The sequence below is a fragment of the Pleurodeles waltl genome, chromosome 8 (genome assembly GCF_031143425.1).
Source record: "Pleurodeles waltl isolate 20211129_DDA chromosome 8, aPleWal1.hap1.20221129, whole genome shotgun sequence".
Classification (NCBI taxonomy): Eukaryota; Metazoa; Chordata; class Amphibia; order Caudata; family Salamandridae; genus Pleurodeles; species Pleurodeles waltl.
Genome location: NC_090447.1, coordinates 20833121 through 20977299, shown reverse-complemented (window position 1 = coordinate 20977299; position 144179 = coordinate 20833121).

Sequence of the window (144179 nt, the reverse complement as noted above, 5' to 3'; positions counted from 1 at the left end):
GACCTTATAATTCCCAATGAGGCCACTATCTTTGGCCTCTGTTGCTGGGAATGCATGATCTAGAGGTGTGGAAGGATTGAGTGATGAGGTTCACTCCTAATATCATGAGCATGTAACAGATGGAATCAATGGGAGCAAACCACGGAAGTGACAAACTTGCCAAATTAAGGAACCGTTGGTCCCGTCCCCGCATTTGGACCCCCCCCCCTTACCATGAGTGTCAGTTGCCTTATCCAAATCTGTTTATATCTGACTTTGGGGTTGGCCACACAATGGTAAACATTTTAGAATCATTACCAGGCCGGCCACCTCTATGCAACTGTTTTCTCGACTTAGGACAACTGATGCCGCTCCTTTAACTCACCTGCTGTCCCTCCACCAACTCCTCCTCTTGTTCACTAACTGAGGCGGTTAAGGAACAGCACCCTTCTCCCTATTTCTGTATTCCTGCTTTTCTGCATTCTTTTAGTTGTTTGTTATTTATGGTGGCCCTTATTTATTTCATTTTTGTCATTTTTATACCCTTAAAGGCACCACTACAGTCCTCTTGGGTCAACTTGCAACAGGCAGTTTTAACCACCATCCTCACCATGGACACAGGTCCCCCAGGCGTGTCAACTATATTTATCACAGGGACCGTGATTTTCTTACACTTGGGCTTTCGGTCCTTCATTCTTACTTCTGAAAGGAATTGAAATATTAATAAATTTATGTCCATATGAAGCTCTGTGTCGTTTACCAATTTAGATAATAAATGGATTATTCACTGAAGGCATCCATCTTGAATAATTTAAAACATGTTCCCTTGGAGAGTGTTTTTTATGGGCTAACCAGAAAGTATCTAGCAATGCTTTTGGGGACAAAAACTGCATTTTGTTTTATTTCCAGGTCACTAACCTCCTGTGTGGATGGCCAGTCAATTAGATATGGGAGTCAGAATCTCTTAACTTTACCTGGCCCCTGAAACTAAGACCCCTAATCCATCTTGTGAATCCCCTCACCCTGTGAAATACCTTGAGTAGATGCCACAGAGGTTGATTCAGTGATCGCATTGCTATGAACGTCTGCATGCACTTTAATTACATGTTTGATATCAGCGTTTTTACATGAATTAGCAACTAATGGTTGAGCCCAAGTCTCCTCTCCAGAGTTACTGGGCCAAACATGCAAGGTCTGTAAATCAGTTGCACTGTCACACTCTGGTTGTAGGGACCACATTCACAGGGTGCAATGCCAGGCTTGGTCATATCATAGTTTACCATTATGGCCAATAAAATGGTTGAGGACCAATTGAGTCAACTTGGCCCAGCTCAGAGCAGCTCCGTCGCGACCTGTCACTATGCCTGGGACCAGCACTAGCAGCACTTCAGAAGTATAATATCCACTGCCCAAGGCACAGTAGCTCAATGGCACAGGTGGCTCTAGAAAGATAAAAGGGCATGGAAGCACCAGTTATCACATACTTGACTAGGCAAAAATGTCAGGGTGAAATAGAAAATGCAGACACACTTATCCCCTCTTTCTAAAAATGTAAAATCTCAGCCTTATTGCCAATGATCTCTCCCTGCTGCTGCCTCCGCCTTACAACTGCCTCACTGCTGCCTCTCTGGCTGCTTACTAAAGGGAACCCACCTCTCCCTTTCCAGAGCCTCTCCGGCGCATTGACCAGCCCCTCCGGCTTCCATGTGGCTACCACACGCATGGTTGCCATGTCAAACCTGCTTTAACGTATTTACAGGAACAACTTAGATTTAAAATGAAGATTTTACCTGGGGATGTGTCTCCAGAGCCTTGTTCAACCTTTGCATAAGTCATCCATGCACAGGACTGTTATATATCTACTTACTTACCTGCCTCTAGTGCAGTTGATATTCCTTACCACCAGGGCCGGCTTTAGTGCTGGTGGCGCCCCGTGCAACAGTCTTTTTTGTCGCCCTTATCCCATGCCCCTCATCTGTCCATGGCCCCCCTTTTACACACATTAATTTGTTTTAATTCGCTTGTAAAAGCTGGATTTACTCATCCACTCAGCTATCCACATAAAACATAGTCCTCTCTTTGCAGCAGGCATATTAACCCTCTCTGCTACTTTATGGCGATTCAAAGCTGTCACTAGAAAAAGCTTCCATCTCTCTCCCTAGCAGGAGCATTAATTATAAGATGTATCTTGACATTTTAATTGTTTACTGAAGGCTGGATGCACAATGAACTTTTCAGCAGGTGCTTTTAAATCACAAGTTTTGAAAGTCATTGCTAAACACAGCACCCCCCTGAGGTCAGCACCCCCCCAATCTAGGTCAGCACCCAGTGCGGATGCACCGCTTGCGCCGCCCTAAAGCTGTCCCAGGATCCCCATTCACCACTCATTGTTTGTCTTGTAGTTTAATCATCATGACCATCATTTAGGAGTCTCCAGGGGCCGCAGCTGCCATCCCTGGACCTCCTTTGCGACCCCTGGACTATGACCCACCCTGGCAGGTAAGGTCAGTTAGAAATGCTTTGCACTGTATGTTGCATGCCAGTGTAAATGTGTAAATACTTTTGTACGTGTAAGCATGCATTTATGAGTGAAAGTAAATGCTAAATGGTATGTGATGTCACTTCTCCTACTCCTGGCATTTTTGTGAGTTGACTTTCATGGTAATCATGAGCCTTTTCTATAAACAGGTTCACTTTAAGTATTATTTTTCAAACTACGAGCTACTTCTGGATTATGTACCTCTGTATAAGAACTTGAATCTGAATATTAGGGTGAAAATCAGCAGAGAGAGTGGTCTGTCACACAAAATGAGGTTTCTTAATTTCACAAGGCTAGAGTTGTGTGTAAATTGACTGAACCTGAGAACGATTTTCTTGAAGAATTTGAAGAAAGGAAGGAAGGTATTCAGAGAAAGGCAAAGAGTGGGGCTAAGGTGTGTCCGGAGAAGGAAGAGGAAAAGTTGAAAGATGCAGGTATACACCCAAAGCTAAATTTGGATTGGCAACAAAAAGGAAGGTTTTGTTTCATGAGAAGAAAGAAGCAGGTCTAAAATCCTCAGCTGGTGGGTTGGAGTGAATGTCTACAGAGACTGGAAGTTGTGGGAGAACAAATAATGTCAGAGAAGGATCCTGCTTTTTCTAGCATTTATTACATGTGTGCGAAGAATGCTTATTTTCAACTTCCTGCAATGTTGGTTGGCAGCTGTTACTTAGCTTCAGTGTTCCATAAGGTGAATCTTGTAGGGAAAATAGGTGATGAGTGAGTAGTGAGTCGTGGAAGAACTAAACATAGTCCTTCACATGTAGTAGGGGCTATTGCTTCTTCTCTAGCGGTAGTTTTGAATGATTTAAACATTAGAAATCTGGCTAACTTCGCTGATCACCTAATTACTAGTACAGATGATGCTTTAACTGCTAAAACCTTGGGCCCATATTTATACCATGTTTGTGCTAAATTTGTGCCATTTTTTAATGCAAATTTGGCACAGATCCGTCTAGCGCCAAAATATAGGCATTAACATAATTTTTGGGGATGCGTGAGTCCACCTTGCGTCAACGAGATGAAAGGTAGAAGTTCCCATCCAAAAAATGGCTCTAAGCCCAGAGGACCATATTTGTCCCCCATGATAAAATGATGCACGGCTGGTAGGCGGACCCAAAAAATTAGGTTAAGTGCGTTTTGCATCAAATTTCAACACCTGGGTCTGACCAGGCATTAAAATGAGGCACGTACACCACTACTTAAGAAAAACTCACAGAAGGTTCATTTGCTACCTCCAGGACAAGATAGAAGTTGTACTGCTCTAGCAGTGTACACGCTGCAGACGTCCACAATGACAGCAGCTCTCTCCTCTTCCACAACAGAAACCCCAAACACCACGCAGCACCCACAAAGGCAACGCAGAAGGCAGGAGATGATATTTCGGCAGAGGACAGCAAGACACCGTCTCAACCAGGTGTCCATTTTATGCCTGCTGAACCAGATTGCTCCAGACATTACAGCCAGGCTGCAAACTCCCAATATCATCCCACCCATCACAACGCTGCTCACTGTTCTGCACATGCTGGCTTCCGGATCCTTTCAGACAACAGGGGAATTAGTGGCTGGTGTGTCCCAGCCGTCAATATCAGTTTTCCTGCTTAAGGTCCTGGATGCCATCATCTGCCTCACTCCCAACCACACCTGCTTCCCAAACACCCAGCAACTGCATCAGGAGACCAAGTAAGGTTCCTATCTAATTGCTGGGTTTCCGCATGTGCTGGGTGCAATGGACTGCACCCATGTGCAACTGGTGCCACCTGCTGACACAGAACATCTCTACAGAAACCACAATCACACCAATTCGATTAATGTGCAGGCCATTGTGGACCACCGTGGGGCTCTTGATGAACAGTTCAGCCAAGTATCCCGGCAGCGTCCATGATGCATACATATTCCGTCACTCCACCATGAACGAGCGGTTCATGGATGGACAATATGGCAATGGCCTACTTGTTGGTAAGTCAACTAACCAATCAAAACACACACAACACACCAACCCTGTAGGACAAACAACATATACATCACAACAAATACACATAGGCATGGGACCACAGATCAACTGGCAATAACACATATACAACATGCCATAGTACACCTTAATGATTGGACATCACAAACGCAGACACCTACATGTACATAACACAGCCACAAACTAACAGCCACACCACGTGAAGGACAGGTGGAGCTATGTCCCCTTTGCATACAGAAGAATACCACAAACCACTACAAGTGTGTTGTGGGTAGGTTCAGCGAGCGGTGTTGCGTGCCGAACCCGAACTGTCACGTGGAGCCGGCGGTCGCGTCTCGGGGCACGGCATTCTGCGAGGGACGGTTGACGGAGGCAGAAGCAGGCCAGGAGACGTGACAGAGGCGCCCTTCTGTATACATACGGACTATTAAAGATAAATATGCCACACCTACTCGAGCGTCTCCTGCATCGATTATAACATTGCAAATTTGGCGACGAGCTGGTTTCTTCCTACGCGGTTGATGAGAGGACTTATAGACAACATTCCTTGGTTCTGTCTTCGTGTGGAGCGCCTTCCATATTGATTTCCTGAAGAAAATAAGGGTATTCTGGGTATTTCTCTGTGGAGGATCATTTCTCAGCAGTTGTATTGGTGATATAGAACGTGTATTTCCTTCTACTGTGAATGACCTTCTCAGGCGCCATCTTGGAAGTACTACGTGTTTGAATCTCTACTGAAATACATCACCAGTAGAATATTGGACCACGTCTGGTCTTTAGTAAAGCAATCAGTCAATCCTCCACCACCTTTCCTGGAAACTCCTGGTGCCCCTCCCATTCCATTGAGACAATGTTTTGATGGTTTTGACACCTACCTGGGTTCTATAGGAGCCTCTCGTTTTTGCCCTGAAAGAAATTGTTTTTGCTTTTACATACGTTGGGGTATAAAGGGAGAGAAATCTTCAAACATTTACCTGACCTACCGCAAATTGATGAAGAACTAGATGAATATTTGATGACTACCAAAATGTTGCCCACAAGATTTGATGTAATACCGAGTCTAGTAGTTTTGCGGCACAAATTCTTCAAGCGTCAGCAAGTTCAAAGTGAGGATGTTGATGCATATGTCAGTGCTCTAAGACAACTGGCTTCCAAGTGTGAATTTCAGGATTTTCAAGACCAGCTTATAAGAGACCAGTTCATTGGTCATTGTTCGAATAAACACATTCAGCAGAAATTACTCTCCATGGGAAATCCAACGTTGGATGAGGCTATCAAAGTAGCCAAGAGTGTGGAGCTGGTTCAGATCTCTCTTATGGAACTCTCTTCTAGCTCCGCTGTGAAGGACTCTGATCCTCTTCATGTCAGTGTTGTTACAAAAAGGGGCGCAGCAAAGAATGCTGAGCTGAAGAAGCCCGACAATCCTTTTTTTAGGGCTTCGAATATTTGTTTTAGATGTGGAAACATGCCCCATTTCAAGGATGGAAAGACTTGTCCGGCAAAGAACGTTGTGTGTAGGAAATGTGGCAAAGTTGGTCACTTTGCTAAAGTCTGTCAATCCACAAGTAATAAGCAAGCTAATGTAACGTGTGTTGGGGAGGATGATGAGGAGAATAGAGAGGAATCTTTTGTAAAAGCATTTCAAGACATGATTGTTGTGGTCACAGATAAAGTTTTAGGGGTCAAGGAACAAAACCAATGCATAGATCCCATGGTCGATATTTGGGTTGGGGATAAATTGCTTCGTTTATTGGTGGACTCTGGTGTACGTATTACTATGATTTCATCAGATCTGTTCCATAATATGTGGGGTGACAGAAAGTTATTCTCTCCTGATAGGTCACCGGTCTCTTATGAAGGCAGGAAAATTGAGTTAGAAGGTTACATAGAAGACAGTTTAGTGTTCAAGGGCCGGAGGATTTTTGGTAACATCTATGTGGCCTACAAGGGTTTGAACATTTTGGGGTGGTACCATCAGGGTTGGTTTGGTATGGTACTGAAACCTGGAACAAAAGAACAAGTTTTTGTGGCGGAGAACGCAGATGCCAAGGCACCGTTTGAAGATGAGTTTCCTGGTATTTTTGCCCAGGGTTTGGGAAAGATTACTGGTTTCAAGCATAGGATAAAGGTTAAGGATAGGGCCATTCCCGTTAGACATAAAGTTAGGTCGGTGCCGTTTAGTTTAAGAGAAGATCTTAAAAATGAATTGAACAAGCTTCAACAGAATGGTGTAATTGAACCTATTGAGTCCAGTTTGTGGCTTTCTCCCTTTGTTTTTTGCCCGTAAATGTAATGGAGACCTACGTTTATGTGTGGACCTCAGGAGTCTCAATAAGGAAATATGGGTGGACTCGTATCCTTTACCCAAGATCAGTGACCTACTCGAAGGGCTCAGGGGCTCAGTATGGTTTTCAAAGATTGATCTGGCATCTGCGTATCACCAGGTTGAGTTGGATGAGGGTTTGCGCCATTACACAGCTTTCAATTCACCCTTTGGCACTTTCCAGTTTTGCAGGATGCCATTTGGGTTGGCTTCTGCGGCGTCAGCGTTCCAACGCATCATGCACAAAAGTTTGGGGGAAGTTTATGGTATACTAATCTTTCAGGATGATGTGTTGATTCACACGATGGGTTTAGAAGATCACAATGAGAAAATTAGATCAGTGTTTGTAGGAGGCTGGACTGGCTTGTAGTGAGTACCAAGGGGTACTTACACCTTGCACCAGGCCCAGGTATCCCTTATTAGTGTATAGGGTGTCTAGCAGCTTAGGCTGATAGATAATGGTAGCTTAGCAGAGCAGCTTAGGCTGAACTAGGAGACGAGTGAAGCTCCTACAGTACCACTAGTGTCACTTGCACAATATCATAAGAAAACACAATACACAGATATACTAAAAATAAAGGTACTTTATTTTTATGACAATAAGCCAAAGTATCTCAGTGAGTACCCTCAGTATGAGGATAGCAAATATACACAAGATATACTGTATGTACACAATACCAAAAATATGCAGTATAGTCTTAGAAAACAGTGCAAACAATCTATAGTTACAATAGGATGCAATGGGGACACATAGGGATAGGGGCAACACAAACCATATACTCCAAAAGTGGAATGCGAACCACGTATGGACCCCAAACCTATGTGACCTTGTAGAGGGTCGCTGGGACTGTAAGAAAACAGTGAGGGTTAGAAAAATAGCCCACCCCAAGACCCTGAAAAGTGAGTGCAAAGTGCACTAAAGTTCCCCAAAGAGCACAGAAGTCGTGATAGGGGAATTCTGCAGGAAAGACCAACACCAGCCATGCAACAACGATGGATTTCCAGACGAGAGGACCTGTGGAACAAGGGGACCAAGTCCAAAAGTCACAAGCAAGTCGGAGATGGGCAGATGCCCAGGAAATGCCAGCTGTGGGTGCAAAGAAGCTGCTATTAGGCAGTAGAAGCTGAGGATTCTGCAAGAACGACAAGGGCTAGAAACTTCCCCTTTGGAGGATGGATGTCACACATCATGAAAAGTCGTGCAGAAGTGTTTTCCTGAAGAAAGACCACAAACAAGCCTTGCTAGCTGCAAATTGTGCGGTAATGGTTTTTGGATGCTGCTGTGGCCCAGGAGGGACCAGAATGTCGCCAATTGCGTCTGGGGACAGCAGGGGCATCCAGCAAGACAAGGAGCCCTATCAGAAGCAGGCAGCACCCAGAAAAGTGCCAGAACAGGCACTACAAATTAGAGTGAAATGGTGCTCACCCAAAGTTGCACAAGAGAGTCCCACGCCGCCGGAGGACAACTCAGGAGGTCGTGCAATGCAGGTTAGAGTGCCGTGGACCCAGGCTTGGCTGTGCACAAAGGATTTCCACCAGAAGTGCACAGAGGCAGGAGTAGCTGCAAAAGATGTGGTTCCCAGCAATGCAGTCTGGCGCGGGGAGGCAAGGACTTACCTCCACCAAACTTGGACTGAAGAGTCACTGGACTGTGGGAGTCACTTGGACAGAGTTGCTGGATTCAAGGGACCTCGCTCGTCGCGCTTAGAGGAGACCCAGGGTACAGGTAATGCAGTTCTTTGGTGCCTGCGGTTGCAGGGGGAAGATTCCGTCGACCCACGGGAGATTTCTTCGGAGCTTCTAGTGCAGAGAGGAGGCAGACTACCCCCACAGCATGCACCACCAGGAAAACAGTCGAGATGGCGGCAGGATCAGCGTTACAAGGTCGCAGTAGTCGTCTTTGCTACTTTGTTGCAGTTTTGCAGGCTTCCAGCGCGGTCAGCAGTCGATTCCTTGGCAGAAGGTGAAGAGAGAGATGCAGAGGAACTCTGATGAGCTCTTGCATTCGCTATCTAAGGAATTCCCCAAAGCAGAGACCCTAAATAGCCAGAAAAGAGGGTTTGGCTACTTAGGAGAGAGGATAGGCTAGCAACACCTGAAGGAGCCTATCAGAAGGAGTCTCTGACGTCACCTGCTGGCCCTGGCCACTCAGAGCAGTCCAGTGTGCCAGCAGCACCTCTGTTTCCAAGATGGCAGAGGTCTGGAGCACACTGGAGGAGCTCTGGGCACCTCCCAGGGGAGGTGCAGGTCAGGGGAGTGGTCACTCCCCTTTCCTTTGTCCAGTTTCACGCCAGAGCAGGGCTGAGGGGTCCCTGAACCGGTGTAGACTGGCTTATGCAGAAATGGGCACCATCTGTGCCCATGAAAGCATTTCCAGAGGCTGGGGGAGGCTACTCCTCCCCTGCCTTCACACCTTTTTCCAAAGGGAGAGGGTGTAACACCCTCTCTCTGAGGAAGTCCTTTGTTCTGCCTTCCCGGGCCAAGCCTGGCTGGACCCCAGGAGGGCAGAAACCTGTCTGAGGGGTTGGCAGCAGCAGCAGCTGCAGCTGCAGTGAAACCCCTGAAGAGGCAGTTTGGCAGTACCCGGGTCTGTGCTACAGACCCGTGGGATCATGGGATTGTGCCAACAATGCCAGGATGGCATAGAGGAGGCAATTCCATGATCTTAGACATGTTACATGGCCATATTCGGAGTTACCATTGTGAAGCTACACATAGGTGTATGTGTAGTGCACGCGTGTAATGGTGTCCCCGCACTCACAAAGTCAGGGGAATTGGCCCTAAACAATGTGGGGGCACCTTGGCTAGTGCCAGGGTGCCCACACACTAAATAACTTAGCACCCAACCTTTACCAGGTAAAGGTTAGACATATAGGTGACTTATAATTTACTTAAGTGCAGTGAAAATGGCTGTGAAATAATGTGTGCATTATTTCACTCAGGCTGCAGTGGCAGGCCTGTGTAAGAATTGTCAGAGCTCCCTATGGGTGGCAAAAGAAATGCTGCAGCCCATAGGGATCTCCTGGAACCCCAATACCCTGGGTACCTCAGTACCATATACTAGGGAATTATAAGGGTGTTCCAGCATGCCAATCTGAATTGGTGAAATTGGTCACTAGCCTGTTAGTGACAATCTGTAAAGAGAGAGCATAACCACTGAGGTTCTGGTTAGCAGAGCCTCAGTGAGACAGTTAGGCATCACACAGGGAACACATACATATAGGTCACAAACTTATGAGCACTGGGGTCCTGACTAGCAGGGTCCCAGTGACACATAACAAACATACTGAAAACATATGGTTTTCACTATGAGCACTGGGCCTTGGCTGGCAGGATCCCAGTGAGACAGTGAAAACACCCTTACACACACTCACAAACAGGCCAAAAGTGGGGGTAACAAGGCTAGAAAGAGGCTACTTTCTCACACAACCCCCCCCCCCCCAAACGAAGGACAATAAGGCTAACCTTGGCCAGTTGAGACTTTATTGTCTAAGTGGTGATAAGAAGAGAGTAGCTCTGCAATAGACTGGTTACTCCCTTTATCATCCACTATATGGTTACTTCCCTGTGGGGATGTAAACCACCCTGTTTGAAGTTTTTTAGCTAAGCAACAATGTGAAGATGTATTTTCAGAGTTTCTATCAGTAAGTTTTAGTTTAGAGCAGTGGGAATTGTCCACTGAACCTATTTGTAATGATGGAAATGCCAGGCAGGGATGCTGTCTCAGTAAAGCCATAGCTGGGCAAAAACTTTGTCCATATGGCTGGAAGAGAGAGCAGGGATGCTGTTTCTCTTTAGTTGAAGCAGGGCAGGGATGCTGTCCTATGAGCTCCACACTAGGGCAGGGATGCTGTCCTAAGTGTTGTGAGGTAGTGCAGGGTTTCTGCACTAAAGTTTCTCTGGGAGGGTTGGAGGGATGCTCCATGTTAACTAAAATGGTGTTCTTTTTCTCACCAATGTTAGTTATCCCACAGAGAGGTACTTCCACCTCAGGGAGTACAGCTTTGCCAGCTGATGATTCCCTTGGAACAGGTGCCACCCCAGGAGAGGTTTCTCCCACCACAGGAATGGTATCCTGAATGGTAGGGTGGTTAGGGGATACTGTGATACCCTTTTTACCTGTTGTTGGAGAGGGATCCTGAGTTTTCAGGCCTTCTCTCCTTTGCTTTTTCATTTCAGTAGAAATGAGAGGGAACAATTCCTCTGGGATGCCCAGCATGGCTGCATGGGCATAAAACTCTAAGTCAGCCCAACCTGAGGCCTCTAGGTCATTACCTAAGAGACAGTCTACATGTAAGTTAGGTGATACTACCACCTGCTTAGGGCCAGTAACTCCACCCCAACTAAACTGAACTATAGCTAAGGGAAGAAACTTAGTGGAGTTATGGACATCAATAAACTTATACTGTTGTCCAATGATGTGTTGTTCAGGATGCAGTAGGTTTTCAGTCACCAAAGTGATACTGGCACCTGTGTCCCTGTAGGCCAAGGCCTCAACACCATTTATTGAAACTGTCTGCCTGTACTTATCCATTGTAAGGGGACAAGCAGCCAGTGTGGCAGGGCCAATGCCACTAGGTGTGACAGAAACTGTCTTGGGACTGACTACCCCAGTTTCTATGATGGACCCATAAGTGAACCCAACTACACCCTTTGCTTGACTGTTGCCAGCAGTCCCACCACTAGTACCACTACTGCTAGGGGCACTAGAGCTTGATGTATTAGTGGTGGTAGGCTCAGGGGGTTTACCTGGACAGGACTTATCCCCTGGCCTATGGCCTCTGTTTTTACACACAAAGCACCAAGGCTTTTTAATGTGTGTGGGTTGAGAAGAAGAGGAAGAATTTGTTTTATCCCCACCCTCTGAAGAGTGTTTAAGATTTGAAGAAGGATCTTTGGTTTTACCCTTATCCCCATGCTTATCTTGAGACTTTTCACCATCTTTCTTCTTGCCATCTTTGTCACCCCCTGTATGAACTTTTCTGTTCACCCTTGTTCTGACCCATTTGTCTGCCTTCTTTCCCAATTCTTGGGGAGAGGTCAGATCAGAGTCTACCAGGTACTGGTGCAACAAATCAGACACACAATTATTAAGAATATGCTCTCTCAGGATTAAGTTATACAGGCTTTCATAATCAGTAACTTTACTGCCATGTAACCACCCCTCCAAGGCCTTCACTGAATGGTCAACAAAGTCTACCCAGTCTTGTGAAGACTCCTTTTTGGTCTCTCTGAACTTCACCCTGTACTGTTCAGTGGTTAAGACATAACCATCCAGGAGTGCATTCTTAAGAACTGTAAAATTATTGGCATCACTTTCTTTCACAGTAAGGAGCCTATCCCTACCCTTTCCAGTAAATGATAGCCATAGGATAGCAGCCCACTGCCTTTGAGTGACATCCTGTACAACACAGGCCCTCTCAAGTGCAGCAAACCACTTGTTAATGTCATCCCCCTCCTTATAAGGGGGAACTATCTTGTGCAGATTCCTTGAATCATGCTCTCTTGCAGGATGACTATGGGGAATACTGCTGCTGCCACCATGGGTTTCAAACCCAATTTTCTGTCTTTCCCTTTCTATTTCTAAGGACTGCCTATCTAAATCCAGCTGTTGCTTCTTGAGCTTCAGCCTGGATTCCTCCACTCTCAATCTATTGAGCTCCCTTTCTAACACTCTGTCATCAGGGTGGGTGGGAGGGACATGCCTAGAAACAGAAGTATGGTGAGAATGGACAGAAGGAGACCTGTCCCTAACAGATGGCATCCTAACAGCTTGGCTAACAGAAACATCACTTCTACTATGATGAGAAGGAATACTCTTACTGTGATGTGAGACAACACTCTCAGTATGGTGTGACTCTACATCAGTACCAGCTATGCTAGGTTGTCTGATAATGGGCAGGCTAGGAAGTTTCCTTTCTAAATCTTTTGCTGGGGTGCCCCAGGATCCGATTGGGAACCATCAGCTAACTTTTCAACAGAAGTGCCACCTTTGGCCTTATCCTGTTCAACAAGCATATTCACCAACAGTTCTCTAAAGGGATTCTTCCCTACACTTAAACCTCTTTCTATGCAGAGACTCCTTGCTCCTTTGTTTTAGCTAAGGTGATCATAAGCAAGTTTGGACAGATCAACAGTTTGGCCTGTGCCAGACATTTTAGAAAGTGTTTAAGTGATAGAAAAAAGTGAGAAAAAAGGTTTTCAGAACTTTTAGATAGACAGAAAAAAAAACTTTTAAAACTTTTTAAGAACTTTTTAGAAAGTTTAGAGGTACTTTTCAGCACTTAGAAAAGAAGTGAGAGAAGAAAAGCAAAACTTTTTGGTTAGGTGTACATACACTGAACTTGTTTTGTATATTTTTCTCTTATGAAAAGTACAGTGACAAAAGTGGTAAGTAGTTGCAAAGTACTTATCCCACCGCTGCACAACCAATGTAGGAGGCTGGACTGGCTTGTAGTGAGTACCAAGGGGTACTTACACCTTGCACCAGGCCCAGGTATCCCTTATTAGTGTATAGGGTGTCTAGCAGCTTAGGCTGATAGATAATGGTAGCTTAGCAGAGCAGCTTAGGCTGAACTAGGAGACGAGTGAAGCTCCTACAGTACCACTAGTGTCACTTGCACAATATCATAAGAAAACACAATACACAGATATACTAAAAATAAAGGTACTTTATTTTTATGACAATATGCCAAAGTATCTCAGTGAGTACCCTCAGTATGAGGATAGCAAATATACACAAGATATATGTACACAATACCAAAAATATGCAGTATAGTCTTAGAAAACAGTGCAAACAATGTATAGTTACAATAGGATGCAATGGGGACACATAGGGATAGGGGCAACACAAACCATATACTCCAAAAGTGGAATGCGAACCACGAATGGACCCCAAACCTATGTGACCTTGTAGAGGGTCGCTGGGACTGTAAGAAAACAGTGAGGGTTAGAAAAATAGCCCACCCCAAGACCCTGAAAAATGAGTGCAAAGTGCACTAAAGTTCCCCAAAGAGCACAGAAGTCGTGATAGGGGTATTCTGCAGGAAAGACCAACACCAGCCATGCAACAACGATGGATTTCCAGACGAGAGGGCCTGTGGAACAAGGGGACCAAGTCCAAAAGTCACAAGCAAGTCGGAGATGGGCAGATGCCCAGGAAATGCCAGCTGTGGGTGCAAAGAAGCTGCTACTAGGCAGTAGAAGCTGAAGATTCTGCAAGAACGACAAGGGCTAGAAACTTCCCCTTTGGAGGATGGATGTTCCACGTCATGAAAAGTTGTGCAGAAGTGTTTTCCTGAAGAAAGACCGCAAACAAGCCTTGCTAGCTGCAAATTGTGCGGTAAGAGTTTTTGGATGCTGCTGTGGCCCAGGAGGGACCAGAATATTGCCAATTGCGTCTGGGGACAGAAGAGGCGTCCAGCAAGACAACAAGCCCTCTCAGAAGCAGGCAGCACCCAGAGAAGTGCCGGAACAGGCACTACAAAGTAGAGTGAAAGGGTGCTCACCCGAAGTTGCATAAGAGAGTCCCACGCCGCCGGAGGACAACTCAGGAGGTCGTGCAATGCAGGTTAGAGTGCCGTGGACCCAGGCTTGGCTGTGCACAAAGGATTTCCGCCGGAAGTGCACAGAGGCCGGAGTAGCTGCAAAAGACACGGTTCCAAACAATGCAGTCTGGCGTGAGGAGGCAAGGACTTACCTCCACCAAACTTGGACTGAAGAGTCACTGGACTGTGGGAGTCACTTGGACAGAGTTGCTGGATTCAAGGGACCTCGCTCGTTGTGCTGAGAGGAGACCCAGGGTACCCGTAATGCAGTTCTTTGGTGCCTGCGGTTGCAGGGGGAAGATTCCGTCGACCCACGGGAGATTTCTTCGGAGCTTCTAGTGCAGAGAGGAGGCAGACTACCCCCACAGCATGCACCACCAGGAAAACAGTTGAGAAGGCGGCAGGATCAGCGTTACAAGGTCGCAGTAGTCGTCTTTGCTACTTTGTTGCAGTTTTGCAGGCTTCCAGCGCGGTCAGCAGTCGATTCCTTGGCAGAAGGTGAAGAGAGAGATGCAGAGGAACTCTGATGAGCTCTTGCATTCGTTATCTAAGGAATTCCCCAAAGCAGAGACCCTAAATAGCCAGAAAAGAGGGTTTGGCTACTTAGGAGAGAGGATAGGCGAGCAACACCTGAAGGAGCCTATCAGAAGGAGTCTCTGACGTCACCTGCTGGCCCTGGCCACTCAGAGCAGTCCAGTGTGACTGCAGCACCTCTGTTTCCAAGATGGCAGAGGACTGGAGCACACTGGAGGAGCTCTGGGCACCTCCCAGGGGAGGTGCAGGTCAGGGGAGTGGTCACTCCCCTTTCCTTGGTCCAGTTTCGCGCCAGAGCAGGGCTGAGGGGTCCCTGAACCGGTGTAGACTGGCTTATGCAGAAATTGGGCACCATCTGTGCCCATGAAAGCATTTCCAGAGGCTGCGGGAGGCTAATCCTCCCCTGCCTTCACACCTTTTGCCAAAGGGAGAGGGTGTAACACCCTCTCTCTGAGGAAGTCCTTTGTTCTGCCTTCCTGGGCCAAGCCTGACTGGACCCCAGGAGGGCAGAAACCTGTCTGAGGGGTTGGCAGCAGCAGCAGCTGCAGTGAAACCCCTGAAGAGGCAGTTTGGCAGTACCCGGGTCTGTGCTACAGACCCGTGGGATCATGGGATTGTGCCAACAATGCCAGGATGGCATAGAGGGGGCAATTCCATGATCTTAGACATGTTACATGGCCATATTCGGAGTTACCATTGTGAAGCTACACATAGGTAGTGACCTATGTGTAGTGCACGCGTGTAATGGTGTCCCCACACTCACAAAGTCCGGGGAATTGGCCCTGAACAATGTGGGGGCACCTTGGCTAGTGCCAGGGTGCCCACACACTAAGTAACTTAGCACCCAACCTTTACCAGGTAAAGGTTAGACATATAGGTGACGTATAAGTTGCTTAAGTGCAGTGAAAATGGCTCTGAAATAATGTGTGCATTATTTCACTCAGGCTGCAGTGGCAGGCCTGTGTAAGAATTGTCAGAGCTCCCTATGGGTGGCAAAAGAAATGCTGCAGCCCATAGGGATCTCCTGGAACCCCAATACCCTGGGTACCTCAGTACCATATACTAGGGAATTATAAGGGTGTTCCAGTATGCCAATCTGAATTGGTGAAATTGGTCACTAGCCTGTTAGTGACAATCTGTAAAGAGAGAGCATAACCACTGAGGTTCTGGTTAGCAGAGCCTCAGTGAGACAGTTAGGCATCACACAGGGAACACATACATATAGGTCACAAACTTATGAGCACTGGGGTCCTGACTAGCAGGGTCCCAGTGACACATAACAAACATACTGAAAACATAAGGTTTTCACTATGAGCACTGGGCCCTGGCTGGCAGGATCCCAGTGAGACAGTGAAAACACCCTGACATACACTCACAAATAGGCCAAAAGTGGTGGTAACAAGGCTAGAAAGAGGTTACTTTCTCACAGTGTTTAAGATTTTTCAGTCCTTTGGCATCTGTGTAAAGAAACTCAGGGAATATCATAGTGTTTAGCAAGAATGTTTAAATTATTGTCATCTCAAAGTCACACTTATGTGATTGTTAAAAGTTCGGATTCATCCTGGACCCGCTTCTCACCATGACCAAACAAGTCAACGCTGTATCATCTTCCTGCTTCCTCACTCTCCGCATGCTCCGTAAGATCTTCCGCTGGATCCCCGCCGACACCAGAAAAACTGTGACCCATGCCCTCGTCACGAGCTGCCTGGACTACGGAAACACCCTATACGCAGGAACCACCGCTAAACTCCAGAAACGTCTGCAGCGAATACAAAACGCCTCCGCCTGCCTCGTCCTCGACATACCCTGGAACAGCCATATCTCCGCCCACCTGAGACACCTGCACTGGCTTCCCGTCAGCAAAAGGATCACCTTCTGGCTCCTCACCCACGCACACAAAGCCCTCCACAACAAGGGACCCGAATACCTCAACCGTCGCCTCCGTTTCTACACGCCCGGGTCAACTTCGCTCCGCCAACCTCGCACTCGCCGCCGTCCCTCACATCCGCCGCATCACGTCATGGTGGGAAATCCTTCTCCTACCTGGCGGCCAAGACATGGAACTCCCTCCCCGCCAACCTCAGGACCACCCAGGACCACCCTGCATTCCAGAGGCAGCTCAAAACCTGGCTCTTCGAGCAGCAGTATCCCCCCTTCCCCTAGCGCCTTGAGACCCTCACGGGTGAGTAGCGCGCTTTATAAATGTTTTTGATTTGATTTGATTTGTAATGCTCTTATGTAATTTGTTCTTCTCTATGTATGTTGTTATTATTTTTTTTTTAAAAGGGAGAACATATGTTGTGGGTAGTTTCGGCGCGCGGTGTTGCGTGCCGAACCCGAACTGTCGCGCGGAGCCGGCGGTTGCGTCTCAGGGCTCATCATTCTGCGAGGGACCATTGACGGAGGCAGAAGCAGGCCAGGAGACGCGACAGCGGCGCCCTTCTCTATACATACGGACTATTAAAGATAAATATGCCACACCTACTCGAGAGTCTCCTGCATCGATTATAACAAAGTGCCCACTGGTTGACTACTAAATACACTTCACACACATCAGTGCAAACCAACAATAGCTCTTCCATGTCAATGGCATATGGCATAGCCATGTAAAGAAAGTCACACCTAGGCACATCCCCACCTCATTCATGGTGTGCAAGACTCAGACACAATCTACATCAAATGCCACCCAAGTGGAGCCAACAACAACTACAGCTCATCTACACATACATATCTGACATACCTGTAGGCTGCACATGCATCTGTTGGATGCTTTGTATTGCACACATAGGAAGATTAATGTACCTGCCATTAACAACTAATGTACCTGCCATTAACGACTATGGGGCAGAATCATGAGAAACTCTGCCACAACTACTCAACTGACACCTCACATGTCCCACTTAGCGCCCCTTAACACCATCATGCTTGCACTGCAGACTATCAATAGTTCACCATGGTGCTGATTCACTGCTAAACTGTAATGTACATGGATGCCACACTGGGCCCCTGTACAAGTATGGAGGACATGACTGGCCATGCATGCACTGTACTAAGTGACACTTTAGAAAAATAACAGGGTCCCCCCTCCCAAAGTCTGCACTGTGCATGTGTAGTCAGTCTGGCTCAAAATCCAATTACTGAGAAGTTAGTATATACACCTGTACCAAATATGATCTTCATACTAATATGTGATGCACACCCTTGGACACCTGGGCACTCATCATTAATTTGTTGTCCGGTGGAGGCCGCTTGGCAAACTTCCACCACCATCAGACCACCATTGCGGTCTAAATCCCGCCGGCCCTATTAGGAGTACACCGCTGGGCCTGTGGGTGGAAATAGTGTTTCCACCTTCCGGCTCAGCTGGGAAGTGGGCCTAAACATTCAATTCGTTATTGAGCCGACTGCAATGTACTGTTGGGGCAGGTGCAGCAGCACAGGTTGCGCTTTCTACTGCCTTTAATTTGTGAAGTTGAAAGCGCTACAGGGATGTCCATCGAGGCCCTGTCACTGCCCCTGCCAAGTGCATGGCTAGTTCAGGGGCCTTCAGGGGGCACCTGACAACCCCATTTTGCCAGCCCTTGCATGGCGGTGGTACCGCCATGCAAAGGCTGGCAGATTGAGGAGTCCAAATCTGGAGGGCTGCAAACAGCGCTGCCCTGGCTGATCAATACCGCAGGGACTGCCGGGCTGCTGGCAACCTGGCGATGTTGGCAGTCCAACTGTGGTGGGTCCACCACGACCATAATGTGGCGGTCATACTTCCATGACCACACCAGTCCAACCACCACTGTGAGTCTGGTGGTCTTGAGACCGCCAGATTTGTAATGAGGGCCAAGATGGTCGACACAACCATCATCTCCCACTAAGGCCCACTAAGTGTTGTACTGCATGCGTAATGCCACATGGCAACATCGACGAAATAAGCTGGCTTTGTAGGTCTACTATGCTGGCTATACATCTGGCACCATTGTTCTGCAAGGAGGTGGTAGCCTCCATCTAACATAATGACACTGCTACTAATATGGACTACACAAAACATGCTACATACATGATGAGCATATGTATTGGAATCCAGAAGGTCAAATACATCGCCTTGAGTCAGTAGCCAAGAATGTCATGTACATCAACAAAGTCAAATTGAACCATATTACAAGACCAGGTACACACGCAATACCACAATCACCTCTGATTCACCACTCAAACTGCAACCAACTACTGCTATGGAATATTTCAGATCCCTCACAAGTCTTTACTAAATTTCACCCTTTTATCTTTGCTGCTGACCAGGTAATGGCATAGAGCCGTGGGTCATGACACCATTTGCAAATCCAACAAACAATGAACAGCATGCCTACAATGAAGGACACAGGAAAACACACAATGTGGTGGAGAGGACATTTGGCCTACTCAAGTCCAGGTTCAGGTGCCTGGACTTGACAGGAGGAAGCCTCTTGTATGTTTCCCTGCAGGTATGCAAGATTATACTGGTATGTGCCATCCTGCACAACATGTGTGTTAGAAACAATGTCCCCTGGGATGGACAAGTTGATGTCCACAATGAGGAGGAGGAGGATGATGCGGCTGAGGACCTTGAGGGGGAACAATCCGACACAGCTGCAGGAGTTCGCAGGAGACTGACCATTGTTGGGAACTTTTATAGCTAGCCAACCAAAACAGTACTTTGTACATACCTCCAATAAAAATTTGTTTAACAACATTATTTGGTCTACTCGTTATCCAATACAGATACCATTGGAATGTGACTCTAACCTCAGGGAGTGTATCAGAAACATGGTACATACATCCTTGGTGATGTAGGAAGTTCTACAGACTCCATCTCACATATCAATGAAACCCAAATCCCTGGCATATGACATCTGAAGGCCTAGATCCATGTGCCACTACATTAATTGTGCTATCGCGCGGGTAATGTGCAATTTCATAGACCATTCACCACCACAACACCATGCCTAAAAGTTTGTATGCAAGGGGGGCACACATGAGGTAGGGGCTGCCTAGAAGTGGAGCTTAAGTAATGTTAGAACTGAACACAGTCACTACTCTGTGTGATTGTAGCTATGCCTGCATGGTACATGTGTGCCAAGGGGGGAACATCATAGGTAACAATGTTCCTTCAGTAATTGCCCATGGAATGTAATCAATGCAGGAAGCTGAGCCTGCATAGTGTGTCCATGGGAATATGTTCTGGCACTGCAATTGGCCACATCCCTGACATATGGAGGACTATAAATCATGCATGGCACATACACATTGGCTTGGGAATGGTCAATGACTTGGCAGTGAAATAAAGCAGCTAGGGGTGTTGAATCCATATACAAACACAAACCAGATAGTATTGTTCAAGCTTAATAGGAGAATACATTAGCCAAATGTTAGTCTGGCTGGAATGTAGGCAGAGTGTGTAACACACCCTATCTATATAGGATGCACATCTGTCACACAAATTGGCTTGCCTTCCTACTGCTAATAATGAGAAATATATGAAGACAAATGTATGGTTGTCCGTCCTAGGTAGCAACAGGTAAGCCATCATCCACAATGATTGACCTGTGTCTGCATGTCTACACATTATGCCCTGTATGACAACATTACACAGCACATAGCAATACAAAGCACTCATTGTCACTCAAATGACAGATCCATTGCATGGTACCAAATGTAACTAAATAGCTCTTACATGTACCAAATCACAATCAGCTGAAGCATGTGCGAACATGTGTAGCATTGTCCTATTCTGTCAGAGACCACATCACACAGAGTGGGAGTAGACACAGGCATATTTTTAGCATCTGATAAAGGATAAATATAGAACTAAGAAGATAATACACCTCAACATCAGTCAGTCATGGTAAGAGTCAGCTAGGTTGTGGCATGCTGGGAGAATTGCATTGGCATGTTCAACTGATGATGTGGATGGATAGCTCTCAGATACCAACAAATACTTGCTGATACAACACGCCATGTCACGTGGGGACTATTAAAGTGCTGTGGCATGTGTAATGTCATGTGTGTCTGGCATTCAATACATCTCACTAATATCACCAATGGGACATTAACTACTAAGTGGACAGCGTAGGAGAAGGGAATATCTCCACATTACACAAGTCACATGTTGTATCCAGTCCCTATATCACCAGAATTGTTTCTGTAGAAGATGTGTTCAGGGTGGTAGCAGACAAAAGACTGGGAGCAATGGAGGACACAATACATACCTTACCAGTCATGGCTGAAAAAACGGATAATGACCAGGCATACACCGGAAAAGACACTGTAAGGCACCAATCTCTACATGTCAAACTTTAACTGATGTACACAGAGGGTGATCACATTCGTATATGACCCAGACGTGTTTGCAACTAGCATATCATGGTATTTGCCCTTCACATGGTACCAGAACAGGAGACAGTCACATACAACACCATCTGTACCATGTAATTTGTCCAACATTGATGTCACAACAGTTAAATAACCTCTAAACAAGATGAACATTGGCACAACTTTGGACTCCAAAAATCCATTCATGTCCTATATATGTAAACACGCAACCGCTGTACCTGCAAGGGGAAGGCTTCATTGGAAATCATAACAACCAGGTCTGCATGACCACATTTGTGCATGTCTTCTAGGGAGGGAATCTGCTAGGGAGTGTGCACAGGCTGTAAATTAAGTATCATTAATGGCAGAGATCCCGGCTCAATAAACCCACCCACCACTGCTCTGACAACATCAACGCATTATAATGTCAGATGCTTGATGTACGTGCAGAGGGGATTAGATTGAAGTGGAGCACCATTAACCTGCACCTTCACATGCATCCATGGGTTTGTGTTGCCACATGAACTCACACCTTGATGAAGATGGGTAGGCCTGCCATCTATGCCCCACTGCTACACAGTGGTACGGCATTGTATGTGACAGTCATGACTAACATGATGTTGAGAAATCAGAGTATACATTTTTAGGTAGGCACGCACATCCCAAAGATCTCTGCACACATGTACCACCACAATGTACCAGCCATGGAAATGTGTATGGATTCAATACAAAGGCCAACCTAGCAGTAAAATAATGGCATAGGTACCAGAAAACCTGTGAGAGTTAACATTTTTGCATCAATTGTATAGTGACATACAGAACATAGGTGCCAGTGATGTGACTACACAGGCAATAGTAAAAAACAAACTTCTGTCCATGCAGGAAGATATTAATGTTAGCTTGTGCATCCCGTTGACACAGCAATGTCGTGATGTGTGACACAAATGACACAAACCATGTCTATACAGACATGAGGAATATAGCATTGTTCGCCAACACACGTGTCCATAACATCTGCAGCAACTAAGATGCACGGGAAACTTCATGGCACATGTGTAGCAGGCATATTACTAGTTAAATACGATAGGTAACCAGTGACTAGACACACATACATGCACACTCAACTTGACCAGGGATACGTGATGTCAGTGCAGTCCCAGTCCACTGCATACTCTGAGTACAAAATGTAATGGCTGACAAATGCCTTGGCATGTGTTTGGGACAGGGCCTAAATATAAATATGTTTGTAGGTATGTATACATATGATGACCACAGACGTGACCATATAGTCTACCTGCTACTCACTAGTCAACTAGTCATACACATATGTACACACATAGCACACATGTGCCAACATAGATGTGGACACAGCATAGGACACATGCACATATGCACAAAGTATGAGTGAGTGCCTACAGCTGGCTCATGAATACACGTTTTGGTTTCACATACCAATGTCACCGTAATGACAGTAATGCATAGACTTGCACATGTAGGCAAAAAACATATACTACATAGTAGGACAGCCCATTTAACATGTGAATGGCATTAGGGTGCATTCAAGAGCTACAATGCAAAAAATGATGCTACTCTGACATGCATAAAAAACTGATGCAAATGCATCAACACCACACCGCAACGTGGAGAAAATGACGCCTGGGCCCTGAGCAGCATTTCACTGTTACCATTCCTCTCAGTGCACCATGGAGAAAAATTGACGCATGTCTCTCATGCGTCAAAAAAAACATACATGATGCAAAAAATGAGACACACATGTCCAGGAACTGATGTACCAGGACATCCTGCCTGCAAGCATGGTACAGTAAGGGTAGCTTCACTTCACAGTTTGTTCCCCTGTGACTGTGTATGTTTGTGGTTAGGAGGTGCTGGTTGGTTTGTGTTCTGTTTGGAAGCCTTGTTGTGTCCCTTGTGCTGTGTCCTGTGTTTTGGGTGTTTAAATTGTCTATTTACTTGTAATTTGTCTTGAAAGTGTACTGTATTTGTCATTTTATTGCGGGATGTCTGTCTGGGGTAGTTTATTTGGGATAGTTTGGGGAGTTTGGGGTAGTTGTTAGGCTTAAGTTTCCTTCCATATATTATTTTGGGTGACGTCCCTTCCCTGTTGGAAATGTCTGGGAAGGGTAAGATGGGGAGAATGTCCGCAGATGAACAGGGGGGGTTCATATAGTTCGTGGCCCATTACCTGCCACTGATGCTGCAACTGGGTGGCCGGGTGATCCTCGGCTACCCCACCAAGGGCAAAGCGGCTGCGGTGGGGATAGTTGATATACCACCTGACATGCATTTTCAAAACCGGCCGCAATGAGCACCAGCTCAAGCATCGGTGGGCAGATCTGGTGGCAGGAAAGCAGGATCTGCCAGATCATTTGGACATTGAAATCGGCTGAACTGTTGGTAAGTCTTCTATTGCCATACAATCGGCTGCATTTAGCATTTGACTGACAGTTGCAGATAATTCTGAGTGCTGCATGTAATGGTTGTGAACATGTTGTATGCAACCTGTATGAAGAGTCTCTGAGCAACTTGAGGCCTGCAGTTTAAATGTAGAACAATCGAGCCAATGCAGGACACATTTATGATGAACGCTGCATAACGATCATGAAGGAGCATATTTAAGAGCCCCTAGCACAACATTTGCGCTGCCATAGTGTCATAATATTGACAGTAAGGCGGCGCAAACCTGCCATTTACCCCGCATTGTCATTACAAAGTGGGGCAATGCATGCATTGCACCACTTTGGAAAGGCTTGGCACACATGTATGCAAGGGGGGCTTTCTGGCGCAAAGGGGGCCTCCAAATTAAAACAAAGAATACAATTAGATTGCTGCACCCCATTTGTGGCAGATTTCTTAACGCCTGCTCTTTGCAGGCATTACAAATATGCTCCCATTATGATCAATGGGCCTCTGGGTGTTTAGCAGGACTAGAGAAAAAATGTTGACGTTACTCCCCCTAACTACCACCATGGTGCGCAGTCTATTGGGGAAGGCGTATCAGGAGTGCAAAGGTTGGGGAAATGGGGTGTGCTGTGCCGTGGGGTGCCCCTGCACTGCCCATGCACTGCTTGCCTATGTTGCAGCTATATTGAAAAATCAGCAGTTCCTCCTTGCTGCAGTGATGCCATATGTTATACCACAGATGGCAGCTGCCGGGAGTTTGGATTCCACATCTCTAACCCCTGATGTGTGTGTGTGGCCCCCTCTACCTCTCCACCATCACCACCAATGGCATAGGAGGCACCACACACATCAGAGGATTGGGATGTGGAACAAATTACTTTTACCTGGAAAAGTACCTGGTAGCACTTGGCATGGGTAGTGCAGGGGCCCCCATGACCAGGCCCTTTGGGCTTTCCACTGCCTGATTTGCTGTGAAAAGTGCAGTGTGTGCTGTCACATCCAATGCACCCCAAGATTGGCACTGGCTCTGTTTGATCCAGCAACAATGTTGTGGTGACTTCCTTACAGAGCTGACATGAGGAGACAGGGTTTCCACCCACCACCCTAGTGTGAAACTCGTAATGCCAACCGCAGAAGGAAGACCACACTGGCAGTCTTAACAACATCGGACTTGCCCATGCACCATCCTCCGCCCGTCATTGTGATATTGTGCACCAAGATGTTCACATACATCACCATATGTTGTATTTGTGTGATTTCCCCATTCAAACGTGTCTCACATGCTTGTGTCGGAGTTGTTGTGGGTTCCCTTTGTATGTGTTTTGTTCTACAGATTGCAATCTGCAGTGCCAACTTTTCTCTAGTGGCACAGTTCTGATCAGCATCAATATGTGTAGCTCAACATTGCACCAGGTTAGGTACGCTGGGTGGTGCCATGTTTACTGTGATACAGGACCACCCTGCAATTCCCTGCGCAGCTGCACAGATTAGTTTTCCCTGCACCCAGACAGGCATTGATGCAGCATTATTGAGATGTGGCTGCCTTGTAGGGAATTCTTGTATATGTGCAGGGTGGTGTTCCTTCCTGCACATGTACAAGTGATATTGGCTAAGGTTCCATGTGAATGTGTGCTGTAAGATGCAGCACACGTGTTTCAGCAGCGGGACATGGTGGTAGCGAAGTGTGTCTGCTAGAGACACCACCAAGACACCACCATGACACGACCCCAGGAATGATATTGGCTTTATTCATCGTCTCTGATGTCTAAGTTGTGTAGGTTGAATAGGTTTGACTTTATGCAAGGGGTGTTGTGGTGACACAGCCACAGGCACGTGTCTTCCATCCAATGTGCTGCATATGTACATGTTGGTATATAGCCCTGGTAATTGACGAATGTCCAGGTTATGTATGTGTTGTAGTGCATAGCACAACCAAGGCGAATGTGTGATTAGTGCATCTTGATTCATGGGCAATGTGTCCTGCTGCAATTCTTTAGCATACATTGTGTGTGTCCTATGTGCCTCCCCCTTCTGGCATTCGTAAAAATGGCAGTTATATCCCCAACGCAACTTACCCTGCATTTGGGGTGGCTGTTGGAAGTCTGCGCTGTCCTGTTCTTGTATTCCTGTGACCAGCTTTTCCGGGATGACCGCTGCAACCATCTCCTCCATCTCATCCAGGTCCTCCTGTGGTGCTGGACTTCCACCTCCAGTTTGAAGAGCTGCCTTTCTGTTCCTAGCCATTTTCTCCTTAGTTCTGCACTTGCAATCATGCCAGTGTTTCTCGCGCCCAGTGACAGTTTGCTTCACCACTGCCACACTGTTGATTTTGTCCACTATTTTCTGCCATATAGCCTTTCTCTTACCAATTGGCAATTTGAAGGTGACGAAGAGCTGGTGTTGGTGCTCCGTCACCTCTCTGACAAGGGTGCCGTGCTCCTCCTCACTGAACCAACACTTTCTCTTTTTCTTTTCCTTCTCCTGGGACTTCTCTCCTGGCTGGTCCCTGGGTGTATGGGGTTACCCTGAGGTCTCTCTTGGCCTACTGCTTCCATCTTCCCTTTAAATTTCACTTTTTCCTGCTTGTACATTTAAAGTTGATGCAAATGTGGTGTTAAAATGGTGCAAATCAGTTTGTGACATCTTTACGTGGTGCCAAATGGATTTGAGTCAGTTTTGCAGCATTATTGTCATTTTGCCTTACGACAGAGCGCGAGGGTTAACATCAACATTTTAGACCTAACCATTTCTTAGCGCCATTGTGCATCATAGTGGATACTTGACGCATGTAAGGTGCTGCAGAATGGTGCAAGTTGGCCCTAAACATTTTGACGAAAAACTGCTTTTGCGCAGTTTTGCGTCAAAAGTATAAATATGGGCCTTGGTGCCCAGACTAATTATTGTAATTTGTGTGATATGCCTATCTTTTTATACAGAGAGTAAAAGTGATATCCATCTAATTAGAAAAGGGTCTGTCTACTGAAATCTCTCAATGCTTTGTATTAAACCAGCTCCAATGTAGTGTACAACTGCTAATGTGAGCTGGAAATTAATCCATTGTTTTACTTCATGTTCTGTAAATGGTTTAAAACTTTTTTTTAACATTCTTTGTGTGTTCTGGCCTTAAATTACAATTTCCAGCTAAGAGTCTACCTTACGTTTCATGTATGATATAAACTAATTCTGAACAATGTAGGAGGCTGGCCTTCTATGTAGTGTGCAAAACTAGTCACTGGAGGGGGTCCAGGCAACCACACATTGGTTTCCTGAGCTAAGAACTTACCACATAATGCTCTGATTTTTGAGGTAGCTTGGTCGAGCAGTTAGGCTAATCTTGGAGACTCACACACTCAAAGGAATAACTCAAGCCCAATTTACAGATTGTTATATAATATTTAAGACCAAGATTATCAAAATTGGTACTTTTTAAGATATGAACTTTTAAAGATTTATTAAATACTTTCTTTCTGTGCGTAATTACGCACCATAGGAATCAATAGGCAGTCACTTTTAAAAATGCATATAAAATCGTAGTTATGTTACCAGGTTCTGCTTTTGCAGGTTGGTCGAGGTCATCAGTGGGCATACTGGGTCAGCTGGAGAGGCTCAGGCGACTTCCGGTTCCGGCAGGAGCAGTGCTGAAAAGTCTCTTGGAGCATGTGCAGGGCCACTCCTGGGGATCAATTGGAAAAGGGTGGTTCCTGAAGGTTTAAAGGTGGTGCCATGGGGTCACCTTGGGGTGTCAAGCTCACAAGGGGTATGGGTCCCTGTGGGCACAGCTGGTTCCTTGTTTCAGGACACTGGGCAGAAGGGTGCATAGCGTGTTGATGAGCCAGGAGGTGTGCACAACAGAGTCCTTTGGAGCTGGAGGTAAGTCTCTTGGAGGGCTGCTTACAGGACAACGGAGACACTCTGGTGGGAGGTCCAGGGTTTTCCACAAGTCCCTCGACTGGGGCTTACTTCTAATCCTTTTTCAGCTGGGGGGACTGGGTTTTCTGGTTGTTCGACGTCAGCTGACAAGCACTCAGGGTATTGGGATGGCTCGGACACGTAAGCTTAGCACACTTGTGTGGTTTTTCCTGGTGGTTGTCAGTGTGTTGTCGGGTCCAGCTGCAACTTTCAGGTCAAGAGATATCGGCCAGTCAGTGAAGTGACCCTTACTGGCTTGTTGGTTCTTGCTTGGTTGTAGAGTGGTATCTCCACTCTGAAGGGAGATCTCGGGCTATTGGTGAGGCTTGGAGGTCCTCAGGGTTTGTCGAGGTCAGTCCAGTGGTCAGCTCCTCCGCAGCGCTGTTTGTTAGGTCCTAGGTGCAGCGGGCAGAGTTTGGCGCCTTGTCTTGTGCAGCAGGTTCACAGTCCTTGGGCTTTGGTTCTTCTTAGCCTGTCTTCTCTTCTTCCTTTCAAATTTGATTTCTTAGTCTAGGGATGCCCACTAAATACTGGATTTAGGGGTCGCATTAGGGTGGAACCTGGTAGTGTCCAATGGGACACTTACATTTGGGTGGCTCACCCACTATAGTGACCACTTCCTGAGGGAAGGGTCACTGCACTATACCTAATTGGCTATTTTCCTTCCATTCAAGATGGAGGAAAATTAAAGAGGGGGTCCGCCTCGCAGCAACACCTTAGGAGTGGCGCATGCCAGGTGAAGCTGCTCCCGTCAAAAGTGGAGGTTTGCAAACGGGGATGCCAGCTGCTGCCAGCAGCATTCTTGGAGGTCAAGTTCAAGGGCTGTAAGCCCGTTGAAGCTCACCGTCAGGACAGTGTACATTCCTGAGGTGGCGGGTGTTAGCTCATCCACCCAGGAAGGACATTGTCTTACAAACCGTAGATGCAGGGCTCTCCTGCAAGGTTTGTATATTGGCTGTCTGGAGATGGCAGCTGGTTGGGACCAGTCAGCAACCATGCAAGGATAGATAGCTTTTGCAGAGGGCACCTCTAAGGTGGCCCCTGGGTACAAAGAGGGATAAATCCAATACTGGTACATGTTTGGATTTATCATTCTGAGTTGTTTGATACTAAACAACCAAGGGTTCGGAGTAGCCATCATATAGCTGGAAAACTCATGTTGACCAGAGTCCAGCACATGTATTAAAATGGCTGCTCTGTTCACTCACTATGTCCCAGGTTTAGCAAGGACACAGTGGGGGTCATGCAGTTATGCCCTCACATATAATATGGAGCCTGTAAGCCCTGCCAGAGGGGTGTCTTGCCCATAGTAAATGCAGTGTATGGTGGACATGCATACAGACAGTGGGCCATATTGAGTTTGTGCTTTAGGTTTGCAGCACAACCTCCAGCCTGCAATGACAGTGCTGGGTGCATCTGGATGCATAGACCTAGAGGGTGGCACAATCAGTGCTGCTGCCCTCAGAGGCTTACACCTACTACCCCATGCCCTGGGCACATAGGTACCCACTTACCAGGGAGTTATAGTGGTAGTTAAGAGTGTGTCCAATTGTGCCAATGCATCACAACAGATTTAGGGAAAGAGCTCTGGCCCAGGGAACCTGTTTAGTAGGGGCCCTGGGCCCTACAATTTCTAGGACATATCAACATCAGGTATAATGTGGAGGGATAACCATGTCAAAAAGAGGATCTCTCTCACAAACAACCTTTTTGATTTAGGAGGATTAAAAACAATTTTCCAGCAGGCCAATGCAGAATCTGAATGGATTTACAAGTCAGTATCTGCAGATAGACTTTGGATTGATACTCAGCCCATATTTACAAGAAAGTGGCGCACCATAGATGATGCACCACTTTTCTTGCGTCCCCCTACCAGCACCTAACAACACCATGGTTGCACGGTATTTATTATACGGTGCACCATGGTGGGTGTTAGCATAATAGCATCAGCAATTTTTATGGTAATGTGGCACTTTGCTACAATAGCGTTAACATTTTGATTCTAATGCAGCAAAGTGCAGGAAGGCCCATTGTCTACAATGGGTGCGTCATTTTAATGCCTGCTCTTAGCAGCCATTAAACACGATGGAAACAATGGTATAGTAAAACCATTTATTCGGGCCTCCCTGCATCGAAATGCCCCCCTTGCATACATTATGCCTGGCGCAGGCATATTGTGGCGCAAAGGTCTTGTAAATATGCCCCTCAGTCTTTCTACTTGTACTTTTTTAGTCAAGATATGTCCTACCTTTTACTGTCTTATTTAAGCCTAGAGGCTTGAGATGGATATAAATTCCTGAATATTCTTTAAACAAGGTGTTTGTCAAAGCATTGAAGTCAGATGTATCTTTGTCAACAACAAGAATATCCGATTCTCAGGCCACAGCATATCTTGCGTTAACTTAGGGTCAGGTCGAATAATCAAGTTTCTTCAGCTTAGCATTATTTTTTAGTGAATTTAAAATGTATTTTAAAAAAAAGTAATATATCTATTTAATCTTATTTTTCATTCCTCTGTTATGATCATTGCCCTAGCATTTCTTTGAGTTACTGTATAACTCTGATACTCAATAACTACCCGGCTTTGTGTTATCATGTAGTTTAAGTAATGTATTGGGTTGATGCAGCGAGATCTTTATTCTTTTGTCTTAACAATTAAAGGCCCATATTTATACTTTTTTAGTGCCACATTTGTGTCATTTTTTTTATACAAAAACAGCACAAACTTACAATATATAATTGTATTATGTAAGTTTGCACAGCTTTTGCATCAAAAAATGACGCAAATGCAGCACTAGAAAAGTATAAATATAGACCAAAGGATAAAGTTGCAGATTTCTATGTTTGCTGCAGGCATCTCTGGTGGTTTACCCTGAGCAGTAGTGAAGACTGCACCATGGTCGGCCACCTCCCCGCCTCCTGACAGAGGTGGTCCACACAGTCCACACAGTTGGCACATACATACATCAAGTTCATTGATGGGTAGAGTTTAAAGTTCCTGATGCTTTTTCACATGTTAGGGCTCAGGCTGACTTGCAGATTGGTCTCTGGCATTAAACATTTAACAATCTTCTCACCAACAACTCTGATACTTTTGCGCTATGACATGACGGCACCGGATGTTGTGTATTTGCTTGTTCTTTGAGACAGAGACCAGGGCTGCCCTAGGTGCCTGGACATTCAAGCACATAACACTAGTAATCTATTCACCTCAGTACTTCTAAACTCACAGATGCCCTTGGTGTTTGAGAAGAAGCCACATTGAATTGCAGTGGCATAGGTTTCATAGGATCCTATCTTTTCAATTCATGTCAAACGTGGTTTTACAATTGGGTCCAACCTTCCTCATTTACAGTTTTGTAAATTCATCTGGTGTCCCAATGCTGCATAGTGCTGCCTTGAGCTAGAACAAGCCTTGTCCAGGACAAGCTTTCTCCCCTCAGTCATCACTCACCTTGGCTTTCTTGTTGCCTTTGAATGTGAGGTCCCCAAAGGAAATTGGCATCTCTTTGATCTGCTTCTCCTGGATGTGGAGGGAAACAAACAGTGCAGGAAGTGAGAGGGGGGAGATTCATCACAGGAAAAGGTAGACATAGGACCTTCAGAGATGCACTAAACGTCACACAAGACAGCATTTGATCAAAAAAATGTGTTTTCTGATAACCAAGCCATTTATTCACGGTCAGTGGCCAGTACAGGAGCAAATATACAAAAAGGGCTAAAAACATCACGTGGTTCTCCTGGGCAATTAATTTCACAATATTGTATTTAGACCATAAAGTGTCAGCAGGTTAAATTAGATGTGCAGAGGACACTTCCTTTCAAGAAACTGTACAGATCTCTGCAAGAGGAGGCAATATCTAGCACTTGGTGGCCTCAGTTGGGGACTGAACAGCAGGTGGGGGGTCCCTCTGGAGTGTAACATGGGAGTTCATCTTCTAACATCATTCTTTGTGTCTTTGACTATAGTATTCTAACGGAATGATTGCTAGGAGTAGATTTGTAGTTTATAAGATTATATAATTTATTTAGTGATATGTCATAACTTAAATGTACTGCGAAAGTCATTACGATCTGTAAAACAATAAAACATTGAGAAAACAATGCAATCATTTTATTTATTGTCTTGGGGGCATTTATATTATTGCTTCAGACTACAGGGCATATTTATGAGCCCCTTGTGCCACCCATGCATCACTTTTTGTGACGCAACGGTAGCACAAACCTTTCAATCATATCTATAACTCACTGCATTGCCTTACTCTGCATTAGGGAGGTGTTCCATGGGCATTCCATGGGTGTTTCCACACAACACCCATGGATTTTGAGTTATCCCCCAATTTACAAGGCCAAGTAAACCTGGGGATCAAACCTGTACACCTACTCAGGGTGGCGCAACAAGAAGAAATCTTTATTTCGCCTTGTTTTTTCCATTTTCGGGATTGTTTTTGTTATGGAATGTGTCTGTTTGACCTCATGGCCTTAGGGTGGTCTTCCCCCAATCTTTTTGCATGTCTTCTGCACTTTTTTGCTGTATCTTTCTGTTGACCTGAGGACTGTAGGCACTTTACCACTGCTGACCACTGTTAAAATGAATGTGCTTCTCCCCTAAATATGGTAACGTATCCATGACTGGCACATTTAATTTACATGTAAGTTTCTTGTAAAGTGGAGTACCATATATTAGGGCCTTTAAATGAAATGCTACTAGAGGGCCCACAGCACTGATTGTGCCACCTACTTAAGTAGGCCTTTACACATGTCTCAGGCCTGCCATTGCAGAGACTTTGTGTGCAGTTTCACTGCTACTTCGACTTGGCATTTAAAACCTCTTGCCAAGCCTTAGACACCCCTTTTACTACCTATAAGTCAACCTTAACATAGGCTCCAGGTAGCCCATAGGGCAGGGTGCCTTGTAAGTAAAAGGTAGGCCCTGTACTTTTAAGTTTTACATGTCCTGATAGTGAAAAACTCACAAAGTATTTTTTTCACTGCTGTGAGGAATACCCCTCTCACAGGACTGTATTGTGAATAACTCAATAAACTTTTAAGCTATAATTCCTGATCAGAAAGTAGTAGCTACCACATGTTTTATATTATGGGAAGGGTAATGAGAAACCCTCTTTACTAGTAAAGTTGGATTTAACATTATTATTTTAGAAATGCCACTTTTAGAAAGTGGGAATGTCTCTGCTCTTACTGCTCTGTGTGCCTTGCAGCCTGTCTCAAATACACCCCTGGGGTGGGTGACAGCAACCTTTGTGCCTTCCCTCTAGACAGCCACAAACACAGGAAGGGTGGGTGTCACAAAGGACTTACCTGCATTCATCTGCCTTCTGATGGCCCTTCCTGGGCAGGAAGGATGGATGAGAGCTGACACACTTGAACAGGGTAGTGCCTGTCCTCACAGAAAAGAATGATTACTCCCCACTGGTTGTCTGGAGCCAGGACTAAGAGGAAAGGATCTCTGTGAACTTCAGGGAGCCTTCTTTGAAGTCACACCCACTTCAAAGGCACATTTGGGTATATGTACTGGGGTTCTGACCCTATCAAATCAGTACATTCCTGGATCTGGGAAGAACTCTGCTTGAGTAAGGACTCCTGTGCTACAAGGTTTGCCACTCTGCTTGACTGACTGTTATGAGGAGCTGCTTCACTGCTTTGCTGAGCTACCTACTGACTACTGCCTGCTGATCTCTGCCCTGCTGAGGACTAGTACTGGCCCCATCTCACTTGGAATCACAGTGACTCTAAGGGTTTGTTGGCTTGCTCCCTGTTCTCCTGCAGTCTCAGGAACATCAAAGACTGTCTGCAAACTCTGCTGGTGCTGCTGGACTCTGCCATCTGTGAGTCTTACCCTCCCTGAGGTGCGCCCTCTAGTCCTGGGCCTCAGAAATGGGTTTCACAGCTGCTTTCTGCTAAAAACTGTTGCATAGTCTGCACTATGCGGGTTGGAAGTGACACATCACCCTTTGACGCAGAGGCTGTTTAATGGCAGCAGATTCCTAGCCTGGGCAGCCTGACAATGACACATTACATTCATCTTCATGGAACTAGACGGCGACGCCTTGACCCGACAGTGAAAAATATTAACGGATCACATTTGCTCCTCAATGTTGACTCTTGCTCCGACCAAGCACTTTTTCAGCGGACCTTGCGTAGGTTCTGTACCCAGCGTACTGTCCATCGCTGTTGGCCTGACGTTTGGATTTGCACCGGTCTCTCGTGACCTCAAGTAAACTTTTGACTACTATTGACTTCGAAGCACTATTTTCTGTTTAATCTTGAAAAATGTATATCTCAACTTCGGCTGATTGGATTTTTGTAGTTTTGGTCTTGTTTTACTTAGATAAATATTCTATATTTTCCTAAACCTGTGTGGAGTCTACTTGTGGTGTTTTCACTGTGTTAATGTGTGTTTCTGTGTGTGTGTGTGTGTGTGTAGTACAAATACTTTACAGATTGCCTCTTTAGATAAGTTTGCCTGCTCTATGGTAAGCTACCAGAGGGTGAGGACAGGTTATCTCTAAGTGTGTTGCTATCTTACACTAACAAGAAGTGGTGGTGCTTATATATGGTGCATACTTTGACAACCAGAACCCCCAGTTCTAATTGTGCCCCGTCCTGCACAAAAACAGCCCTGTATGCAATGCAGACACCCTTGTGCCATGGTCCAAGGGTATCTGTGTTGGTGCTAGACTGCCAAAGTGGTGGCAGCTCAGGTAGAAAGAACAGGAATACACCATATGCCATGGGTACGGCACATTCCTGCCATTTCACTTTGACACAGAGCAGCACAGCAAGGTGATAGCTGTGCTGCCCTGCACCAACATGTAGTAAATCTGCCCCTATGTGTCAGAAACCATTTGATGCACCACTAATCCTTCCACTTTCACATTCATTCTTCATCTACAGACTAAGGGCTTATGGCAATTTCATCTGTTCAGTTCTGCACAACTCTCAGTGGAATCACATTTGTTCCTATTGTGTAATTGATTATATGTCAGCACCAGTGTCACAAGGGTTATGTGCGCCCTTCGTCACTAAGCAGCTGTAAAGTAGTAAAACTAAAGAAAAAACACTAGCACTCTTAAGGGTAAGTAGGATCAAACCACAACTCACATGACCAAAGTAACCAATGGTAAGCCAATAACATTCATATCTACACCTTTCTCCACCATTTTAAACCCCATTGTTTGCTGCTCTGTCGGCTTGGTTTAGTAACTTAGGCTTGGTTTAGTGACTTCATTTTGTCTATCATATCTCGTCCCCATGTGCTACAGTTCTCTATTTAACCTGTGTATGTACTTAATTTAGTTTTTTGAGTATTCTCATTAATTCTGCATACTGCATTGCTGGTTATTCTGGAAGGAAAATTGTTCTTGTTTTTCTGCATTTCTGCCACAACATATTTTTTTCCTGATGTGCCACTCCTAACCAGGGCGAAACCAGTCCTGGTTTGCTTATGTTTTGGTTTAGGGAGGACCTGGCTTGGCAACTTGGGCTGGACTGTTTCTATTGGAGCAGGGCCAAGACTGATTTGCATATAGCTGTGTCCAAAGTGAGACAGCAAATTGTGCAAAAAAACATGAAAACATTGTTTCCCAGAGGTAAAAACTAGACTACCTAATGTTCTAAATTTTGAGGTAGCTTGGTCGAGCAGTTAGGGTAATCTTGGAGAAGTGCAAAGCATCTGCTGTACTCACCGTATCAATCATGCAACTTACATGCAAGACCAATTTACAAAAATACTTTTGATCATTTTTAAGACCAAGATTATCAAAATTGGTTCAGTACTTTTTAAGATATGCATTTGTGAAGTTTTATTAAATGCAGACTTTAGGAAAGTACACTCTTTCTTGCCATGGTTACTCCCTTTTTCTGCCTGATGTCAATGTGTTTGACTGTGTTCACTGTGATCCTGCTAACCAAAACCCCATTGATTATGCTCTCTCTCCCAAAACCCTATATTTAATCTACAATTGGCACACTGGTGTCCCATTATAAGTCCCTCGTATATGGGACCCAGGTGCCCAGGGCATTGCGGTTCCAGGGGATTCCCATGGGCTGCAGCATATATTTTGGCACCCATAGGGAGCCCAAGCAAAGTGTTCTGCAGAACTGCCATTGCAGCCTGCGTGAAAAGGTGCAAGCATCCTTTCAATGCCATTCTCTACTACACCAGGACACTTATAAGTCATCCCCATGGCAGGCCTTCTATCCCAGAGGGCAGGGTGCAAAGTACCTGTGTATGTGAGGGCACCCATGCACTAGCAGAGGTGTCCCCATGAACTCCAGGCCCATTTTACTGGACTTCGTGAGTGTGGGGACACCATTTTACATGTACTGGACATAGGTCATCAACTGTGTCCAGCTACATAATGATGACTCCAAATATAGGCATGTTTGGTATCAAGCATATTGAAATCATACCCAAAGGCTTTTGCAAGCATTGTTTGTATGATTCCATGCACTCTGGGGGCTCTGTAGAGGACCCACAGCATTGCCATTTCAGCCTTCTGAGGGTTTCCGGGAAGTCCAAGCTGCTGCCACCTCCTACACAGGTTTCTACCCTCCTGTTGTCTGAGCAGCTCAAGCCCAGGAAGGCAGAGCAAAGGATTTCCTTTGAGAGAGGGGTGTTACACCCTCTCCCTTTGGAAAAAGGTGTTACAGGCTTGGGAGGGGTAGCCTCCCTAGCCACTGGAAATGCTTTGAAGGGCACATATGGTGCCTTCCTTGCATAACCCAACATAAACAAAGGAAAGGGGACTGACCACTCCCCTGTCCATCACCACCCTAGAGGCGGTGCTCAGAGCTCCTCCAGAGGGTCCCTGGGTTTTGCCATCTTGGATCCAAGGTTGGCAGCGAACTCTGGTAGTGACTGAGTGGCCAGTGACAGCAGGTGACATCATAGCCCCCTCCTGATAAGTGGTTACGCAGCTAGGTGACCAATCCCTCTTTCAGGGATATTTAGGGTCTCTCTCTTGGGTGGATCCTCAGATTTGGATTGCAAGACTCCAGTAGGATTCCTCTGCAACCTCCACTTTGACTTCTAACCGAAGAAACTGCATCTGGACTCTTCAAGACCCTACAAGCTGCAACAAAGAAGCAAGACGCCTTCTGCAACATTGTATCTGTGGCTCCTTCCAGCAACTGCAACATTTCCCCTGTCGTGCATCCTCTGAGGACAGCCCGTCTTCAGCCTGCATCAGAAGGAAGAAGGAATCTCCCTTGGGGTGAAGGAGTCTCTTCCCTGCTTCTGCAGGAACCAACTGCATCGACGGATGGCTGGGTGGATCCCCTTCTCCTGCTAAGCTGTGTGGATTCTGCATTATGGGTGGTAGACTGAAGTGGTCCTGAAGGTTCTCTCTTCCAGCTGTCCAACTTGGGTGGATGTAAGCCTTTGCCTGCCCTCGCTGGACAGTACCCATTGTTCCTCCCGCAACCTTTGCAGCTGCTAAGGCTTGTTGACATCTTTTCCATGAGATCTTGGGGCTTCTTGAAGCTCCAGCCCGCAGCACTCCTTCCTGTGACTCACAGCTCCCTCAGTGGTTCTCCAGTGGTGTGGGAGCCTTTTTTGGAATGCTGCATCAGCCTCTTCTCTGACTTTCTTGTCCCTCTCCTGTGGGACTCCTGTGGGTACTGCTTGAGCTTCTGTGGGCTCTCTGTACTGCTGAGGGCAGCCTCTGACTCCCCCCTTCTTGGTATAGGCTACCTGGTCCATCCTGGTCCCCAGCAGCTCCACTTTTCACTAACCGCAAGTTTTGTGTGTTAACGGAATCCAAAGATGCAAACCCGACTGCAATCCTCCTTCTGGCGTGGAACATCACTTGCATCCTCCAGGAACTTGAATGCATCTCCTTGGTTGCAGTGCTGACTCTTCTTCTTCACCGGTGGCTCACCTCTTGCACCTTCAGCCTGGTGGGTAGGCACTCCTGCCCTTTCTGGACCCTGCTTTGCTTCTTGGACTTGGCCCCCTTCTTCCACAGGCCTTCTTGTCCAGGAATCCACTGTGGGTGTCTTACAGTCTCTTCTGGGCTTTGCATTCTTCTTCTCTTCACTGTGTGTGATCTGGGGAATTTACAGTGATTCACTCCTGCTTTCCTGGTTGCTGAGGTGGGTGGTGGTACTTTCCTTTGGGCTTTCATAGTACTCCCATCTCCCCTCTACACACCATACTTACCTAGCTGTGGGACCGACTTTCACATTCAACTTTCTTAGTATATGGTTTGTGCTCCCCCTACGGCTAATTCTATCTATTGCGATTTTCACTCATTGCACTGTTTTCTAACTGTTTTTTGCCTATTTCTGCATACTAGTGTATATACTTTGTGTATTACTTACCTCTTAAGGGAGTATAGTTTTATGGTATTTTGGTATTTGTGTCACTAAATTTAAAGTACCTTGTTTTTTGTAACACTGTGTGTAAGTACCGTGTGACTACAGTGGTATTGCATGAGCTTTGCATGTCTCCTAGATAAGCCTTGACTGCTCCTAATTAGGGATATCTGGAACTGGTATAAGATGTAAGTACCATAGGTACCCACCACACACCAGGCCAGCCTTCTACACAGTCTTTCTGCACGTAATTACACACCATAAGAAACAATAGGCAGACACTTTAAAATGCATATAAAATCGCACTGTTATGTACCAGGTTTCACTTTTGCAGGTTGGTCGAGGTCATCCGTGGGCACACTGTGCCAGCTGGAGAGGCTCAGGCGGCTCCTGGTTCCGGCAGGAGCAGTGCTGAAAAGTCAATTATAGCAGGTGCAGGGCCACTCCAGGGGACTGCTTGGAAAAGGGTGGTTCTTGCATATATAAAGGTGGTGCTTTGGGGTCCCCTCCCGGTGTCGAGGTTGCAAGCGGTGTGGGACCCTGTGGGCACAGCTATTTCCTCATTGCAGTGCATGGGGTGGCCGGGTGCAGAGTGAGTTGGTGATCCAGGAGCTGTGCGCAATGGGGTCCTTTGGAGCTGGAGGTGAGTCTCTTGGAGGGTTGCTTACAGGACAACAGTGACACTCTGGTGGGAAGTCCAGGGTGTCCCTGAAGTCCCTTGATGGGGACTTACTGCTGATCTTTTTTCATCTCAGGGGGAGCTGGTTTTCTGGTTGTCCGATGTCAGCTGACCAGTAATCAGGGATTGGCATTATTCGGCCCTGGAGGGTGCAAACTTGCTACACTTGCGGGGGTTGTCCTGGTGGTCATTGGTTCATTGACAAGCCTGGCTGTGACCTCTGGTTCAGGAGATATCGGCCGGTCAGTGAAGTGACCCTCACTGGCTTGTTGGTTCTTGCTTGGTTGTAGAGTGGTACCTCCACTCTGAAGGGAGATCTCAGGTTATTGATGACACCCGGAGGTCCTCAGGGTTTGTCAAGGTCAGTCCAGTGGTCAGCTCTTCTGCAGCGGTGATTTTCGGGTCACGAGGAAAATCCCTACGCATTCTGGCTAAAACAAGGCTCTGTGCTAACCCCACACCTGTTTAATTTGTTTATGTTGGATCTCTCCCAGATCTTGGATGATGCAAATCTGCATCCACCTCATCTGGGATCTTTCTCACTGACCGATCTAACATATGGGGATAATCTTATCCTTTTCAGTCAGACAAAGGTGGCTTTGCAACAATCTGCAGGAGATCAATGGGGCTAAATCTAAAATAATGTTGATCAGCCCCGACGGATGCCACCTATCAGAATGACTTTTAATAACATCATGCTGGACATAGTGCCACATTACAAATATCTAGATATATATTTATCAGATACCATCGTGTGGGAAGCAAAATTTGTCAATGTGTCAGACCGTTGGCATTAACATTATTGTAAAATAACTGCCCAGTGCAAATGCAATACCTATTTAAAGCAAAATTGACAATATTGCAACTGGTCCCATTTGCACCTAGGCCAATTGTGTCTATTGGATAAAACAACTGTAGGAATTACATTTTAGAATTATTTTACTGGTTTAATAGGCCAAAGGGGACCTTTTAGATATTCTTTTTTAATCCTAAACTTGCCTACCTGAGGACATATAGCACACATTCTACTAATTTTAGTGAAATGTACTTATGAAATGTTATTAGCTGCATAATTGTTATGGTTTTAATTGACTAAAACAATAAACAATAAATTAACATGAACGAAATGATTTGTGAAACAAATGTGATCAATTCAATACAATGACAACCTACAAAATTAAACAAAGAAGTCAAAACATAGAATAAAATAGAGATTGAGAAATACATAACAATTACACATATGTGAACATACTAAAGAAAAGAGAGAATGGTCAAGATAACATTACAACAGTGTAAGTTAAAAATACCTAGTAAAAAATAAACAGACATTTACAATATAAAACCCATACATGAAATATGTTATTATGTGAAAAAAAAATTAAAAACACCATTACATCATATGAAATTTAATGGAGATTGAAACCTGTAATCTTATCTACAACCAAATACATTCAAACAAACAAGGCAAAAAAAGAAATAAAATGTGGTGTTCTCTACTGAGACACCAGCATAGGCTCCCCAGCAATCCTGGTGCTGCTTTCATGCAAAACCTTACATGAAAGCAGCACCAGGTTTGGCCGTCACTGCCGCTCGGACACAGCCCTGGGATCTGTGCAGGTTTTCCAGCCTAGCTGTGTGTACAGCTAGGCTGAAGAAACCTAAGTGTGCATGATGGCTGGCCAAACACACATGTGCCTCTGTGTGGGAACACCTCTGCAAGCTTCATGGCGACGTGGGACATCAATCCTCCAAAGGAGAAGTTCCTTGTCCTCTTCTTTCTTGCAGAACTCCAAGCTTCTTCTAACCGGTGGCAGCTTCCTTGCACCCTCAGCTGGCATTTCCTGGGCTCCTGCCCACTCTCGACACTGTCGCGACTATTGGACTTGGTCCCCTTGTCTTACAGGTACACAGGTCCGGTAATCCACTGTTGTTGCATTGCTGGTGTTTGTTCTTCCTGCAGAATCCCCCTATCACGACTTCTGTGCTCTCTGGGGGTAGTAGGTGCACTTTACACCTACCTTTCAGGGTCTTGGGGTGGGCTATTTCTCTAACCCTCACTGTTTTCTTACAGTCCCAGCGACCCTCTACAAGCTCACATAGGTTTGGGGATCCATTTGTGGTTCGCAATCCACTTTTGGAGTATATGGTTTGTGTTGCCCCTATACCTATGTGTTCCTATTGCAATCTACTGTAACTTTACACTGCTTGCATTACTTTTCTTGCTATTACCTGCATAATTTTGGTTTGTGTACATATATCTTGTGTATCTAACTTATCCTCATACTGAGGGTACTCACTGAGATACTTTTGGCATATTGTCATAAGAATAAAGTACCTTTATTTTTAGTATATCTGTGTATTGTGTTTTCTTATGATATTGTGCATATGACACCAGTGGTATAGTAGGAGCTTTACACGCCTCCTAGATCAGCCTAAGCTGCTCTGCTAAGCTACCTTTTCTATCAGCCTAAGCTGCTAGACACCCCTTTACACTAATAAGGGATACCTGGACCTGGTGCAAAGTGTAAGTACCCCTTGGTACCCACTACAAGCCAGGCCAGCCTCCTACATTGGTTGTGCAGCGGTGGGATAAGTACTTGCAACTACTTACCACTTTGTCATTCTGTACTTTTCATAAGAGAAAAATATACACAACAAGTTCAGTGTATGTACACCTAACCAAAAAGTTTTGCTTTTCTCCTCTTACTCTTTTGCTAAGTGCTGAAAAGTACCTCTAAAACTTTCAAAAAGTTCTTAAAAGTTGAAAAAGTTTTTTTTTTCCTGTTCTTTAAAAAGTTCTGAAACTTTTTCTTTCTTTTTCTGTCCCTTAAACCTTTTCTATAATGTCTGGTACAGGTCAAACTGTAGATCCAACCAGAGTTGCTTATGACCACCTTAGCTGGAAAGGAGCAAGGAGTCTGCGTTGAAAGAGGTTTAGGGGTAGGGAAGAATCCCTCAAGAGAATTGTTAGTTAATATGCTCATTGAACAGGATAAGACCTTAGGTGGCACATCTGGTGAGAAATTAGCTGATGGTTCACACTCTGACTCTGGGGCACCCCCAGTAAAAGGGTTAGAAGGGAACTTTCCCAACCTGCCCCTTAGCAGGCCACCTAGCAGGGCTGGTACTGATGTGAGTTTTCATCATAGTATAGAGGTTGCTCCTTTAGGCCAGGTTGTTAAAGTGCCATCTGTTAGGGACAGGTCTCCCTCTGTTCATTCTCACCATTCTTTTGTGTCAAGGCATGCCCAACCCACCCACCCTGATGACAGAGTGTTAGAAAGGGAACTCAATAGATTGAGAGTGGAAGAATCCAGGCTAAAGCTCAAGAAGCAACAGCTGGATTTAGATAGGCAAGCATTTGACTTAGAAAAAGAAAGACAGAGGTTGGGGTTTGGACCCCATGGTGGCAGCAGCAGTATTACAGATAGTAATCCTGTGAAAGAGCATGATTCTAGGAATCTGCACAAGATAGCTCCCCCTTACAAGGAGGGGGATGACATTAACAAGTGGTTTGCAGCACTTGAGAGGGCCTGTAATGTACAGGGGGTCCCTCAAAGGCAGTGGGCTCCTATCCTATGGCTATCTTTCAGTGGAAAGGGTAGGGATAGGCTCCTTACTGTTAGGGAAAGTGATGCCAATGATTTTACAGTTCTTAAGAATGCACTCCTTGATGATTATGGCTTAACCACTGAACAGTACAGGATCAAGTTCAGAGAAACCAAAAAGGAGTCTTCACAAGACTGGGTAGACTTTGTTGACCATTCAGTGAAGGCCTTGGAGGGGTGGTTACATGGCAGTAAAGTTTCTGACTATGAAAGCCTGTATAACTTAATCCCGAGAGAGCATATTCTTAATAATTGTGTGTCTGATTTGTTACACCAGTATCTAGTGGACTCAGATCTGACCTCTCCCCAAGAATTGGGAAAGAAGGCAGACAAATGGGTCAGAACAAGAGTGAACAGAAAAGTTCATACAGGGGGTGACAAGGATGGCAAGAAGAAGGATGGTAAGTCTTCAGAGAAGGGTGGGGACAAATCTAAAAATGAGTCTTCATCAGGCCCACAAAAACACTCTGGTGGGGGTGGTGGGCCCAAATCCTCTTCAAATCAAGTAAAGAAACCATGGTGCTATTTATGTAAAGTAAAAGGCCATTGGACAACTGATCCCAGTTGTCCAAAGAAAAGCACCATGCCTCCTACCACTACAACCCCTTCTGCTACACCTAGTGCCCCTAGTAATAGCAGTGGTGGTGGGAGCAAACCTACTAATAGCCAATCCAAGGGAGTAGCTGGGCTCACTTTTGGTAATTTAGTTAGGGTTGGTCTTGTTAGGGAGACCACAGAGGCTGTGTTAGTCTCTGAAGGTGCCATTGATTTGGCCACCTTGGTTGCTTGTCCCCTTAATATGGATAAGTACAAGCAACTTCCCCTAATAAATGGTGTTGAGGTTCAGGCCTACAGGGACACATGTGCCAGTGTTACAATGGTAATAGAGAAACTGGTCCACCCTGAACAACACCTACTTGGTCATCAGTACCAAGTGACTGATGCTCATAACAACACTCTTAGCCACCCCATGGCTGTTGTGAATCTCAACTGGGGGGGGGGGGTTTACTGGTCCAAAGAAAGTTGTGGTTGCCTCAGATTTACCTGTAGACTGTCTAATAGGGAACGATTTGGAGACATCAGCTTGGGCAGAAGTGAAGTTGGAGGCTCATGCAGCAATGCTGGGCATTCCAGGGCATATTTTTTGCTTTGACAAGGGCTCAGGCCAAAAAGCAAAAAGGACAGGGTGACTTGGATCCTGGAACAATGGACCAAGTGCTCCCTAAAGCTAGGGTTAGTAAAGGTAAAACACTACCTACTATCCCTCCCTCTACAGTGGATTCTACTTCTGAGGAAGAAGAATTTCCACCCTTTGCAGAACCTACACCAGAGGAGCTGGAAGCAGAAACTGCTGAGCTTTTGGGTGGAGGGGGGCCTGCCAGGGAGGAACTGAGTGTGGCACAGCAGACTTGTCCCACACTAGAGGGTCTAAGACAGCAAGCTGTCAAACAAGCTAATGGGGATGTCAGTGACTCTCACAGAGTTTACTGGGAGGACAACCTCTTGTATACTGAGGCAAGGGACCCTAAACCTGGAGCAGCCAGGAGATTGGTCATTCCCTTGCAATACAGAGAGATCCTCCTAACTCTAGCCCACGACATTCCCTTAGCTGGGCATTTGGGACAAATGAAAACTTGGGACAGGCTTGTTCCCTTGTTTCATTGGCCAAGAATGTCAGAGGACACAAAGGAATTTTGTAAGTCCTGTGTCACCTGTCAAGCCAGTGGCAAAACAGGTGGCACCCCAAAGGCACCCCTTATTCCACTGCCTGTGGTTGGGGTTCCCTTTGAAAGGGTAGGGGTTGACATAGTTGGCCCCCCTGGCCCTCCTACTGCTTCAGGCAATAGGTTTATCTTGGTGGTAGTGGACCAATGCCCCCAGATATCTTGAAGCAATTCCTCTAAGGACCACTGCAGCTCCTGCAGTGGCAAAGGCCCTCCTGGGAATCTTTTCCAGGGTGGGCTTCCCAAAAGAGGTGGTATCAGACAGGAGAAGCAATTTCATGTCTGCTTACTTAAAGGCCATGTGGAAGGAATGTGGTGTGACATACAAGTTCACCACACCCTATCATCCACAAACAAATGGACTGGTTGAGAGGTTTAATAAAACTCTCAAAGGAATGATAATGGGACTCTCTGAAAAACTCCGGAGGAGATGGGATGTCCTATTACCTTGCCTCCTTTTTGCTTACAGGGAGGTACCCCAAAAAGGAGTGGGCTTCAGCCCTTTTGAACTTCTATTTGAACACCCAGTAAGAGGTCCCCTAACACTTGTAAAGGAGGGTTGGGAACAACCTTTAAAAGCTCCTAAGCAAGACATAGTGGACTATGTACTTGGCCTAAGATCTAGGATGGCTGAGTACATGAAAAAGGCCAGTAAAAACCTTCAGGCCAGCCAAGAGCTCCAAAAGAAATGGCATGACCAGAAGGCTGTTCTGATTCAGTACCAACCAGGGCAGAAAGTGTGGGCCTTGGAGCCTGTGGCCCCAAGAGCACTCCAAGACAAATGGAGTGGACCCCACCTTATTGTTGAAAAGAAGGGAGAAGTCACCTACTTAGTTGACTTAGGCACTGCCAGGAGTCCCCTTAGGGTGCTCCATGTCAATCGCCTGAAACCTTACTATGACAGGGCTGATCTCACCCTGCTCATGGCAACAGATGAAGGACAGGAAGAAGAGAGTGACCCTCTCCCTGATCTCTTCTCTTCCACAGAACAAGATGCTCTAGTGGAAGGTGTAGTTTTGGCAGATTGTCTTACTGCTGAGCAGAAAGACCACTGCATAAATCTCCTGGGTCAGTTTTCTGAACTCTTCTCTACTGTGCCAGGCACCACTTCTTGGCGTGAGCACACTATAGATACTGGAGACAGCTTGCCTGTCAAAAGTAAGATCTATAGGCAGCCTGACCATGTCAGAGACTGCATAAAACAAGAGGTTCAGAAAATGCTTGAACTGGGAGTGGTTGAGCACTCTGAAAGTCCATGGGCCTCTCCTGTGGTACTTGTAACAAAGCCTCATTCCAAAGATAGGTAGACTACAGAGGTCTCAAACAGGTAACTAAAACTGATGCTCACCCTATACCCAGGGCAGATGAGCTAATAGATACACTGGCATCTGCCAAGTATCTAAGCACCTTTGATTTGACTGCAGGGTATTGGCAGATCAAGTTATCAGAGGATGCTAAAGCAAAAACTGCATTTTCAACCATTGGAGGGTACTACCAATTCACAGTAATGCCTTTTGGTTTGAAAAATGCACCTGCCACTTTTCAGAGGTTGGTGAATACAGTCCTGCAAGGGTTGGAGGCTTTTAGTACAGCATATCTAGATGATATAGCTGTCTTTAGCTCCACCTGGGATGATCACCTGGTCCACCTGTGGAAAGTTTTGGAGGCCCTGCAAAAGGCAGGCCTCACTATCAAGGCTTCAAAGCGCCAGATAGGGCAGGGGAAAGTGGTTTATCTGGGACACCTTGTGGGTGGAGAACAGATTGCACCACTTCAGGGGAAAATCCAAACTATCATAGATTGGGTTCCCCCTACAACTCAGACTCAAGTGAGAGCCTTCTTAGGCCTCACTGGGTACTACAGGAGGTTCATAAAGAACTATGGCTCCATAGCAGCCCCTCTTAATGAACTCACTTCAAAGAAGATGCCTAAAAAGGTATTATGGACAGCAAACTGTCAGAAAGCTTTTGAGGAGCTGAAGCAGGCCATGTGCTCTGCACCTGTCCTGAAAAGCCCCTGTTACTCCAAAAAATTAATTGTCCAAACTGATGCATCTGAATTAGGGGTAGGGGCAGTCTTATCACAACTTAATTCTGAGGGCCAGGATCAACCTGTTGCTTTTATCAGCAGGAGGTTGACCCCTTGAGAAAAGCGTTGGTCTGCCATAGAGAGGGAGGCCTTTGCTGTGGTCTGGGCACTGAAGAAGTTGAGGCCATACCTGTTTGGCACTCACTTCATTGTTCAGACAGACCACAAACCTCTACTTTGGCTAAAACAAATGAAAGGTGAAAATCCTAAATTGTTGAGGTGGTCCATATCCCTACAGGGAATGGACTACACAGTGGAACATAGACCTGGGAGTACCCACTCCAATGCAGATGGACTCTCCAGATATTTCCACTTAGACAATGAAGACTCATCAGGTCATGGCTAGTCTTATTGTCCTTCGTTTGGAGGGGGGTTGTGTAGGAAAGTACCATCTTGCCTGGCATGTTACCCCCATATTTCACTGTATATATGTTGTTTTAGTTGTATGTGTCACTGGGACCCTGCCAGCCAGGGCCCCAGTGCTCATAAGTGTGCCCTGTATGTGTTACCTGTGTTATGACTAACTGTCTCACTGAGGCTCTGCTATCCAGAACCTCAGTGGTTATGCTCTCTCATTTCTTTCCAAATTGTCACTAACATGGCTAGTGACCAATTTCACCAATTTACATTGGCATACTGGAACACCCTTATAATTCCCTATTATATGGTACTGAGGTACCCAGGGTATTGGGGTTCCAGGAGATCCCTATGGGCTGCAGCATTTCTTTTGCCACCCATAGGGAGCTCTGACAATTCTTACACAGGCCTGCCATTGCAGCCTGAGTGAAATAACGTCCACGTTATTTCACAGCCATTTACTACTGCACTTAAGTAACTTATAAGTCACCTATATGTCTAACCTTTACCTGGTAAAGGTTGGGTGCAAAGTTACTTAGTGTGTGGGCACCCTGGCACTAGCCAAGGTGCCCCCACATGGTTCAGGGCAAATTCCCCGGACTTTGTGAGTGCGGGGACACCATTACACGTGTGCACTATACATATGTCACTACATATGTATAGCGTCACAATGGTAACTCCGAACATGGCCATGTAACATGTCTAAGATCATGGAATTGTCACCCCAATGTCATTCTGGCATTGGGGAGACAATTCCATGATCCCCCGAGTCTCTAGCACAGACCTGGGTACTGCCAAACTGCCTTTCCCGGGGTTTCACTGCAGCTGCTGCCAACCCCTCAGACAGGTTTCTGCCCTCCTGGGGTCCAGCCAGGCCTGGCCCAGGAAGGCAGAACAAAGGACTTCCTCAGAGAGAGGGTGTTACACCCTCTTCCTTTGGAAAAAGGTGTCAGGGCTGGGGAGGAGTAGCCTCCCCCAGCCTCTGGAAATGATTTCATGGGCACAGATGGTGCCCATTTCTGCATAAGCCAGTCTACACCGGCTCAGGGATCCCCCAGCCCTGCTCTGGCGCGAAACTGGACAAAGGAAAGGGGAGTGACCACTCCCCTGACCTGCACCTCCCCTGGGAGGTGCCCAGAGCTCCTCCAGTGTGCTCCAGACCTCTGCCATCTTGGAAACAGACTGCTGCTGGCACACTGGACTGCTCTGAGTGGCCAGTGCCAGCAGGTGACATCAGAGACTCCTTCTGATAGGCTCCTCCTGGTGTTGCTAGCCTATCCTCTCTCCTAAGTAGCCAAGCCTCCTTTTCTGGCTATTTAGGGTCTCTGCTTTGGGGAATTCTTTAGATAACGAATGCAAGAGCTCATCAGAGTTCCTCTGCATCTCTCTCTTCACCTTCTGCCAAGGAATCGACCGCTGACTGCTCTGGAAGCCTGCAAAACAGCAACAAAGTAGCAAAGACGACTACTGCGACCTTGTAACGCTGATCCGGCCGACTTCTTGACTGTTTTCCTGGTGGTGCATGCTGTGGGGGTAGTCTGCCTCCTCTCTGCACTAGAAGCTCCGAAGAAATCTCCCGTGGGTTGACGGAATCTTCCCCCTGAAACCGCAGGCACCAAAAGACTGCATCACCGGTCCTCTGGGTCTCCTCTCAGCACGACGAGCGAGGTCCCTTGAACTCAGCATCTCTGTCCAAGTGACTCCCACAGTCCAGTGACTCTTCAGTCCAAGTTTGGTGGAGGTAAGTCCTTGCCTCCCCACGCTAGACTGCATTGCTGGGTACCGCGTGATTTGCAGCTGCTCCGGCTCCTGTGCACTCTTCCAGGATTTCCTTTGTGCACAGCCAAGCCTGGGTCCCTGACTCTCTAACCTGCAGTGCATGACCTCCTGAGTTGTCCTCCGGTGTCGTGGGACCTTCTTGTGACTTCGGGTGAGCTCCGGTTCACTCCACTTCGTGGTGCCTGTTCCGGCACTTCTGCGGGTGCTCCTTGCTTCTGAGTGGGCTCTTTGTCTTGCTGCCCCCCCCCCCTCTGTCTCCTCACATAATTGGCGACATCCTGGTCCCTCCTGGGCCACAGCAGCATCCAAAAAACCTAACCGCAACCCTTGCAGCTAGCAAGGCTTGTTTGCAGTCTTTCTGCACGGAAACACCTCTGCAAGCTTCTTCACAAAGTGGGACATCCATCTTCCAAAGGGGAAGTTCCTAGTCCTCTTCGTTCTTGCAGAATCCACAGCTTCTACTATCCGGTGGCATCTTCTTTGCACCCACAACTGGCATTTCCTGGGCATCTGCCCACTCCCGACGTGATTGTGACTTTTGGACTTGGTCCCCTTGTTCCACAGGTACTCTCGTCCGGAAATCCATTGTTGTTGCATTGCTGGGGTTGGTCTTCCCTGCAGAATTCCCCTATCACGACTTCTGTGCTCTCTGGGGAACTTAGGTGCACTTTGCACCCACTTTTCAGGGTCTTGGGGTGGGCTATTTTTCTAACCCTCACTGTTTTCTTACAGTCCCAGCGATCCTCTACAAGGTCACATAGGTTTGGGGTCCATTCGTGGTTCGCATTCCACTTCTAGAGTATATGGTTTGTGTTGCCCCTGTACCTATGTGCTCTCATTGCAACCTATTGTGACTATACATTGCTTGCACTGTTTTCTATTGCTATTACTGCATATTTTTGGTATTGTGTACATATATTTTGTGTATATTTGCTATCCTCATACTGAGGGTACTCACTGAGATACTTTTGGCATATTGTCATAAAAATAAAGTACCTTTATTTTTAGTATATCTGTGTATTGTGTTTTCTTATGATATTGTGCATATGACACCAGTGGTATAGTAGGAGCTTTACACGCCTCCTGGTTCAGCCTAAGCTGCTCTGCTATGCTACCTTTTCTATCAGCCTAAGCTGCTAGACACCCCTCTACACTAATAAGGGATACCTGAACCTGGTGCAAGGTGTAAGTACCCCTTGGTACCCACTACAAGCCAGTCCAGCCTCCTACAATAGTGCTGCCTTGAGCTAGAACAAGCCTTGTCCAGGACAAGCTTTCTTCCCTCAGCCATCGCTCACCTTGGCTTTCTTGTTGCCTTTGAATGTGAGGTCCCCAAAGGAATATATTGGCCTCTCTTTGATGTGCTTCTCCTGGATGTGGAGGGAAACAAACAGTGCAGAAAGTGAGGGGGGGGATTAATCACAGGAAAAGGTAGACATAGGACCTTCAGAGACGCACTAAACGTCAATATTCACAACAGACAGCATTTGATCAAAAATTGTTGTTTTCTGATAACCTATCCATTTATTCACAGTCAGTGGCCAGTACAGGAGCAAATATACAAAAAGGGCTAAAAACATCACATGGTTCTCCTGAGCAATTCATTTCGCAATATTGTATTTAGACCACAAGGTGTCAGCAGGTTAAATTAGATGTGCAGAGGACACTTCCTTTCATGAAACTGTACAGATCCCTGCAAGAGGAGGCAATATCTAGCACTTGGTGGCCTCAGTTGGGGACTGAACAGCAGGTGGGGGGTCCCCCTGGAGTGTAACATGGGAGGTAATCTTCTAAAATCATTCTTTGTGTCCTTTGACTATAGTATTCTAACAGAATGATTGCTAGGAGTAGATTTGTAGTTTATAAGATTATACAATTTATTTAGTGACGTGTCATAACTTAAATGTACTGCGAAAGTCATTACGATCTGTAAAACAATAAAACATTGAGAAAACAATGCACTCATTTTTTATTATTTTGGGGGCATTTCTATTACTGCTTCAGACTATAGGGCATATTTATGAGCCCCTTGTGCCACCCATGCATCACTTTTTGTGACGCAACGGTAGCACAAACCTTTCAATCATATCTATAACTCACTGCATTGCCTTACTCTGCATTAGAGAGGTGTTCCATGGGCATTCCAAGGGTGTTGTGGTGGGTGTTCCCACGCAACACCCATGGATTTTGAGTTATCCCCCAATTTACAAGGCCAAGTAAACCAGGGGATCAAAACTGTACACCCACCCAGGGAGGAGCAACAAGAAGAAATCTTTATTTCGCCTTGTTTTTTCCATTTTCAGGATTGTTTTTGTTATGGAATGTGTCTGTTTGACCTCATAGACTTAGAGTGGTCTTCCCCCAATCTTTGTGCATGTTTGCTGCACATTTCTGCTGTATCTTTCTGTTGACCTGAGGACTGCAGGCCCTGTACTTTTAAGTTTTAGATGTCCTGATAGTGAAAAACTCACAAATATTTTTTTCACTGCTGTGAGGAATAACCCTCTCACAGGCCAGTATTGAGAATTCCTCAATATACTTTTAAGCTGTAATTCCTGATCAGAAAGTAGTAGCTACCTCATGTTTTATATCATGGGAAGGGTAATGATAAATCCTCTTTACTGGTAAAGTTGGATTTAACATTATTATTTTAGAAATGACACTTTTAGAAAGTGGGAACTTCTCTGCTCTTATTGCTCTCTGTGCCTTGCAGCCTGTCTCAAATACAGCCATGGGGTGGGTGACAGCAACCTTTGTGCTTTCCCTATAGACAGCCACAAACATAGGAAGGGTGGGTGTCACAAAGGACTTACCTGCATTCATCTGCCTTCTGATGGCCCTTCCTGGGCAGGAAGGATGGATGAGAGCTGACACACTTGAACAGGGTAGTGCCTGTCCTCACAGAAAAGAATGATTACTCCCCACTGGTTGTCTGGAGCCAGGACTAAGAAGAAAGGATCTCTGTGAACTTCAGGGAGCCTTCTTTGAAGTCACACCCACTTCAAAGGCACATCTGGGTATATGTACTGGGGTTCTGACCCTATCAAATCAGTACATTCCTGGATCTGGGAAGAACTCTGCTGGAGTAAGGACTCCTGTGCTACAAGGTTTGCCACTCTGCTTGACTGACTGTTATGAGGAGCAGCTTCACTGCTTTGCTGAGCTACCTACTGACTACTTCCTGCTGTTCTCTGCCATGCTGAGGACTGGTACTGGCCCCATCTCCCTTGGAATCAGAGTGACTCTATGGGCTTGTTGGCTTGCTCCCTGTTCTCCTGCAGTCTCAGGGACATCTAAGACTGTCTTGCAAACTCTGCTGGTGCTGCTGGACTCTGCCATCTGTGAGTCTTACCCTCCCTGAGGTGCCCCCTCCAGTCCTGGGCCTCAGAAATGGGTTTCGCAGCTGCTTTCTGCTAAAACTATTGCATAGTCTGCACTATGCAGGTTGGAAGCGACACATCACCCTTTGACGCGGAGGCTGTTTAATGACAGCAGATTCCTAACCTGGGCAGCCCAACGATGACACATTACATTCATCTTCATGGAACTAGACAGCGATGCCTGGACCCGACGGTGAAAAATATGAACGGATCGCATTTTCTCCTCAATGTTGACTCTTGCTCCGACCAAGGCACTTTTTCAGCGGACCTTGCGTAGGTTCTGTACCCAGCCTACTCACCATTGCTGTTGACCTGAAGTTTGGATTTGCACCGGTCTCTCGTGACCTCAAGTAAACTTTTGACTACTAGTGACTTTGAAGAACTATTTTCTGTTTAATCTTGAAAAATGTATTTCTCAACGTCGGCTGATTGAATTTTTGTAGTTTTGGTCTTGGTTTACTTAGATACATATTCTATATTTTTCTAAATCTATAACTCTCAGTGGAATCACATTTGTTCTTATTGAGTAATTGATTACATGTCAGCACCAGAGTCACAAGGGTTATGTGTGCACTTTCGTCACTAAGCAGCTGTAAAGTAGTAAAACTATTGAAAAAACACAAGTACTCTTAAGGGTAAGTAGGATCAAACCACAACTCACATGACCAAAGGAACCAATGATAAGCCAATAACATTCATATCTACACCTTTCTCCACCATTTTAAACCTCCTTGTTTGCTGCTCTGTCGGCTTGGTTTAGTAGCTTAGGCTTGGTTTAGTGACTTCATTCTGTCTATCATATGTCGTCCCCATGTGCTACAGTTCTCTATTTAACCTGTGTATGTACAGGTCCAAAGTGACATAACAAAGTGTGCAAAAAAACACAAACTGGGATGCAGCCCAAGTAATTGCCAGTGGCTTCGACTAATTCAAACATTCAATTCATCACCTTTTTGTATACTTTAGTCCTTGCCTCAGACATCAGTGCCTGACTAAGGGCCTTATTTAGCCCTTGTGGGAAGCCTGCCACCTCACAGGGGGATAATGGTAATTACATTTGCTTCCCTATTATTTTTATAGCTCACCATGTTCCCAACAAGGATCTCACTGCTTTTTTAAAGTGATTTAAAAAGATAAAGCTCCCAAAGTGGGATTTCCTTTTATGGAAACAGGAAGTTATTGGCCCAACAGGCAGGATGATTTTTTTTTCCTGCCTGTGGGGCTATTAATTTCCCTGCCCCTGTCATCAGGTGAAATGATTGATGGCTGGCATGCTCTAATTAGGACAATATGACTGTCACTGTGCCTGAGCGGTCCTTATGGTAGGAAGACTGGCTTCTGGTTTAATTTTTTTTATGAATTCATACCCACTGACCGGACTTTTTTAACCAACTCCAAAGGATAAGTCCAACTGCAGATTCCTCAATTTAGAATATTTCCTAGATGCCAGACTTTATTTGGAGATTTTTCATAGCAGTGCCCTTTGCACAGCTGGGTGGTGTATGTGGCTCCATATAAGTGTAACCTTTGTGCACTGACATCAGTACCTTTCTTTCCAAGCCTTCTGACACAGATCCAGAGCTCCGCTCCTGAAATTAATTTGTTTTCAGACTAACTTCCAAAGTTTTCACAATGTGCTAGGGAGCAATGTACCCAAAACAACAGGACCTAAGCCACGCTGAGATATAAAGAAGCAGATAATGGTCATGGATTCATAGAAGGTGTATTTTTGGTGTCTGAACTTGGTTCACAACTCTAAGTTCTCAGAAATCTATGCCCTTGTGCACTTACTGAAGATTTGATAATGGTAGGCAAAGTTTTGTGCTCTTGAAAACAAGAAGAAGTTAAAGCCTTCATATGAGTCCTACTCCCAGTCCAAGAGACAAGTCCAGACATGGTCCCTGTCATGGTAAAGGGGCTGTTCTTATAACCATCCTGCTAGAACTCCTTTCAGTCTCCATTATCCTTTCGGTTCTAATTCTGACAGGCAATCTGGAGAGTTATCCTCGTGCTCACAAAATTGGCAAAGTGGTATCAGCAAATGCAAAGTCTTTATTCCACACCAAGCGTAGTAGTCTGGCCTTCTATGTAGTGTGCAAGACTAGGCATACTGTGCAGGAGGTCCCGTCAACCACACGTTGTTTCCCAGAGGTAAAAACTAGACCACCTAATGCTCTAAATTTTGAGGTAGCTCGGTCGAACAGTTAGGCTAATCTTGGAGAAGTCCAAAGCATTTGCTGTACTCACAGTATCAATCATGCGACTTACACACGAGACCAATTTACAAAACTACTTCAGATTGTTATATAATTTTTAAGACCAAGATTATCAAAATTGGTTAAGTACTTTTTAAGATATGCATTTGTGAAGTTTTATTAAATGCAGACTGTAGGAAAGTACACTCTTTCTTGGCATGGTTACCCCCTTTTTCTATCTGATGTCAATGTGTTTGACTGTGTTCACTGTGATCCTGCTAACCAAGACCTCAGTGATTATGCTCTCTCTCCCAAAACCCTGTATTTCATGTACAATTGGCACACTGGTTCCCCATTATAAGTCCCTGGTATATGGGACCTATGTACCTAGGGCATTGAGGTTCCAGGGGATTCCTATGGGCTGCAGCATATATTTTGGCACCTATAGGGAGCCCAAGAAAAGTGTTCTGCAGAACTGCCATTGCAGCCTGCATGAAAAGGTGCAATCACCCTTTCAATGCCATTCTATACTACATCAGGACACTTATAAGTCACCCCCATGGCAGGCTTCTAGCCCAGAGGGCAGGGTGCAAAGTACCTGTGTATGAGGGCACCCATGCACTAGCAGAGGTGTCCCCATGAACTCCAGGCCCATTTTCCTGGACTTCGCGAGTGTGGGGACACCATTTTACGTGTGTACTGGACATAGGTCATTACCTGTGTCCAGCTACATAATGATCACTCCGAACATAGGCATGTTTGGTATCAAGCATATTGAAATCATACCCCAACGCTTTTGCAAGCATTGTTTGTATGATTCCATGCACTCTGGGGGCTCTGTAGAGGACCCACAGTATTGCCATTTCAGCCTTCTGAGGGTTTCCGGGAAGTCCAAGCTGCTGCCATCTCCCAGACAGGTTTCTGCCCTCCTGTTGTCTGAGCAGCTCAAGCCCAGGAAGGCAGAACAAAGGATTTTCTTTGGGAGAGGGGTGTTACACCCTCTCCCTTTGGAAATAGGTGTTACAGGCTTGGGAAGGGTAGCCTCCCTCGCCACTGGAAATGTTTTGAAGGGCACATTTGGTGCCTTCCTTGCCTAAACCAACACAACAAAGGAAAGGGGAGTGACCACTCCCCTGACCATCACCACCCTAGAGGCGGTACTCAGAGCTCCTCCAGAGGGTCCCTGGGTTTTGCCATCTTGGATCCAAAGTTGGCAGTGAATTCTGGTAGCAACTGAGTGGCCAGTGCGAGCAGGTGACATCATAGCCCCCTCCTGATAAGTGGTCACGCAGCTGGATGACCAATTCCCCTATCAGGGCTATTTAGGGTCTCTCTCTTGGGTGGATCCTCAGATTTGGATTGCAAGACTCAAGTAGGATTCCTCTGCAACCTCCACTTTGACTTCTGACGGTAGAAACTGCAACTGGACTCTTCAGGACCCTACAAGCTGCAACAAAGAAGCAAGATGCCTCCTGCAACATTGTATCTCTGGCTCCTTCCAGCAACTGCAACATTTCCCCTGTCGTGCATCTTCTGAGGACAGCCCATCTTCAGCCTGCATCAGAAGGAAGAAGGAATATCCCTTGGGGTGAAGGAGTCACTTCACTGCTTCTGCAGGAACCAACTGTATCGACGGCTGGCTGTGTGGATCCCCTCTCCTGCTAATCTGTGTGGATTCTGCATTATGGGTGGTAGACTGAAGTGGTCCTGAAGGTTCTCTCTTCCAGCTGTCCAACTTGGGTGGATGTAAGCCTTTGCCTGCCCACGCTGGACAGTACCCATTGTTCCTCCGCATCCTTTGCAGCTGCCAAGGCTTGTTGGCATCTTTTCCATGAGATCTTGGGGCTTCTTGAAGCTCCAGCCCGCAGCACTCCTTCCTGTGACTCACAGCTCCCTCAGTGGTTCTCCAGTGGTGTGGGAGCCTTTTTTGGAATGCTGCATCAGCCTCTTCTCTGACTTTCTTGTCCCTCTCCTGTGGGACTCCTGTGGGTACTGCTTGAGCTTCTGTGGGCTCTCTGTACTGCTGAGGGCAGCCTCTGACTCCCCCCTTCTTGGTAAAGGCTACCTGGTCCATCCTGGTCCCCAGCAGCTCCACTTTTCACTAACCGCGAGTTTTGTGTGTTAGCGGAATCCAAAGATGCAAACCCGACTGCAATCCTCCTTCTGGTGTGGAACATCACTTGCATCCTCCAGGAACTTGAATGCATCTTCTTGGGTGCAGTGCTGACTCTTCTTCTTCACCGGTGGCTCACCTCTTGCACCTTCAGCCTGGTGGGTAGGCGTTCCTGCCCTTTCTGAACCCTTCTGTGCTTCTTGGACTTGGCCCCCTTCTTCCACAGGCCTTCTTGTCCAGGAATCCACTGTGGGTGTCTTACAGTCTCTTCTGGGATTTGCATTATTCTTCTCTTCACTGTGTGTGATCTGGGGAATTTACAGTGATTCACTCCTGCTTTCCTGGTTGCTGAGGTGGGTTGTGGTACTTTCCTTTGGGCTTTCCTAGTACTCCCATCTCCCCTCTACACACCACACTTACCTAGGTGTGGGACCGACTTTCACATTCAACTTTCTTAGTATATGGTTTGTGCTCCCCCTACGGCTAATTCTATCTATTGCGATTTTCACTCATTGCACTGTTTTCTAACAGTTTTTTGCCTATTTCTGTATACTAGTGTATATACTTTGTGTATTACTTACCTCTTAATGGAGTATAGTTTTATGGTATTTTGGTATTTGTGTCACTAAATTTAAAGTACCTTGTTTTTTGTAACACTGTGTGTAAGTACCGTGTGACTACAGTGGTATTGCATGAGCTTTGCATGTCTCCTAGATAAGCCTTGACTGCTCATCCACAGCTACTTCTAGAGAGTCTAGCTTCTAGACACTGACTACATTACACTAATTAGGGATACCTGGAACTGGTATAAGATGTACGTACCATAGGTACCCACCACACACCAGGCCAGCCTCATACACAGTCTTTCTGCACGTAATTACACACCATAAGAATCAATAGGCAGTCACTTTAAAATGCATATAAAATCGCACTGTTATGTACCAGGTTTCACTTTTGCAGGTTGGTCGAGGTCATCCGTGGGCACACTGTGCCAGCTGGAGAGGCTCAGGCGGCTCCTGGTTCCGGCAGGAGCAGTGCTGAAAAGTCAATTATAGCAGGTGCAGGGCCACTCCAGGGGACTGCTTGGAAAAGGGTGGTTCCTGCATATATAAAGGTGGTGCTTTGGGGTCCCCTCCCGGTGTCGAGGTTGCAAGGGGTGTGGGACCCTGTGGGCACAGCTAGTTCCTCGTTGCAGGGCACTGGGTGGCCGGCTGCAGAGTGAGTTGGTGATCCAGGAGCTGTGCGTAATGGGGTCCTTTGGAGCTGGAGGTGAGTCTCTTGGAGGGCTGCTTACAGGACAACATTGACACTCTGGTGGGAGGTCCAGGGTGTCCCTGAAGTCCCTTGATGGGGACTTTCTGCTGAGCTTTTTTCATCTCAGGGGGAGCTGGTTTTCTGGTTGTCCGATGTCAGCTGACCAGTAATCAGGGATTGGCATTATTCAGCCACTGGAGGGTGCAAACTTGCCACACTTGCGGGGGTTGTCCTGGTGGTCATTGGTTTATTGACAAGCCTGGCTGTGACTTCTGGTTCAGGAGATATCGGCCGGTCAGTGAAGTGACCCTCACTGGCTTGTTGGTTCTTGCTTGGTTGTAGAGTGGTACCTCCACTCTGAAGGGAGATCTCAGGTTATTGGTGACACCCGGAGGTCCTCAGGGTTTGTCAAGGTCAGTCCAGTGGTCAGCTCTTCTGCAGCAGTGATTTTCGGGTCTCGAGGAAAATCCCTACGCATTCTGGCTAAAACAAGGCTCTGTGCTAACCCCACACCTGTTTAATTTGTTTATGTTGGATCTCTCCCAGATCTTGGATGAGGCAAATCTGCATCCACCTCATCTGGGATCTTTCTCACTGACCCATCTAACATATGGGGGTGATCTTGTCCTTTTCAGTCAGACAAAGGTGGCTTTGCAACAATCGCCAGGAGATCAATGGGGCTAAATCTAAAATAATGTTGATCAGCCCCGACGGATGCCACCTATCAGAATGACTTTGAATAACATCATGCTGGACATAGTGCCACATTACAAATATCTAGATATATATTTATCAGATACCATCGTGTGGGAAGCAAAATTTGTCAATGTGTCAGACCGTTGGCATTAACATTATTGTAAAATAACTGCCCAGTGCAAATGCAATACCTATTAAAAGCAAAATTGACAATATTGCAACTGGTCCCATTTGCACCTAGGCCAATTGTGTCTATTGGATAAAACAACTGTAGGAATTACATTTTAGAATTATTTTACTAGTTTGATAGGCGAAAGGGGACCTTTTAGGTATTCTTTTTTAATCCTAAGCTTGCCTACCTGAGGACATATAGCACGGATTCTACTAATTTTAGTGAAAGGTACTTATGTAATGTTATTAGCTGCATAATTGTTATGGTTGCACTGCCCTTGCTGCTGCCTGGAACGGCATTGAAGCTGCCATTATATGTATATCCCTCTTATGCATTGCTGTATAAATCACTTGTGTAACACAGGCCTTGGGTTATTGTGTAACCTTGCAGCACACAGGACAAATACAGTTTTCATTTTTCACAGTGTTGTTCCAGCTTTGACCAGTCTCAGTCTGCTCACTCACTGCGTATTTGCCTTGTTCATTTTTGTTCCTGACTGACCCTGCATCCTGTTATCCTGACTAGTTCCTGTCTTTACGTTACCATAAAGGTTCCCTGTGGCTACATTTGTCTCATAGTTGCTTTCCATGCCCTCACTTTCCTCCTAGGGTATTGTGTCAGGTAGGTCTACAATGAATACTCGAATACATTGTATAGCGTAATCAGTTTACTCATCGTATCATTGGGTGGGACATGTCTTCAAATAGCCTAATCACGGCCCATCCCTTGTCTGGGTTTCATGTATGCATGATTGACAAATAGTGACAGTGTACCATGGCTATATGCATGGATTGGGTATGGTGCCTCCAGCACAACAAACAACGTTTGATAATGTGCATGAAATGTCAAAACATGTTTGTACCCTGACGGTCCACACACTGATTCACATCGGCCCCAACCTATTGATGGGGCTTGCGTGGTGAATAGCTGTGAGATTAATCAGCACAGAGGCACTGATGTTCCCAGCTGCAGTGGGAATTTTAGAGGCCACCCTGTGTACAAATGTTGTGAGGACACCTGCCGGTTTTAAATTACTGATCCATTAACTTTGTGAGCACACCAAGGTTGCCCTGTTGTCAGTCTCATAAAACTTCTTCAGTGCCATAACTGTACTATCCCCATGTGTGTTCTCATTTCCTCTTTGGCTTTCGTTCAATTCAGCTGTGAAGGATACTTTGTTAATGCAGGGAATGGCTCCACAGACTCATTATTAGACCTGCACGTAACTGTGACAACATGAACCCCAATAATGACACAGGCTACACATGGCCCCACAAACTTGAACTGGACACCTTTGTGCAGTTAACCAATGGAAATATGTGAACATTTGCTGCTTGGTCTGTTGGTCCTCCACTGCCACAAGAGAAACATAGGTCATTTATATGACTCAAACTGTGGAGTGACATTACATTTGTGGATTGGTTTTGGGACTCTGTGTCACAAAGACCGTACCCACATAGCATTTTCAAATGCCTGACTCATGGGTAGTATCGAAACAAATGACCAGGAAGTGGTATCCAACATTCCAGGACATGTGATGGCTTAGTCTTGGAACATTGCCATGATCAACCGTCCTCTATCTATCCTGTGCATGGTTGGTCATGGGAGATGCTTTTGTCACAAAATTCTGGGAAGTTCAAACAGCATTTGTTGCTACGTGTATGACAAACACATTTCCTTATCATTTCAACACTGAATAGCATCTGATGGTTATCCACATTGACAACACATGCATACAAGCACATTTATGAAAACACGTCTTGTGATGTTCACATAATGGGACAACTAAAATTGAAATAGCCAATTCACACACATTGACACACAGGCAATGAGCTACTGTATTAAGTTGCGTAGCCTTGCTATCCTCTATTGACACACAACCTGCTCAAACTGGGTAATACCAATTTGTATTCCAAAAGTATTCCAAAAGTTTGGTGTCTATTGTGTCAGTGAAGAGTGCAAATCCGGTACAACAACTCGAGGATCATAGTCTGTAGTAGTGTGATCTGCCACATGTGCCCATACACTGGAATGCACAATGTAGGTGCAAATAGCCTATCTCTGTATAGTTACAGCTGTCATGTACTACAAAAATATGAGAAATGACCCAAACCCAGTAAAAGACATAAATTTTGACGCATACGCGTAAAAAAAGACACATATGCGTCAAAAAACGCTGCATATGTGTCGAAAAATGACGCTCACTGCCATGATACATCCATTGGCCTCGAGCGGTAATTCCCACACTGTACCCCATGAAATTGGTTAACAATGAAAAATATTTGGAAATATGGATGCAGGGTAATTTCTAAGCATGTGCGCCAAAACAAAATATGATGCACAGACTGTTAGCATTATAATATTTTGACGCATCATAATAAAAATGAACCGCATTTGAGGCAGGAAGTGATGTAATAGGATATCCTGTTTACAGAATTGGTACAGTGGGTGTACTTTCACTTTCACTTTGCAGTCTGTGATTTTTCTTGACTGTGTGGCTGTGTTTGGACGTGTCTCTCTGTGAATATTGTGAATTTGTCTCCTGTGTGCTCTTAATATTGTCTTTTGGTGTTTTGTAAGTGTCTGTGGTATCCTGTGTATGTGTATTGTTGTCATTTATGGTGTCTAATTTTGTCTTTGTACTGTTGGGAGTCTGTTGTGGGTAGTGTTAGTTTGGGGATAGTTGGGCTGTTTTAGGATTATTTACTTTTAATTTCCCTCTCCTTCTTTTCCTCCATTATCCTCTGTACCCCTTAATTCCTTTAATATTTCAGTAATGTTGGGTAGGCCACGTCTGGGTAGAATGGGTGAGGAGGAGCTGGGGGGATTCATTTGGCTGGTGTGCCACTTCCTCCCATTGATGATCGAAGCAGGTGGCATGGTGATACAGGGGTATCACACAGAGGCAAGGAGGCTCCAGTGGTCAAAGGTCCTGTACCATCTGCAACGCATCTACAACACACCGCGCAAGGGAGCAAAACCTGCTGGACCACCTGGGGATTGTGATTGGTGACCCTGTTGGTGAGTACAATTCAGAGTAATGTGCACATTTAAATGCTCTGTAGTGACAGTAGCAGATTTGTTGATATGCTGCAGGCAATGTATTTGGACATGTGGAATGCAAGTTAAATATACAGTGGCCCTGTGTTATACAATAATTGCTACACATTACCGTCATTTGTTGACTCAACAGCTGCACTGAGTTACAAAACACAACTGGAGCCTGTAAATTAGTGCTGCCTTCACGTCAATAGATGATGCAAATGTGGCTCTAACATATGTTTTAGCCATGGTCTGTGAGCGTACCAGGAAAGACATGTTTTTCACCAGATATTTTCAAGAATTAATGTGTCCCCCAATTATTTCTAATACATGTCTGAAATGTATTCTGGCCCATAAGTACCAAGTTCTTTCTAACCTCAGGCAATATCTTAGGCTGATAGTTTGATTGGTTGTGCCGCAATTAAATTAGTGATGGATGCCAAAGTAATGCACACGGGTTCATATCTGAATGTTTGGTGCTACTTTCCTAGCTGTAGCACATAAAATGAAGCAAATGATATAAATTGAGGGATAACAACTATCCATGGCCCTTTGTTCATTGTACCTGTGTGTTTTACATTGGTCTTGGGCACAATAGCTAGAACAGAGCTAATGCATTTGTCATCTGTGTTACTCTATAGCCATGAACTTCTCATAAGCTATGTAAATGTAAATGTAAATTAGCACTTGTATAGCGCACTACTCACCCGTTAGGGTCTCAAGGCGCTGTACTCATACCGCTATGGAACCCCTCCTGGCTTTTCCCTGTGAGGCGCCCACTCCTGAGCACCCACAGGGTGAAGCCAGGCATCCAAGCGCTGTTGGGGCCGTTGTGGAGATTAAGCAAGCTATTGCCCAGAGTTGCAGAGTGGGACCCATGAATTAGATTAGGCACCGAGGCGAGAATTATCTGGTCAAGGGGAATTGAGCCCAAGACTTGCCGAAGCGGGACTTGAACCCTGGTCTTGAGCCAGATCTCTGCTTCAGGGTCTGCCGCTCTAACCATTGAGCCACACTTCTCCAGCTATGGGATCATCATGGGATACCTGACGTTGGGGAATGCATGGTCACAATGAATTACGTGCATGATGTCATGCAAGGGACCCCTGACCAATTCCATCATACATATAAAGTTCCCTAATACTTTGCTAGTTTTGTTTGGTACACCCCTGCTGATCTACTGCAGCATATGTTCAATAACTAACTTCCCTTCCCTAACAGACATGGGTGTATGCTAAGATCAGAAGATCAGCATTCTTGTGACTGCTGCCATTCTGAAGGTACAAACAAATAGAAACCTAAATCATCATGATTGGCACAGTGGTACATTTGCTACACCATGTGTTAATAATATGACAGTGTCAGTTTGCTGTATAGCCGCTGATCAACCAACTTGGCAAATGTAAGATGATGAATGTGTCTCACTGTGATTTCCAAAACCCATAATGGGTACACAGGGCAATGAGTGACACATTTCAGGTGCAATGACTACACCTGTGCCCATGCAGTCTGTCATGGATGACTACAATATACACTGTCAGCATATATCTCCTTGTTGTATCAAAATATTAAAACTGGTCAATCCATGGCTAACCTCAAATTGTCACCAATTAGCACACAGGATCCCTGCCATTATGGTGTTGTGGGGGCATATGTGGCTCAGGGTACACTGTTAATGTAGCATATGTAACCTACACACAACACAGGCCCTACATGTAAGGGACCATAGAAAGCATGATAAATCATGACCTTAGATCAACCCACAGGTGCATCACACAGTAAATGACTGTCCCTTGGTGCACAAGCCACAATACCTGAGTGACTGGTATTGCAGTGCTCCAGGAAAGTGGCTTTGCATGTCTCTCACTCCTACAAATGATGAGAGGAGTACACTCCACAAATGAGCCTGCAACCAATTCATGTTTGTCACCACATTATTGTTAGGGCCACTGCATGTGTGCAGATATGTGTGTATAACTCACTGGAGTGACCGGGTCTGTACATGTTTGCAGTGGTATGTCTATTGGAGTATCATCATGCCTGAGAGGCTGGACTTTCAGATTTAATGTTACACACAGTCATTTTATTTGAAAGTGTTGTACAGTGCACAGACATTGAGCACATTTCTCCCTTCCATGCTTTACAGGTGGACCTGCCCCCTACACAATCGGAGAAGTGGCTCGATTTGCGGACCCGGACATATCCAGTAAGTGTTGATATTTCAGTTCTGTGTTGTGTTTGCAGCTGTTATGTGATTGATTCCTGTGTGTTGGACACATAGCAAGGTATGATGTGCTGGTAAATGATCTGATATGTTACTTGAGTGGAGTTTCACTTTTTTTCCATTCTTGAGTTGGACAATCAGTAGCGTTTAGTCCTATTTTGGGAATGTAGTGCAGCCCTATAGGCATGGCCATGTGAAGAGGGTGACATTTGCTTTTGAAATTTTTATAAATAAAAAGTAGCAGAGGCCCATAGTCATGATTTAGTCGGAAAGTCAGACCCTGAATCTCACAGAATAGGGATGCCAAAGTCTTAACAACAGACTTGAGCCTCCCTGTTCTCTAATGAACATGTTTGACTGTAGGTTTAACTTCCTAGGAGCATGTAGCTCCAAATGTTGTGCTACGTGTATGTGGCACTTTAGTACAATGTCATAGGTGGGAATGCAGCTCATGCCCAGATGTGTGCTTGTATCTAGCTGCTTGTTGCAAGACAGGTATTAGTGGTATTAAATGATGTTGACAATTGTCTGCATTTACAAACAATAATGTGGATGGGATTGTCCAAGGTTTGGGCCTTTGCTAGTTGGACATCCTCCTTACCTGTGGTGAACTGCCCAAACCCATGTACAGCTGTCCAAAGCTTCCTGGGTGATCTTGATGTTTGAAAGTACGTGTTGCTTGTCCATTCCCCCCCCTCAGGCACAGGCTTAGGGTTATCAAATGTGAACCTAGGAGTGATGATCCAAGTGTAGTACACAGACATGTAAATCTGTAAATCACTTGTCCAAACCTAGGGTACCCACTCATGATTAGCAACTGCATTCTATCCTGGCAATTCCATTTACAAATCGCAGATCTTGTGGCCCTTGATTGTCATCCAGAAGACAGTCATACGTTGGCCTGTCACATGTGGAGGACTTGCAGCATTTTTTACGTGACTAATGGCTGAACAATGATGCATAGGTCATTTAAGTTGTTACACATCTTTTAGAGCATTGCTGTGCTGTTAGATAGGACATTTGTAGGCTGCGTTGGCATGTACTTCCTCAGGGAGAATCTGTGATCTGTATGGTGATATGGCCTGTTTCAGCTACATTAGATGTATTGTCCGATTCTCATCAGTAGCTATATCACACAATGAAGTACCTAATGTTTGACTTTATCTTTTTTAACAGATGCCAATATGGATGCCATCCAGATTTGTGAGTTTTAGCTCCGGGCGATGCGTTACCGCCACATTCTGGATGTGGAGTCTGGGTTCCGCCACATGGCACGGCGTTATCGCCATGAAAGAGCCTCAGGAGTGTGGAGGGCATTTGCCCAAGGGGGCCCTTCGGTGTCCACAACAGCCGCCACCACCAGCACCACCACTACCACACAGGTGGCACCAAGGATATCAGGCACCACTGCAGGACCATCGACGACCATTGACAGCAGCACCTGCACCTCCCCCTACAAGCATGGCACCACCAACCAGACACACATCTACAACTGGCACTCAGACCACCTATGCTGCAGTCATTGACCCTGCAGATTTCAGGGTGATGCACCGTGACATGCAACGTATGTTGCGGAGACTGGACAGGCTGCAGCAGGAGGTGTCACAAATTAATAAGAGGGTGCGTGCCATCAAGAAGACCCTGCGGAGGGCGAATTTGTGACAATTATACCATCTGCCATGATTCCCTCCCCTCCCTCCTCTTTCCTGGTTCTTTTAAATAGTGGGTTTAAGGGGCTTAGTATTAGGTTAGAATAGGCTGTTAGTTTAGTTCGTAGTAGTGGGTTGGGGGTGTGATATTTTGAAATGTTATTTTATTATGTGTGTGGGTGGGTAGGTGGGGATGATGTTGGGGTTTTGGTGTTTAAAAAAACAAAAACAAATATACAAAAATACAAAAAAAATATATTTGATGAGTATAAGATAGTATGTGTTTAGGTTAGTATATGTTGTCCTCCATGTGTCCTGTCTTATAATGGGGGTGGAGGTTGATGTTTAGAGTGTTTAGTTAAATGTGATAAGTAAGTTTAGCTTAGGTTAGTTAGGGCCAGTTGTGGGTAATGTGTAGTTAGGATAGGTTAGGTTAGTTAAGGTGTTTCCCCATGTTTTATTATCCTTTTTTACTGTTAAATTAATATTTAGGTACTCCTTTACAGTATGTGTCATATGCTTGGGGATCAGGGCCTTGGCATGGGTGAACAGTGTCTCTTTAGTATTTGTATTTGTGTCCCATCCTGCAACCAAATCCCAATTGAGCTGTCACATTGGCAGCTACACCAGAGCTACTTTGCTAAGAATCTGCCATCCATTGATCCCAACGTGTTGTTAATTTTTAATGTATGTTTTCAATCTCACATACTTTGGGACCAGATTTGGTATTGAGGACACTGTGTTACATCTGCCTGCAGCCTGGTGTTCAAGTGAAGCCTTACAAGGTGAGTGATGGTATATACTCAAGTAGTATAGTATACATGACTCACACCTATCATTTGTTACATTGTACAGCCAGCTTACTTATTTGTATGTATACTCATACACATCCATTCCTGCTATATGGTGTGTGTGGAAATATTGTGACAAATGTCACATACATAAAGATTGTCTAGTACAATAATTTGAAGGCAATATTTTTCAGCTTAGACATCCCTTGAAGAAGACTTATTCTGTGGTTTGCGCCGCCGTGCGTCAAAGTATAAATTTGATGCCCAAGCAACGCAGACAAATGGCGTCAGCCGGAGGTACATTTTTTGAAGCAAAACTGCATCGGCACAGTTTTGCGTCAAAAAGTATAAATATGGCCCCAAGTTTTTTAAGGATGGGGACACAAAGATGTAATCAATTGTTGTTTCTGCCCATCTACCTACAAAAATTGGGGCCTAATGTGCTCCGACATCTGCTATATCACAAGTATTCAAGAGGCCGAAGCTCCTTAGGCCTTTGATCAGGTCCCTGCCCCCTTGCGTCCTGTGAATCCACAGTTGTATAAACCTCATGATCCACCTCAAAAGGATTCATCACTGTACTATGTCACCCTATTTTGTCATTAAAGTCCCCTGCCACAACAGCACAGAACTCCAGACCAGACCTCTCCATTCTACACTTCAAAGTCCGAAGAACTGAAAAGAGGACCCTGATTTGGCAGCCGGAGTCCCAGACAGCATTATAAAAATTTACCAACAGGACATTTAGGGGGTGATTCCAACCTTGGCGGGCGGCGGTAGACGCCCGCCAGGCGGGAACCGCAAGCGGCCGCCATGCGGCCAAAATAACGCTGCCCCCATTCCAACATTCCCGCTGGGCCGGCGGGCGCTAACCATGTTAGCGCCCGCCGGCCCAGCGGGAATGAGGCCGCAACACAGGAGCCGGCTCCTAATGGAGCCGGCGGTTGCGGCTGTGCGACGGGTGCAGTAGCACCCGTCGCGCTTTTCACTGTCTGCCATGCAGACAGTGAAAAGCAGGCCGGGGCCCTGTTAGGGGGCCCCTGGACACCCCTTACCGCCAGCCTCTTCCTGGCGGTGTAAACCGCCAGAAACAGGCTGGCGATACGGGGGTCACAATCCCCAGGGCAGCACTGCTTGCAGCGCTGCCCTGGAGGATTATCACCGCCGGGGGGAAATCGGCGGGAAACCGCCGGCCCCGGCGGTGCGACCGCGGCTTTACCGCCACGGTCAGAATAGGGATTGAAGCACCGCCAGCCTGTTGGCGGTGCTTCCGTCATTCTTGCCCTGGCGGTCCAAGACCGCCAGGGTCAGAATAACCCCCTAAATTTGTTTGGAAAGACTACCCAAACAATCAATATAACCTGATGATTACAGATAATTTGATACGCTCTCACTATTTTAGAGAATCGAATTAGGGTCACTAGACCCCCTTTAGGGCGACCTACTTGGGGGCGAACGGCCGGGACTGCAAACCTATGATAACCATCCCAGGCTGCCAGTCATTCCAACCATGTTTCTTGAAGTAAAATAAAATCATACTGCATCAAAAACCTTAATCATTCATAATCTGATAACTTAGTATCATACCCTGCTACATTCCATGAAATGAGACAGCACTTTGTAGTCTTTCCACCCTGATCTTCCATAACCATAGTAACATTTGGGTGTTCTACTGTCCCCACTGTAAATTTCTAATTGGAGAGTCATCAGACAGCCGGGTGTGACTATAAAAAAAAAACAAGGGGATCATGCCAATCTTTCCCTTCCTCTGCAAAGCCAGGCTTTGTGTCAATAGGAACTGCTGGGCCAGACCTTGGTATCTGCAACTTACAATAATACAATCCCCATATCCCACTTTTTCTCGAGGCACAACCCAATAAATTCTTCTAGCAAACAAAATATCCCTAAGGTCCTTTCAAGCAAAGTCACAATTTTTACTCAGCCAGTGGCAAATCTTATTTTTTAGTTGATTCGTAGATTCACTGGCACCTGGAGCTAGAGAAGGAACGCCAGTAAGCAACACCACATAGGGAGCACAGGCTGCAGGGAGCTCCATCCAAACAAGTTGGGTTTCTTCAGATGCACATCCTGGGCTCCACCTTGTTGAGGCTCCCTTCCATACTCCATATGCCTGCTACCAGCTAACTTTCCAGGTCCCAGCCTGTTAAATCCCCTTGCATCTGCCAGTGAAACAGCTGTAGCAGCCGAGGCAGCCTCCATACAGTATCCAGGAGCTGGGGCAGCCGAGGCAGCCTCCATACAGTATCCGGGATCCCCCAAATTTGAGAACTTTGTGGGTTGCTGCGAGTCTCTGCCCAGAGCCCCAGGGTGCCCCTCTTATAGGAACAACCCCTCAGATGGTTGATTTTGACGACTGAGATCCAAAGGGCCATCCTAAGCTGTGACTGGACTGGGCCTCACCTGTCCACACAGCAGAGAAACTGCATTTTCAAGCACCTGCAATTTCTCCAAAACCGGGGCCAAACTAGCCTCAACCATCTCCCTAAGCTTCACTAGAATGGTATCAATATTGAAACCTGGGGACTGAGCGAGGTCCTTGCCATCCAGCAAACCCGTAGGATTCTGATTTTTAAGTGAAGTCGATTTTAGTTTAATCCCAGATTTCTTCGATGCCTTTTTCTTTTTCAAGGGAGGGCTACTCCTACTCAGGGGGGAAACCATCAGAGGCCTCTTGCTCTTCCTTATTGTCCCAGTCAGACCACCAGCCCCGGATTCTGCTGGTAGTGGGATTTCGGGCAGACCTCCCAGCTCTCCCCGTGAGGGTCCACCCTCATCTTCTGATGATCCCATAGCCTCAATTTCTGGAGAGACTGGCAGCCAGTCGCCCATCTCCAGTGAAAGTCTCCTCTCTGCCAAGTCAATTTCCTTGGTGACAACCCCCACCGCTCTGGCAAGGAAGGAATCCAGCATTGTATTTGAACTTCCCCTCCCTCCTCCATGTTGGTCCTCGGTTTGCAGGGCCCTTCTCCTGCTCATTCTTGCAGTATTCCCGGAGGGGCCTCTCTAGGAAACCGGTCCGCTTGAGCCAAATTTAAAAATAGTAAGATCCCATGGGGTGAAAAGAGTCAGAACCAATAATAAACTGTACAGTACTCAAAAGAGTCATACAAACTCACCCTCCGTACCAGAGCTAAGAAGGGTGGCCCAGCCCAGCCTCTTCCAGCCAATGACGGGCAAAGGATGGGCGCCCCACGCAGCGGTGAGCGACCAGCGCTTTCAAGCGCTCATCGGGTGATGGCTCCGCCCCGTGCCTCCTCTCTGCGCAGCGTTTCTGGGACATGGATTCCCTTCCTGTTCGGGCGCATATATATATATATTTATATATATATATATATATATATATATATATATATGTTTAAATGTTTACATGTTTAAAAAAGGTGACAAGTGACATTTACGTTTAGTGACACATTCAAAAGTATAACTTATCAGTCTGCCATCCACCAAGGATTCCTGTCAAGCATTCAGGATGTAGGATCTGCAAGACCTTCTCCTCTCAGGCATATTTTTATGAGGGGGACCTGGGATAGTCCTCTGGGCCTCCAGGTGGTGCTTGGAGGCCAGGGAATACACTCTCCCCTGCAGGTCATTCTATGTCTTCCTAATTTCCTCCTGTGTGCGGAGGGTGCTTGCTACAGTGTTCACTCTTTTAACTATTCTGGCCTACATTTGCCTTTTCTGAGCAGTGGCTGTGTGTTGTACTTGGGCACCAATCAATTGTGGCTCTTCTCTAATAATGTCATCCACCATGACTGACAATTCTCCCTCAGTAAAACAGGGACTTCTCCTCTCTGCCATTATCAAATGATAAACTTAAATTAATTTAACAACTCACAACAACAAAAATAAAATGAATGATGAACAAGAAACAAAGCAAAAAAACCTAGCTTCACTGAAACATTTCTCATGAACAATGTTCTGCTGTAGTAGAATGGCAAAGGATTATGGTCTGAAATAGAGTGTGTTTTATGGTGTAATATGCAAGTGAAAACAATTAGCCAAAACACATCAGGTGTGTGATGCTAGTATCCATCTGAAAGCCACAGGAATAGTGCAATGTTAAAAGCATCCCACGACTGAATCCCGTTGTCAGGAATCAGCTGCTGGGACACCGTTAGCACAACTGGGAAATCTAAATAGGCTTTGTGCAATCCTGCAACCCTGATGGTGAACAAGTAATGCTTGCCAGCAGAGGAGACCGATGCGTCGACGGAGGTGAGCTGCTTACACGATCGAAAACACTCTGTCATGGCAAATGAAGGATCAGCCAGCCCACATCCAAATAGGATGGACAGGATGATGTCAGTTTGATGGAGTACTTGAAAACACCACAATGGAGGCACGACGAGACACCCATCAAGGCCTAAATCCAATCTTTTATGTTGATTCATAGGTAATAACAGTTCCATTATTTTCCTATGCTGCTGCTTATCTTTTAACTTCCCTTCTTCCACCTAGTAATTTTGGTGTGTGTGTAATGCATAAATAAACCTTATAAAACACAAGACATCATTACTTATGTGTCTTGATTAGGATAGAAAGGGGGAAACAGAAAGCCTCCTGAAAGTCCCAATTAGGGGGATACTTTGCATTAGATTACTGCACAACTTGTTTTTGCATTCTTGATAACAGTGTCAGGATGAAAGTACCATAACTGAATTCCACAAAAAATGCATCCCATTAGATATCTAGGGCCAATAATTCTTGAACATAAAAACAAGCATGACATGTAGTCCTTTCTACAGTCTCTTCCCTCCTTTGTCTCAGGAGTTTCAGAAATTCCCTCAAAGGTGATTTCCAATCAATGCAATTCTAAGGAAAGGTACATACACCATCACCAATATGCATGCACGTTACCAATTTGTAGGTGAGTTCTACTGCTGGTAAACACTTGGGCCCAGATTTATACTCTGTTTGTGCTGAATTAGTAAAAAAAACTTTTTACGCTAATTCAGTGCACACCTAACTACATTTTTATACTTTGGTGCTAGACCCGTCCAGCGCCAAAGTTATGGAGTTAAAGTTATTTTTTGCTAGCGGGAAACTACCTTGCATCAATGAGATGCAAGGTAGGCGTTCCCGGGCAAAAAATGACTCTAAGACCCAAGCGCCTTATTTTTCCTCCTGTGCAAAAATGGTGCACAGGAGGTGGGCCTAAATAATGGCGCTAAGCTTGCCTAGCGCCATTATTTAACGCCTGGGTAAGGACAGGTGTTAGGAGACCTGTGGGCCCATTTCCATGGTGGGACACAATGAAATGAGTCCACAGGTGCCCTCCCTAGCCCCCAGGGACACCCCCACCCACACCAGAGGGACAGCGAAGGATGAGGGACCCCATCCCAGTTAAGTATAGGTAAGTAGCGGTATTTTGCATTTTGTTTCTAAATGCTACAGGGGGGCCTGAAGTGGGCCCCCTACATGGCACTGGGTGCAATGGCCATGCCCAGGGGACCCTTGTCCCCTCTGCTGGCTATTGGGGTGGTGGGCATTACTCCTGTCTTTTATGAAACAGGAGTCATGTAGTATGGAAGGTTTTGTGTCAAGAAATTATGCTAAGCTGGTTAGAGTCATCTTTTTTTTACTCTAATGAGCCTAAATTTTTTTTATGCAAAACCCCCTTCTCCCATACCGCCGCCCCCACCTGGCTAACGTCATTTTCCTTGACGTTAGCCCAGTCTTTGCGCTGGATTGTGCCATTCCGTTAATAAAAAGCCAGGCCGTAAACTTTTTGACGCAAATCTGCATTAGCGCAGTTTTGTGTGAAAAAGTATAAATATGGGCCTTTGTGACCTCTTTTCTCTTTGTTTTAGGTCCATAATACAAAATCATGAAGCAGTAAAGTGATAGAAAGAAATTGTGAGAAAGTAGCCTCTTTCTAGCCTTGTTACCCCCACTTTTGGCCTGTTTGTGAGTGTATGTCAGGGTGTTTTCACTGTCTCACTGGGATCCTGCCATCCAGGGCCCAGTGCTCATAGTGAAAACCCTATGTTTTCAGTATGTTTGTTATGTGTCAATGGGACCCTGCTAGCCAGGACCCCAGTGCTCATAAGTTTGTGACCTATATGTATGTGTTCCCTGTGTGATGCCTAACTGTCTCACTGAGGCTCTGCTAACCAGAACCTCAGTGGTTATGCTCTCTCTGTACAAATTGTCACTAACAGGCTAGTGACCAATTTCACCAATTTACATTGGCATACTGGAACACCCTTATAATTCCCTAGTATATGGTACTGAGGAACCCAGGGTATTGGGGTTCCAGGAGATCCCTATGGGCTGCAGCATTTCTTTTGCCACCCATAGGGAGCTCTGACAATTCTTACACAGGCCTGCCATTGCAGCCTGAGTGAAATAACGTCCACGTTATTTCACAGCCATTTACCACTGCACTTAAGTAACTTATAAGTCACCTATATTTCTAACCTTTACCTGGTAAAGGTTGGGTGCTAAGTTACTTAGTGTGTGGGCACCCTGGCACTAGCCAAGGTGCCCCCACATTGTTCAGGGCAAGTTCCCCGGACTTTGTGAGTGCGGGGACACCATTATACGCGTGCACTATACATATGTCACTACATATGTATAGCGTCACAATGGTAACTCCGAACATGGCCATGTAACATGTCTAAGATCATGGAATTGTCACCCCAATGCCATTCTGGCATTGGGGAGACAATTCCATGATCCCCCGAGTCTCTAGCACAGACCCGGGTACTGCCAAACTGCCTTTCCCGGGGTTTCACTGCAGCTGCTGCTGCTGCCAACCCCTCAGACAGGTTTCTGCCCTCCTGGGGTCCAGCCAGGCTTGGCCCAGGAAGGCAGAACAAAGGACTTCCTCAGAGAGAGGGTGTTACACCTTCTCCCTTTGGAAAAAGTTGTCAGGGCTGGGGAGGAGTGGCCTCCCCCAGCCTCTGGAAATGCTTTCATGGGCACAGATGGTGCCCATTTCTGCATAAGCCAGTCTACACCGGTTCAGGGATCCCCCAACCCTGCTCTGGCGCAAAACTGGACATAGGAAAGGGGAGTGACCACTCCCCTGACATGCACCTCCCCTGGGAGGTGCCCAGAGCTCCTCCAGTGTGCTCCAGACCTCTGCCATCTTGGAAACAGAGGTGCTGCTGGCACACTGGACTGCTCTGAGTGGCCAGTGCCAGCAGGTGACGTCAGAGACTCCTTCTGATAGGCTCTTACCTTTGTTGCTAGCCTATCCTCCTTCCTAAGTAGCCAAACCTCCTTTTCTGGCTATTTAAGGTCTCTGCTTTGGGGAATTCTTTAGATAACGAATGCAAGAGCTCATCAGAGTTCCTCTGCATCTCTCTCTTCACCTTCTGCCAAGGAATCGACCGCTGACTGCTCTGGACGCCTGCAAAACTGCAACAAAGTAGCTAAGACGACTACTGCAACCTTGTATCGCTGATCCAGCCGCCTTCTCGTCTACTTTCCTGGTGGTGCATGCTGTGGGGGTAGTCTGCCTCCTCTCTGCACTAGAAGCTCCGAAGAAATCTCCCATGGGTCGACGGAATCTTCCCCCTGCAAACGCAGGCACCAAAAGACTGCATCACCGGTCCTCTGGGTCCCCTCTCAGCACGACGAGCGTGGTCCCTGGAACTCAGCAACTCTGTCCAAGTGACTCACACAGTCTAGTGACTCTTCAGTCCAAGTTTGGTGGAGGTAAGTCCTTGCCTCCCCACGCTAGACTGCATTGCTGGGTACCACGTGATTTGCAGCTGCTCCGGCTCCTGTGCACTCTTCCAGGATTTCCTTTGTGCACAGCCAAGCCTGGGTCCCCGACACTCTAACCTGCAGTGCACGACCTCCTGAGTTGTCCTCCGGCGTCGTGGGACCTTCTTTTGTGACTTTGGGTGAGCTCCGGTTCACTCTTCTTCATAGTGCCTGTTCCGGCAGTTCTGCAGATGCTGCTTGCTTCTGAGTGGGCTCTTTGTCTTGCTGGACGCCCCCTCTGTCTTCTCACACAATTGGCGACATCCTGGTCCCTCCTGGGCCACAGCAGCATCCAAAAACCCTAACTGTGACCATTGCAGCTAGCAAGGCTTGTTTGCAGTCTTTCTGCACGAAAATACCTCTGCAAGCTTCTTCACGACGTGGGACATCCATCCTCCAAATGGGAAGTTCCTAGTCCTCTTCGTTCTTGCAGAATCCACAGCTTCTACCATCTGGTTGCAGCTTCTTTGCACCCACAGCTGGCATTTCCTGGGCATCTGCCCACTCCCGACTTGAGTGTGACTCTTGGACTTGGTCCCCTTGTTCCACAGGTGCTCTCGTCTGGAAATCCATTGTTGTTGCATTGCTGGTGTTGGTCTTCCTTGCAGAATTCCCCTATCACGACTTCTGTGCTCTCTGGGGAACTTAGGTGCACTTTACCCCTACTTTTCAGGGTCTTGAGGTGGGCTATTTTTCTAACCCTCACTGTTTTCTTACAGTCCCAGCGACCCTCTACAAGCTCACATAGGTTTGGGGTCCATTCGTGGTTCGCATTCCACTTCTAGAGTATATGGTTTGTGTTGCCCCTATACCTATGTGCTCTCATTGCAATCTATTGTGACTGTTCATTGCTTTCATTGCTTTCTATTGCTATTACTGCATAATTTTGGTATTGTGTACATATATCTTGTGTATATTTGCTGTCCTCATACTGAGGGTACTCACTGAGATACTTTTGGCATATTGTCATAAAAATAAAGTACCTTTATTTTTAGTATATTTGTGTATTGTGTTTTCTTATGATATTGTGCATATGACACTAGTGGTATAGTGGGAGCTTTGCATGTCTCCTAGTTCAGCCTAAGCTGCTCTGCTAAGCTACCCTTTTCTATCAGCCAAAGCTGCTAGACACCTCTTCTACACTAATAAGGGATAACTGGACCTGGTGCAGAGTGTAAGTACCCCTTGGTACTCACTACAAACCAGGCCAGCCTTCTACAGAAATCTTCTAGCTTCAGGGCTCCTAACAGGCAAGACCCCTGGTTGCAAAGCAGAATCCAAACTTCTACGTAAAACAACAATAAGGCAGCAAGGAAGGAAAATCCGATGAACAGAAGGCTCCCACCAGTTTGCGTAAGTTCCAAGAGAAGTATGGCAGGTAAGTATCCCAGGTAAGTATCTCAGGTAAGTATCTGGACAGAAAATACATGGTTTTCCTAAAAACAAGTAAACATGTGGCCGGGGTCCGGCTTTATTACTGAATCCGAGCACTGAGACCGTGAGGGCCTATGTCTTCCGGAACAGGCATGACCACGCACTGCACAGGATGTGACAATAGACTAGACTGCGCACTGCATAGAGCACAGCACCCAGCATGGATGCCGTAGGCTGATGCAGCGGTGACACATAAAGTGCCATAGAGAGGGCACTGGATAAATGCAGGGGTTTACTCTCCCTATTTCCTGAGGCCTATATTGGACCTCTCACCCATCAACACCATATTCAAAATGCTCACATTGCTCCAAATTCTCTCTGATTTGGACCTGGATGAATAAATCATGTCCTTCGACTTACAGGATGCATATTTTTATATACCGTTATGCAGTCCATTGGACGTTACCTGCAGTTCAAGGTGGACCAAGAGAATTTTCAGTTTGCTGTACTCCCCTTCATCCTTACCAGTGCCCTTTGGACATTCATGAAAGTGATTGCTGCACATATTTGGAGTTTCTCTATTCACGTACTTCAATGACTGGCTGCTGAAGGTAGGCTCACCGAGTTAGTTATGGACAGCCTCCAGATGAAGGTAGATCTTTTAACATCATTGGGTTTCATCATAAACTAACCCAAGTCCCACTTGATTCCCTCTCAGAGGCTTCCATTTATTAGGGCAATGCTGGATAAATTATAATTCAGGGCTTTCCCTCAGACGCCATGAGTCTAGGACATAAGGGCTATGATCCTGATGTTTCAAACTTCCTTCTGGATCCAGATGAGAGCAGTTATGAGACCTTTGGTCTCATAGATTTGAGCATCCTTCTTGTCAATCACTTGAGGTGACACATGTGAGGCGTAAAGTGGGCTCAGAAACAGGGCTGCCTTACCGATATAATACCGTTCAGTACAGATAACAGCTCAAGATCTGCAGTGGTGGATGACCGACCACAGTTTGTCCTGCGGCAGGCCACTCACCTGGTGATGCATGCATCACTGCTAGTTTGGGGAGTCATCTGGGGGTGAGATGGAGATCAGGTGCTCTGGTCTCCAGTGAAGGACTAGCTCCACATAAATCTTCTGGAGCTTTGAGCTATTTGTCCGGTCATGCAGGCCGTCCTGTCACCCATCATGAGGAGGCTGATGCAAGTTTTCATGGACAACACCACCACAATATTTTATGGATGATAATCATCATCAATTTCCTCTCTTAGGTATCCCCTTCTGAATTATATATGTTCTTTTTTAAAAACATGAATGTATTTATTTATTTAGGTGTATGCTTCATTTAGAAATGTATTTCTTCTATTTGTTTTTTTGCGTGGCTTTGAGTGGCTCCGAAAATATGGAGTAAGGCAACACAGTGCAAATCGCTGTGTTGACTTACTTTGTCCTGGGAAGGCATTCCATGGGCATTGAGTGGGTGTTCTCACACTACTCCCATGGATTTTGATGCATTCCCTGATTTACCAGAACTTGTAAACCTAGGAGTGTGCCAAACCCTTACACCACCTGAGGGGAGGCGTAACAAGGAGAAATATCTTTATTTCTACTTGTTTCTTCCACAATCTCCGTGTGCTGCATTCAGCAGCACACATAGAAAGAGGAATATGCCTCCCAGGATTGTTTTGTGTAGGAAGGCGGCTCCTCCAAAAAAACATCCTGCATACAATGCAGGCACCCTTGCAAGGGTGCCTGTGTTGGCGCTAGGCAGCTGATTGTGTGGCATCACAGGGGGAAAGGACAGGAATGTGCCATATGCCTAAATATGGCACATTCCTGCTCTTTTCCAATGACACTGCGCAGCAAGGTGACTTGCTGCGCTACACTGTGCTGCTTTCCCAGAAAGATGAGTCTGAATATATCAACTACAACAGAGCACTATGAGGTAGAGGGGAACATTGTACCAGATATTCAAGACTGATGGTCATACAGAGCCGTAATCTCCTTCAGTTACAAGAGTCTTTGTGGAAGGCACATCCAGCCGTCACTCAGCTTATCTGCCAACTTGCACACACAGAGGTATCTACAGTTTTTTTGCTGAACAGTGGTTCTGTTGTTCAAAACAGTATGTGGGTGTGAACTATGAATCTTCAAAGTAGGTCCCTTTTAGGGCTAAGTTTAGCTTAGTAGGGAGAAACAATACCATCCATGAGGTTACAATACTTTTGATCATTCTGCCTCCTGTCTTGTTCACTTTTTTTAACTGTTACAAATCATATTGTGTGCATCGGATGGGTTTTCTAGTGTCCTTGAATGTGCTATTTCTTTATGAAAAAGGATTTGGGAACCACTAATCATGTCTGTGAAATCTCACATGACTGATTGATACCTAATACGCATCTTACTCAAGCATAGCTTAGTGGCTTGGGGATGGTTTCAAGCCAGTAGTTTGTCTATCTTTAGATGGCAAAAATTACTAAGTCTTTGTTAGACTTGGCATCCTTGGCGTGGTATCCCCTAACTTGTTGCCTCTGTTTCCCAGGTTGTTGATGTGTGCTGGACTTTGTTTTTGCTGATTTTGTTACTCTGCGCACTTTACCACTATCTAGTGCTAAAGTGCAAGAGCTCCCATGTAAAGTATATGTGTAATGGCTTTCCATGATTGGCACAATTGATTTACAAGTAAGTACCTAGTAGAGTGCACTAAAGGTGCCCAAGGCCTGTAAACCAAATGCTACTAGTGGGCCTGCAGCACTGGTTGTGCCACCCACATTAGAAGCCCTGTAAACATGGCTCAGACCTGCCACTGCAGTGTCTGTGTGTGCAGTTCTTAAACTGCCAATTCGACTTGGCAAGTGTACCACTAGCCATGCCTAAACCTTCCCTTTTTATACATGTAAGGCACCTCTAAGTTGCGCCCTAGGTAGCTCCATGGGCAGGGTGATGAGTATGTTTAAGGTAGGTGATGAGTATGTTTAAGGTAGGACATATACTAGTTGGGTTTATATGTCCTGACAGTGAAATACTGCCAAATTCGGTTTTCACTATGCAAGGCATATCTCTGTCATAGGTTAACCTGGGGGCTGCATTTAAATAGTATTAAAGTTCAGATTCCCTTTAGGAGCAGATAGTAATATGGAGTTTATTGTCTCCGAACTCCGAATTTAAAAATATATCTTTTAGTAAAGGTTGTTTTTAGATTGTGTGTTTGAAAATGCCACTTTTAGAAAGTAGGCATTTTCTTGCTTAAGCCATTCTGTGACTCTTCCTGTTTGTGGATTCCCTGTCTGAGTCAGTTTGACAGTTGGGCTGTTTGCACCTCTCTCCAGACAATGACACAGAGGGAGCTGGGGTGTAGCCTGCATATCCAGATGAGCTATCTGTGCTGGGAGGGAGGGGAGGAGTGGTCACACACACCTTAAAGGGCTGTGCCTGACCTCACATAATACAGTCTCCAACCCCCTGCTGTGTGTCTGGGGCCTGGCCTAGGCAAGGCAGGATCTTACAAACAAGAGAGACTTTCCTTTGAAGTTTGCCTACTTTAAAGACAGAGAAGGGTATGAATAGTGGACCCAAAACCCCAGATTGTCAGAGTACTTCTGGAACCAAGAGGAACCTCTGCCAAGGAGAAGAGCTTAAGAGTTGGAGGAAGAGTACTGCCCCTTTGCCTGTGACTGTGCTTTGCTGGGTTGGCCTGCAGTTGCTGCTTCTGCCTGAAAGAGGACAAAGACTGGATTTGTTTTTTATATTCCTGCTTGTGAACTGTCTCCAAGGGCTTGGACTGAGCTTGCCTCCTGTTTTGAAGTCTCAGGACCATCAAAGACTTCCTCTGCCAGGACCCGGACTCTCTGCTGGGACTCCTGCCCTGCAAAGCGTGCTCTATTCAGTCCCTGGGTCCTTGAAAGGTGAAGCTGGTAGAACAAGGACTGAAATCCACGCACAGGAAGCCAATGCAGGGAACATTTTGACGCACCACCTGTAATGCGGCTGTAAAAAACGATGCACCACCCGCCTTGCAGCTGAAATCGACGCACCACCTGCATAGCGGCTGGGAAATCGATGTAGCATCTGCATTGAGGCTGAAGAAATGATGTAAAACCTGCCTGTGGCTGCTTGCAAACCACACGCAGTGCAGTTTTCCATAACCATGCGGCCTGATTTCTCACACATCATCGATGGGAGTCAAAATCAACATAAACCTGCGAAACCGACACTCAGCTGCACTTACGAGTGAAAAAACGATGCATCACTGACTTTTTCGATGCATGTTCCCCCAGGGCAGCTTTATTTTTTACGCAAACCAGGTACTTTGTGTAGTAACAAAGCTCCATTGTTTTCTATGGAGTAAGACTCTTTTTACTTTGAAAATTCATAACTTGACTTGTGTATGTTGAATTTTTGTTGTTGTGGTTATGTTTGATTTAGATAAATATTGCCTATTTTTCTATACTGGTGTGTCCATTTTTAGGTGTTTTCACTGTATTATAGTGTGTGTTGGTACACATACTTTACACATTGCCTTTGAGATAAGCCTGACTGCTTGTGCCAAGCTACCAAGGGGGTGAGCAAGTGTGTATCTCTATTGTCCTGACTAAAGTGAGGGTCCCTGCTTGGACAGAGTACGAACTGACTGCCAACCAGAGAACCCATTTCTAACAAATGTCAACTTTCTACAAGTAGCATTTACAAAAATAGAATTTAAAATCCAACTTCACCATAATGTTGAGTTGCCTCCATAAATAAACCCTGTCAGCACTGAAGTGCTTGGCAGTGCACTTTATTGGTTGTAATCAGTTTATCTCACAAAGATAATTTCTGAAAAACATATGTGGGAATGGCAGGGCTAAACAAACAAGGCCCAATTCACAAAGGGCTGCTACATTTGTGGCAGAGGCCCGGCAGCTGTGGTGGTGGGCCCACACTTGTGGCAGGACCTCAGCATTGCATTTTCTCGTTTGTGGAGGTCCTGTGACGAGTGTGTCCCCCCGCCACGAGTACAGGCCCTCTGCCACTAGTGCAGAGGCCCTTCATGAGTTGGTCCCATAACAAGCTAATAGAAGGTATGTTGCCTTTTAGACATTGAATTTTGATTTTAGAATGTTATATGTAATGTAATCTCTCATTGAATGAAAGTGGCAAAATGAAAAAAGGGGAGAACACCTTAATGGGAATAACTGTGTTCATTAGGTATAGGCCACTAATGTTTATGTTAATGTTTGTGATGTAGTTGGAACTCTGATCAATGTCTATTGTTGTTTAATATAAAACTGAATAATAAAATCTGAAAATAATAGGAAGATGTTTAAGAAACAGATGCCTCATGTACTGCTGTCATGTTTGTGAAACGGTCATGGATAGTAGCACTTCTGGGCAGCGCAGTGGAAGTAATTATAATTCTCTAGACTCTAAAAGAGCAACTTGTCTGGTGGTTACTCAGACTTTAAAGCACATACAAATTGGGTGGTTGGGGGGAATATGTACCACAAAATGTAAGCCATATTTTGGTCTCAGTTGTGAGACACCTGTTACATAATTTGCAGAGAATGATTGGTCTCCATCATTTATAGGTGATGCACCGCAAGGTGAGAAGGTAATAATGCAAGTATTTTCCGCCTTAGCACCCGAGGAACCAAGAGACATATATGCACGCAAGTGGGTTTTAAAGCAGGCTCCAGCATTGTATAGACACCAAGCAGGGAAGGTTAAAGACTGTCCCAAGGAGTCTTAAGGAGTGAGCCCTACATTTAGGCTAAATATTAAGTGAAGCCTGAAGTCAACCACGATATGAAGGCCATTATACATTGTTATACACTGATGGCATCTACAATACAAATGGTGACTTTACTGAACACCTAGAATAGAATGGATAGAATATTGACACTCTAATCCTAACATCAGTTTACAATAAATTAAAAAACAAATACAATTGCATATCTTAATGTGATTTTTCTTGGATATGAATTATCCAATGAGGATAAGCAATTGGGACCTGGCTTCCACAGATGCGTGCCACTTTAAAACCTTCAAATAGACTTTGAAAGATGCAAGCCATGATGGCGTTGACTAAGTAAATCTTTGGATTCTGCAACTTCATTCTGAGTGAGCGTCTATATTTTGGCTGTCATGCATTGATTAATTTATTTGAGTGCACATGTTTTCCATTATTAATGGATATTACTTTCAGTTTTGTTGGCACCTATATTTTGTTTAATGTTTCTTTTAGTATGATCTGACATTTCAGCAATTGTTTAAAAATGTGTTTCAAACAGTCAGTAAAGTTTCATAAAGGTTAATGTTTGTTTCAGCAGTTGTTTATAGATGTAATTCAAATGGTCAACAATGGTTCATATTGTTTGTTTGTTTCAGCCATGTTGTATCTATATGTTTTAAACAGTTAATAATGTTCATAGAAACAGAAGTAGTTGAATGTGCATGTAGATTGTTTGATAACATTCATTAAGAAGCAATGGGGGTCATTACAACATTGGCGGTAAAAGCCGCTTACCGCCGCGCAGAAGACCGTCAATACACCGCCGCGGCCGCGGAATTCCGCCACAGCTATTATGACACACATCTCGGAATCTGCCGAAATTCAGACACCCAGAGAAGTCCGCCCCACCAAAGGTCAGTGTTAAATTGGCGAAAACAAAACCTTCACCTCCACGCCAACAGAAACACGCCCATGCTATTACGACCCACGAATCCACGCGGCGGTCTTTCAACCGTGGTATTCCATTGGCGGTACACACCGCCGCGCTCAAAATACACACACATCTCCAAAACACCGCCACATTGGACAATTCCAAATACACACATCTGATACACATACAAACACCACTCCCACACACCCAACACAATATAAAACACACACCCACATCACCCACAAACCCCTATGACCACAATTCACGACCGAAGGCCAGAGAGACAGAGAGCACAGCAACTGAGAACCCCACCACACAGAGGCACACAACACCATCACCCATACAACATTACACGCACAATACACCACACACCACTACACATCACCACACACATCAACACTTACACCACCCCACACATCACCCACACCATCCCATGTCACGCCAAAGACACCCCCGGTTTTTCGAGGAGGAGCTCCGGGTCATGGTGGAGGAAATCCTACGGGTAGAGCCACAGCTATTTGGCTCACAGGTGCAGCACACATCCATAGCCAGGAAGATGGAGCTATGGCGCAGAATAGTGGACAGGGTCAATGCTGTGGGACAGCATCCAAGAAATCGGGAGGACGTCAGGAAGAGGTGGAACGACCTACGGGGGAAGGTGCGTTCTGCGGTCTCCAGGCACAACATCGCGGTTCAGCGGACTGGCGGCGGACCCGCACCTCCTCCCCCACAACTAACAACATGGGAGGAGCAAGTCTTAACCATCATGCATCCAGAGGGCCTCGGAGGAGTCGGTGGAGGAATGGACACTGGTAAGTCAAATCTTAACTATCAGATCCCCCACCCTACCTGCATGCTATCACACACCCCAACCCTCACCTCCTCCCCTATCACTCAAACTCCTCACTAATGTACTAATAACACAAACCACCCATCACAACACCAAGCCCTGCATGACACAACTAAGCATGGTCACCCCTCACTAAAGCATGCTCACTGCACATACCCAGAACACCCCCCAACCATCATTAAAACAACCCACACACAGGAAAGCTTGCACTGGGGTACACACACACCCACCCATTGCACACCATTACACACACAGATGCAATAATCATGCTCTTATTCCCCTGCAGGATCACAAAGGACCGTCACCACACCGGAGGGTCCAAACAACTCCACTCCACCCACAGAAGAGGCCCACAGTGACGATTGCAGCTCTGCCCTACTGGATCCTGATGACCAGCCCGGACCATCGTGGGCCTCGGGACAGTCGGTTCCCCTTGCACAGGCACAGCCCAACGCTGACCTTCCAACCTCTGGTAACACCAGCACAGCACCCACCCAGCGGGCCCATACCTCCGTACCCAGGACAGGTCAATCAGCGGTGTGTACACCACTACAGGGAACCCAGGATAACCCACCACCCCAAAAACAACAGGGACCTGGGGGCAGTGGTAGTGGGCACACAGTCCAGGGGACGGAGGCACAGGAACACAGGGGAACTGGGAGGGCTGCTGTGCGACGGGGGGTGGACAGGCCAAGGGAACCCACTCTCCACGAGGCCCTCTCCTCCATCATGGGAGCATACCACCACTCCCAGGAGACGATGGCGATGGTCCTGGACAAGTTTCAGGAGAACCAGCGCCTGCAGGAGGAGCAGTATTTGGGGTTCAGGGAGGAGCTCAGGACCATCAGCTCCGCCCTGGGCACCATCGTAGGAGTGCTGAAGGACATACAGCACACCATGAGGGACACCGTGGCACACCAAGGGGCCCCTGACACTAGCCTGGACGATGAACTGCCCACCACCTCCGCCGGCGCTAGTGGACAGGACGCCCCGCCACAAGACCACAACACCAGCTCCCCACCCCCTGCAGACGGACAACCACCACGCAAGCGGTCCCTGAGATCCAGGAACAGGACAGAGCAAGATGGCAAGACCCTCGCCAGGAAATGAGACCACCCTGATTGTCCTCCCACTGTCCCACTTTGTTACCCTGTCCATACTTAAACTGCCCCAGCTCCACTTCCTATGCCCATATGGGCAGTGTACCTGTGTGACCAATGGACTGGACTCTGCCATGGACATTCCTCCACCGTCCCCCATCACCAAATTACAACCCCCCCTCCATTTTTGAGCACTTCAATAAATACCCTTGAACCACAAAACAATTTGGAGTTAGTCTGTGATTTAGTAAATATGTATTATCAATGACAGTGTCACAATGCGTTTCCTATTGTAAAGCCAACATACCTATGTCACACATGACAAGTCCTTGAAGGATGCAAGCAGATGACACACGTTGGTAACCACACCTGTGAAACCGTAATGGAAAGGTACAACTCAGTGACCAAATACTCGTATGAAATGACAGGCAGGATAGAGGTAGACGTGTGAAAGTTAATGTAATGGTAAAAATGCCAATGTTCTCACCTGTGTGTCACTGGAAATATTGCTGTGTGACTGACTCCCTGTTGTCGATGTCTTCTTCCTCAGCTTCCTCCTCATCACTGTCCACAGGCTCCACAGGCTCCACAGGCTCCACAGGCTCCACAGCTGCCACAACACCGTCATCTGGACCATCCTCCTGCAGAAAAGGCACCTGGCGTCGCAAAGCAAGATTGTGAAGCTTCGAGCAGGCGATGATGATCTGGCACACCTTCTTCGGTGAGTAGAATAGGGAACCACCTGTCATATGGAGGCACCTGAACCTGGCCTTCAGGAGGCCGAAGGTGCGTTCGATCACCCTCCTAGTCCGCCCATGGGCCTCATTGTAGCGTTCCTCTGCCCTGGTCCTGGGATTCCTCATTGGGGTCAATAGCCAGGACAGGTTGGGGTAACCAGAGTCCCCTAATAGCCACACACGGTGCCTCTGGAGTTGACCCATCATATAAGGGATGCTGCTATTCCGCAGGATGTAGGCGTCATGCACTGAGCCAGGGAACATAGCATTTACCTGGGAGATGTACTGGTCTGCCAAACATACCATCTGTACATTCATCGAATGATAACTTTTCCGGTTCCTGTACACCTGTACATTCCTGTGGGGGGGGACCAGAGCTACATGGGTCCCATCAATAGCACCTATGATGTTGGGGATATGTCCAAGGGCATAGAAGTCACCTTTCACTGTAGCCAAATCCTCCTGAGGGAAAACGATGTATCTCCTTACGTGTTTCAGCAGGGCAGCCAACACTCTGGACAACACGTTGGAAAACCTAGGCTGGGACATCCCTGATGCCATGGCCACTGTTGTCTGAAAAGACCCACTAGCAAGGAAATGGAGCACTGACAGCACCTGCATGTCAGGGGGGATTCCAGTGGGATGGCGGATTGGTGACATCAGGTCTGGCTCCAACTGGGTACATAGTTCCTGGATAGTGACACGGTCAAACCTGTAGGTGACGAGTAAATGTTGCTCCTCCATTGTCAACAGGTCCACCAGCGGTCGGTACACCGGAGGATTCCGCCATCTTCTCAAATGTCCCAGCTGACGGTGCCTAGGAAGGACAACAGCGACCACGGAGTCAACAAAATCCCAGGTATGTATCCACAGATACACAGAACACGACACCAAACACAAAACCCTTCCTGTATGTGTTTTGAGTGTAGGCCTAGCTATGTGTGATGCTATAGTAAATGAAGCCATGTGGGCCCCTGAAATGGCGGCTGCCTGACCTCTAAACTGGGATAATGGGAATGTGAGGTCACTGCGCTGGCATTGTACCCCGTCGCGGTAGGCGGTCGTAGACCACGGCGCAATGCTGCATTGGTTAACATTGGACCCTATGGGTCCCAGGAGCCAATGACGAAGTGCGTCGGCGGTGATGATACGCACCCCCGCGGACGTGACTGCCAATTTCTATCTGTTCAATCACTCAATACCTGATCTTCGACAGGAGAGGACCTACACTACAAGTGCTGCTGTGACCTCGGTCTGGAAGAGACAATGGCTGCTGTGTCTGAGGAAAGGGCCCCTGCCTTCACTGCTCAGGAGTTGGAGAAGCTAGTAGACGGGGTCCTCTCCCAGTACACGCTACTCTACGGTCCTCCAGACGAACAGGTAAGTACACAGGGAGCACGTTGTATGGGCTAGACCTGTGTGGAGAGGGCTGGTTGTAAGAGGGAAGGGGGCAGAGTTCAGGGAACATGAATGCATATGAATGCATGTGCCACATGTCAAGGATAGGGATGGGGGCCACTTACATCGACGGTGCAGTTGGTAATGACTTCTCTTCTTCCCTTGTGCATGTCATGTAGGTCAGCGCCCACCAGAAGAAGGACATTTGGCGTGCCATCGCCAAGGAAGTCCGGACCCTGGGGGTCCACCAGAGACGGGGCACCCACTGCCGGAAAAGATGGGAGGACATTCGCCGCTGGAGCAAGAAGATGGCAGAGGCTCAGCTGGGGATGGCCTCCCAACGTGGGAGGGGTGCCTGTCGCACAATGACCCCCCTGATGTTCAGGATCCTGGCGGTGGCCTACCCGGAGTTGGATGGGCGAGTACAACCTCATTCTGGGGACTTTGCGCGCAAGCTAGGGGTCTGGGTGGGGGAGGAGGGCTGTGGGTGTACCTAGGCCAGGCAGAAATAGGTAGGCTAGGCCCCTCCGTAATGCAGGGCATGTGGCACTCCACCCCACCTCAGTAGTGGGTCAAGTACAGGTATAGATGCCCCTGTGGCATCCATGTGTGCAGATGTCCACCATAGCCATGTAGGCCATATCCCAGCAATTGCATCTGTAGAGGCCAAGAGCACGGCGTAGTGCAGGGGGCTGCTGTGTCTGTATTGTCCGCCAACGGTAGCGGTAAGCCATGCACTCAACCTGTCTTTCTTCTGTCGACCCCTCCCCCTTTTTCTGCTCTCCCTGTTATTTTGTGCATCAGCATCATCAGGCGGAGGTACAGTGGCACCGGGGCACGAGGGAGCTGCATCCCACATGGCCATAGAGGGCCACACCACGGACTCTGAATGCACCAGTGGGACGGAGGGCGAGGGGAGCTACACGTCGGTCACCAGATCACCAACCAGCGACACGGACTCGTCCGCCGATGGGAGCTCCCTTGTGGTGGCGGCACCATCTGTGCCCCCCACTTCTACAGGTACAGCCGCCACCTCCCCTACCAGCACCACCCTCCCAGCAGCCCCTCAGCGTTCGCCCGTGCCCGCTCGCCCAGGAGGGTGGGCATCACATTTGCCCCAGGCACCTCAGGCCCTGCTGCCCTCAGTGAGGAGGCCATTGACCTCCTCAGGTCACTCACTGTTGGGCAGTCTACCATTGTGAATGCCATCCAGGGTGTAGAAAGGGAGTTGCAACACACTAATGCACTCCTGGAGGGCATTCATTCTGGTCAGGCTGCCCTTCATCGAACCCTGCAATCTCTGGCCTTAGCACTGATGGCAGCCATTGTCCCTGTCTCTAGCCTCCCCCTCCCAACTTCCTCCACCCAGACTCAATCCCCTGTACCCCAGCCTGTCCCAAGCACACCATCAGAGAAGCATGCATACACCTCAACACCCAAACGTAGCTCAGGCAAACATAGGCACCACACAACCCACAGGCACTCACACAAGCATCACCCAAATGCAGACACAGCAACATCCACTGCCTCCACTGTGTCTCCCTCCTCATCGTCTCCTTCCTCCCTCCCAGTATCGTGTACACTCTCACCTGCATGCACTACATCTACAGGCACTAGGACTCGCACCAGAACACCCAGCACCACACCCCGCTCACCTGCACTCACCACCCCCACTCCCATTTACACGTCCCCTGTGTCCTCTCCCAGTGTGTCTGTGACGCCCCCTCCCAAAGTACACAAACGCGGGCACCCACACACCCAACATCCATCCACCTCACGACAGCCTCCAGTACCTGCACCTGCACCCAAAACACCTAAAGTGACACCTCCTACAACCACCTCCTCTTCCTCCACTCCCAGACCCCCTCCAGCTACCCATCCCAGTGTTTGTCTGAAAATGTCCCTCTGCAATGTTGACCTCATTGCCCTCACCCCCACCCCTCCAATTCATCAGTCCCGTCGTAGCGCCTCAGCCAAAAAGACTCCAGTACCAGTGGTGCGTGTTACAGGTGTGTGGAGTGCACCGGCCACCTATGCAGGCAGTGTGACACGGAGCCAATGCACTGCCAGTCCACCCCCTGTAAACCATCTGAAGTTGGAAAGTGGCCGACGGGACCGGGTGAAGACTCCTGGAGGCAAAACTACTCACAGGGTTCCCAGGGGGATTGCAGAGTCAGCTGTGACTCCTCCAAAGGTGGGGAAGGGCCAGAAGAAGTCTGCACAACCTGGTGTGAGCTTCACGGCGGAGAAGGGCAGCATCCTTCCCGGCGGCCGGGACGCCACAGCCAGCACCGTCGTCACTGGTCAGGAGGCCACCGCCGGAGTCATTGCCCAGGAGGGCACAAATATCGTCACTGGTCCGGAGACCACCACCACCGCCGGAGTCATTGCCCAGGAGGACACAAACATCGTCACTGGTCAGGAGACCACCGCCACCGCCGGAGTCATTGCCCAGGAGGGCACAAGTATCGTCACTGGTCAGGAGACCACCGCCGGAGTCATTGCCCAGGAGGGCACAAGTATTGTCACTGGTCAGGAGACCACCACCGGAGTCATTGCCCAGGAGGGCACAAGTATCGTCACTGGTCAGGAGACCACCGCCGGAGTCATTGCCCAAGAGGGCACAAGTATCGTCACTGGTCAGGAGACCACCGCCGGAGTCAGTGCCCAGGAGGGCACAAGTATCGTCACTGGTCAGGAGACCACCGCCGGAGTCATTGCCCAGGAGGGCACAAGTATTGTCACTGGTCAGGAGACCACCGCTGGAGTCAGTGCACAGGAGGGCCCCGGCTGCCACAGCCCCGCTGGGCAATGAGGTACCGTCATGCCACACACCAATGCACAGGTCAGAGACCGCCATGGCAAAGCACCACTGAACAGGTCAGAGACCGCCATGGCAAAGCACCGCTGAACAGGCCAGAGACCGCCATGGCAAAGCACCACTGAACATGGCAAGCACGGCTGAACAGGCCAGAGACCACTATGGCAAAGCACCGCTGAACAGGGCAAGCACCGCTGAACAGGCCAGAGACCACCATGGCAAAGCACCGCTGAACAGGCCAGAGACCGCCATGGCAAAGCACCGCTGAACAGGCCAGAGACCGCCATGGCAAAGCACCGCTGAACAGGGCAAGCACCGCTGAACAGGCCAGAGACCGCATGGCAAAGCACCGCTGAACAGGGCAGAGCACCGCTGCAGAAGGAAAAGATCGCCACATCAATCATTGTTATCCCATGTGCAGCTGGGACAGTGACGGGACAGGAAATGTCACGGGGAGCCTAATCCAGTCTAAGCACCATTCCCCCTCCAGAACCAGTGGAGAGATCCATCCACTACCTCTGTCCTTCACAGGATGAAGCACTCTGGGCACCAGTCCCCCTCCAGAACCAGTGGAGGCTGTTATCCACTTGAGAGACTGTGGCTTTGCACTCCCCAGGATAATGCAGTGGGCAACCCACCCACTGGAGAGACTTGAGAGACTGTGGCTTTGAACTCCCCAGGATATGGCAGTGGGCAACCCACCCACTGGAGAGACTTGAGAGACTGTGGCTTTGCACTCCCCAGGATAATGCAGTGGGCAACCCACCCACTGGAGAGACTTGAGAGACTGTCGCGTTGCACTCCCCAGGATATGGCAGTGGGCAACCCACCCACTGGAGAGACTTGAGAGACTGTGGCTTTGCACTCCCCAGGATATGGCAGTGGGCAACCCACCCACTGGAGAGACTTGAGAGACTGTGGCTTTGCACTCCCCAGGATAATGCAGTGGGCAACCCACCCACTGGAGAGACTTGAGAGACTGTGGCTTTGCACTCCCCAGGATACATCAATGGGCATGGAGCCCCTTCGTGGATCTGGCGTGGTACACTCATCCAGCTGAGGTGCCCCCCTTTCCCTTCCCCTGAGGTGCCTGTTGTATTTCTATCTGATGCCCCTGCAGTGTTCTCTCCGTTTTGATCAGGTATCTGTTGTGGGCCTCGCCCATGCATTTTAGGCCCAGTGGTCCACGGACTATGACTTGTGCATTACCTGCACTACTAATCGTGGTGTATATTTTGTTGAATGTGTATATATGTATATGTAGATATTTGGTTACTGTATTTTGATATATTACAATGGTTCCACTCATGTCCTTTGGTCTTTGCATTCTTCCAGGGGGGTTGGGGGTTGTTACTGTAATGTTTGGATATGAATTGGTGTGTGTGTTGTAGTGGGTGAGGGTCGGGGTGGGGGTGTTGCGTGTGTGTGTCCCTGTCTTTTGCCTTCCCCTCCCCTATGTCATAGGTGCAGTGCTCACCATTGTCTTCACCGCCGACGTTGATGATCGTCGTATAGGAGCAGGAAGACTATCGCAGGTAGAATATGGAGTTCCGGCTCCATGGTGCCCTACTTCCTCGCGGAGTGTGTAGAGGTGAGCGTTTTCCCTTTGAAATGGCTGTTTCCGCCGTGTTTTTATCCGCGGTGAATCCGCCCCGGAAAAGGTGGCGGATTGGTAGGTTGTGATACTGTGGGCGGTACTAAGTCTCCCGCCTGTCTGTTGGCGGTGACCGCTGCACTGTTTGTTCGTACCGCCGTGGCGGTCGGAGTGTTAATGTGGCTGTCTTTGTTGGCAGTTTCCGCCACGGTCATAATTCCCATTTTTTTACCGCCAGCCTGTTGGCGGTCTTACCGCCGCTTTAACACCGTCCGCCAGGGTTGTAATGACCACCATTGTTATTATTATCAAACACAAAAACTTGTTGGAGAGGGTGGCATATCTAAAAGACGGGCTACCAATAGCTCATGTAGTTCATACACTGGGCCATCAATATTTAGGAGTACACGTTGAAGGAAAAACCATAACCGCCAAATCTGCCAAATCTTCAGTAGCTACAGCTTCTCTTTCTGTGATTACTCATTCCCATACGAGATTGGATGATGAGGCGTTGGCTGCTGTGAAAGCTTCGGCTGACGGAAAGCCTCTTCATTACACTCAGACCAGGGCTCTACTTTTGCCTTTAGGGCATTCAGGGACACCATGGGGACAACTGGTGTTCAGCTCCATTACTGCTCACCCTACCATCCTGAGGGTAATTTGGTTGTCGAAAGAAAGAACAGAGATATAAGCAGTCCTTAACAGCAAGAATGTTAGGTTTTTGACATAGTTGGCTTCATCACCTATATGTGGTCCAAAGAGCACAAAATAATCTGCCCATAAGGTCCTTGGGAGGACACATCCCTTACGAGGTCTTATTTGGGATACCTATGCATTTCCCAGATCTTGATGCCCCTGGCGCGGGGTCAGCAGAAACACCGTTTGACATAAATGAACGTGTTACTCTTTTACAGGAAATTTAGCAATTCCATGATGAAAACCAATATGCCTATGGCACCACTTTGGGAATAAGGGATTTGCCCACAACATCTACCGGCTATATTCCTAAAGTTGGGGATCTAGTTTGAGAATTATTGCTGTAAAGAAGGAGTTTGGTCCTTCCTATAGAGCACTGGTTCCAGTCCTGGGAATACATGGTATCAGAATTGTCATTCTACTATCGCTGCCTGGTTCTAAAGAAAACAGTATTGTTTCAAGTGACATTGTCAAATTGAACCATATGGCGGATCCTGCACAGTAGACCACAAGGGTCCCTGGGTAGTTCCCTTCCTCCTCTCATTACCCTACGGAATATACCTCTTCAAGCACTCAACTATGCTTCTGCAAATACCAATGCTACAATTTAATCCCGGAAATTGGGGAGGGCTGAAAATGAATTTTTGTTAATTCCTGTCACCACTTCATCAACAAGAACAATCCAAAATGTTGACCTATACTATTTAAATTCAACCCAAATGGATGACATTGTTCATTGTGAACAACCACCATTGGGTCCATCTACCAGTTCTGCATTGGCACCTGTTTTCACACAGACTGCTTCTGTTTTTTTTGTCAACAGAGACAACTTTTCTTCAAATTCTCCTGCATCTGCGACTGCACCTGTATCAAAGACATGTAAGCTGTTCAACTAGTTTATCCATGGTACCATCTGCGGATTCTACTGACACTGCTTACCTTTCTGCTTTGGATTGGTTTTGTCATTGTTTTCATCCTATTGATAATTGGTAGCTGTCTTCCGGAATACTCTGTTTCTTAACTGATGGATTAGGTTTTGACACCTTTCCTATCTTCCCATAAAGTTCTAAGAGACTTGTCCCATGTGAACATTTCAGCTATTCTGCTGGGATTGTTTGGGGTAAAGTTCCATATGATAAATTTGATCCTACTGGGGTCATTCAAATTCCATAAGTGTGTATAGTTTCTATGAGTCATGTGAATAGTCCTGGGGCTGTTTCTGATGACTGGGATATTATAACAGTTGATTCTATGCGTTCTGAGCTTGAATATTATACTGTATTTGAAAGTAAAGATGTATTTCTGAACACAGCAAATTATGAGGAAATGTTCTATTACCACCATTATGGACATTACTTTCTATACCGAGCTAGTACACCAAGTTCAGTTTTTAATTACACACATTGGAGGATTGTCCAACACCACTAATGGGGGTTCTAAAACATATGTAGAAATGTTTACATATTTTACTTTCCACAATGGCCACTTACCCAGATAATATGCTCTCTTTTCATTTATTCATTTTAGCATAGCGTGCTTTTCAGCGGGGTTGTTTTATTTTTCTAATCAGTTGTAATTTTGTGATTCTGTGAATCCATTGTCTCTGCACAACATTTCACCATGTTTCTTGCCCAAGGTTGACAAGAACAGCATAGGAACAATATGAGATAACGTACCCACTATTGCCGCCACAAGAGCACTCAACAGCCCAACACTTAGGCACATGCCCATATCTGGCCAGTTTCACAGAACAATAACATGTAGGCCAAAGGGGCTTAGAGGGGTCATTCCGGCCAAGATTTCCATCCATGCTGCATGCCATTTCACAGCTGCCCTCAGCCTTTTCTCTACAATCAGCTACTGAGAGAGAGGATAGACCCTCATTCTAAGGTAATGGGGATGGGTACTCCTCTCATGGACTAAGTAAAGACAAATTGAGCTATTATTGCTATCCTCTTGCAAGAAGCTAGGTACTAGGTGTTACTTAGGATTTCTCTACATGTTTATGCAATATGCTGGGATTGTTTAGTTTCTTCTCACTAACCCTTACAATCCTAATCCTGTTATTTCTTATTGTCATAATAATTGCAGCCCATATATTTTATCAGAAATTAAAGTCTTTACAATAAATTTATTGAAAATCATTCTGCATCTTTCTATTGCCTGTATGTGTGTCTGAAAAAAAAATTCAATGAGAGAAAAGGGTAAGATTTGTTCACCACAACTTCTCAAAGAGGTCACAAGAGTGTTATGCATTAGGCTGCCACAAATCACCTTTACTTCTTGTGTTTGAGTGAGGTGTTTGCTAGCGAGCCGGAAGGGACTCAATCACCCACAACATTTTCATACTAAAACAAGAGTCCTACGACAACTCGTGTAAGTATCACGCGACAGATTGTTGCATGCTGTTTGTCGATATAGCCTACTGGTTTCTTTCTTTTTTTAGAATGTTGGCTAAGGGCCTGATTTAGAGTTTTAAAGAGGGGGTTACTCCATCACAAAGGTGACAGATATCCCATCTGCAGTATTACAGTTCCATGTTTGTGACGGAGTAACCTGTCAGTCAAACTCTAAATCAGGCCCTAAGTCTGCATAACAAGAGGGTCTAGAGGTCGGACCATATTTTTTTCTGAATAATGCTCTAAGAAGTTAGCAAGCTCTTCTACACAATCTGCTTGATACTCAGACCACAATTTAATGTCTCTTCCTATATTGACTGAATTCTCTAGAGATAGAATTATAAGGGGCAAATCAACTGCAATTAGGATAACAATAAAGTGGACTGTATTTTGAAAATAATCTAGAGTCCAAAATAGAAATTCTAAGTGGTAATTAACACGTCCTTAATGCAGTGCCATGCCAGAAGGTTGCTGCAAGAGGGCATGTGCACTACAATCATTTAAGGCCTAAGCCTGCAGTGAAAGCCAAAAAGAAAACTGCAGAACCAGTTACTTCCTCGTGTTAAACCTAGAGACTGTGTCGTAGTTTGGACTCTTGCTCTAGGCAAAACTGCTGGTTTAAGGATGCTAGTACTTATGTTTGTAGGCGACTATGCCTATCCTACAACAAGTCACAACTGTCGTCCCAACCTTTCCGGCTCACTAGCAGCACCTCACCAAAAAAATAGTAAAAGGTGATTTGTGGCAGCCTTTACGCATGGACTCAAGAGTATGACATCTCAGGGAGTGTCATGGTTAAACAGAGATTACCCCTTTCTCACAGATATATCATGTCTCAACCAAACACAGGCAATATCGAAGATGCAGTAAAGTTTCAATAGTTTTTATTTAACACAACTGCAATCTGCGACAAGTTGCATGGTCTGCAATGATTAGGATAATGAACAGTGCAAGAAACAGAATTGTAAAGACAAGAGTCATTATTGCAAAGACCCCCACCATCTTGCAATAACATGAAAAGACATATAGGCCCTCATTACGACCCTGGCGGTCGGTGGAGAAGTGGCGGTAATAACGCCAACAGGCCGGCAGTAAAAAAAATGGAATCACGACCATGGCGGTTACCGCCATGGTCATCCGCCACTTCTCCATTCCGACCGCACTGGAGATTTCCGTCTCCAGCCCGGCGGCAGTCACAAGACCGCCGACGGTATCAGGACCCTGCATACCGCGATGGACTTCGTGGGGTTTGAAACCGCCACAAAATCCATGGCGGTAGGCACCATCAGTGCCAGGGAATTCCTTCCTTGGCACTGATAGGGGTCTCCCCCACCCCCCACCTCCACCCCGAGTCCCCCCGCACTCCACACCCTGCCATCCCCCAAAGGTGGCGGGACCCCCCTCCGCACCCATACTCCAAAATATGCACATACACTCACCCCTACACACACACACACCCAACATGCACATACACACACCCCTACACGCACTGATACAGCACCACAACACATACCCGCACACATACAAACAGACATGCACACCAACCGACCCGCACACATATCCCATACACACACCACACCCCTGCATGCATACACGCACTCACACACCCCCTCTACATACTCACACGCACACCCCCACGCATGCACACAACACACAACACCCCTCCACCCCCCTCCCCTAACGGACGATCAACCTACCTTGTCCGTTGATCCTCTGGGAGGGGACGGGATTCATGGGGGCTGCTCCGCCGCCAGCACCCCTTCACCAGAACACCGCCACACCGAATCATGGGACGTGATTCGGTGGGCGGTGTTCTGATGACGGGTGGTGGAGGTTGAGCAGCCTCCACTTTCCCGCCGACTGCCAATATGGCTGCTGGCGGCTCTCCGTCCGAAAAAGGACGGAGAGCTGCCAGCAGTTATAATACGCTGCGCGGAAAACCACCTGCACTGGCGGTCTTCAGCACGGCGGTACCTCGGCGGTCTTTAAAAAAGACCGCTGAGGTCGTAATGAGGGCCAAAGTGTGTAATATGTCCTAATACCCTATCATGATAGGCCTAACCTCCTACCTAAAGGAGAGTTGGGTATGTTAAACCTAATCTGCCAATGCCGTGTCCATGAGAGGAGCCCCCAACCCTCGTTACCTTGGAATGAGGTCTCTATCTCAGACTCCGTAGGGACACGAAGACTGAGTCAGCGGCAAGAGTACGTGCAGCATCGATATCAGCGATGGTGGCGATGCCCTCTGGTCGGAATCCCTCTGATTATCTGTCTAAAGTGTGGTGTGTTTATACAGATCTACTAGGACCCCTGACGTAGGTGTGTTTCCAAACAATAGATAACAGGCATGCTTGGGACGGCAATTAATATAAACAATTCCCTCGAAAGCATGAAGAGGGAAAGTCCCTAAATGTGAATACCTACAGTTTGTTTGTCTTTAGAGCAGTGGCACTGATAAGGCAAATCATAACAATTGGACTAACTATAAACAAGGCAACCATCCTAGAAGAATTAAATAATTAAATGGGCGAAGACAGAGCAAGCTAAGTAGGTTAAAAGCCACTAGGTGATGGGGGCACGAGTCTGCAAGCCAAAGGCTAAGCTAACTCCTGTTATCCCATTAACCACTCTTGTGCCCCGGACGAGGTGATCTCGTCCAAGGCGCCGGTTCCCCGGTGTCTTGGATGAGATCACCTCATCCTGCTAGGGGCCGCCGGGGGGAGCGCTAGCCAGGCACACCCCTCCCCTAGGCAGGGATGGAAGGGGAATCGCTTCCCCTTCCACCCCCGCCCCCCGTAACCTCCTGTGGCGTCTGATGACGTCAGCGCGCTTTCGCGCGCTGACCTCATCAGAGGCCTTTCCTCTGGCGCTGGAAGCTCACCTCAGTGGAGGGGGTCAGAGAAGCCTGGAAGGAGAGGAAATGCGATCGGGCAGCAGAAATGCCACTAGACACCAGGGATTTTTTTGTTGTTGTTTATTTCATAAGGAGAGCAAATTATTTTTGGGCTGTTTCTGCCCCTCCTGGGGGCAGATTGGCCTAATACAATTAGGCCGATCTGCCCCTAGGGGGGGGGCAGAAACCCCCCTAGACACCAGGGATTTTTTTTTTTTTTAATGTTTGGGGAGCCACCCCTTGGGCAAGGGTCTCTCCAGGGAGGCAAATTATTATTAGGCCATTTCTGCCCCCCTGGGGTCAGATCGGCCTTGCGATCTTCCCCCGGGGGGGCAGAAACCACTAGACACCAGGGAATATATATTTTTGAGGGCTATTTGAAGTAAGGGGAGCAGCCCTCTGGGCAAGGGCTGCTCCTCGGGGGCAAATCCACTAGACACCAGGGAAAATGTTCTTTATTTTTTTGTTTGTTTGGGGAGCGACCCCTTGGGCAAGGGTCGCTCCAGGGGGGCAAATTATTATTAGGCCATTTCTGCCCCCCACGGGGGCAGATCGGCCTTGCGAAACCACAAGACACCAGGGAATTTATATTTTTTTTTATACTAACGCATAAGAGGAGCGGCCCCTTTGGCAAGGGCCACTCCCCGGGGCGGGGCAAAATATATTTAGGCCTTTTCTGCCCCCCCCCTGGAGGCAGATTGGCCTAATATAATTGGCGGATTTGTCCCCGGGGGGGCAGGAACATCTAGACACCAGGGATATATATTTTTTTTATTTACTTTATGTTTTTATGTATGGGGAGCGACCCCTCAGACAAGGGTCGCTCCCCTGGGGGGCAAATTGTATTTAGGCCATTTCTGCCCCCCTTGGGAGCAGATCAGCCTATTTTTGTTGGGCCAATCTGCCCCCTTTGGGGCAGAAACCTCTAAACACCATGGATTGGTGTGTGTGTATGTGTGTGTTTTTTTTGGAGGGGGCAGCCCCTTGGGCAAGGGTCTCTCCCCATGGGGGCACATTACTGTTAGCCATAACTGCCCCCTTGGGGCAGACTGGCCTATTTTGGAAGGCCCATCTGCCCCCAAGGGGGGCAGAAAGCCCACCAGAGACCAGGGAAGATTCTTTTTTCAAAATAAGAGGTTGGGGGTATGGCCATACCCCCCACCCCAAATAAATGTGGCCAAAGTTGTTCTGCCCACCAGTGGGCAGATTGGGCAATTACACCCGATCCACACCCCGGGGGGACAGAAAATCTATTAGATGCCAGGGAATAAAAAAAACACAAGAAAATGGGGGTGGTGGCTACCAACCAGTATGGGCCTGGTTATGCCCCCACCTGAACTGAAGGGGCTAACAGTCTTTCAGCTCTCCTCCGCACACTAAAACATCTTATCCCATGGCAAGCAAGAGGACATTTGATTATTTTTGTTTTTTGTTTTACATTTAGGCCATGAGAGCTTGGTAACTCTCAAAATCGTCCCATTTGGAATGGTGAAGGCTGCACTTTTTTTCACTTTGGGACACTGCCATGTAGAAAAATCCACAAGACCTAGACACATCTGAAAACTAAACATCTAGTTGATTCCAGGGTGGTGTGCTTCACATGCACCCCGCACCATTTCCTTACCCACAATGCCCTGCAAACCTGCAACTTTGCTGGAAAGCACACATTTTTCCCTCATTTTTGTTATGGAACCTTCCGGAATCTGCAGTAATCCACAAAGTTCCTACCACCCAGCATTGTCTCATCTATACCGATAACATTTCTGCTGCACTTGTCAGCCTAAAAATGTTTTTTTTCAAACTGCCCTTTTGGACCCACTTTGGTTCCCCCTCAATTTCGACATGTTTTTGGCTCTTCCCTGTCACAAACACTTGGCCCACCTACACAAGTGAGGTATAATTTTTACCGGGAGACTGAGGGGAATGTTGGGTGGTAAATTTGTCCCGGTGCAGTGATCCCACACAGAAATGTGGGAAAATTAGGATTTTTTAGCTAGATTTGCGGTTTGCGGAGGATTCTGGGTAAGAAAATATTGAGGGATTCACGCAAGTCACACCTCCCTTGACTTCTTAGGGTGTCTAGTTTTCAGAAATGTCTGGGTTTGGTAGGTTTCCCTAGATGGCTGCTGAGCCCAGGACCAAAAACGCAGGTGCCCCCCGCAAAAACAGGTAGTTTTATATTTGATAATTTTGATGTGTCCACTTCCTGTTGCGGTCACTATGCCTACCCACACAAGTGAGGTACCATTTTTATTGGGAGACTTGGGTGAACGCTGGGTGGAAGGAAATTTGTGTCTCCTCTCAGATTTTAGAACTTTCTGTCACCGAAATGTGAGGAAAAAGTGTTTTTTTAGCCACATTTTGAGGTTTGCAAAGGATTCTGGGTAACAGAACCTGATGAGATCGCGACAAGTCACCCCATCTTAGATTCCCCTAGGTCTCTAGTTTTCAAAAATGCACAGGTTTGGTAGGTTTCCCTAGGTGGCGGCCGAGCTAGAGGCCAAACTACACAGGTAGGCACTTTGCAAAAAACACCTCTGTTTTCTGTCGAAAAAATGTATGTATCCACATTGTGTTTTGGAGCATTTCCTGTTGCGGGCACTATGCCTACCCACACAAGTGAGGTACCATTTTTATTGGGAGACTTGGGGGAACGCTGGGTGGAAGGAAATTTGTGGCTCCTCTCAGATTCCAGAACTTTCTGTCACCGAAATGTGAGGAAAAAGTGTTTTTTTAGCCACATTTTGAGGTTTGCAAAGGATTCTGGGTAACAGAACCTGTTCAGTGCTCGACAAGTCACCCCATCTTGGATTCCACTAGGTCTCTAGTTTTAAAAAATGCACAGGTTTGGTAGGTTTCCCTAGGTGCCGGCTGAGCTAGAGGCCAAAATCCACAGGTAGGCACTTTGCAAAAAACACCTCTGTTTTCTGTGGAAAAATGTGATGTGTTCACGTTGTGTTTTGGGGCCTTTCCTGTCGCGGGCACTAGGCCTACCCACACAATTGAGGTACTATTTTTATCGGGAGACTTGGGGGAACATAGAATAGCAAAACAAGTGTTATTGCCCCTTGTCTTTCTCTACATTTTTTCCTTCCAAATATAAGACAGTGTGTAAAAAGGACGTCCATTTGAGAAATGCCCTGTATCTCACATGCTAGTATGGGCACCCCAGAATTCAGAGATGTGCAATAACCACTGCTCCTCAACACCTTATCTTGTGCCCATTTTGGAAATACAAAGGTTTTCTTGATACCTATTTTTAACTCTTTCTATTTCAGCAAATGAATTGCTGTATACCCGGTATAGGATTAAACCCCACTGCAAGGTGCAGCTCATTTATTGGCTCTTGGTGCCTAGGGTTCTTGATGAACCTACAGGCCCTATATATCCCCGCAACCAGAAGAGTCCAGCGGACATAACAATATATTGCTTTCAAAAATCTGACATTGCAGGAAAAGTTACAGAGTAAAACATAGAGAACAATTGCTGTTTCTTTCACCTCAATTTCAATATTTTTTATTTCAGTTGTTATTTTCTGCAGGAAACCCTTGAAGGATCTACACAAATTACCCATTGCTGAACTCAGAATTTTGTCTACTTTTCAGATATGTTTAGGTTTCTGGGATCCAGCATTGGTTTCACACCCATTTCTGTCACTGACTGGAAGGAGGCTGAAAGCACAAAAAATCGTAAAAATGGGGTATGTCCCAGTAAAATGGCAAAATTGTGTTGAAAAATTGGGTTTTCTGATTCAAGTCTGCCTGTTCCTGAAAGCTGGGAAGCTGGTGATTTTAGCACCGCAAACCCTTTGCTGATGCCGTTTTCAGGGAAAAAACCTCAAGCCTTCTTCTGAATCCCTTTTTTTCCATTCTTTTTTAAAAAACAAAATGTTCACTGTATTTTGGCTAATTTCTTGGCCTTCTTCAGGGGAACCCACAAAGTCTGGGTACCTCCAGAATCCCTAGGATGTTGGAAAAAAAAGGACACAAATTGTGGCATGGGTAGCTTATGTGGACAAAAAGTTATGAGGGCCTAAGCGAGAACTATTACAAATAGGCAAAAAAAGGCCTGGCACAGGAGGGGGGACAGCGAAGGGGTTAAAACAAACTAGGATTCACTACAACTGGTACTAGCTGAAATTTGTCCATTAGAAAAGTTTAATTGATGTGTACAAGGAATTAAGTCAAAAACGTCCTTTGTTTGAAAGCTTTTTAGAAAAATAATTTTAGGAGCATTGCAATGATTTTTTAATCAGGTATTTTAAAAAAACATTTTCCCTTTCATTTCTCAATGTGGCTGTTATGTTTCTTTGGAGAGGTTTCTGGTCAAGTCTGAAAATGATAGCATAAATACTGTTCCTTGTGTACCTCAAGTTTGGTAATGTATGAAACCTAAAACCTGTTAGGAAACCGTCAACCATATAGTTTGTAAATTTTCACAATTCAAGGGATCAACATTAGCAGTAAATATCCCCCATTCAGTTGATTGGCTCAGTGTTCTCAATACAAGTCTTTTTTTTTTACAACATATTAAAATCCCTACAGAAAGCAGCAGTTCCTCACAGTAGATTGAACACAGGGCTGGGGAACCTATATTGCTTCAAGTGTCATGCATTCAAAGCTGCCTTCAGGCATGGGATTTATCTGAGATACTTGTATGGAGGCCCCTGTAGGAGGCTGGCCTGGTTTGTAGTGAGTACCTTGGGTACTTACACCTTATACCAGGTCCAGTTATCCCTTATTAGTAGAGTGTAGAAGTGTTCTAGCAGCTTAGACTGATAGAGGTAGCTACAGCAGAGCAGCTTAGGCTGAACTAGGAGACATGCAAAGCTCCTACTATACCACTTATATCATAAGAATCACAATACTCAGAGTTACTAAAAATAAAGGTACTTTATTTTTGTGAAAATGTGCCAAAAATATCATAAAGGATACACTCCCTCAGGAGGTAAGTAAAATACACACAATATACACACAAACCAAAATCAGGTAAGTAAACAGTTAGAAAAGTAGTGCAAACACTGTAGAATACAATAAGATGCAATAGGCCTAGGGGCAGCACAAATCATATACTCTGAAAGTGGAATGCGAACCACGAAGGGACCCCAGGCCTAGTGTAGTGTGTAGAGGGTCGCTGGGAGTGTAAGAAAACACAAAAGGTGTCCAAGATACCCCACCCCAAGACCCTGAAATGTAGGAGTAAAGTTAACCTACTTCCCCAGAAACACTCTAAAGTCGTGATAGGAGATTCTGCAAAGACAACAACTGACTGCAAAGCACTGAAGACGGATTCCTGGACCTGAGGACCTGTAAAGGAAGGGGACCAAGTCGAAGAGTCACGAAAGTGTCCAGGAGGGGCAGGAGCCCACTAAACCCCAGATGAAGGTGCAAATGGGCTGCTTCTGGGTGGAAGAAGCTGAAGATTCTGCAACAACGAAAGGTGCCAGGAACTTCTCCTTTGCACAGAAGATGTCCCACAGCAGAAAGACTGCAAACAAACCTTGCTAGCTGCAACGTCATGGTTGAAGAAAAAGGGTGCTGCCCAGGCCTAGGAAGGACCAGGAGGTTGCCGCTTGGATGAGGAGACAGAGGGGGCGCTCAGCAACACAGAGAGCCCACGCAGAAGCAGGCAGCACCCGCAGAAGCACTTTAACAGGGGTTCAAGAAATCTGAGCATGCCGATCATCTCAGCACTACAAAGGAGGGTCCCACAAAGCTGGAGATCAACTCAGTGAGTTGAGCAATGCAGGACGGTGTGCTGGGGACCTGGGCTGTGCTGTGCATGAAGGAATCCTTGCAAGAGTGCACAGAAATCCTAGCAGCTGCAGTTCATGCAATACACAGGACTACTGTCTGGCGTGGGGAGGCAAGGACTTTCCTCCACCAAATTTGGACAGAAGGACCACTGGACTGTTGGGGTCACTTGAATCCAGCTCCTGTGTTCCAGGAACAATGTTCGTCACGATGAGAGGGGACCCAGAGGACTGGTGAAGCAGAAGTTTGGTGCCTGCGGTACCAGGGGGAAGACTCCGTTAACCCACAGAAGATTTCTTCTTGGCTTCCAGTGCAGGGTGAAGGCAGACAGCCCTCAGAGCATGCACCACCAGGAAAAAGTCAAGAAAGCCGGCAGGATTAGGCACTACAATGTCGCTTGTAGTCTTCTTGCTACTTTATTGCAGTTTTGCAGGCGTCCTAGAACAGTCAGCGATCGATCCTTGGTAGAAGTCGAAGAGGGAGATGCAGAGGAACTCTGGTGAATTCTTGCAGGTCGTCATCTGAAGAGAAGCTCACAGGAGAGACCCTAAATAGCCCTCAGAGGAGGATTGGCCACCTAGAGAGGTAAGCACCTATCAGGAGGGGTCTCTGACGCCACCTGCTGGAACTGGCCACTCAGAGGCCTCCATTGTGTCCTCACACCTCTGCGTTCAAAATGGCAGAGGTCTGGGACACACTAGAGGAGCTCTGGGCACCACCCCTTGGGTGGTGATGGACAGGGGAGTGGTCACTCCCCTTTCCATTGTCCATTTTCTCACCAGAGCAGGGGCTGGGGGATCCCTGAACCGGTGTAGACTGGCTTATGCAAGGTGGGCACCATCTGTGCCCTTCAAAGCATTTCCAGAGGCTGGGGGAGGCTACTCCTCCCCAGCCCTTCACATCTATTACCAAAGGGAGAGGGTGTGACACCCTCTCTCAGAGGAAATTCTTTGTTCTGCCTTCCTGGGACTGGGCTGCCCAGACCCCAGGAGGGCAGAAGCCTGTCTGTGGGTTGGCAGCAGCGGTAGCTGCAGTGAAAACCCCAGAGAGCTGGTTTGGCAGTAACCGGGGTTCATGCTGGAGCCCCGGGGATGCATGGGATTGGCACCCAATACCAGATTTGGCATGAGGGAGAACTCCATGTTCTTAGACATGTTACATGGCCATATTAGGAGTTACCATTGTGAAGCTACATATAGGTATTGACCTATATGTAGTGCACACGTGTAATGGTGTCCCCGTACTCACAAAGTCCGGGGAAATTGCCCTGAACCATGTGGGAGCACCTTGGCTATTGCCAGGGTGCCCTCACACTTAGTAACTTTGCACCTAATGTTCACCAAGTGAGGGTTAGACATATGGGTGGCTAAAGAAATGCTGCAGCCCATAGGGATCTCATGGAACCCCAATACCCTGGGTACCTAGGTACCATATACCAGGGAATTATAAGGGTGTTCCAGTGTGCCAATTGGGATTGGTGAAAATGGCCACTAGCCTGCAGTGACAATTTTAAATGCAGATAGAGTATGAGCACTGAGGTTCTGGTTAGCAGGGCCTCAGTGACACAGTTAGGTACCACACAGGGAAAACACATTCAGGCCTTAACTATGAGCACTGGGGTCCTGGCTAGCAGGATCCCAGTGAGACAGGCAAAAACAAACTGACACACAAATAAAAATGGGGGTAACATGCCAGGCAAGATGGTACTTTCCTACAATGCTACATGAATTTACACTGTTCTACATTGCTCAAATAATGCTGCATGAGCTTATACCGCACCATATTACTTGAAACAGGCTGCATGAAGTCATACTGCACCACATTACTCAAATAACTCCACGTGAACTTATACTATACCATATAACTTGAATAACGCCATTTGAACTTGTACCGCACCACATTACTTGAGTAACTCTGCATGAACTTGTTCCCTACAATATTTCTTGAATAACACATCATCAACTTATATCGCAACACATTAACTTGAATAACGCCACATGAACTTATACTGCACCACATTACTCGAATAATGTGATGAACTTATACTGCACCACATTACTTGAATAATGCCACATGAACTTATAGTTTTAGTTTAGTTTTTAAGATTTATAAAGCGCATGGCGACCCGAAGGCATCCCAGCGCTAAAGGCTTCCCAGCGCTAGGATACAACTTATAGTGTACCACATTGCTTGAAAAAGGCTGCACAAACTTACACTGCACTACACTACTCAAATAACTCACTTGAATTTATACCATACCACATTACCTGAACAACGCCACATAAACTTATACTGAACAACATTACTTGAATAACGCTGCATGAAAATAGACCCCTACCACATTACTTAAATAGCGCAGAATGAACTTGTATTGCAACACATTAACATGTAAAATGCTGCATGAATTTATACTGAATATTGCTACATCAACTTATACCACACTACAGTACGTGAAAAAGGCTACATGAACTTATACTGCACCACATTACTCAAACAACTCCATGTGAACTTATACCAAACAGCATTACTTGAATAACCCCACGTGAACTTATACCGCACCACATTACTTGAATAATGCAGCATGAACTTATAACACACCACATTACTTGAGAAATGTGGTGTGAACTCATACTGCACCACATTACTCAAATAACTCCACGTTAACTTATACCATACCACATTACTTGAATAATGCCATTTGAACTTGTACCGCACCACATTACTTGAATAACTCTGCATGAACTTATTCCCTACCATATCTCTTGAATAACTCATCATGAACTTAGATCGCAACACATTAACTTGAATAACGCCGCATGAACTTATACCGCACCACATTACTTGAATAATGTGATGAACTTATACTGCACCACATTACTTGAATAATGCCACATGAACTTAAAGTGTACCACATTGCTTGAAAAAGGCTGAGCGAACTTACACTGCACTACATTACTCAAATAACTCATGTGAACTTATACCATATCACATTACCTGAACAATGCCACATGAACTTATACTGAACCACATTACTTAAATAACGCAGCATAACATTATACCTTAGCACATTACTTGAATAGGGCAGCATGAACTTCTGTCGCAACACATTAACCTGAATAATGCCACCTAAGTGAATACTGAATAAGGCTGCATCAACTTATATGGCACCACATTACTTGAAAAAGGCTACGTGAATTTACGCTGCCCCACATTCCTCAGATAACTTCACATGAACTTATACCATACCATATTCCTTGAACAATGCCACTGGAAATTATATTGCACCACATCACTTGAATAATGCCGTATACAATTGTACCCTACCACATTACTTGAATAACTCTGCATGAACATATATCGCTACATTTTAACTTGAATAACGCCGCATGAACTTATACCGCACCACATTACTCGAATAATGTGATTAACTTGTACTGCACCACATTACTTGAATAATGCCAAGTGAACTCATAGCACGCCACATTGCTGGTAAAAGGCTGCACAAACTTACACTGCACCACGTTACTCAAATAACTTCCCATTACCTTATACCATAAAACATTACCTGAACAACACCACATGAACTTATACTGCACCACATTACTTGAATAACGCAGCATTAAATTATACCATAGCACATTACTTGAATTGCGCAGCATGAACTTATCTCGCAACACATTAGCTTGAATAATGCTGCATGAATTTATACTGTACCACATTGCGCGAAGAATGATGCATGAACTTATACCGCACCACATTACTTGAAAAAGGCTACGTGAACTTACTCTGCACCACATTACACAGATAATTCCATGTGAACTTATACCATACCACATTATCTGAACCACGCCACATGAATTTATACTGAGCCACATTACTTGAAAAATGCTGCATTAAATTATGCCCTACCACATTACTTGGATAGCGCAGCATGAACTTATCTTCCAACACATTATCTTGAATAACCCTGCATTAACTTATACGTACCACATTACTCAAATAATGCCGCATGAACTTATACCGCACCATATTACTTGAAAAAGGCTGCATGAACTTATACTACACCACATCACTCAAACGTAGCATGAAATTATACCTTAGCACATTACTTGATTACAGCAGCATGAAGTTATAGTGCAACACATTAACCTGAATAACGTTGCATTAACTTATACAGCACCAGATTGCTCGAATTATGCTATAAACATATACCGCACCACATTACTTGAGTAATGCTACGTGAACCTATACTGTATCACATTACTTGAGAAAGGCTGCATGGACTCATACTGCACCACAGTACTCATGTAACCCCATATGAACTTATACATACCTCATTACTTGAATAAAGCCACATGAAGTTATACTGCACCACATTATTTGAATTACTTTGCATGAACTTATTCCCTGCAATATTTTTTGAATAGCGCAGCATGAACTTATATTGCAACACATTAGCTTGAATAACGTCGCATGAACGTATACTCCACCACATTATTAGAATAATGGGATAAATGTATACGCACCACATTACTTGAGTAATGCCATGTGAACTTATACTGCACCACTTTGCTTGAAAAAGGCTGCGTGAACGTACGCTGAACCACATTACTTAAAAAACTCCACGTGAACTTTTACCACACCATGGGCCAGATGTAGGAAACGGTTTGCGACTCGCAAACGGCAAAATTTGCCGTATACGACTCGCAAACCGGAGTTTCCTATGCAGAAATGCATTTTGCGAGTCGGGACCGACTCGCAAAATGCATTTCCGACTCGTAAATAGGAAGGGGTGTTCCCTTCCTATTTGCGACTCGCAGTGGTATGCAATTCCATTTGCGACTGCGTATGCGGTCGCAATTGGAGTCGCAGTTACCATCCACTTGAAGTGGATGGTAACCCACTCGCAAATTGGAAGGGGTCCCCATGGGACCCCTTCCCCTTTGTGAATGGACCACAAAACATTTTTTCAGGGCAGGTAGTGGTCCAAGAGACCACTACCTGCCCTGAAAAAATACCGAAACAAAAGGTTTCGGATTTTTTTTTAAGTGCAGCTCGTTTTCCTTTAAGGAAAACGGGCTACACTTAAAAAAAGAAAAACTGCTTTATTTAAAAGCAGTCACGAACATGAAGGTCTGCTGACTACAGCAGGCCTCCATGTTTGCGAGTACCCATAGTCGCTATGGGGCCGCAATTTGCGACCCACCTCATGAATATTAATGAGGTGGGTCTTTGCGACCCCATAGCGACTTGCAGACGGTGTCTGAGACATCGTTCTGCATACCAATTTGCGAGTTGCAAATTGCGAGTTGGAAGGACTCGCAATTTGCAACTCGCAAATTGGAGTTTTGCTACATCTGGCCCCATATTACTTGAGAAAGGCTGTGTGAACTCATACTGCACCACATTACTCAAATAACTCCGTGTGAACTTATACCTTACCACATTACTTAAACAATGTCACATGAACGTATACTGCGACTCATTACTTGAATAAAGCTGCATGAAATTATACCCTACTGCATTACTTGAATAGCACAGCATGAACTTGTATCTCAACACATTAGCTTGAATAGCGCCACATGAACTTGTACCGCACCACATTACTCGAATAATACCGCATGAACTATACCACACCACATTAATTGAATAAGGCTGCATGAACTTATACTGCACCACATTACTCAAATAACTCCATGTGAACTGATACTGCACCACATTACTTGAATAATGCCACATGAAATTATTCCCTGCCATATTTTTTGAATAGCACAACATGAACTTATATTGCAACACATTAGCTTGAATAACGCCGCCTGAACGTATACTCCACCACATTATTCGAATAATGGGATGAATTTATACGCACCACATTACTTAAATAATGCCATGTGAACTTATACTGCACCACTTTGCTTGAAAAAGGCTGCGTGAACTTACGCTGAACCACATTACTTAAATAACTCCACGTGAACTTTTACCACACCATATTACTTGAGAAAGGCTGTGTGAACTCATATTGCACCACATTACTCAAATAACTCCATGTGAACTTACACCTAACCACATTACTAAAACAATGCCATAAGGACTTATACTGCGACTCATTACTTGAATAAAGCCGCATGAAATTATACCCTACCACTTTACTTGGATAGCGCAGCATGAACTTGGATCGCAACACATTAACTTGAATAATGCCACATGAATTTATACTGTACTACATTACTTGAATAATGCTGCATGAACTTATACCGAACCATATTACTTGAAAAAGGCTGCATGAACTTATACTGCACCACATTACTCAAACAACTCCATGTAAACTTATACCATACCACATTACATGAATAACCCCAAGTGAACTTACACCATACCACATTACTTGAATAATGCCATTTGAACTTGTACCACACCACATTACTTGAATAACTCTGCATGAACATATTCCCTACCATATTTCTTGAATAACACATCATGAACTTGAATAACGCCACATGAACTTATAGTGCACCACATTACTCGAATAATGTGATGAAATTATACTACACCACATAACTTGAATAATGCCACATGAACTTATAGTGTACCACATTGCTTGAAAAAGGCTGCATGAACTTACAGTGCACTACATTACTCAAATAACCCACATAAACTTACACTAAACAACATTACTTGAATAACACCGCATGAAATTAGACCCTACCACATTACCTGAGTAAGACAGCATGAACTTATATCGCAACACATTAACTTGAATAACGCTGCCTTAACTTTTATGTACCACATTACTTGAATAATGCCACAAGAACTTATACTGCACCATATTACTTGAAAAAGGCTTCATGAACTTATACTGCATCACATTACTCAAACAACTCCATATGAACGTATACCATACCACATTACTTGAATAACCCCACGTAAACCTATACCACACCACATTACTTGAATAATGCCGGGTGCACTCATACTGCGCTACGTGACTCAAACAACTCCATGTGAACGTATACCATACCACATTACTTGAATAATCCCACGTAAACTTATACCGCACCACATTACTTGAATAATTCCACGTGCACTCATAATGCACCACGTGACTCAAATAACTCCATGTGAACTTATACCATACCACATTACTTGAATAACTCTGCATGAACGTATTGCCATATTTCTTGAGTAACACATCATGAATTTATATCGCAACACATTACCTTGAAGAACGCCGCATGAACTTATACCGCACCACATTTCTCGAATAATGTGATGAATTTATACTGCACCACATTACTTGAATAATGCCACATGAACTTAAAGTGTACCACATTGATTGAAAAAGGCTGAGCGAACTTATACAATATCACATTACCTGAACAATGCCACATGAACTTATACTGAACTACATTACTTAAATAACGCAGCATGAAATTATACCTTAGCACATTTCTTGAATAGCACAGCATGAACTTATGTCGCAACACATTAACCTGAATAATGCCGCCTAAATGTATACTGAATAATGCTGCATCAACTTATACCGTACCACATTACTTGAAAAAGGCTATGTGAACTTACACTGCCCCACATTCCTCAAATAACGCCACATGAACTTATACCATACCATATTCCTTGAACAATGCCACAGGAAATTATCTTGCACCACATCACTTGAATAATGCCGTATAAAATTGTACCCTACCAAATTACCTGAATAACACAGCATGAAAGTGTATCTCAACACATTAACCTAAATAACACCGAACAAACTTCTACCATACCACATTATTCGAATAATGCTGCATGAACTGATACTCCACCTCATTACTTGAAAAAGGCTGCATGAACGTATACTGCACCACATTACTCAAATAACTCCATGTGAACTTTCACTATACCACATTACTTGAATAACACCCTGTGAACTTATACCACACCACATTACTCAAATAATGCCGCTTGAACTTGTACCGAACCACATTACTTGAAAAAGGCTGCGTGAACTTATGCTGCACTACAAGGCTCAAATATCTCCATGTGAACTTACACCATACCAAATAACTTGAATAACACCATATGAATTTATAACCCACCACATACCTTGAATAATGACGCATTAACTTATACCACACCGCATTACTTGAAAAAGGCTGGATGAACTTATACTGCACCACATTACTCAAATAACTCTGTGTGAACATATACCATACCACATTACTTGAATAATGCCACGTGAACTTATACCGCACCACATTATTTGAATAATGCTGCATGAACTTATACTGCACCACATTACTTGAGAAATGCTGCATAAACTCACACTGCACCACATTACTGAAATAACTCCACCTGAATTTACAGCATAGCACTTGAATAACACCATGTGAACTTATACTGCACTAATTACTTGAATAACTCTGCATGAACTTATATCGCAACACAATAACTTGAGTAACGCTGCATGACCTTATACTGCACCAGATTACTCGAATAATGTGATTAATTTATACCTCACCACATTACTTGAATAATGCCCAATGAACTTATAGCACCACACATTGTTTGAAAAAGGCTGCACGAACGTACACTGCACCACGTTACTCAAATAACTCCCCGTGAACTTATACCATAAAAAATTACCTGAACAACGCCACATAAATTTACACTGAACCACATTACTTGAATAACGCAGCATTAAATTATATGATACAACATTACTTGAATATTGCAGCATGAACTTATCTCACAACACTTTAGCTTGAATAATGCTGCATGAATTTATACTGTAGCACATTACGCGAATAATGCTACATGGACTTATACCGCTCCACATTACTTGAAAAAGGCTACGTGAACTTATGCCTTACCACATTACACAGATAACTCCATGTGAACTTATACCATACCACATTACCTGAACCACACCACATGAATTTATACTGAGCCACATTACTTGAATAACGCTGCATTAAATTATGCCCTACCACATTACTTGAATAGCGCAGCATGAACTTATCTCGCAACACATGAACTTGAATAGTGCTGCATGAATTTATACTGTACCACATTACTCGAATAATGCTGCATGAATTTATACTGCACCACATTACTTGAAAAAGGCTGCATGAACTTATACTGCACCACATTACTCAAATAACTCCATGTGAACTTATACGATACCACATTACTTGAACAACACCACATGAAATTATACTGCACCGCATTACTTGAATAACGCCGCATGAAATTATACCCTACCACATTACTTGAATAACACAGCATGAACTTATATCGCAACACATTATCTTGAATAACACCGCAAGAACTTATTCCATACCACATTACTTGAATAATGCTGCATGAACTTATACTGCACCACATTACTTGAAAAAGGCTGCGTAAACTTATACTGCACCACATTACTCAAACAACTCCATGTAAACTGATACCATGCCACATTGCTTGAACAATTCAACCTGAACTTATACCACACCACATTACTTGAATAATGCTGTGTGAACTTATACTGCACCACATTACTTGAATAACTCTGGATTAACTTATGCCACACCATGGGGGTCATTCTGACCCCGGTGGTCTTAGACCGCCGGGGCCAGGGTCGGCGGGAGCACCGCCGACAGGCCGGCGGTGCCCCGCAGGGCATTCTGACCGCGGCGGTAAAGCCGCGGTCAGACCGGCAACACTGGCGGTCTCCCGCCAGTGTACTGCCGCCCTTTTGAATCCTCCAAGGCGGCGCAGCTAGCTGCGCCGCCGAGGGGATTCCGACCCCCCCTACCGCCATCCAGTTCCCGACGGTCCGCCCGCCGGGAACCGGATGGCGGTAGGGGGGGTCACGGGGCCCCTGGGGGCCCCTGCAGTGCCCATGCCACTGGCATGGGCACTGCAGGGGCCCCCGTAAGAGGGCCCCTACGAGTATTTCACTGTCTGCTTGGCAGACAGTGAAATATGCGACGGGTGCAACAGCACCCGTCGCACCTTCCCACTCCACCGGCTCGATTACGAGCCGGAATCCTCGTGGGAAGGGAGTTTTTCCCTGGGCTGGCGGGCGGTCTTTTGGCGACCGCCCGCCAGCCCAGGGAAAAACTTAGAATACCCTCCACGGTCTTACGACCGCGGAGCGGTATTTCGGAGGGGGAACTCTGGCGGGCGGCCTCCGCCGCCCGTCAGGGTCAGAATGACCCCCCATATTTCTTGAACAGTCAAACGCCACGTGAAAATATACCCTACTACATTACTTGAATAGCGCAGCATGGACTTATATTGCCACGCATTAACTTGAATAACACCTCATGAATTTATACTGTACCACATTACTGGAATAATGCTATATGAACTTATACCACACCACATTACTTGAAAAAAGTCTGCGTGAACTTACACTGCACCATATTACTCAGATAACTCCACGTGAACTTATACCATACTACAATACTTGAATACCACCATGTGAACTTATACCACACTTCATTACTTGAATAAAGCTGCATAAACTTACACCACAACACTTTAACTTGAATAAAACCGCATGAACTTATACAGCACGACTATACTTGAATAATGCCATGAACTTATATCGCACCACAGTACTTTAGTAATGCTGTGTGAACTTATATTGGTGTAGGAAAGTACCATCTTGCCTTGCATGTTACCCCCATATTTCACTGTATGTATGTTGTTTTAGCCCTTGTGTCACTGGGATCCTGCCAGGCAGGACCCCAGTGTTCATAGTATGTGCCCTGTATGTGTTCCCTGTGTGGTGCCTAACTGTATCACTGAGGCTCTGCTAACCAGAACCTCAGTGTTTATGCTCTATCTGCTTTCTAAATTTGTCACTGAAGGCTAGTGACTAAATTTACCAATTCTCATTGGCACACTGGTACACCCATATAATTCCCTTGTATATGGTACCCAGGTACCCAGGGTATTGGGGTTCCAGGAGATCCCTATGGGCTGCAGTATTTCTTTTGCCACCCATAGGGAGCTCAGACAATTCTTACACAGGCCTGACACTGCAGCTTGAGTGAAATAACGTCCACGTTATTTCACAGCCATTTTTCACTGCACATAAGTAACTTATAAGTCACCTATATGTCTAACCTTCACCTGGTGAAGGTTGGGTGTCAAGTTACTTAGTGTGTGGGCACCCTGGCACTAGCCAAGGTGCCCCCACATAGTTCAGGGCAAATTCCCCGACCTTTGTGAGTGCTGGGACACCATTACACGCGTGCACTATACATAGGTCACTATCTACTGTATGTATAGCGTCACAATGGTAACTCCGAACATGGCCAGGTAATCAGAATGGTATTGGGGTGACAATTCCATGATCTTAGACCATTCTGGTATTGGGGGGACAATTCCATGATCCCCCGGGTCTCTAGCACAGAACCCGGGTACTGCCAAACTGCCTTTCCGGGGTTTCCACTGCAGCTGCTGCTGCTGCCAACCCCTCATACAGGATTCTGCCCTCCTGGGGTCCAGGCAGCCCTGGCCCAGGAAGGCAGAACAAAGGATTTCCTCTGAGAGAGGGTGTTACACCCTCTCCCTTTGGAAATAGGTGTGACGGGCTGGGGAGGAGTAGCCTCCCACAGCCTCTGGAAATGCTTTGATGAGCACAGATGCTGCCCATCTCTGCATAAGCCAGTCTACACCGGTTCAGGGATCCCCCAGCCCTGCTCTGGCACGAAACTGGACAAAGGAAAGGAGAGTGACCACTCCCCTGACAGGTACCTCCTAGGGGAGGTGCCCAGAGCTCCTCCAGTGTGTCCCAGACCTCTGCCATCTTGGATTCAGAGGTGTTGGGGGCACACCGGACTGCTCTGAGTGGCCAGTGCCAGCAGGTGACGTCAGAGACCCCCTCTGATAGGCTCTTACCTTTCTTGGTAGCCAATCCTCCTGCTAGAAACACCTCTATTCTACTAATAAGGGATAACTGGACCTGGCACAAGGTGTAAGTACCATAAGGTACTCACTGTAAGCCAGGCCAGCTTCTCACAATCGGACCACATTATTTGAATATTGCTACATGAGCATATACAGCACTACATTACTTGAATAACTCTGCATGAATTTATACTACACCAAAATACTTGGATAACTCTGCATGAATTTATATTGCATCACATTACTTGAATAATTCTGTGTGAACTTAAACCACACCACATTACTTGAATAATGCCACATGAACTTATACCACAGAACATTATTCAAATAACTCTGCATGAACTAATAACTTACCATATTACTTCAATAAAGCAGCATGAAATAGACCCTTTACCTCATGTACTTCCCCAATCTTTGTCTCTACAGCCTGGTATGAGGATTGGATAGCCCGCAGGATTACATACAGACCCTCTAATGCAGGGGCCTCTTGTGCCGAGGTGCCAGATCCATAATGCCCGTTTGAGTAGTAGACTGTTCAATACATTGTTAGGACGTGGGCGGCTCCTTCCTCAGTTTCTTCTTCCCCATTGTATGTCAGAATGGACCTGATCGCAGGGGATGCAGGTCTGCTGCCCTTGCGGCCAGTGGGCAAACCTGACTCCAAGTGCAGGGGAGGGGTAGGCTGTCCCTCATTGGATTCAACCCCCACCCAGTTCCCAGTCCGCGGGGGGCTCTCCCAAGAGGAAGGCTCCACTGCAGACACACACCACCATTCCTGGGGGATCATGTCACCAGCCGGGATCCAGTGCCTCCGTTTGTTGGTCAGAGGAAACATGAAAATAGCCACTTCAGAGTTTTGAGCAGGTAGCAAGACGCACCCATGGTCCCCCCATCTGTGTACCCAGGCGCCTCTCTGTCCAGTGTGTGTTTTCTGGCCCCGGCTTTCTAAATGTCATTCACTGGGGAGCAGATGAATGTTTCTCAAAGGCCCTCCGCTCAGGGCAGGCTCAGCAGCTCCCCCAGTCAGGCTGCAGCACCAGGGGTCAATGCATGTCCTCTTCTTTGGGCTGTACCACTTGCACGCCACTATGGCTTCCAATGTAGGGCACCGCTCTGGCCTCACACTGGGCCTGCACTGACATGGCAGGTTCTCTCCTGACTGCACAAATGTTTGCGGGCTCAGGCCGTGCCATGTCCCAGCCTAGGCTCTCGGGCCAGGCGGATGAAACGACTCTTCTGTCCAGAGACGGCAAGGGAGGTGCTCAGGGCCCCTGGTCGCCACCTCATCTGTTGCTCCTCTCACCACAGGGTTTTTCAACTGGGCACTCCAGTGCCTACCTCCGTCCCACCGCCCCCCTCGGCCGGGGGGCAGCGGCAGGTCCAGGGAAGGTGGATGGCCAGCCCTACTTGGCTGCCTCCCGAACATCCAGGCCTCGCGGTGCAGGCTGCAGCGCTCCACTGCCAGACCTAGCCCACCATGCCGGGTGCAGGCTCCCAGGCACGACTCCTCTGACCGGGTTCCAGGTTTTCCCAGTGCAGCAGTTCCCTGCCTGGGCTGTTAGGGAAGGTTTCTCTCCTGTGCGCAGACGATGGGTGCAGGGCACTGGGGCTAATGGTGGCAGACAATGACATGCGAAACACCCTGGATCCAATAAGGGTGAAAAACGTGGTTATTATGAACAAAACGGATTACCTACAGGAGATTGATAGACAGTTAGGTGGTATAGATTGCTGTGAATTGATAACACATAACCCAATGAAAGAGGTTGCTTCACACATTAATTTGACACTTAGTGAATGGGCTGAGAGTTGCTTGATTTCAGACGATGAATACAGTTACTTACAGGTTAAAAACCCTTGATTCCCATGCATTTACATCTTGCCGAAAATCCTTAAGGGGGGATCTTTCCCTCTGGGGAGGCCCATAATATCAGGGTTGGCCTCCCTTACTGAACGGCTATCTGAATATGTGGATAGATTTTTGCAACCATTGGTTAATAACTTGCCATCTTATATCAAGGACATTCTGAATAAATTTGAAGGTGTGGTTTGGTCGGATGATCTTATGTTTGTAACATTGGATGTTTTAAGCCTTTACATTTGTACAAAAAGGACATTTGGCATACGGGCAGTTGAATCCTTCCTGTGTACTAAGACAGTGGACTGCTTAAAATGCAATAAAATGATTCTAGAGATGATTGAGATTATTTTATCTAAGAACTATTTTTTGCATAAAGGTCGCTGGTATCACCAAAACAAGTAACTGCGATGGGTTCCAGATTTGCCCCCTTGTACACTGACCTCTCTATGGGCTGGTGGAATAGGGAGCATGCCTGGTGCAAAAGTGCTTCTTGGAGGATGTATCATATTGTCTTTTGGGGACGATATATCAATGATATTATGGTGCTTTGGAAGGGGACAACTGACCACTTGATAGAATATGTGGAGTATCTAAATGCCAATCTCTATAATGTAAGTCTAACTATGGCCTGTAGCAGAGCGAGGATAGACTTCACGGATCTCCTGTTTTATATCAAATATGGGAGGATTCACAGCACCCTGTTTAGAAAGGCTACTGCTTGCAATAGTGTTCTGCATGCGACTAGCACCCACCCCAAATCTGTCATGACTTACGTGCTGCTTTAACCTGGAGTCCGCAGAACGAGAGGCGAGGATCTTGTTCCTGAATGTTCGGCCTTGACCCAGGTAGGGGAGACTCTTTCTGGTAGCCACGGTGCTGCAGGCAATGGGTACGCCAAGAGCAGGCCGTGTCCCTCAGAAGTAGTGCCAGAGGGGAAAAACCCCTGAAAGGGGAAAAAACCTCCAAAAAGATAGGTTCCTGCAACAGGAACCAAAGGAATAGGTAAAACAGGAGCAAAAATACAGGAAAAAACACTGGAACGGACGAGAACCAGCACAGGATACACGGAAGCAGGAGCGAAGACACCATACAAACAGAAAGTGTTGCAGCGCAAGGAAAGAAAGAACCACAGCCCTTAAATACCAACAAACAGGAAGCGACCAAGAGGAAGTACACGGACACCATCTTAGCTAGGGAAAAACACATAGAACAGAATAGACTAAGAGCCATAGAGAGTAGGGCACAAGGAATGCTGGGAATAGAGGGGGAATATGGGAAAGGGAGAAAACATAAAGGAAGGCACAACAAGACAACAAGAAAAAGAGAAGAACAGGTGAGTGGGGGAGGTCAGACCTGCCTGGGAGCACGTCGTGCTAAAAAAGAACGAGGCCCCATGTTCAATTTGGGGCCTCGTAAGGTACAGAGCAGGCTGGGGACAAGGCGCGTCCTCAGACCGTGTGCCGCGGCCCGAGCCAAATGTTGGGCTTGTGCCGCGTGCAGCTGTGCGACAGTAGGTCCCCCCCGAAGTTCCAGGTTTGTGCAGAAACAAGCGGTGAAAATGACGAATCAGAAGAGGTGCGTGAACAGAAGAAGCATCTTCCCAAGAGCATTCACTGAAAGGGTAACCCTTCTAATGAATCAGATACTGAAGACGTTTGTGAAAGATATGAGAATCACAAATCTCTTGTACCTCATATTCAGGTACATTATCCACTATCAAAGGAGGAGGACAAGGAAACTGTTGAGAGTAAGGATGAAACATGAAAGACCGGATGAATCCTCCAGGTACGAGGCAAGTAAAGACAGACAGTGACAGGATTAATCAGCTGAAGGATACGGAAAGGACCGTAGTAACGAGGTGTGAACTTATTTTGAGAAAGGAGTCAAGGCAAAAATTTTATCCTGAAGGTGATATTCTGGAGCATCCCCACGCTTCTTGTCTGCTATTCTCTTCATGTATCTCTTGGTGTTCAACAAGTTAGTTCGAATCAATCTATGGATCTGTAAAAGCCGTCTGAAAAATGAAGTAACAGCAGGAAGAGAAGAGGTAGACCGAGGAGTAGTAGGAAAAGAGGTAGGATGATAGCCATAAGAACAGAAAAAAGGAGTGACCTTAGAGGCACTATGGACGGTGTTATTGTAAGAGAATTCAGCGATAGGAAGGTAAGTGTTCCAGTTGCTCTGGGTAGAATTACAAAAGCAGCGAAGGTACTGCTCCAATCCTTGGTTGAGACGCTCAGTCTGTCCATTGGTTTGAGGATGGAAACCCGATGATAGTGCTATATTGATATTCAGTGTCCTACAGAAATGTTTCCAAAACCGGGAGATGTACTGAGGTCCCCTGTCAGATACAATGCTGTGTAGAAGTCCATGGAGACAGAAAATATGATGGAGAAATATCTGACTTAGTTCTTGGGAAGTAGATAATTTTTTCAGGGCAGTGAAGTGAGCCATCTTAGTAAAGGAATCTATGGTGACCATGATAACCCGGTTTCCTGCTGATGGAGGTAGTGAACACATGAAATCAGTAGAAATGGTGTGCCAGGGAGCCGGTGGAACAGGTAATGGTTGTAGTAATCCTGCAGGTCTGGTACGGGGTATCTTTACTTGAGCACATATGAGACAAGCCTGAACGTATCTTTAGACATCCAATTTCCAGGTAGGCCACCAGAAAGACCGCAAGAGTAGTTCTTGTGTGGCCTTGATACCTCTATGACCAGCAACCGGAGAATCATGGCACATTTGTAGTGCCTTTTCTCTTACTCCATTAGTAGGGAGGAACAACAGGTTCTTATAATAATAATAATACCCCTGCAGTTTACATATTAGGGGATTTCGTTTCTTTAATTCTTGATCCAACAGGTTGGAATATTCCAGTTGTACCTCATCCAGGAAAGATTGAGTTACTCCGATGATTTTACTGGGCTCAAGAAGATATTGTGATGGGGTAGGAGTACAATCTGGATAATGGCGAGACAGAGCATTGGCCAGAATGTTTTGGGATCCAGGAATATAGTTGACATAAAAGTCATACTGACTGAAGAAAAAGGCCCAACGAGCCTGACGACTGTTGTGGCATAAAAAATTACGTAAACATTGTGGATTACGATGGTCTGTTCTCACCTTGAAGGGCTCTTTGGAACCCATAAGAAACTGTCTCCACTCTAGGCAGGCTGCGTTCAGAGCTAATAACTCCCTTTCTAGTACTGAGTAATGTTGTTCTGAAGCAGAGAGTACATGGGAAAAATAGAAAACAGGATGTTCAAGACCGCCATCTTCTTGTTGTTGGAGTAAGGCAGCTCCGATGGCTCTTTCTGAAGCATCCGTAACAACAATAAATTGTTTGTTGGTATCTGGGTGTCTCAATATCGGTGCTTGAGTGAAGGCCTTTTTAGACTCTGAAAAGCTATTTCAGCCGCCCTTGTCCAGACAAAGCCTTTCTTTAAATTCTCCTTCTTTAATGTTTGAGTTATGTGGCTGGTTTGTTCTGCAAAGTCGAAGATAAACTGCCGATAAAAATTAGCCAGTCCTAGAAAACATTGCGTTTCCTTAATAGAGGAAGGGGAAGGCCAGTCTAGGATGGCTTGTACCTTTTCCTGGTCCATTGCTATTCCAGTGTGAGTAAGGTGATATCCCAAATATTTGACTTCAGTCTTGTCAAACTCACACTTTTCTGGTTTACAGGACAATTGATGGTCCCGGAGTCTTTGGAGGACTTGTTTCACGTGAGAAGAATGAAGTTCAGGACGTCTAGAATAAATGAGGATATAGTCTGGGTAGATGACGACCGTATGGTTCAAGAGATCAGAGAACAGAGTCCATAAATCTTTGGAAAATTGAGGGGGCATTAGTGAGACCAAAAGGCATAACTATGTACTCATAATGACCAAATGGGGTCCGGAAAGCAGTCTTCCACTCGTCTACTTCTTTAATACGCAAAAGGTGGTAGGCTCCACGAAGATCTAGTTTGGTAAATCGTTGAGCCCCTCTGACTGCCTCTAGTATATCCTTGATGAGGGCCAAAGGATAACGGTCTTTTATAGTTATCTTATTTAGACCTCGAAAATCCAGGCAGGGACGAAGATCCTTTGTCTTCTTGGGTACAAAAAAGAGGGGAGCCCCTGCCGGAGAGGATGATGGTACAATAAGACCGCTATGTAAGTTTTCTTGCAGATACTCCTTGAGAACTTCCCTTTCGGGTTCCGTGAGTGAATACATTCTCCCAAAGGGTACGATCGCCCCAGGTTCCAAGTGAGTAGCACAATCGTAATCTCGATGAGGGGGTAACACAGGTCTGGATGGTTTTTGGAACACATCTTGAAATTCTAGATAGTGATCGGGGACTCCTTGGACTGTATTGATGGAACATCCGGTAGTAATTTCAGTAGGCATCAACCTCTTGGGTGACCAATATGTGTCCGAAGCAAAGCAGTTCTCATGACAAAACTGTGAGGATAAGGAAATAGTCTGGGTTTCCAAATTTACCTAAGGGTTATGTCTTATGAACCAAGGAATTCCTAAAATGATTGGGGGATGATATTAGATCAAATGAGATGTGTTCTTGGTGGTTCCCAAATTGTAAACTTAGTGTCAGAGTGGTAGTATCAACTGGACCAGAGGATATTAAAGATCCATCCACTGTGTGAACTTGTTCCAGGACTTCTTTGGGTCGTGTTGGTATTTGTTGAGTTGTGGCCCAAGTCTTATCCATATATATGCCACTAGCACCACAATCAAATAAAGCCATTGTTCTTTCTTCACGACCATCCGGTAACTGTAACGTCACAGGTAACATAAACAAAGTTGTGGCATCGTCCTTGAATGAACTGATGGAAGGTATAGCAGATTATCCCGTCCCCTCCCTTCTTACAGAGGACGGGAAGTGGCGTTTCCCGATGGCCTTAGAGGACGAACGGAGCAGGTACGAAGCATGTGGCCGGCAGCACCACAATACAGGCACAATCCTTTCTTACATCTGTCTTCCCGCTCGCTAGAGGAAAGTGGGCCCCGAGTGGTATCCACCTGCATAGGTTCACCTTCTGTGTCTCTATACGGGAGGACGAGGTTCCTCGGGACGATGAAAAAAGACACGTGAAGTGCTTGGCTGGGAAGATGCTCTACTCTTTCTCTTCTCCATACGTCGTTCTTGGAGACGGTATTCGATGGAAAGAGCTTGATCCATCAGACCACGAAGATCTTCAACTCGGGTGGAGTGTACTAACTCATCTTTAATCTCCTCTTTAAGTCCTCTACGGAATAAAGTCACCAGAGTTCGTTCCACCCAGGTGGTCTCAGCCGCTAGCTGTCGAAAGCGGGTAATATATTGGAGGACATCTTGTGAGCCTTGTTGGATGTCACATAAGGCTTCTTCCACAGAGGCCTCCAAACCTGGACGACTAAACATCTGTTTAAACCGATTAACGAAAGCGGGATAGTCCGTCAATACTGGATCATTGGATGATACCATCGGGGTTGCCCAGGCCAAGGCAGGACCAGATAGCGCACTGATTAGATATCCCACCTTTGTCTTGTCATGGGAGAATTGGGTAGGTCGGAATGCGAAATACACAGTTATTGCATCGAGGAACTCTCGCAGTTTAGTTGGTTCACTGGAGAAACGAGGAGTAGAAGTGTAGATGACCGGAACATCTGCACTGCGGAAAGCCAGAGCCTGTCGTAAAGCAGCATTCTCATTGCGTAATTGTTGCAGTTCCTGAGCCTGTTGCTAAATGGTTGCCAGAAGAGATTGATCAGGATCTGCAGCAGCCGCCACTGTATCATCCATGGTGTTAGGCGACGTCAGGAGTACTGGGAACTGCAATCTGTCACGACTTACGTGCTACGTTAACCTGGAGTCCGCAGAACGAGAGGCGAGGATCTTGTTCCTGAATGTTCGGCCTTGGCCCAGGTAGAGGCAACTCTTTCTAGTAGCCACAGTGCTGCAGGCAATGGGTACACCAAGAGCAGGCCGTGTCCCTCAGAAGTAGTGCCAGAGGGGAAAAAAACCCTGAAAGGGGAAAAAACCTCCAAAAAGTTAGGTTCCTGCAACAGGAACCAAAGGAATAGGTAAAACAGGAGCAAAAATACAGGAAAAAACACTGGAACGGACGAGAACCAGCACAGGATACAAGGAAGCAGGAGCGAAGACACCATCCAAACAGAAAGTGTTGCAGCGCAAGGAGAGAAAGAATCACAGCCCTTAAATACCAACAAACAGGAAGCGACCAACAGGAAGTACAAGGACACCCTTTTAGATAGGGAAAAACACATAGAACAGAATATACTAAGAGCCATAGAGAGTAGGGCACAAGGAATGCTGGGAAGAGAGGGGGAATATGGGAAAGGGAGAAAACATAAAGGAAGGCACAACAAGACAACAAGAAAAAGAGAAGAAAAGAAGAAGAGGTGAGTGGGGGAGGTCAGACCTGCCTGGTAGCGCGTTCTAAAAACGAACGAGGCCCCATGCCCAATTTGGGACCTCGTAAGGTGCAGAGCAGGCTGGGGATGCAGCACGTCCTCAGACCGCGTGCCGCAGCCCGAGCCGAATGTTCGGCTCGTGCCGCATGCAGCGGCGCAACAAAATCTACTAATAACAATATTCCATATGGGGAAATTGTAGAAGGCTGGCCTGGTTTGTAGTGGGTACCTTGGGTACTTACACCTTATACCAGGTCCAGTTATCCCTTATTAGTGAAATGTAGTAGTGTTCTAGTAGCTTAGGCTGATATAGGTAGCTATAGCAGAGCAGCTTAGGCTGAACTAGGAGACATGCAAAGCTCATGCAATACCACTTATAGTTACGCTTACACGCAAGTAAAAACAATACTCAGTGTTACCAAAAATAAAGGTAGTTTATTTGGGTGAAACAGCACCAAAGATATCTTAGAGGCAAAACTCCTTCTGGAGGTAAGTATTATACACAATATATACACTAGACACCAAAATAAAACAAGTAATTAGACATAGGATAGTGCAAACTATAGGAAACGCTATAGAATGCAATGGGAGAAAATAGGTCTAGGGGCAACACAAACCATACACTAAGAAAGTGGAATGCGAATCACAAATTCCCCCCTAGACAAGTGTAGTGTGTGCAGAATCGCTGGGAGAGTAAAAATACAATAAAGTTAAGTAAATTACCCCACCCCAGAGCCCAGAAAAGCAGGAGTAAAGTACTGTAAGTTTCCTTTGGACACACTACACCTCGTGACTGGAATTATTGCAAGAACCAACCAAGTCTGCAAACAAGAAACAGTGGATTCCTGGACCTGAAGACCTGCAAATGAAGGGGACCAAGTCCAGAAGTCGAAAGAAGTTCCAGGAATGACAGGAGCCCCTGCCAACCCAGAACAGGGTGCAAAAAAAGAGTCCTCGGTTGGAAGACGACTGCAGAAATGCACCCTAGAAAGATTCCAATGGGTTCCTGCATAATGCAAAGGATTTCCCACATCGTGAAGATGGATGCAGGTGAGTTTTGGTGCTGGATTCCTCCAACAAGCCTTGGTTCCAGCAAAGTTGCGTTTTGCATCAACTAGGCACTATCTAGACCTTGGAAGGACCAGGGGGCCTCAACCCTATGTGAGGAGGAAGAGGGGGCTCTCAGCACTTTGGAGAGCCCTCAGAGTACCAGATAGCACCCACAGGTGTCCCAGGACACAGGGATAAAAGAGGTGCAAAATGCGGTTGGTGCAGCACTACAAAGGAAGGTCCCACGCCGCTGGAGATCAACTGAGCAAGTTGAGCATCGCAGGATAGAGTGCTGGGGACCTGGGCCAGGCTGTGCATGAAGGAATTTTGCAAATAGTGCACAGAGGCCTCAGGAGGTGCAGAAGACGCGTTCACAGGCGTACTGTCATTCTGGGGGAAGGCAAGGTCTTACCTCCTCCAAATTGCGACAGCAGAACCTCAGGACAGTCTGTGTCGATGGGGTCCACCCTCTGTGTTCCAAGGAGCATGCTCGTCACCAGGAGAGGAGTCCAATAGAACCAGTCGTCGACTTAGAAGGTGCCTGCGTGAGCAGGGGAGTGACTCCATCACCTCACGGGAGATTTCTTCAGTCCTTTTGGTGCAGGGTGCAATCAGGGAGTCCTTAGAGCATGCACACCGTGGAAACTGTTGCAGTTGCTGGCTGGAGCTGAAGTTTCAGAGGAAGAGTATCCCTTGTGGATACTTTGTTGCTGTTACAGTGGTTCCTGGAGCAGGCGGCGGTTGATCCGAGGTCAGAGGATGAAGTAGTAGTTGCAGAGGATTCCTGCTGGAAACTTGCAAGTAGAATCAATCAATCAATCAATCAGTGCATTTGTAGAGCGTGCTACTCACCCGTGAGGTCTCAAGGCGCTTGGGGCGGGTGCTACTGCTAGAACAGCCAGGTCTTGAGGTGTCTCCTGAATGTCAGTAGGTCCTTGGTCTGTCGTAAGTGGACGGGGAGGGTGTTCCAGGTCTGCGAGGTAGGAGAATGATCTGCCGCCGGTTGCTGTCCTGTGAATGCGTGGGACGGTGGCGAGGTCGGCAGAGCGGAGCTGTTGGTTCGGGGTGTAGAAGGTAAGTCAATCATAGAGGTATGCTGGTCCGGCGTTGTGGAGTGCTTTGTGGGCATGGGTGAGGAGCTTGAATGTGATCCTTTTGTTGACGGGAAGCCAGTGTAGGTCTCTCAGGTGGGCTGTGATGTGGCTGCGGCGGGGGATGTCGAGGATGAGGCATGAGGAGGCATTCTATATTCGTTGCAGTCTTTTCTTGAGATTGCCTGTGGTTCCCGCGTAGAGAGCATTGCCGTAGTCCAGTTTGCTGCTGACGAGGGCCTGGGTGACCGTCCTGGTTTCGGTAGAGATCCACCTGTAGATCTTGCGGAGCATGCGGACGGTGTTGAAGCAGGATGATGAGACGGCGTTGACTTGTTGGGTCATGGAGAGCGATGAGCCAAGGCTGAAACCTAGGTTGCCTGCATGGTTGGTGGGCGTCGGTGCGGCTCCCAGTGAGGTCAGCAACCAGGAGGCATCCCAGGTGGAGGGGCTGGGCCCAAGGATGAGGACCTCTGTCTTGTCCGAGTTCAGTTTTAGGTGACTGTTCTCCATCCAGCTGGCGACGGGGTTCATACCTTCGTGGAAGTTGGTTTTGCGGTGGCGGGGTCCCTGGTGAAGGAGAGGATCAGCTGGGCGACGTCAGCGTATTAGACGATGTTGAGGTTGTGAGATTGGACGATGTTGGCAAGCGGTGCCATGTAGACATTGAAGAAGGTCGGGCTGAGGGAAGAGCCTTGTAGTACGCCAAAGATGGTCTTCGTGGCTTCAGATCGGAATGGAGGGAGGCGGACTCTCTGGGTTCTGCCGGTGAGGAAGCAGGTGATCCAGTCCAGGGCTGTGTCGCGGATCCCTGCGTCATGGAGGCGTGTGCACAGGGTGTAGTGGCAGACGGTGTCAAAGACGTCCGAGAGGTCAAGGAGTATGAGGGCTGCGGTTTCACCTTTGTCCAGGAAGGTCCCGATGTCATGGGTGGCAGCAATGAGGGCAGTCTTGGTGCTGTGGTTGCTGTGAAAACCGGATTGGGACGGGTCCAGAGTGTTGTTTTCCTCATGGTGGTGGGTGAGTTGCCTGTTGATGATCTTCTCGATGACCTTCACTGTGAATGGGAGTAGGGAGATAGGCTGGTAGTTTTTTAGGTCCTTTGGGTTCGCCTTGGGTTTCTTGAGTAAGGCGTTGATCACTGTGTGCTTCCAGTTTTCCAGAAAGGTGGTGGTCTCGAAGGAGCTGTTGATGATCATCCGGAGTTGGGGGGCAATGATGGAGCTCGCTTTGTTGAAGATGTGGTGCAGGCAGGGGTCAGATGGTGAATTGAAGTGAATGGTGTTCATTACTTTTGTGGTATCATCATCGCTGACGTGGGTCCAGGAGAGTGGGGGGTTGGTGTGGCTAGAGGCCGGTGAGTCGGAGGTGGTGGCTACTGCCGGTGGGGCCTTGGTGTTGAAGCTGTTGTGGATGTCTGCGATCTTGCAGTGAAAGAAGGTGGCGAGGGAGTCGCAGAGGTCTTGTGAGGGTGGGATGTAGTTGGTGCTGGAGCTGAGGTTCGAGAGTTCACTCAGGATGTTGAAGAGTTCTTTGCTGTTGTGCACGTTGTTGTCGATTCATTCCTGGAAGGAGGATCTCTTGGTGGTCTGGATGAGCTGGTGGTGCTTGCGGATGGCGTTCTTGAGGGCCGTGTGGGTGGCCGGTGTCTGTTCTTGGTGCCATTTCTTCTAGAGTTTTCAGCAAGTCTGTTTGGCGGTCCGGAGGTCGGTGGTGAACCAGGTGGCCTTTCTGAGGGCACTGTTGTAGGAGGGTTTCTTGATCTGGGTGAGAGCATTGGCGCAATCGTCGATCCAATGCCTGAGGTTGTGGGCAGCTGTGTCCGTGGTGTCGGCTGGTGGGGCTCGGGCAAGGGCGGAGATCAGCTGGTTGGTGGTGACCTTCTTCCAGATGCGGTGGGGGATCGGTGGCGGGTGGTGCTGTGTGGTGGGTTTCCCGAAGGTGAAGTGGATGCAGCGGTGGTCGGTCCAGTGGAGTTCGGTGGTGTGGCTGAAGGTGATGTGGCTGCTGGCGGAGAAGATGGGGTCAAGAGCATGATCGGCGGAGTGGGTGGGTGACGTGACGAGCTGTTTGAGTCCGAGGTTGGTGAGGTTGTCAAGCAGGGTGGTGGAGTTGCTGTCATTGGTGTTTTCAAGGTGAAAGGTCAGGTCCCCGAGGAGAATGTAGTCTGTAGAAGCAAGGGCTTGAGTGCTAACGAAGTCGGCGATGGAGTCACTGAACTGTGGTCGAGGTCCATGGGATCTGTAGATGAGGGTACCTCTGAGGGTGGTCTTGGGATCGATGTGGATTTGGAAGTGCATGTGTTCGGCGGTGCTAAGGGTGTCTTCGGTGTTGGTTTAGATTCTGATTGTGTTCCTGTGGACGATGGCGATCCCTCCTCCCGGTCTGTTGGTGCGATCTCTGCGGGTGATCTTGTAGCCTTCCAGGATGGCTATGGTGGTGTCTGGTGCTGACGATGGGTTCATCCAGGTCTCCGTCAGGAAGGCGATGTCCGGGGAGGAAGAGTCGAGAAGGTCCCAAAGTTTGATGGCGTGCTTCTGGACTGAGCGGGTGTTGAGAAGGATGCATTTGAGGGGGTTGTGTTCGGTTCTGGTGGGTGGGGTGTTGGCTCGGGGGGTGGTGAAGCTGCAGCTCCAGCAGGAGAAAGGTCCGTGGGTGAGCTTTGGTGAGGCCTGGAAGCAGGTGGCTGATCGGCCGGCGTTGAGGGCGTGGAGAGTGTTGGTGTCGTAGTAGCGCCGGGTGAAGGGGCGGTCACGGGGGCCAGGGGGTCTGACGCTGGGTGCGGTCCAGGTGCGGACGGGCGCAGACAGACTTGCCTCTGGCGTGCCTCTGCCGCGCCAGCGGCTCGCCCGGCATTGAGAAGGGGCGGTGGGAGGGAGGAGCAGCTGGGAGGCGGGAGGGAAGCGCGAATGGGCGCACGAGGGGGGCAGGGCCGCAGGGGACGCACCGGCGGGAACCACGAAGGGGAAAAACAGAGAGGGAGCGTGAAAAGCCAAAAAAGGCAAAGAAAAAAGTAAAAACAGAGAAAAACACAGTACTTACAACTAGCCACCAGGGATGAGGCACAGGTGGGAACCTGCGGGTGGAGGAGGGCCTCAAACTTGCAGCAGGAGCGAGGGCGGGGAAAAAGGACACAGGCACAGACAGGTGGAGCTGTGCGGCGTGGGGAGCTTTTCCTGACCTCAACAGCAGGTCAAGGGTCGCTCCTTCTGAAGAATTTTAAGAGAACCCACAGTAGAGACCCTAAATAGCCCTGAAAGGGGGATTGGCTAACTTATCTGGTAAGGACCTATCAGGAGGGGTCTCTGATGTCACCTGCTGGCACTGGCCACTCAGAGCCCTCCAGAGTCCCCCCACATCTTGCAAAGCAAGATGGCCGAAGTCTGGGAAACACTGGAGGAGCTCTGGGCGCCACTCCTAGGGTGGTGATGGACAGGGGAGTGGTCACTTCCTTTTCCTCTGTCCAGTTTCACGCCAGAGCAGGGGACAGGGGGTCCCTGAACCGGTGTAGACTGGCTTATGCAAGGAGGGCACCATCTGTGCCCTTCAAAGCATTTCCAGAGGCTGGGCGGGGCTACCCATCCCCAGCCTGTTACACCTATTTCCAAAGGGAGAGGGTGTAACACCCTCCTCCCAAAGGAAATGCTTTGTTCGGCCTTCCTGGGACTGAGCTGCTCAGACACCAGGAATGCAGAACCCTGTCTGTGGGGTGGCAGCAGCTGTAGCTGCAGTGCAAGCCTCAGAGAGCTGGTTTGGCAGTACAGGGGGTCCATGGAGGAGCCCGCAGGATGCATGGAATTGGCTACCAAATACCAGATTTGGAATGGGGAAAATTCCATAATCCTAGACACCTTACATGGCCATATTCAGGGTTACCATTGTGAAGCTACATATAGGTATTGACCTATATGTAGTGCACTCGTGTAATGGTGTCCCCGCACTCACAAAGTCCCGGGAAATGGCTCTGACCTATGTGGGGGCACCTTTGGTAGTGCAAGGGTGCCCTCACACTTAGTAACTTTGCACCTAACCTTCAGCAAGTGAAGGTTAGACATATAGGTGACTTATAAGTTACTTAAGTGCAGTGAAAATGGCTGTGAAATAACGTGTGCGTTATTTCATGCAGGCTGCAGTGGCAGTCCTGTGAAAGGGTTTGTCTGAGCTCCTTATGAATGGCAATAGAAATGCTGCAGCCTATAAGGATCTCCTGGAACCCCAATGCCCTGGGTACCTAGGTACCATATACTAGGGACTTATAAGGGGGGTCCAGTGTGGCAATTGAAATTGGTAAATTTAAAAGCAGAGATAGCATAAGCACTGAGGTTCTGATTAGCAGAGCCTCAGTGACACAATTAAGCACTATACAGACACGCACAGTAGGCTATAAACTATGAGCACTGGGGTCCCGACCAGCAGGATCCCAGTGAGACAGGCAAAAACATACTGACATACAGGTAAAAAATGGGGGTAACATGCCAAGAAAGATGGTACTTTCCTACTGAAATGGCGCACAATATTCAACGTAATTGTAGTGAAACTTAAAAATATCTGGAACACATGCATCTAGTTAAGCAACGTTTCTCAGCGAGGGGTTATGAATGCAGAGTTTTTCAAAAAGCAGAGAACAGCATACAAAGGCTGCATAGGACTAGTAGTTTGAACAAGAGTCAGAGGAACAGAGACACATTTGACCACAATTTGGTTTTTACCACCAAATATACTAAAAGAAGTAATGACATATATAAAATCTTGTGAAAACATAGGCATCTGTTATCTGATATACCAGGGATAAAGGATAATATTAGTTCCAAACCCAGGGTCATTTATCATAGAGTTAGAACGATAACTGACTTGCTATGTCCTAGTTATATAACAGATGCAGGCATAGCCAACACATAGTTGTGTGAATGGAATAAGGGGTTTTACACCTGTAGCGAATGCAACATGTGTGAGTATAGTAAAAATAAGATCAAACTATTTAGTTACAACACAGGACAAGAGTACTACATTCGACATTATATAAATTGTAAGGCCAAATGTGTAACCTATGTCATTGGCTGTGGATGTGGCCTCATATATTTTGGCAGCAAAATAAGACCCTGAAAAGCACGGAAACAAGAACATATATGTGTAATACGGAACAGGTATGATAGGTACCCCATGACCGCACATATGGTGGAACAGCACACTGGTATAGGTGAAATTTGATTCCATGGAATCGATTATGTCTTCATTACGCTAGAGGTGGTGATAGGGAGTTAGTGTTGAGACAAAATAAAGTGGGATGGATCAGTCTTCTCTGTTGTGTTGAGATGGACACAATACGGAGAATAGATTTCACTATTTTCTTTAATCATGCCATGTGCTCCTGCTTGAGGTGATTTTTGGTACTTCTCACTGTATAGTGCTTATGGTGCTCTATGATTGGGAAATGGATATATTTATATACCAACACGTACAGATTCCTGTGGAGCCGTGGTTTGGATGTTCTCCAACTTGGGCTAAAATTGTGAGATTTATATATAACTTGAATAGAACTAATGATCACACTTACCTTCCCAACTATAATTTTAAGTGGTATATTTTAAAATATATAATACAGGATAATTTGTCCATCATGGAAATATGCCTTGTTAAATTACATCAGGGTAGGTCTTAATTGATGATTTATTGTCATGGTGTATTTGACAATAAATCTTTCAAGGACCCTGTGGAGTGGGCGGCTAGATACCTGTTGATAGTGTCAGCTTCTTGAACCAACACAGGGTTTGAATCTGGTATGTGGCTATATTTGATTTCCAACTCAATCATTTTGTTTTTATTCTTTTTTGGACTAACAAATATTGCTACATATTAATTACAACTTTGTGATTCATTTATGGGTACTAATAATATTTTGAAACATGTAAAATAGAACAACGCATTCACCGCTCAAATAACTCCTTTTAAATCATACTTGTCACCATGCACCTGACTACAAACAACCGTAGAGTAGTGGGCTAAATATCTGTAACCCCAGATTAGATTCACGTAATAGTACAGGGTTTGAATCTGATGTACAATCATCATGTCACGTTGGATGTCTTTGTGAATTAAAAAGTGGGTACATCACTAGGAGAAGTCTGTTATAATCTCAGTGAGACCAACATTAGGTATAAATTAAGCATGGGATTATACTCAATTTTTGGATCACATCTTTCTGTCGTCTTTCAGTGATTTCGAACTGGATTAAACCACCATGGAGTTAATGGAAATTGTTGTTGTGACTGATAAGGGGTAGAATGAGCTATGACATCCAATAAATTATGATGCGGAAAGACCCATTTGTCCACCGAGGACAGGCTAAATTAGGGTGTTGTCACTAGATGTTGGATTTTTTTTAAAGAAGGACATGTGTATTTCACCTTAAGGGGTCCTAGTCATGTGACCTTGGAAGAGTATTCAAATAGAAGGAATTTGGCAGCAACGACAACTCATCATGGCACTTGTCTAAGTGTTTGGAAATGGAAGCAGTGTTTCAGAGTGGCTTATTATCGATGTTATTTGATTCAAACTGGTGAGTTATTTTTGTCAATGTAGGTGTGGGCAGGGGTGTCTTTAGTTGGCAGTCAGGTTACCCCCTGTCCAAGCAAGGAACCTCACTCTAGTCAGGGTAAAGGAGAATCACCCTCAGTTAACCCCCGCTTACCCACTTGGTAGCTTGGCACGAGCAGACAGGCTTAACTTCAGAAGCAAGGTGTAAAGTGTTTGTACCAACACAAACAGTAACTCAGTGAAAACTCTAAAAAATGACACAAGACAGGTTTAGAAAAATAGATAATATTTGTCTGACCAAAACAAGACCAAAACAACAAAAATTCAACATATACCAGTCAAGATATGAATTTTTAAAAGAATAAGGCCCATATTTATACTTTTTTAGCGCCGCATTTGTGTCATTTTTTTACACAAATGCACTGCAAACTTACAAAATACAATTGTATTTTGTAAGTTTGCGCCGCTTTTGTGTCAAAAAGCGGTGAAAATGCGGCACTAAAAAAGTATAAATATGGGCCTAAGTGTCCTAATCCTTAGAAAACAGTGAGAATGCTGTTATTTCACAAAACTAACTGGGTAGCATCAAACTAAAGGCGCACGGGCAAGTGTGAGTTGAAAAAGTCCAGAGATGTGTTGGTTTTTCAAGCGAGAACGTGCGTTGTTCCTCGGTCGGTCGGGTTGGTGTGTGTTGAGAGAGCAATGCATTGATCAGGACAGAATCCTTGGGTCTGGGCAGGCTTTGCGTTGATTTTCAGCACCCAGCAATGTTGCGTTGAAATTCGTCGCTCGGTGTCAAGAAACCTTTCTGCCTGGGGGCTTGCATCGTTAACAGCAGCTGCTGCGGTTTTGTGAGTCATTTCTCCAGCCACGTTGCATCAATCTTCCAGCCGCGATGCAGGTGGAGCGTCGATTTCAGCCATGAGGCCAGCGGTGCATTGTTTATCAGCCACGAGGCGGGTGGTGTGTCAAACATTTCCCCCAATGATGGTCTTTTCGTGAATTTCTGTCCTTTTTCACCAGCTGCACCTTTCAAGGGCCCAGAGACAGGTTAGGGCACAACTTGGCAGGCAGGACTCTCAGCAGAAAGCCCAGGTGTTGGCAGAGAGAAGGTGTTGATGTCCCTGAGACTTCAAACTCAGTTCAAGCCCTTGGAGGTTCTTCACCAGTGGGAAGTCACACAAAATTCAGTCTTTGTCCTCTCTCAGGCAGAAGCAGCTACCCCAGGCCAATCCAGCAAACCATAGTCACAGGCAAAGGGGCAGTACTCCTCCTCCAGCTCTCAGCTCTTCTCCTTGGCAGAGGTTCCTCTTAGTTCCTGAAGTAATCTGATTTTCAGGGGCGTTGGGTGCTCTTCTTATACCCCTTTCTGCCTTTGAAGAAGGCCTACTTCAAAGAGAAGTCTATGTTGTTTTCAAGATCCTGTCTTGCCCAGGCCAGGCCCCAGACACACACCAGGGGGTTGGAGACTGCATTGTGTGAGAGCAGGAACAGCCCTTTCCAGTGTAAGTGACCACTTCTCCCCTCCCCTCAGCCCAGATGGCCCATCAGGATATGCAGGTTACACCCCAGCTCCCTTTGTGTCATTGTCTAGAGGAGAGGTGCAAACAGCCCAACTGTCAAACTAACCCAGACAGGGAATCCACAAACAAGCAGAGTCACAGAATGGTTTAAGCAAGAACATTCCTACTTTCTAAAAGTGGCATTTGCAAACACACAATCTAAAAACCAACTTCACTTAAAGATTTATTTTTAAATTGTGAGTTCAGAGACCCCAAACTCAACATGTCTATCTGCTCCCAAAGGGAATATAGGCTTTAATCATATTTAAAGGCAGCCCCCATGCTAACCGATGAGAGAGATAGGCCTTGCAACTGTGAAAACTGAATTTAGCAGTATTTCACTGTCAGGACATGTAAAACACATATGTATATGTCCCACTTTTAACATACACTGCACCTTGCCCATGGGGCTACCGAGGGCCTCCTTAGGGGTGTCTTACATGTATAAACAGGGAAGGTTTAGGCCTGGCAAGTGGGTACACTTGCCAAGTCAAATTGGCAGTTTAAAACTGCAGTCACTGACACTGCAGTGGCAGGTCTGAGCCATGTTTACAGGGCTACTAATGTAGGTGGTACAACCAGTGCTGCAGGCCCACTAGTAGCATTTGATTTACAGGCCATTGGCACTTCCAGCACACTTTACTAGGGACTTACTAGTAAACCAAATATGCCAATCCTGGATAAGCCAATGTACACATATGATTTATACTGTGAACACTTACACTTTAGCACTGGTCAGACGTGGTAAATTGTCCAGAGCAAACAAAACAGCAAAAACAGAGTCCAGCACACAGAAACAACCTGGGAAGTAGAGGCAAAAAGTTAGGGGAGACCATGCCAATGATGCCAAGTCTAACAAGGGGTGATTCTAAAGACCGAGTTTTCACATGATGTATTTGGCTATTTATGTTTGGAAGTAATCTGTCATGAAGTTAGAGATTCTTTCATTGAAAAGCGTGAATAACTTTCTAGCTAAATGAGATTGAGGGGTTATTTTTTGACGGTAGTCTAATTTATTGCCTTGTCTTCACCTCTTTACCTTCCTTATCCTGCATGTTTGCAAGGCTGCATTATCTCTATTTCTCAATTATTAAACCAGAGGTTTAATGTTATCTGGCGAATTAACTCATTTATGCAATTTTAGCTGTGGGCTGGCATCCGTATGTTGACTTCTCTGTCTTGACCTTTGATTCAGCTCGATATTCATTTTAACACTAAACCACAAGTTATGGGAGGTTTTTGTTATCATTTTGCTTTCAATTACAAAAATGATTTCAACATGTCTGGGTGGAAACATTTTTTAGTTTGGCCTTGACTGTGTGTGCATGCAACAACATTTTGCTAGCGGTTACTATGAACACATAATTTCAGTTCACTTTTAGGAATTAATATACTTTGACCAAAGGGATAGTGCAAAGAAATGTATGCGGTTGAGAAGTTGCAGGCGGTGTAATGGGAAACTCCAACCTTCTGCGCAAATAAAAATACTGATGGTATGTTATTTAATGCCCTGTTCCACCTATATTCGTAATGGAACATAAAAATGTTCATGACAGGGAGGAGAAATATTTTTAAATATTACGCTTACATTGAAGAACTGTTTATTAATATGTATGATAAAATATCGACATGTAGGGGAAACATATCTGAACTAGAATATTTTTTTGTGGAGTGATCACAAGAGTTTATCTATACCTAGGTCTTTATCGTAATTTGGATTGTTACTGCAACATTATGGAAAAGGGTGCAGGGATCAGTCCTTTCCTTTACTTTTTAATGTCTTTAGATGGTGCTTTTTTATTTTTTTAGCAGTAACCAACAATACATAGGGGGAAGATACATGTGTACATGTTTTTAAAAGTGTAATGATTACATTTGACACTGTTTTCTATTAGCATGGTGAGCTCAAAGCTTTAGATGTCATGTTTGTATGGCTCTATAATGTATTGGAATCATTTTTTTTGATGTAGTAAATGAGAATTATGTATACTTTATGTATGTTTGTTTTACAGCCCTGAGGAAGTTCACGGGTGGTGAAGGAAACGTGGTGGCTGTTGTCTGATATATTGAAAAGAATAAAAGATCCCATTGGAGCAACATATTTGTATGGTTACTTCCTATATGAACTTTGTCGGTGCCCCTCCAATTGCAATTCAAACTTACTGGTGTTCTGTTATCATGTATTTCTATGGAATATATTGTCGCCACATAAACCATAAAGATAGAGGTCTGCCAGTTTGTCGCTTGCATCTCTGGTGGTTCATCCTGAGCAGTAGTGCAGACTGCAGCATAGCTAGCCACCTCCCCGTATCCTGAATGAGGTGACCCAAAGAGTTGACCATACTTTAACATCCATTGATGGTAGAGTTTGAAGTTACTTATGCTCTGTCATGTTTTAGGGCTCAAGCTCCCTATCGATTGGTCTCTGGCCTTCAATACACAACAACCTTCTCACTACCAACATGTTGTACTCTTGTGTTCTTAGATCGCTGAGAGAAGAAGTTTCTACTGCTAGGGGAGAACATTAGAAATACAACAGTTGGGCTGAGGGCAAAGGTTTGCTGCTGTCTGGCAGTGACTGTGTACTTGTATTCCAGTGAAAAAACTTACCAAATTGAAGAGTTTTGTTTCAAATGTCCTCTCTCGCATAACATAAATTGGCAATGAGCTGGGAGCAGTCACCACCTCTTTAGGCCCATTTGCTGTGCTACACAACTATCCAGGGTGAGCAGGTGGAGAAGTGTGGCTCAATGGTTAGAGCGGCAGACCCTGAAGCAGAGATCTGGCTCAAGACCAGGGTTCAAGTCCCGCTTCGGCAGGTCTTGGGCTCAATTCCCCTTGACCAGATAATTCTCGCCTCGGTGCCTAATCTAATTCATGGGTCCCACTCTGCAACTCTGGGCAATAGCTTGCTTAATCTCCACAACGGCCCCAACAGCGCTTGGATGCCTGGCTTCACCCTGGGGGTGCTCAGGAGTGGGCGCCTCACAGGGAAAAGCCAGGAGGGGTTCCATAGCGGTATGAGTACAGCGCCTTGAGACCCTAACGGGTGAGTAGTGCGCTATACAAGTGCTAATTTACATTTACATTCCTCAGAAGTATGATTTGCTGATCTTTGCCTAGCAAGAATTTCGGCACATCTACCTGACTGCAGGCTCGTCACACACAGTGCAAATGCTAAGAGGAGTTTCTTTCAAGGAGGGTCGTCCTTGGTGGTTGACCCATCCCCTTGGTGAGTCCGATCGATGATAAGAGTATACAGCGGCGCTGATTTTGGCACATTCAGTTGATTGCACCTTATCGGTAAGCGGAGATCAGGAGGAGTAGAACATTTTTTCGCAGTTGCGAGGATAATTTATGACTCTATTAGGGAAACGGAGGTGAGAATTATACTTCTCAGACTTTACTACTCCAAAAACAGCAGCCAATAAACAGTAAACACACTACATCTCCCAGGTGGCTTTGAACCCCGCCTCTAAGAACACCGCCAGTAGACAGGCAGTATACCATACAAAATAGAGAGACACCATCTTGACTGCCTCTTTTTTTGCTGCTCCGCTGTCAAGAGAAGGGCCTCTCTCTATTCTTATGACCATTAATGTGCGACTTTTTTATAAATTATTTTATGACAATGCGCTGATCGCTCTAGTGACACCTTGCCCAATGCGCGCCTTTTTCCATTTATGTTTTACCCTTTTTGAGCGCTGATCGGTTCGGGCGACCGCTCCACAGTTTGCAAACCATTCTAATCCTTAGAGTACGTGTTACACCTTTTTCCATATTTCCTTCCTTCTTTCCTGTTCCAGTTTTCCACACTTTGCCCAGCCGCACTTGTAGCGAAGCCCCTCCTGGGAGCGAGATCACTTGGGTAGCTCACGGACTATGCACAAGTATCTCAGGGCGTGCATCAGAGCTTTTTCACGCTAACCACTTCCATTCATGTGCTGGTGCTGCCTCTTCCTGAGCTGGTCCTGCCATAGAATTTCTTTCAAGTAGTATGGCCCTTGGTGGTGGACTCACTTCCAAGACGTGCCCAATCATATACAGAACCAGATGACTGTGCCATTAGCGGCCATTTTCTAAGACTGGAAAAGCTTCCCTGTTGGCCATGTTCTGTTATTAAGCCCTCTAACTGCAACACAAGCCACATTCACTTTAGAAAGTACCCTTGTTGGTTTACATGGGAGCCATTTTAGGAGATTGGGCAGACAGCCATTCACTAACATTGAAAGCAAGGTTATCTATGCTGTATCAAATTCACATTCCTCAGTGCTTGAGGTGACAGGCACACCATCTCTGCATCGAGCTGTCATTGACCAAGATAGGAGTTAAAGTTATTTATACTCTCTCCAGTCTATATTCTAAAGTGCTTGTTGTGACAGGGACACCAGTCTGGGGTAAGAGGATTAGAGTTCTTAAAAGATATACTGTTACAGGTCTATATTCTCCCATGATTGTGGAGACAGTGGGTTACCAGAAAACATTTTTCCTCATGACAGGTCACAGGTTTCATATGAAGGTAGGAGGACAATTTCAGAAGATTACATAGATAGCATTCTTGAGTTCAGAGGATGTAGAATTCAGGGAAACATATATGTGGCCAAGAAGGGACTCAACATTCTGGGATGGTTGCACCAAGGCTTGTTTGGTATGGTGCTTAGACCAGGAGTGAAAGAACAGACTTTGGCTGTTAAAGAGCAAAATGCTTTTGACATTCTGGGCCTGATTTAGAGTTTGGTGGATGGGTTACTCCATCACGAATGTGATAAATATCTTGTCTACTGTATTACAATCTCCATAGGCTATAATGGAATCATAATACTGCAGACGGGATACCCATCCCCTCTCCGTCAAACTCTAAATCAATCTTTAGAATTCCCCAAGATTTTCACAAACTAACTGGGCAAGATCTCAAGTTTTAAATACAAGACAAAAGGTTAAACACAGAGCTTTGCCTGTGAAGCACAAACTTCGAATGTTTCTGTTTAGCTTGAGGGATGATTTAGAAAAGGAATTAAAAGGTTTACAGGAGAAAGAAATAATTGAACCTACTGAGTCCTCTTTGTGGTTGTTGCCTCTGTTGGCAGATCACATGTGGCATATGGGAGTATGTGTGGACTTGTGCAGTTTAAACAAAGAGATTTGGGTAGGTTTAGATCCTCTCCCAAAAATCAATGAGCTGTTAGAAAGATTTGTAGATGCTGAACGTTTTTCTAAGATAGACCTGGCAGCTGCTTACAAACATGTAGAACTAGAAGAATCTCCTAGACATTTCACTGTATTCAATTAACATGTAGGTACTTTCAAGTATTTTTACATTCTATTTGGTTTGGCATCAACCACATCATTGTTTCAAAGAATCATGTTAGGCTTCTTGGTGATATTCTAGAAGTGGTTGTGTATCAAGATGATGTTTTAGTATCCACTAAGAAGTTGAAATATCATGCAACTTTCGTAAAGTTCTTAACATTTTTACTGAGAGGGGAGTTGTTGTAAAATAAACTAGGGGTGGGGTTTGAATTTGGCTCTGCTGGTGGAGTTTGCAGAGTTTTTCCCACTCCGCGTGAAGTGCGGAGTTCTGAAAAACTCAGCAGAACGGTGCTTTTACTCTTGCATGGCTCGAAAACTTTAAGTTGGTGAGCAAGAAAAATCGTATGGTAGATCACCTTCCGGTGAGATTTCTCAACCTGGGCGGTTATGGCAGGTCAATACCGATTGCGTTGAAAAACCTGCTTCTTGCATTGAGGAAGCTGCCACTCGAGTAGAACTTGAGCAGCAAAAAGAAGCAGCACCCTATTGTGTTGCACGTTGTGCCATTCGCACTGATTTTACAGGCGTTGGATAAAATCCCACGCTAAAAATCAGTATGAGCAGTGCGACTTACAGCACTCCGACGCTCAAGGTAGTTTCAGCCAGACTACAGGCCCCTTCTATTCTTACTAGCGACGGCTCAGGCCCGTCAAGCAGCTTAGAGAAGGATTGGGATAAACTGTCCTCTTTAAAGCGCGAATTGATCAAAACCATAATGCATGGTACGATCATGACGGAATACCTAAGAGCTAACATTGTCCCAAATGGCCTACTGCTCTCGAATGTGCCCAGGATTTTCCTACAGGACTTGGCCTTTAGGAAAGACTGGGCACAAATTTCATGGAAATGCACCCGCAATTGGCTTGTTCTTATTATAAATACCTCTAAGCGTCTAGCCGAATCAATCACCATACAGATTAACTGTGTGGAGAGTACAATCAAAACAACGGTCACCCTAGCGGCGTTCAAGAGCCGCCTTCTTGAGATCAATGCGGAACTCAATGAGACCAAAGAGTTCCTTACCCAGCAAAAAATTTCTAAATGACAAAAGGACATTAACAAATTTGAGCGGGAAAAGGTCTATCCCTATATAAAGGACGACTTTGAGGTCGATGCACAATCCCGCTCATCAGATGAGTCCACAGTATCCAATAAGAAGACACGGAATTACAGCTCCAGCTCCTCATCTGATGGCTGGAGCACTGATGACAGCATACCTCAACCTTTCTACAACCTCCCACAATATCCCATGAATCAACCTGTTTTCTGGCAACCTCCCTATCCTTACTTCCAGCCTCGCCCAATGTTATCTTATGGGCCTTTTTTAGGCCAGGGCAGAGGAAGAGACAGAAGGAGAGGAAGAGGCAGAAGGATTCATTGGGGCAGAGAGGAACCTCAAATGGTCACTCAGAGCCAGGGCAAGATGCCCCCTTCGAGGACCTAATAGTCAACTTATCTAACCGACAACTATCTGTACATGAATCGAACGTCCTCAATCGAGGCCTAGGTTTTGTACCCACACCACCTGAGGATTTATTTCGCTTACATTGTGAGCTTTCTCAATTTTTTAGAAAGGTTTGCCTTCACTTCTTTTTCAAGGACAAACCAGTCTCTTCTCCTATTGAGGATACAGGTTTAAAAAAGCCTTCCACTTTTGTACCCCCCTCACATTCCCTTCCCTGTGAGGTTCTGGCTTTTAAGAAAGCTGTCCTATCCGACATTGACCAGATCCACCCGAAACATCCATTTATTAATCTGCCCACTCTTGAAAGAGACGTCCTCAAGACTCTATCCTCTGATCACTCTATAGTGATTAAACCAGTAGATAAAGGAGGGGCTATAGCCGTTATGAACACCTCCGACTATAGACAGGAATGTCTCCGCCTCCTCAGTGATACCACATACTATGCACCTTTAACCTGTGATCCCACTACTCTTCTATAGACTCAAATCAAGAGTATGGTTGAAGAAGCACGTGGTAATGCTTGGATCTCCTCTAAGGAGGCTGAATTTTTGGAGACCGCTCATCCGCAAACTCCATATTTCTACTGCCTTCCGAAGATCCATAAGGGGATCCTTCCCCCTCCAGGTCGTCCTATTGTATCTGGTATTGGCTCAGTGTTGGAATCATTATCCACTTTGTGCGAGCACTTCTTGCAACCCTTGCGAGAGATTCCAGCACTTATCTCAAAGATACAAAAGATGTCCTAAATCTAATTGAGAATGTGAACTCCACTATGCAAACTCAGGTCTTGATCACTTAAGATGTAGATGCCTTATATACGAACATCCCTCAGGAAGCCACCCTACGAGTTGTGGAAACTGCTCTCCTTCAAAGTTCTTGGTCTTCCTCCACTCCTGTACACTTTGTGATGCAATGTGCTACACTAGCCATGACTCAGAACTTTTTTCAATTTGAGGATTCCCTTTTTCATCAGATCCGGGGGACCTCTATGGGCAGTACTTTCGCTCCGAGTTTGGCATGCTTGTATATGTATCATTTTGAAAAACTGTTCATTTTACCTTCATCCAATCCTTTCTTCGAGAACATCAAGTTGTGGCGTAGATATATAGATGATATTCCCATAATTTGGCAAGGCTCTATGCAGGAGGTTGATCTTTTCACCAACTGGGTCAACACTCTAGACCCGTTCCTGAGATTCACTGTGCATACTTCTACTACGCAAATTCCCTGCTTGGATCTAATGATTAGGATTGTTGAAGGCAAACTTGTGACTGATACTTATCACAAGAGTACTGACCGGAACAGTTTGCTTTTATATGACAGCCATCACCCAAAGGCCCTGCGTGATAATCTCCCTTTGGGCCAATTTTTGAGGTTACGCCCTAATTGCAGTTCGGTACAATCTTTTGACAATCAGGCTCTTGAGTTGAAACATAAACTATACAACCACCACTATCCTACTAAGGTTATCAATCCAGCCTACAAGAGGGCTCGTAACAACCATAGGGAGGCCCTGTTAGCTCCTGTGGCCAGAGAAACTGAGGCCCGGATAACCTGTGTATCCACCTATACCCCTCTGTCCAATACTGTTAAAAAACTCATCAACAAACGTTGGAGCATTTTACAGAGTGCGGGTACACATATTCTGAGGCCACTTTTTGCATTCAAGAGATCTCCCAACATTAAAGACTTAGTTGTACATACACGCCCACGTATACAGCGGACACGTCACATGAGACGACTTTTTGGAATTTACCTGCAGTTACTGGTCATTACCCTTGTGGTTCCTGCAATGTTTGCAGTTTGACCAAACGAGTTGATCAACTAGATTTGAATTATGTTGGTACCTGGCATCTGAATCGACATACGAACTGCAACACTCAACAATGTATTTACTTGATTACTTGCCCCTGCAACTTGCAGTACGTTGGCATGAAGACTAGACCTGTTAAACAGAGAATTAATGAGCACAGAAGCAACATCAGGTGCTCTCGCATCACCACCAAATTAAGTTCCCATTTCCTGGAAGCACACCATGGACCCGATGACTTATGGTGAATAGTTTTACAGGTACCTAGATACAATGATAATGATCCCAAATATCTATTTCGAATTGAACAACGTTGGATTTACAGACTCAAAACATCCAGTGAGGGCCTGAACGATGATATCCCGTGGTGTACCTTATCATCATAAAATCACATTATTGACCTATGACGGAACCAACACTTTTCCACCCTGGTAACAGTAACCATTGCCAACTTTGTATCTACTTATTTTCAACACACTACTGATGCCCCTACTTTTTTGTCTATCAGAAGAATTCCTGCAGTGTTACCCTATGGGACTCAATCAGTGGACTTATGAGTGACATATTTTTCTCCGATACCAATGCTTACCACTCTGATAATTTTATGAACCACATCAGCTATGAGTGGTTCTGATCCTGTCTGTCTGTGTGTTACTATCAAATGGTAGCATCCTATACCTAATCTTGTTATTTTTCTTACCATTCACATTTTCACATTTCTACATGTGTTTGTGGTCCGTTTCTGTTACTTTTACTTCCAAGATGGCCGCCGCCACTACCATTGGTAGTCCTTTTTTTATTTTTATGATGCACTCGCGACTACGGCCGACTTCCGGATTGAACGCGAGTGCTCGCGTTTCACTTCGAGTATTTAACCACTTCGCTGCCAGGCCTTTTCCCCCTCCTGTGCCAGGCCTTTTTTTGCCTATTTGGGGCAGTTCGCGCTTAGGCCCGCATAACTTTTTGTCCACATAAGCTAACCAAGCCAAATTTGCGTCCTTTTTTTCCAACATCCTAGGGATTCTGGAGGTACCCAGACTTTGTGGGTTCCCCTGAAAGAGGCCAAGAAATTGGCCAAAATACAGGGAAAATTTTGTTTTTTTCAAAAAAATTTGAAAAAGTGGCTGCAGAAGAAGGCTTGTGGTTTTTCCCCTGAAAATGGCATCAACAAAGGGTTTGCGGTGCTAAACTCAGCAGCTTCCCAGCTTTCAGGAACAGGCAGACTTGAATCCGAAAACCCAATTTTTCAACACAATTTTGGCATTTTACTGGGGCATACCCCATTTGTGCAATTTTTTGTGCTTTCAGCCTCCTTCCAGTCAGTGACAGGAATGGTCATGAAACCAATGCTGGATCCCAGAAACCTAAACATTTCTGAAAAGTAGACAAAATTCTGAATTCAGCAAGGGGTCATTTGTGTAGATCCTACAAGGGTTTCCTACAGAAAATAACAGCTGAAAAAGAAAAATATTGAAATTGAGGTGAAAAAAACATCAATTTTTCTCTACTTTTTACTCTGTAACTTTTCCCTGCAATGTCAGATTATCGAAAGCAATATACCGTTACGTCTGCTGGACTCCTCTGGTTGCGGGGATATATAGGGTTTGTAGGTTCATCAAGAACCCGAGGAACCCAGAGCCAATAAATGAGCTGCACCCTGCAGTGCGTTTTCATTCTATACCGGGTATACAGTAATTCATTTGCTGAAATATAAGGAGTAAAAAATAGCTATCAAGAAAACCTTTGCATTTCCAAAAAGGGCACAAGATAAGGTGTTGAGGAGCAGTGGTTATTTGCACATCTCTGAATTCCGGGGTGACCATAGTAGCACGTGAATTACATGGAATTTCTCAAATAGATGTCTTTTTTACACACACCCCTATATTTGGAAGGAATAAATGTAGAGAAAGACAAGGGGCAATAACACTTGTTTTGCTATTCTATGTTCCCCCAAGTCTCCCGATAAAAATTATACCTCACTTGTTTGGGTAGGCCTACCGCCCGCGACAGGATATATGCCCCAAAACACAACGTGGACACATCACAGAAAACAGAGCTGTTTTTAGCAAAGTGACTACCTGTAGATTTTGGCATCTAGCTCAGCCGCCACCTAGGGAAACCTACCAAACCTGTGCATTTCTGAAAACTAGAGACCTAGGGGAATCCAAGGAGGGGTGACTTGTGTGGCTCGGACCAGGTTCTGTTACCCAGAATCCTTTGCAAACCTCAAAATTTGGCTAAAAAAACACATGTTCCTCACATTTCTGTGGCAGAAAGTTCTGGAATCTGAGAGGAGCGACAAATTTCCTTCCACCCAGCATTCCCCCACGTCTCCCGATAAAAATGATACCTCACTTGTGTGGGTAGGCCTAGCGCCCGCGACAGGATATGCCCCAAAACACAACCTGGACACATCACAGAAAACAGAGCTATTTTTAGCAAAGTGACTACCTGTAGATTTTGGCCTCTAGCTCAGCCGCCACCAAGGGAAACCTACCAAACCTGTGCATTTCTGAAAACTAGAGACCTAGGGGAATCCAAGGAGGGGTGACTTGTGTGGCTCGGACCAGGTTCGGTTACCCAGAATCCTTTGCAAACCTCAAAATTTGGCTAAAAAAACACATGTTCCTCACATTTCTGTGGCAGAAAGTTCTGGAATCTGAGAGGAGCCACAAATTTCCTTCCACCTAGCGTTCCCCCACGTCTCCCGATAAAAATGATACCTCACTTGTGTGGGTAGGCCTAGCGCCCGCGACAGGATATGCCCCAAAACACAACGTGGACATATCACAGAAAACAGAGCTGTTTTTAGCAAAGTGACTACCTGTAGATTTTGGCCTCTAGCTCAACCGCCACCTAGGGAAACCTACCAAACCTGTGCATTTCTGAAAACTAGAGACATAGGGGGATCCAAGGAGGGGTGACTTGCGGGGCTCGGACCAGGTTCTGTTACCCAGAATCCTTTGCAAACCTCAAAATTTGGCTAAAAAAACACATGTTCCTCACATTTCTGTGGCAGAAAGTTCTGGAATCTGAGAGGAGCCACAAATTTCCTTCCACCCAGCGTTCCCCCACGTCTCCCGATAAAAATGATACCTCACTTGTGTGGGTAGGCCTAGCGCCCGCGACAGGATATGCCCCAAAACACAACGTGGACATATCACAGAAAACAGAGCTGTTTTTAGCAAAGTGACTACCTGTAGATTTTGGCCTCTAGCTCAGCCGCCACCTAGGGAAACCTACCAAACCTATGCATTTCTGAGAACTAGAGACCTAGGGGAATCTAAGGAGGGGTGACTTGTGTGGCTCGGACCAGGTTCTGTTACCCAGAATCCTTTGCAAACCTCAAAATTTGGCTAAAAAAACACATGTTCCTCACATTTCTGTGGCAGAAAGTTCTGGAATCTGAGAGGAGCCACAAATTTCCTTCCACCCAGCGTTCCCCCACGTCTCCCGATAAAAATGATACCTCACTTGTGTGGGTAAGCCTAGCGCCCGCGAAAGGATATGCCCCAAAACACAACGTG